Consider the following 144,179-nt stretch of genomic DNA (forward strand, 5'->3'; position numbering starts at 1 on the left):
AAGCTTCCTCTCTTCATGGGGAATGATTCGTAATCATTTTTTATAAGCACTAAGTCAAATTTTCCTCTAGGGGTATATTTTTATTAGTGTTCTTGTGGAGAGAACTCGTATTTCTGCAACTCCAATGTATTTTCTTGCAGGGATGTAATTGTATTGATGAAAATAATGAAGATTAGTGTCATGTTCAGCTTCTAAATATTGTTCTCCTCCATAGGTCTCTTATTTTCCTTGGGCTTGTCCATCCCAGGTGTCTCAGAGCCCTTTTGTATCATTTTCTTTCCTTCTTTTCACTTTTTATTCACATGCATCTCTTGTTTTTATTTCTTTATATTTCTGCATTTAGTATTAATGATTTATTGTTGTATGATTGGGTTAAATGGTTGATGTAAGTTCTTTTGCAGTACCACAAGCATTATTTCATTCTTGGAAAATATTTGGAAGCAAGGATAATTTTAGGGGCGAATGTTCGCCCTTTGGCGAAATTAAGGGGTTTTACATTTTTAGTGGGCGAATATTTTGTATCATAGTACATTTTTACAAATCACCTCAAATAGCCCACCTTATTTTAAGGGAGAGGGTAAAAAAGGTAAATTTAGCCCTTGAAATTAGGACTTACAACCTTCCATTCGCCCATTTTTAAGAATAGGTTTTATTTAAATGAATCCATTCGCCCATTTTCAAGAATAGGTTTTATTTAAGTGAATCCTATGGGCCAAATACCATATTTACAAAAGAGGTATGGTAAATTAATAAAAATATAAATAAATGAGAGGTATGGTAAATAAATAAACGTTTTTTATATTTACTCCATAAGTCACCTTATATACATGTAAGGGTGTAAACAAATAAAAATATAAGTAAAGTGGAGGTATGGTAAATAAATAAAACGTCTTTTTATACTTACTCAAAAGGTATGGTAAATAAATAAAAATATAAATAAACTAGACGTATCGTAAATAAATAAAACCTCTTTTTATATTTAGTCCATAACCCTCGTTTTATTTATGAAGGCTCAAGAAAGAGGTTTTATTTAAGTGAATCCTATGGGTCAAATACCATATTTGTAAAAGAGGTATGGTATCGTAAATAAATAAAACCTCTTTTTATATTTAGTCCATAACCCTCGTTTTATTTATGAAGGCTCAAGAAAGAGGTTTTATTTAAGTGAATCCTATGGGTCAAATACCATATTTGTAAAAGAGGTATGGTAAATTAATAAAAATATAAATAAACGAGAGGTATGGTAAACAAATAAAACATTTTTTTATATTTATAAGTCACCTTATATTTACGAACACTCAAAAAATGGGTTATATTTAGGTGAAACCTATGGCCAAAATACTATGGGACAAATACCATGGACTAGATTGTTATTAATACCATGCAAAAAACCATTATTAACCCTAATATTAGAATTAATAAAAATAAAAATGGCACATGGTATTGACCCATGGTATTCACCAAAATGGCACATGGTATTGACCCATGGTATTCACCTGGAATGTAGCCTATTTAAATGGGGGAATTAAACCATCATGTAGCCTATGCTAAGATTCACTAGGACTTTACAAAGTTTTATTATTTAGTGAAAGACTCGCCAAGATCTTACAAGATTTTATAATTGAGTAAAATATTCGCCATGCCTGGTGAGAGATTCGCCAAAAAATTATATATACATATTATATTATTGATAAAATCGCCTTCCATTTTTCCTATGTACCATGGAGATTCGCCCATTTATTATATTTATAAATTTAGGGGGGTTCTTAAAATTTTCCCTGTTTGGAAGGTCATAGTAATCATTGAGCTACTTGGATTAGCTTTCTTATTCCCAAATCTAGATTTCTGGAACTCCTTTCTCGCAAAGAATAATAAAATTCTGCTATTTTTTAGAACATGCTAATGAGATTCAGTCAAGTTGATTCCACTTGCATTAGATCACAAAAATATTCTAGTTAACAACAAAATTTACCCCATTGCATTTGCACTTGATTAGGCTAGGCATTTGATAGATTTACTAGCTCACTAAAATTCTGCTATTTTTTAGAGCATGCTAATGAGATTCAGTCAAGTTGATTCCACTTGCATTAGATCACAAAAATATTCTAGTTAACAACAAAATTTACCCCATTGCATTTGCACTTGATTAGGCTAGGCATTTGATAGATTTACTAGCTCACTAGTTCTCGAACTTCTGATTTTTTTTAGTAATTTAATAAATATTTCCCATGTATATATGAAGTTGAGGATATATGCAGACAATAATGTGTGTTTCGGAAGATTCTACACTGCAGGAAGACCTCATATCATTCGCCTCATCCAAGCCTCATCCACCCATGTCGCTAAAATCCACTAAAGTCTCAATCTGAATTCTTGTTTTATGAGCAAAAATTGACATTTCCATTGAGTAAATCTACCCATATTGAAGCCTTTGCTTGAGTTCTGGGTAGTTTCCACCACCTCCATGCCTTATTCTTCCATTATCCACCCTTCCCAAGCTCCATTACACCTTCTAGACTACTTCCTAAGCTTTCGACTTGATTTTTGTAATGAAACAGGCGATCCTGTAGACATCCTGTAGGAACTAGTACTTCCTATAGACATCCTGTAGAAAAATCTGTAGTGGCATGTTTTGAGACTAAATTGAGAAAATTCATCACTAGAAGCTAGGATTATTCCCCTGCCAAAGAACTAAGCAAGATTAGCATTTACATTTTTCAAGTAAAAAGATAAAAAGGAAAAAGTTATTTTATATTTATTCCCGCACACAATAGTTAGCACTCTCTAGATCAGATTCCATGCTCAGTTAGTTTAAATCATCACATGTGATAAATAGGGTTAAGTTAGGTTTATTTTACATTTAGTTCATGATCTTTATGCAATTAGAATATGTTTCTTTCCTTATACTTTATTTCTTGCGATAGCTTAGGGTTTCCATTATAGTTCATTTTCTGCAATTAGTTTACGGTTTGATTTCAGTGCATATACTCCATTACATCATGACAACAAAGGAAGCACACATTGTATGTTGTGCATATAGTGTTGATACCTCTTAAGTTTGTATGAACCCTGGGTTGATAATTAAAAGTCGGTAGCCTTGGGAGTTGCAACATTCTTGCAGCAATACCAAGGCTCATCAGTTACTCCTATGAAAGATTGCATACAGGAAAATTTAAATCATTTTCTTCAAGAATATGGAAACTCTAAATATAGTTAATAGTTAAACAATTAGCACATATGCTTTTACAAATTGTAGATTTTCTTAAATCTTAGAATATTCATTTTTCTTTTTACTAGTGATTAAATGTTCATATTTTTATATATGTTATTATGAATTTAGTCAATCTTTAGATGCAGTTTTCCTCTTTTCATTGCAAGTGAATTTTTCATAGAACAATTCACAGGAGTCCAATTCATTTAATTTTGCATCTAGGCATAAATATTTTGATAAACTCTTTAGAAATCGAGTGTTATTTTATGTAGCCAAAACTTTTGAGGTGGTTTACATTTGCACATGTTTTTTTTTTTCACATAGCTTTGTTTCAAAGTTGCATTATCATTTATATATGTATTTAATTGATTACGAAACAATTGTTTCTATTTTTCTAAAATGCATGAGTGCAAAATTACAGAGACAAAAAAATTGAAATGGCAGTCGTGAATATGCTAGTCAATTGGGATACAGAAAAAAGTCTTACTACAGAAAGAATAACTATTATGAGTAGCTATATAGTATTATTGTTACTCCGATTAGATATGTTATTGTTAAAATTTGATTGCTTTGTGCAAATTTTGATATTGATTACCAATTTTTTGAATAATTCAAAGATGATTGCTCTTTTGTTGATCAAAATAAAATGAATATTCAATAACTATTTTTGTTTGTTGGAAATATATTTTGACTTTGATGTTTATTTTAATCATACCTATGGTAATTACAATTTGAATCTAGATACATTAACAAATTTCTTTCATAGACAACATGTGACATCTAATGTCTGAAATCATTTTGTACTCTATATAATGAAAGCTCTTCTTTCAACCCTCCACCTCCCCTGTTTTTGCAAAGAACCTGCAACTACCTTAATCATACCATAATTGAGTACAACATCTATGAAATGAAATTTAACTACTATTGATTTTAACCATATGAAATTGCATTTAAATAATAGCGATTATAATGGTATTTATTAACCAGTGATCATCATCAATTTTGCTAGTACTAGTTTTCCTGATGTTGTCAGAAAATACTATTGTAAAATAACTTACTTTAAATCATATATATTTTACTTAAATTCGAATTCAAAATAGATACGATTACATTTTATGATGAATATTTTTCACATGTTTTAGAAATAGATATCAGGATACTATTTTAAAAATATCCTAGATCACATTCTATTTTGATTAACTAGATCTCTCTTGTCAATAAATACAAGTTTTTTTTGGCCATTTATTCACTAAACTAACGTGTATTCAGGACATTCACTATGTAAAATTATTTTGTTATTTTCTAATTCTAGATTAGATAATTTCACATTTGGCAATTGTACTCGTATTATTCAATATTAAACGAACTTAGTTCTTCAGATAAATAATAATAATTTCATTTTGTATAGATTCTTTTGACAAAGTAGAAAGGCACTTCCAATTGTGGAATTGCAATTTATCATATTCTCTTCTTTGTAGTTTTTATGATGTTCTTCAATATAAGTGCAGTGAAAATAAGGGTTCCAACTAGTAGTCCCAACAACTAAAAGAATTCATACGTCGATATTCTGTCCATGTTTAAGATCTACAGTAAACCATCCAAGCAAAGGGATAAGTATTAATAATTTCATTCTATAAAGGTTACAATGAGAGCTTTGTAGAATGAAGTTCTCGTATCAAAAATCATGAGTATCAAAATCAAATTGCAAAAGGTTTCTATTCCAAATGGTTTAGACATTAGCAATTCTAAAACTGAACATTATAGCTATAATTAACATTGTTACTTGGGCATGTTTATCGAAGTTTGTAATTATGGAATATGCAAAGATTTTTATGTTTATACACATGAATTTGTTCTCCATGCACACTTCCTCCAGAGAACTAGCTCCGCACACCTACTCTGACACAAATTTCTTCGCATAGCTATTTTCGTAGTTGTGAAATACGTTCATAAATAATAATTTAGAAAAAAAACAACATGAAAAAAATGCATAGGTATGGAACTGTAGAGAAAGATCATAATGTGCAAAAAACTCTTGAGGTTTCATTGTACTCACCTTCACACTTCGCGCAACCACTGGCCTTGTACACGCACAACTACCACCACACAACTTTTGTCAGGAAGTTAACATAAAATAATACTCCACAACTGCAACTCAAAAAAAAAGCTAACCATCCATATCCATATTTCATCCTCATATTAGCACAGTGTAATAGAAATTATTCTCAAACTATTTAGTTGATAAATATTCTGGGAAATAGGGTTAATCTGTGATGCAAGGAATGGAAGCAGGTCCATTCGCATAAGCACCATTTGGTCTCCAACAAATTTTCTAATTCATTAACTGTACTTTCTCCACATGTCCTTTGCCTATGACTAACTTCTATCACTAATCACTTATAGATACAATCTACTCATTAATACATGAAAAACACGAGCACCAATTACTCCAGCAAGATGCACACTAGCAACAACACCAGCAACACTTCTAGCTGAAACTCATAGCTTTTTCTCCAATACAGGACAATTCAATCAAATGTTAAATACCATTCTTCTAAAATAAGTATATATACTTGAATTCACTAAATAGATATCGAAAAGAGTATTTTATAATATCGATAGATACAACCTTATCAATATCTTTACAACTAGTTGTGATATTGTGATTGCATGTATATTTATTGAACGGATATTAATAGTAGCACTTAGCATTGATCAATTCTTGCATGCTAAGTGTGAATACCAAGTTTTTGCATTGGGAATGTGGAGAATTCTTTCAAAAGTTTGTATGTTGCCTGCTATCATTATAATGATTACGAGATATAATATGTTACAAACATGAATATTATTTTCGCTAAAAATTGCTACAATACGCAACACTAAGATTGATCAATGAGATTTGATATTGTATATGGCTTTGATCTTTCCGCACTTACTCTATGCATCCAAACAAAGGTTTTCACTTATGTACGTGTTCAGATAAAAAATATAGAGTGCAAAGTACTTGGTGCGGAAGAAGATGATTTTGCAAGAATGTGGAGAAACCACTATTGTGCAGTTCCATAGATTCTAACATTGCTAATTATAACATTAAACCAACTTTCTATAATTAAATAAACTAGAAAATATATTCGATAATAGTCAAATTCTTCAACCAAATAATAAAGGGTAATGTTAAGTTTTCTTTGTGCGTGCTTCCATGCTTTTGCATACCCATCTTTCCAATTATAACATTAAAAATCGTATTGCCACAAGAGATTTAGTTAACCAAAATAGAATGAGTTTTAGGATATCAATAAAATACTATGCTGATATCAATTTCTAAAGCGTCTTAAACCAAGAAATCATATCTAGTATTCATGTTTTAAACATTTTGATCTATGTCCTTTGATTAATAGAAAGAATTGTCATGAGTAAATACCATCCCTCTCAGCATTTAATTCATCGACTACACACATCTGTGCTGGAGAACGAAAGTTGAAAAGATGACTTTATTATGAAGAGACATAATTAATTTTAAATATATGCAAGAGACAAGATATGTGTCATAGCACATGAAGGTTGTACAAAAGGATATTTTAATAGTAATGCATTTTAACTTTGGGACTACAAAAATGAATTTATTATGCATAAATGAAATTCATTTTAAACTCCTTTCTACATAAAATTTTTATAGAAGATTTCATTGTTATAGTCAACCTCTAATTCCTAAAACTTTATAGCAAATGATATCATAATTTTGAATGTCCATTTTCAATTAATAATTTAATATATTGAAATAGAATTGATTTATGGGATGGTGAATGTGCAACTGAACAATTAATGAGATAAATTATAAGGTTTATTGGTTTTTAGTTGTGAATTTATGTAGAATGAAGTATGTGTGAAAATATCTTTTAATTGTAATATGTTTTCTAGTTTTTACTCTATTATTAATAGATTGTGAAAAGTGTGGACGTTTGCACAATGAAAACTTGGGACCTTGTTTCGCGTAATGGATTTCCTCTTCAGTCCCGCATATATGCACTTATGTTATTTGTTTTGAAATTTAACCTTAAACTAATATTTTAATGCTTTGAAAATCATGGTTATTATTAATATATTGTGTGAAGTGTAGAGGTTTGGATAGTGAAAGCTTCAAAACTTATTCCACACAATCAATTTTTCTCTACAGTTCCACACTTCTGCGTTTATTGTTATTTGGTGTCAAACCAGGAGGTAACTCATCAAACAAAATTGTGTTATTCATTTAGGTTGTTCATTATTATATACAAGAGGGAGTGACTATTCAGTTCATCTCCCAATGACTCTCCATTTCCTCTATTATTTATTTACACTAGTTACAGTTGTTCGCCAAATCCCTATGATTAGGTGTCAACGAGTCCAAGCATCGTTCTGAATCTTTCAAGCTTTTCTCTTCCAAGCGCTTTGGTGAAGATGTCTGCAATCTGCTCATTAGTGCAACAATGGAAAAGATGGATTGTTTTGGCCTCAACATGATGTCGAATCAGATGATATTTTGTATTGATTTTCTTCGTTCGATCATGGAACTTTGGGTTCTTCGCCAACTTTATAGCCAAGGTATTGTCAATCATGAGTGGAGTCGATTGTACTTGTTTTACTTGCAAATCTTCTAGAGTTTTCCTGATCCACACAATTCCTTTTGTTGCCTCAACTACTGCCACATATTCTACCTCTGTTGTGGAATCTGTTGGAACTAATTGTTTGCGTGATCTCTAGGAGACAGCTCCTTATCTAGGACTCATAACATAACCCAAAGTAGATACCCCAGTTTCTTTGTCTCCATCGAAGTTTGAATCAGAGTATACAATCAAGCTAAAGTCACCCACCTGTGTATACTTGATTCCAAACTCTTGAGTTCCCTTCAAGTACTTTAGAACTCTTTTTGCAACAAACCAATGTCCCTCACAAGGCTTTTGCATAAACTTGGAGAGGATTCCAATAGCAAACAAAATGTCTGGTCTGGTAGTAGTCAAGTAGTTGAGACTTCCTACAAGCTGTCTATACTTTGTTGCATCCTCAAATTCTTTTCCTTCAATGGATGTGAGCTTTAAGTTTTTTTCCATTGGAGTAGCTAGAGGATTGCATTCAATCATACCAAACCTATTCAATAGATCTCCAATGTACTTCTTTTGAGAAAGGAATATGGACTTCGGATGTTGAGTTACTTCAATACTAAGATAGTAATGAACATAGCCCAAATCAGTCATTTCAAAACCTTTCCTCAATTCATTCTTTATGGATGCAATGTAGCTCTCATTGTTCCCTGTCATCAAAAGATCATCTACATGTACCTCAAGATATACAACTGTTTTGCCAACTTTCTTGACAAACAAAGTTGCATCATTAAGATCATAATGTTTGAAATTGAGTTTCAAAAGATGATCAGTTAGGTTTTCATACCAGGCTCGCGGTGCTCGTTTAAGGCCATATAAGGATTTCAAAAGTTTGCATACTTTATGTTCATTTCCTTTTACAGAAAATCCTTCAGGCTGGGACATAAAAACATTCTCTTTTAGATCTACATTCAAGAAAGCAGTTTTTACATCCATTTGATGGATTTTCCAACCGTTCTGAGCTGCTAGGGAAAAGAGTGTTCGAATGGTAGCCGATTTTGTTGTGGGGGAAAAATTCTCCTCATAATTGACCCCTTCCTTCTGTTCAAAACATTTTGCCACAATCCTGGCTTTATGCTTGTCAAGTGAGCCATCAGCTTTATACTTGTTCTTGTATACCCACTTGTAGCCAATTGGTTTGGTTCCCAATGGAGGATCAACCAGCTTCCAAGTGCGATTCTTTATCAAGGCATCATACTCCTTTTTCATTTCTTCCTTCCATCCATCATGAGAAGCAACTTCTTTGAAGGAAGTTGGCTCAAAATCTGTAGACAAATTCAATTCACAATCATAAGAAACATCCATATCAACAAGTGAATTAGGGTCATCTACATCACCTCCATTTTGCCAGGTTGAATTTCTAGTTCCTGTATTTCCAACCTCATCAGGATGAACACTTTCAAGTGTCTTTGTCAGCCACTCTGCGGGACCTTTCTGAGATGGTCCAAGTTGCTCTGTTGATTGAGTTGGGACTGAATCAAGATTGATTCTCCCAATTCTGTCAATCACATCACTCAAAGTATCATCCGTTGTTGGATTTTCATATGGGGGAGAGAGTGCTTCAGAAGAATATTCTAGAGGTTGATATAGTATATGAATCCCCCCTTCAAGATGTGGAATCTAATTATCAAATTCTTGAAATGATTTTGGATTTGCGAATTTATCCAAGCAATCAAGTCGTCGCTCAACAACATTGTCAGTTTTGGATGATTCAAGAAAGATTACATCTCTAGATACAACAAAATTTTTATTGACTTCATCATAGAGACAGTATGCTTTGAAGGTGTTTGAATACCCCAAGAAGGTACACTTATGACTTCTTGCACCAAGTTTGTTTCTATGTACCTTTGGTATCAAGGCATAACATGTGGAACCAAAGACCCTGAGATGATTTACCGAAGGAATATGCCTATACCACATTTCATAAGGAGTCTCATTTCTAATAGCATTAGATGGACATCTATTCTTTACATATACAACACATAGAACTGCATCAGCCCAAAACATCAATTTTACATTTTTGAAAAACATCATGGAGTGCACCATGTTTAAGATTGTCCTATTCATTCTTTTAGCTACTCAGTTCTGTTGGGGATTATAAGGCACAGTTGTTTGATGTTTGATCCCATGTTGGCGAAGATAGTTTTCAAATTCATTTGAAGTGTATTCTTTTCCATTATCAATGCGAATAGAGCCAATATGAGATTGTGCATCATTTTCAATCCATGTATGAAAGTTCTTGAATGTTTGAAAAGCATCAGATTTTTTCTTCAATAAATAAACCCAACACATTCTGGTGTAGTCATCAATAAATGTCATCATATATTTATTTCCATTTGCAGAAGGAACAGGCATTAGACCACATAAATCTGAATGAATGAGTTCAATTTTTCTATGTGCTCTGGAATGTGAATCATGAAAAGACTGTTTGCTATGCTTTCCTAGAATGCAAGCATCACATTGCTTAAGTTTCCTAGGAATTGTAGGCAAACCAGTAACACCATTTTTCTTCAACAAGCAGAGGCTTTCATAGTTCAAGTGTCCAAATATAGCAAGTTATAATAAACTTGATGGAAATGTACCTTCTTCATAATGAGAATTGTATGAGAAATTTTGTGCACGAGCAGAGGTACCCTGTAGCTTGATAAGCCTTTCTTCTTCTATGCCCGTCATGACAAGTGAATTCTCTGATGCTTTTCTCACCTCAATCTTCCCATTAAACATATGAATGGAGTTTCCTTGTTGGCGAATGTGGACCAAGGACAACAAGTTTCTCCTCAGCTGTGGGAGATATAAAACATGATGTAGAAGAAAGTCTGGAAGACCAGGCAATTTAAGCTTGATTGTACCTAACCCTAATGGCTTGAGTTTTGATTTGTCTGCAAAGTATACTGCTCCATCAACATTGTCAGTAAATTCTTCAAAAAAATCTCTTCTAAAATTCATGTGGCAAGTTGCTCCTGAATCACGCAACCAATCATTTTTCCAAGAAGCAAGTGAAGCATTAAATAATTATTCATTACTCCAATATTACAATGTGCCACAACATAGTGAGTGGATTCAGGTGCTTTAACTTTCTCTTTGTCATTAGTTTTACCTTTGGGTTGGTTCTTCCCTGCTCTATTCTATCCCAAGGCAACTTGCATGTGGATGCATCATGTGATCCATATCTTTTGCATCATATGCAGTACAAATTTGACTTTTCTCCTTAGGAGTGTCTGCCCCCCCTGCCTCTGAAATTTCTTTCTCTTCCTCTTCGACCACCTCTTCCTCTAGAAGAATCTTGAGCAAGATTATTCTCTCTATGTGCAAGGCCCACAACAACTTCACAAGACTGAGGAGCTGTCTTCTTCCCAAAAGCTTTCTCTCTTTCAACAAACGTTTTCACAAGGGATTCAAAGGTAATATCTTTGAGGTTTCCATTTGCTTGCAATAACTCAAGATAGTTTGAGTAAGTGGGATAAAGTGCCTTGAGAAAAGATATCAGAGGAATGTCCAGTTCAACATTAGTGACTTTGATATCATGCATAATAGATTTTACTTATGATGCAAGAGCAAGAGGATCATCATTTTGTAATTCAAGGGTCAACAATTTAATCATGAGTTGAACAACTTCAAGTGTAGAGTGTGAGTCATAGAGTTCCTTCAGTTTTTGTAAGGCTTCAAAAGCATTTGAAATTGGCGAAATATGGCAACTCACCTCTTCATTTACTGATGCTGCAATCAATGCATAAGCCTTGTTGTTCTTATTTTCCCAAATGGTGAATTCCTTGTCTGAGGTAGGCTATTCTGGCTCTGTCTCTGTCTCCAACACACACTCCTTTCCACAGCTCATTAAAAATGAGAGTGTGTTTGATTTTCCGAGACCACTCATGATAATTTTCCTTCCCATTGAGGACCGTGACTCCCACAATAGACATTAATGAATGCATTTTAAAAATAGATATATATATATATATATATATATATATACTTGTATTGCCAATATGCTGTAAGAAATTGCACTTCTGCTTGTAAAACAAAACTACAATTTTAATGTATATAATAGAGATATGGACATGCTCACAAAACCCAATAAGTGGTACATAATAGTACCCATTCCACACAGTAATATATAAAACAGGCCTGCGTTATATCCAAAACACCTGTATTAAAAAAAAAATGCAGAGAGAACATAGACACCGTATATGATAATGCGTATACTTGGCAGATGCCCTAGCAAACCACGGAATCGTCAACAAACTTGTAGATGAGCGTACTGACCAAATCTTTCAGTGCTACATTATTCCACTATACAGAAGGCTATTACACTATTTCTTGCATAGACATCATCATCATATCAGCAAGGGATGTCGTCATTCTGACTAGTGGGCCTTTGTGGGTAGTGTTTCTGGGCAGAAGAGACAGCCTGACTGTCAGCCTTGAAGATTCAAACGTGATAATGTCCAGTCCTCGAGCCAATGCCACAACTCTCATCCAACTATTCAAATGCTTCGACCTCTCTATCAAAGATTTGGTGGCTCTCTCGGGCTCTCATACTATTGGGAAAGCACAGTGCTTTTCCATAGTCCACAGGCTTTATAACCAGAGTGGGATAGGCCAGGCTATCCCTACCATGGAGCTGACATATAAGGAGCAATGTATGTAAGGGAGAAGCTATATGTATTGAAGAAGCTGTATGTATGAGGGAGCATCGTATGTGTGAGAACCGTAATATGCAGCGTGGAGATGGCAGGGGAGGGAGGGAGCGCTTAATGGAGTAGCATATGTAACTGTTGGTTGCTCTAAAGAGTCAGGAATAGAAACGCATATGACAATGCACTATTTAAGCCTCTGGAGCATGAAAAGGGTGTTAGTTTTGTAAAATAGGTAGAACATAGGCTAGGAGGGAGGTACAAGGGCAAACTGTGATGCCAAAGATAGAGCTGGCTCTGATACCATGTCAGGCCTGGAGGTAACTCCTCAAATGAAATTGTGTTAATTCATTTAGGTTGTTCATTATTATATACAAGAGGGAGTGATTGTTCAATTCATCTCCTGATGACTCTCCATTTCCAATATTATTTATTTACACTAATTACAGTTGTTCACCCAATCCCTATGATTAGGTGTCAACATATGGAAAGTATACGTTGGTATCAGCTATGTGGAATAGTAATTTCATAAGACTGTGCAAAGTACAAACATTCATATAATGAAATCTTGAGATCTTATTCAACTAGTTGTGCAAAAGAAGTTGTGTGCAAGTGGTTGTGCATTTACGAAGATGGTTGTGAAAAGGGAGTTGTGCAGAAGAGGTTGTGTGTGTATACAAAATAAGTTAATTGAACATGGTTGTGCATGTGCAGAGGTCGATGGTGGGACGAATATTTGACTGGGAAGATATTATCTCAAATGAACTATTTTTTCAATTAATGAAATTTTACATATTTAGTGTTGACGTGCATGAGTGCAAAAAAGTTCAAATCTAACATACAATGCAGCACAATCAACTTCTATTCATGATTTATGATTAAAACATTGCCAATAATACAGCCCTGGACGTATTCTTATTTCTTTAATCACTTGATTCCTTAAGTTGTGAGCACAAAAGAACTTGATTCTATTATAGTACGAGAAGTATTCGCTGAAAATTGTGCTTATGAAAAGAGTTTTCTACACATGTCAAAATAATGTTATTATGTTTTTAATGAATGTTGCCAAGAATATCATAGATATAGTGATAGGCCATGTCAAATTGTGGACGTATGTGAATGAAAAGGTTAATGTTCCTTGTTCCACACACCATCATTTAGCACATATTTGAAATCGTTATGTTGTCATTTTGAAGAAAGAGAATTGACTTATGACCCAATTATAACAATAATTATTTAATAATATTTAATCTAATGACTATCATGTGCAGAGGAATGTGTACAAAGGTGTCTTCATTCCCCCAAGATTACCACATGACCTAGGTTCTATTCAGAGGAAGCATGTGCAGAGAAGAAATGCACGTGCACATTTATTTGATTGTGTCCACTGAAGGACATTATTGAGTACGACAATAGTTGTATAGAGATGGTTATGCATATACAACAACAAATGTTGATACAATGAAACCGTGAGAGCTTTTTGCACACAATGGATTGTGTTGTTCAGAGGTAGCGTGTGTGGAAAACAAATGCTTTGTCCAACATTTATTAAAATAATAAATATAAAATTCTCTTTTTTAATTCTTATTTAGGAACATATTTCATAATGAATTCTTCCTTCACATGATATCTCATACCCAAATTTATTAATATTAGCTTCAAATTTCAATGACTGGTGGAAGGGCATTATTGAGTCCGGAAGTAGTTGTGCGAACGAATCTGTTTGGAGGTGGTTGTGCCTATGTATTAGTTATGTGGAGAACAAATGAATATGTAAAATGAGAGGTGTAGGATTTGAGCGGAATGAGGGAAGTGTAGAGGGATATTTTAATTACTTATTTAGCTTTAGAGTACATATGAATTTTTGTTTTTTTGAAAATATACATTAGTATTAACATTTTAATGCTTTGAAAATCATGTTTGTGATAGATTGTGTGAATTACAGAGGTTTGTACAATGAAAACTTGAGATAATTTTGCGCACAAATGAATTTTCTCTGCAGTTCCACACATATGCATTTTTGTTATGTTGAAAGTATACGAAAATCATATTTATAGATCTACTAAACTCCATAGAGCTTTGAATGTTCCAAATATTTTTCCAGTATTTTTTAATTATTATTTATTAACGTATTTCACAACATTGGTTCCTCCTCATAACATCTAGGACCCACATCAATTAATAATAGATTGAAACGTCAATGATTGATCACTATGCAAAGGAAGATGTATTTCAATGTTTAGCGACATGCTTTAGTGTCAATAAAACAATTAATTAAGGGTCTTCATGGAAAGATTAAATGTAAACCTTTTTAGCATTTTTTTGGTTGATCGATCTTTCATTTTTCATGCCTTTGCTTCTTAGCTAGTTGTAGTATTATCCATTTAATAGTTATAGGTAACTAGTGCTACGTATAGAACATTACCGGAGCCATAGAATCATTTTGTGTTAATGTTAATTGATCGTGTCTATACATGATATTTTTGTACCATTGTATTGAATACCTATACAATAATGTACATGATCACAATGAATTGTATTTTTTTTTTGTATATCGCTATTATTTAGTACATGTATATTGACAACATTAAAGCAATAATAGTTAGAAAAGTAAGATAGGAAATAATTTTCGATTTTCAACGTTTATTTTACCACCTACCATTAATGTTTGCTTTGGTATTTTCAATTGTTATTTAATGGAAGTGTTAAACATGTCAATAAATATATAAATCAAAACTGAATCTGGTAATGGATAAGAAAAAATGGTGGTAAGAACTACTAGCATTGGACTATTAAGTCATGATTAATATCTTTTGTAAATGAAACTTTTGTTAGAAATCATGAGAAAATGTGTACACAACCAATTGGAATGCGTTATGGAAATTATCTTTGTTAGTGATCTTGAAAATCGTGTATCAAAGAATTCGTGAATCAAGTTTCCTTCAACATTTTTCATATTAGGACAATATGGGTCAACTCAGTAACTGAAACAATTTGTGATATAAATAGTCGAGCAAGTCTATGCAGAATATTTAATTATGATTGTTTATAGTTATTGTTGGTAGTTTCAAAGCTAATTGTCATAATTGTCATGAGCTTTGTTATCACCAAAAGATGATCACCTAGCCATTTCTCACTAGGTGGATCAAAATACACAATGTAAGATTAATTTTACCATAGTAAAATCACTTTCACCATGGGAAATAATTTAGTAAACCATTTTTATTGAATTATTTTTTGATTAAAAAAAAAAAAAAAAAAACCATGAAAATAATTGAATAAATCATTATTTCTATATTCAGGCTTCTGTGATCCATAATGAATAAGAAAAGTCTTTCGGTAGAAATCACTTTAATTTTCTCTAGGAATAATTATTAAATCATTGTTTGATAATTATTCCTTGTCACATTTGACTAAATCTCCTAGGAATAACTAAATAAATCACTATTTATTTATTATTCCATATTTCTCTTATTGGAATAATTTCTAAATCATTATGTAATTATTACAATTTCACACCATTCTTAATCCTCGCAAAATAATTAATAAATCATTTTATTTGTTAATTATTTATAAATAAAGATATTTGAACATTTTGATTATGTTTTCTTTCTCCAAAAAATATAATAAAGTATTCCTAACAGTTAGATCTTGATTTGGTCAATATTATTTTATTATTCTCCATTTTTTAGATTAAATCAGAACTTTGTTATAAATAAGAGGGTTTTCATTCATTCTTCACCATGATCATTATCATTGTCCTCATTATCGTCTATTTTCACTTGAATTCCTATTTGAGTTCTCCACATTATTTTGGGTTTTTCCACACATTGAGAGATAGAATCGATTATAATGTTAAACATTTGATGGTATGAAGGTGGTCAGTTTTGTAAATGTTGGCATTGATGTCAAACAAGGCTCAGCCTAATGATAGGGCTTCACGCTTTGGTGGTTGTGATTCCAACTAGGTAGAGACTTTGGAGCCATCTTTTAAGGAAAAATATGGGCTTAGTGGCTAATCAAAATCTTTTCATTGGAAAGTGGTCTGGAAGAGCTTTCAAATGGTATGCGGAAGTCTAGAAATGGAATTGTGGTTCGAGAGTTATGGCCTACTGAAGTTTAGGATGATTCAGGCCTTCTACAGTGAGGAATATCGGAGGTCCCAACGAATCACAATTGAAAATTGGAGGATTAGTTGTGAAGTGTAGCAGCGTATACATTTCGCCGATTAGTGACTTGCGATATCGGAAGTCGGACGTTGCGTCATATCAGAGATCAGAGGGCATTCCATATCGGCAATCGCACATCGGTGATCTAGGCAAATCGGTGATCACAATTGGAGGTCCCGCATATCAAAACTGCAACAAATAAGAGATTTGAGCCTCTAGTATTAAATCGTCAGGAGAGACAAAAAGGAAAATACAAAGGAATTCATTACAAAACAAAGGTTGGTAGGCCTCTTTCTATCTCCTCCAGAAGAACATGTGGAGGCATCTTATTAGGTCTAATAAGGATAGAAGGCAACATTGGAGGAGCTCCGATGAGGACAAGTGGAAGGATCTTATTGGTTCCGATAAGGGACACATGGCTTCTTGCGTTAGCATGACATCATGATACGGAGGGATTCGTGGCAGGTTGTTTTGGTGTTTATGGGTGGCCTAATGGGCCATATCTAAGTGACATGTGTCCCTGGTTAGAAGATGCTATGTGGCATGAAATGACGTCACTTTGGTAATCAGTGATGAGAGGTTTGTAATGGTTGGCTCTTGTGCCACAATGAAATTTTGTAGGGATACGGGATAGTAGGTGGTCGCAAAGGCTCAAGGGAAACAAGGGCTAGGGTTGAACATAGGGGTTAATCGACAATAGTCGATCAACGATTTATGATGGACATCACATTGTCATAAAGTGGACATCATCGATAAGGGGCTCCAATGTGGTAAGTGCAAGGTTTAGAGGAAAGACAAGAAACCAAGGGTGTGATACTTTATAAAGGGAAAAAGGCTCCTAGATAGGAGTCTATAGGCCTTAGCACCTTGAGGATGAACCCTTAGTCATATCCCTTAGTCATATGGAGAAAAACTCGAAAAATGGGATTATACATAAGGGACTAAGGACTATCGGAGTTCGTTGTTTTGTATGACTTTTATGTGTAAAAGTGCCAATTTGAAAAAAGCTCGATAGTGTTCTGCAGTGTAAATTTGCTGATAGAATAGTAGTAAAAAGGTGTGTTAAAGATGTATGAATCGATAGGTCTGGCCTTGAATGCATAATAGAGAATCCATGATGATGTACATGTAGATATCTACGAATGATAGAGAAGCATGGGGAGCCTCTGTGAAATATGTAAGGGTGACTAAGAGTTAATACACAACATGGAGAGTCAATTGTATGATAGAGAAGTTATCATCACCCATCCTTATGAGTTTAATGCAACGAATGAACTAGAGTTAGCATAATTAGTAGAACAATGGGGTTCCATGTCTCGGGTACATGCGTGGAAATAATTGATGATGACAATGACTACATCGAGCCAAGAGTAGCACAGGAACAAAACTGTGAACCCCAATTGAGCTAATGGGGTGTGGGAGCATACTTGCAAGAGAGCATAGCAGTGAGCTGTGTATTGGAACCAAGAGTTACAAGGGTAGTGTTGTGGTGAAATAATGGAGAGCCCTGTGTATAGAAATCATAGCACATAACAAGTGTTGTAGCGGGAAGCAAGAGGAAGACTACTACAAGTGTTCAGAAAGCAGAGTGCAGAAGTTGAATCTGCAGATAACCATTAACTTGGTATTTTACTTCTAATTTTGTATGCCTTTGTTTTCAATATGAAAATTGTATGAAATAGTAAAATGGTGGCAGTGATAGGTTGGTGCCTGCACGCTTAAAAGGTTGGTTCCTCTAGGCAAGTTGGTGCTTGCTAAACAAAAGTGGTTGGTATCTCTAGGCAAGTTGGTGCTTGCTAAACAAAAGAGGTTGGTTCCTCTTGGCAAGTTGATGCTTGCTAAACAAAGGGGGTTGGTGCCTCTAGTGAGTGGGTGCTCACAAAAAAATGGATGTAATTAAGTTGGTGCTTAAATTACATCAAACAACAAATTAGTGGTTTTTTCCCTCTGGGTTTCCATGTGAAAACATTGTGTCAAATGTATGCTGATCATGAGATTTTTGTTTGAGTATGTGTTCTGAGATTTTATAGATTTACTACTTCATGAATGAATTCTTTCACATATGAAAGAACATAAGAAGGAACTATAAGCACAGTAAGAAAAGAAAATTAAGAGTTTCTTAAATTACTGATTCACTCCCCACACACAACAATTCCTTAATTCCAACATACTGAAGGATCAAGGACATTAAAGGACCCATCCCACGGAGGGGGATTTGCAAGCCCTTTCTGTAGATCTCCTTCACCATGTGTTATCAATAAATATTTTTTCATTTTAAAAGTCTTTCCATTTGGGCTATTACATTGGATATATATATTGTTGTTTGTTGTTTTGGATCACATATGATGTTTTGTTGTGGGTTTTCGAAGTTTTATTGCAAATATGAAGTGTTAGAAGCCATAAACTGTTGTTAGGGTAAAGTGTCACCTAGTGACTTAAATGAAGTATTTTTGGTACACCTTCCAAGAAATTTCACACTAACAAGATTTATTATTATTAATATATATATATGCACTTAACCAATTTGAAAACTTGTACGACAGTTAGATTGTGTATAAATTTCAACCCACAATCACGAATCCAAGAAATAATTGACATATTTTGAGCAATTTAAACCAAAAAACACACAAAAAGACCTTTTAGAATGTAGTATAGATAGACAATGGCCTTATATTGTATCACAAACTTCTATTTTGTATGACATGTATTTCAATGATATTAAATCAAGAACAAAATGTGTTGTAGGTGGACAAGATGGTTTTGCAATATCGATACCCACTTCCGTTACTTCTCGTAAATGTTGGATTTGATATTTTTTAATTTCATATTTATTAAGAGTGTCACACGTGGTAGTTTCGACATGAAGAATAGTAACAAATGGTAATTGGGACTGGAGCAGAAAATTGTGAATTTACATGACATTGGAAACAAATATAAATCCCAGATAAACGAAACAAGTTATTTTCATTTATATAATCAACAAAATAGTATTTGAATTTTCTAACGGGAAAGAAGAGAAACATAGAAATTTGTAGTAGTTAATACTTTCATGGGCTCATAACTAGGTGGATTCAACATTATTCAATAGTTCATTTTGTCAATTGCTAAGGTTCTTTCATAATTTTCTCTACAATGTATTTATTTTTGCGCACAATTGTGTAGGTATTTGTGTTTTCTCATTTCACACTTTATGAACACAGGAACTCAACAAATGTTTCAACACATGCACTAGTCATTACATCTTATTAAATCTATCACATGAAACACACATTTCATTTTATCAATTTACTATTTCTCTATCTTTTCCCTCTCGTATTTTCATTTTCTTTTCCCTAATAACCTAAATTTCGACCGAACAAAGAACCAATGCAATTTTTGCATCTCATAATGTGCAAGCAAATAGTGTCTCTAAATCTTTGTCTAATTCAAAATATGTTTACACACCACATAGTTTATAAAATTTGCAAACAATAAAGTATCAAATATCAACAATGGATTCACAAAAGGTAGCTCAAGAAATTAGTGTTTACAGGGAAGCAAGAAAAAAATAAAATCCCTTAAATCTTATACAAAAATCTTTAGCTTCCACACCAGCTCCTCGTGCAAACTTTGATCCACGAGTCTAGGAAAGAGAAAAAATCTTGGTTTTTGAAAATTGGTTTTTGGTGAGGCAACAAGTCATTGAGATGAGAAATATAAACTTCACAAATTATTTCTATACCAAACGTATACAATTAAAAAAACCAAGTCCAAAAGTGTCATAAATAGAGAAAGAATTCAATAGGTTATAGAAGTGGAAAGTGATAACAGTGTACCACCTAACTAGGTTTCTACAGTACCACCTAACTTGGTTTCTACAAATTTAGCAGAGAATCAAAAGATAATGGAGAAAATTGCAAAAGAGGAAATTACTTTTGATGAATGTCTTGTGACATTGCAAAATTCAAAATATGACAAAGCCAACAAAAAATTGAGAGTTGAAACAATAAAAGTTTAAAATAAAAAGGTTATTCGTCAAGAACAAGTGGATATTGATCTATCTGGCATTGACACTATGAGGCTCATGGTATTGCATCAATCTACCAATGATGCAATTACTCAGTCTGTTACCAACATGCTTGCAGAAAATCACACACTAAAAAGGAAATTAAAAGAACTACAATACATTGCAAATCCAGTTCCTTTGTTAATGACTCCACTAGCAATACAATCACCTTCATTGTCAATCTATGTTGCTGCAACACCATAGACATTTAAAAAGGATTTTAATCTTCATAATGCACTTAAGACATATATCCTCAACAACATATGCCAAATATTAGAGATTATTGGTGATGCATGGAAAGTATTTTTTGATTTAACACATTTGCAAGAGAAAATGGTGATATTTATAAACTTGGTTAAAAGTAATCTTTAAGAATATAGGAATTTTGTTAACAATGAATTAGTTACTTTTAAGTAGAGGCTAGAGCTATGTTGTAGCAGCTACAACACCCTCCAAATTTTATCCAATTTCTGAGCCTCCCTTGGGTTTTTACTTGATGTTTGCAAGCACTCAAGCTCACCTCGTGAGCTCGTGTTGAGTCTTTGCAACCTCCTCACTTGACCATTCAAAAAATATCCTTTTGCATGTTGGTCACAATGACATGCTTGCAGCGATGTTATGTTCACGCACAAGGTCCCTCTTAGTGTGTACAAGTTGTATTCGCTATGTAAACATCCGTCGCACTCACACACAAAGTTGTGTGCATTGTTGTGCAAGCATCATCTCGGTCATTCAATGATCTATCACAAGCGTCGCGCTTGTCGCTTGCACCGTCACTTAGTCACACTAAGTATATGTTGTCTTGATGGTTTGAGGCATCTTGTTGTCAAGTCATGTTGAGTGTGTGTTCGCAAGATCACATATGCACAAGTTCACTCACTCATACACAATCATTTTTTCTGAAGTTCTGAAGACTGGATCACCCTCCAACAACTGGACCCTTACTGAGCTGCATTGCGCAGTGTCATCACTCAGTGAACATGTACTGCTACCCAACATTGTGCAAAGCTTGAGGCTGTCTCCCAGGCAACCTACACTGCGTAATCTTGGAATCAACCAAACCAACTGTCACCCAAAACAACGCATAATTTTCTCAATAAGCCATCTCAATCTGTGCTACCTGCAAGTGAAGCAACCAACCCTCCAGCTGGTCAACCTTAGAGTTTGACCTGGCAGTGACCTTGACACTCACTCTGCAAATTTTTTTCACAAAAGTTGTAGACCTTCCCTACTTCGCTAACTAAATAAATTGCATTGACATGTCGGACAGACACCTTGTGTCTGTCCCTATCTCCCTCAAAAAATTGCACAGTTTTCTAGCCAGTCACCCAGACAGTCAGACTGTTGCTCAACCGGAAAACTGCGCAATTTTCATGAGTAGTCACCCAGCTGCTCGACATCCCGATCAACTAAAAAACTACGATGGGATGTCTAGTAGCCCAGCATCCTGCTCGGAATAAAAACCGCAATGGGATGTCTAGCAGCCCAGCATCTCGCTCAGCTAAAAAACTACGATGGCATGTCTAGCAGCCCAGTATCCCACTCATCTCAAAAATTGCCATGGGATGTCCAACAGGCCAGCCTCCCAGCATTTGCATATTTTTCACCAATAGCACTCTTGTAGCCCACTACCAGCCCCCTGAAAAAAATGTGCATTTTTTCCCGACAAGCCTCCCATAGCCCGCTGCCAGATCCCTTGAGGAATTGCATAGTTTTTTCTGCCAAGCCCCTCTGTTTCCCACACTGCTTCCCTCCAAAAATTGCGCATATCTACCCTCCACTCGAGCCAGATCCCATGGACAGTCACTGTGGATCCAAATTGTCCATCTCAATCTCCCAGTGACTTTTGCGCAATTTTCATGAGCAGTGTCGTGAGCTCTCTCTCGGTCACCTACATCCGAAAGCGAATGACAATGCATCATGGTAGACTTGGAGGTTTATGGATTTGATGTTGTCTTCTCATGAGTGATTGCAGATATAGGTACATGGATAGGACATGATGGGATAACAGACGAGATGAACAAGGAGAGCACATGCAAGGAGATGTGTTCATAAACAGACGAATAAATGATGCATTCTAGGAGAATTTTTTGAGAATGGACGATGGATGGGAGGATATTTCTTCGAAAATGGAAAAACATGCGAGGAGTTTTTTTCACGAACGAACGATTCATGCGAGGAGATTTTTTGTGAATGGATGAACATGCGAGGAGATTTTTTCATGAATGAACGAACATGTGAAGCATTCCAAAGCATAAGCAAAGGAGCGACATGCACATGCAACATCAAGTGAAAAACAATACCATCAAAGACTCTGCACACCTTGCCATGCGGAGGTGAAGCTATGATACACCAAGAGGACATCCATCATTCAGCAACACTGCAACTCGACATGGACACCACTAGTAACATGAACATACCAACATTGTCATGTCATGAGTCATGTTAGCCACATCACTATTGTGGGCCATACTTTTGTAAATCAATGTAATGTAACGTGGAAGTCCAAGAGTCCCACATGTAATGTGAAGAGTCGTGTAATCTAAAAATTCATGAAATTCAAACCGTCATGAGGGAAGTCGAACAATCACAAGGGCCAATTTTACCCTTGGCTATAAATAACCCTCATTTGTACATGGAAGGGGCTTTTCACCTTGGATCCTCCCACATAGCCTTGATAGTCTGTAGTCTTTTCTTTGAGGAGTGAGCAATGGCTCCAATGCCCCTTTCCTGGGTTTAGTGATGTATGGTGTATCGACGTGTCTTGGAACTTTCAATTAATTCATAAGCCTAATAATAGGCCAGCGTGTTTCCACACATGTATTGTAACTGTTTTTAAGACTGATCTTGAACACTTGTAATGCATGTTTCTTTAACCTGTGTTAAACAATTGAACCCTTTCGGTTTCTCTAATACATATATATTGATGAAAATGTGTTGTATAAGTTGTTAACATTGTCTTGCCCATGTGGGTGGCCTCACCAGACATCAGCGAAAACCTTTCCCATAAACTTGTTATAACTACCATCGCACTCACGCTGGATTCTACATTGGGTGTTGTGTGTGCTATCTCCTCTTGTGTCTTGTGAGTGTCACATCTATGTATACCACTCCTCCGGAAGCTGCGCATGTCCTGTTGTGTTGTGTGTCTCTCACAAAGTTGGGACTTCTTCCCTTTCGACTAGAGACTCACCTCCACCCTCTCCCTCTGCAGTGAAAGAACCTTGACACAAGTAACACTAGCACTCACTAGGCATGCAAACCTCGAAGACAAAGCATACCACTCTCATGTGCTGACAAGCAAGAGCTAAGACAAACATTTAAGATAATGGAAACTAGGCCATCATAGCAGCTGGAACTCCTACACCAAATGGTGTGAGGTCTAGTTGGGACTTCATACCGAGGAGATCTCCTAAATGTTGGTGGGTCCAACACTGTCAACAAGCTACTTTATGATATCGAAAAGTAAAACCAACAACTACCAGATGTTGATCGAATGCAGCAATTGGAAGTTGGATGAGCAGAGAGGATCAATACACTTGAGCATAGCAATTCTTTTTGTAGTGACCTATGTAATAAGAGAGGTTATTCCTATCTCAGGGCAATAGATATTATAAAATTCTTAGACAATCTATGTATCCTGCTAGGTTCTGAATTAATTTCAAACAACATGTTACAAATTGAATTGCAATAGAAAAAACAAAAAATGGTAGAAGATTTTGATAGCATCACTTATTTTACTGTAAAACATATTGACACATGGATAATACTTTTGCTAATGTCAATAAGTAGAACATTGAGTTGGTTTTCGAGGTGCACGAAGAAACTAGGGAAATTGAAAAATAGATTTTCACTAAAAATGTGAAAATGGAAGTTACAGTTTCCCCTGACAAGGATTACATTAAAAATATGTTGAACATGTTTCTTCAATGAGTCATGGACTTGTAATACATCTAATAGAAGCATAGTCATGGAAAACGATTTTGCATAGTGTGAGTCTTTTCAAATTATTTAACATTTGAGTTTATGTTATCTAATATAAGTGAATTTAGCTTTGTTGATTATGTTATGTTGATGTTTGCTAATTACTATATACAAAGTATTGTTTTTCTATAACAGATGTCTTAAAGGAAGTAGAACCACAATTTCCACTAGAACAAATGCATTTACTTTACAATTTTCTTTGCACAATTCTGACTCTGTTCAACAACTTTGACTGTTAAGACTGTGTTTTGAATATGATGTCATACATATCTGAATTATGGCTATGATCATTGAAATTTTATTTGGAATACAATTCTTACTAAATCTAATTTTGTATCAATGTTGTGACAGTGTTTTCTATAAATTTCTAAAGATATGCTTCCAGTTTTTCTATTATATTCAGTGTTGTGTTGTTTCTCTAAACGAAATTGAAAATTTGACAATGTTTTGCATCTTAGACATATATCTCTTAATAATAGAATACTTGTACAATGTCTTCAAACTACACATAATTCATTCTACATGATACATAAATTGAGAGAAACGTTTCATTATATTTTGTAGGCACTACAACATTCTACACAATCAAAGTTTGCTTTAACTGTGCCTATGCATATTAATTAATTAATTATGTTTATGATACACCCTTTTTACGTACAACGAAGTATCTCTTGGTATTACAGTTTGAACCCATTTGAGCTTCGTTTGCTAATTTTGTGTTATTTAAAACTTTTAATCAATTGGTAAGAAAAATTTTTACCTCTTATTTCCTTGTAATAGTTGTCATTGTGCGTAGATTACAATGAAATTTTTTGTTGTGCAGAGCAAGCTTCTTCCGCACCGTGAAATCTTTGCACAAGGAATATCATACTTAAAAAATTATAAACCCAAAAATCATAGATATAAATTAAATTAAATTAGTTTTGATCTTTTTGAGAAAATTTCTTTTTAATGTCTATGTCTTGAATCTAAACATGCTTTCAACTATTCACTATTTACAAATTGAATTGCAGTAACTATTTTCCATTTAAAACTATTTGACTCTATCGATTTTATAATAATAAAAAAATATATTTTTTTTAACACATGCTTTGAGACTTTGTTTTATATCTAATACCACGTTATTGATTAAAAAGAAAATTAACATTTGACAATAGTTTTGGATCTAAGACATAGATCTCTTAAGAATACAATTATTAATTGCAATTCATCTGAGTTAAGATTAGATTTTTTTTCATTACAACTTTTAATCAATTAATGAGGTTTGTTTGCTAATTCTATGTTAGTTAAAACATTTTAATCAATTGATAAGTAAATACTTTATTGCTTGGTTCCTTGTACAAAGTTGTCTTTTTCCAAAGGTTACAATGAAAAATTTCATTGTGCAGAACAAACTTTTTTGCATAGTAAAACCTGTGCACAAAGAATGTCTTACTTAAAAAACTATAGATTGTGTTATGTACCTATTGGATATGCAATCTTGTGTAAATATTGTATTGTGTGCATGATGAATATGCAATGTTGGGTGCATATGGTGTTGTGTGCATGTTGGATATGTGGTTTTGTGTACATATGGTGCTATGTACATGTTGTATATGCAATGTTATGTACATATGGTGTTGTGTGCATGTTGCACATGTGGTGCTATATACATATGGTGTTGTGTGCATGATTTTACATGTGGTGCTATGTGCATGTGGTGTTGTGTACTGTTGGGATGGGGTCCCCTAAGTTAGTTTTGGCGTTAAAATAACCCAAGTGTTGATGTATTTTTTGTAAGTAATGTAAAGTCTCTGTGATTTGTGGATGTAGAGCGTGTAGATGGTTAGAAGTCAAAAGGGTTTTAGCCCCTTGTTTATGTAAATGTTGAGTCAGTTTTGAGATCCACCCATGATCCGTAGACCATGGGATTGTATGTAAAAAGCTATAAATAGGTGTGTCTTAGAGAGTCTAAGGCATGCCATGATGGATAAAGAATGAAGTCTTGGAATTCTTAGCACAGAGAAGTGGGTCAGATAGGAGAGAAAGGCTATCCAGCTGAGTGCAGAGAGGCCTAGGTAGAGTCCACAGCTGAGTGCGTGGACCGCTGCAACTAAGTGCACAAGGTAGTTTTGAGTCTATAAACCCGATATGAAGATCAATAAAGAAGATTATTGAATAATTCTGCTGTATATCTATTTATTTTTGTTTACTTATGTTTACGATATATGCTTTGGATGGTTAATGTGTTTGTGAAATATTAATCTAATGATGCGCGATTCACTTGAATAAGTCTTAATAAATCTACACAATGCATGTTAAGTACTTTCACGAAGACTGGGATAAAATCAGTTATGTTTATTAAATACTTAAAGTAGATCTGCACGAGCTCCGATCTAGGGTTGCTTTTTGGTGTGCATAAGTGGATGAATAGACTGTTAGGGGTCTACAAAGACTGATCGTGGACCTTCACAAAGGTCAAAATGCTGTTTCTAACAAAGTTGCAATACTGAGCCCTAAGGGATTATACATCTACGCAAAGGAAGATCTAGGGCACTAAAAGACATCACATTGATCTCTAGATGCGGAAACTTGGTTCCAGCATCCCCCCATATTGCTTCAGGTGAGATTGCAACTTGCGCTACGCGAGTTGTTGCCGAAAGGGCCAGTAGTGTCGGGTTTTTTTATTTGGCGCAACTGACTTTGAACCTAGATCAGGACCCCCTAAGCCAACAAATGGTTCCATTTCTGGGACCGGGTTCTGCTTGAAGGAGATGTGTGATGTCGCAACACTAGAACCTGACAAAGAAAGAAATTGAAAAGTGGCTAGATAGAAAAACTCACAAATTCGTGGCGTAAGAAAATAGGAATCCACGTCTGTCAAAGGAGTAGTGGTTGGATAGATATTTGTATATGGAGATACACTAAATTTTCTTCTGCACCTTCTTGATTGAATTATACGAGTGGTTATCTAATTTGGCAGATGGTCAAGGGAGGTGGAAGTATGATGATCCAATAGTGTGGACTCCATAACTGATACGACGATTAGAAGCCTCTGAAGACAAAATCATGCAGGCTGTTGATCACTAGCTCGATTAAATTATAGGTGGATTTGTTCCAGAATTCGCAGTTGATACCTCATTCAGCTACAACAAAGCAAAGCGGAGATTTTTCAAGGGACCGTGAGGTAAGTATTTAGGATCTTTGAATACTTGGATTAAGATTTTGTTATGTGAAAAATGGTTTATGCCATTTCCTTGATGTTCGAAGCTACGCAAAGTGGAAATATCTTTAGAGATCGAGAGATATCAGGTCCTAGAAATAGCCCATTGATTGGACCTCCTTCGAATGATGACGAGGGAGTGGTACAAGACTCACCATGGAGTGTTGTTTAGTTGATAAGACAGGGTTTTCCGTGGACACATCATCCATCCACTCCACCTCCACCTCCACCTCCACTGCATACACCTTCGCCCACACCTCCACCACCACCACCGTCATTCAACATGTCGAACACAATGAAGTTACCAATTTTCAAAGGCATAGGGGGTGAAGATACAAAGAAGTTTTGGTTTGTTTCAAATGTTGTATGGATAGCGTAGCTATTAGGTCCCTATACTACTAGTGTAACCCCTTATTTTTATAAGTGCAACCCCCTTATTATATTTTTTTTCCCATGTAGTACCCATATTGTTAGTATTTTGCCCCATAGAAGCCCACTATTGTGATTGTTGTGCGCTTACATTATTATTGTTATGTCAGCTCTGATTATATTATAACCCATTAGACTCCTATATATAGAAAGGAGGCATTGTCATTTGTATCATCAAAGAATTGTTCATTTGTGTGATGTAAAGGAGGTTTCCCCCTCAAAGACATTGATTTCTAAGGCGTTGATCTTTCTTTTCTATCTTTTTGTGAATTGGTTTCATAACAATTGGTATCAAAGCATTGGATTCAAGGGTTTCTCTGCCCCAAACAGGTCATCGTGGAATTTTCACTATAAATTTTTCTCTACAAAGTTTCAAAAGCTAAAAAAAAAACCCATTTGAGCCAAAATCGTTCTAAACCATGGATCTGAATTTCAAATCTTGTTATGCTATATTTTCAGAAATATGAGCTCAGGAATTTAGGGTTTTTACAACCTCCAAAATTCCATCTCAAACATGTCATCATGGAATTTTCATTATAAATTTGTTTCTACAAAGGTTCATAATATAAAATTAAAACCCATTTGAGTTGAAATCATTCTAAAGCTTGGGTCCACATTTCTAATCTTGTCTTTCTATATTTTCGGAGTTATGATCCAAGTTAGGGTTTTACAGGCTCCCAAATTACATCCCAAAAAGGTGACCTTGTAAAAATCATCATAACTTTCTCTCTGAGTATCAGAATAAAATTTAGTAAGAAATTATAGAAAGAGGATGGACTGTAGTTTTCTGTACATCGTTTTTAGGTCTAAAGGTCGAAAAAGTGACACATGGCACAGTGTACAAGTTCGCTCTACTAAAAAACTTATATAATTAGGTCATATTGGGAGATTGTGCATAACGCTTTCTTGGAGAATCCAATTTTGATCAGACTTGTGGGATTAGAAAGAGGACGCAGAGCGCTACTGTAGGTCGCAATTTCAGAATTTGGAGATTTGAAACTACAGAGTTACATTCGTTTCAAGATTGAGGTCCTAAAAGCAAGAAAAAGAAATATGATGAAGTTTGATGGGAAGGATCCAGTAACATGGATACTACAGAAGGAGAAATATTTTGATCTACATGATGTTCAACTATTACAAAAGGTACGTCTTGCATCTTTATATTTAGAACCGAATTAGCTTGTATGGTATAGAGGACTTTGTTCTCGTAAATCACTTGTCACCTGGTCAATTTTCACAAAGGAAATGATAACACATTATGAGGAGACAAAGATAAACACCTTCTTTAGCCAATTGATAAATCTCAAACAAAAGGGTTCAATGGTAGAGCACATTGAGGAATTCCAAAAATCAAATATAAAGGTAAATGATATTCCAAAGAATAGAGGATTGATATCTTCATAGGGACTTTAAAAGATAACATCCAACATGAGGTTCGCCTTTGGGAACCTGATTCATTGGAGAAGGCATACCGGTTGGCAAGAAAAGTGGAAAGTAAAATTATGACAACATGGAAGTATACCACTCACAACTATAAATATTGAAGTGTTGTTTCTCCTAGCCTTCCATAACCTACAAGGTTAACACCACAACAATTGGAAGAAAAAATAGCAAAAGGGCTTTGTTACAATTGTTATAGCAAATACATTAAAGGTCATAAGTGTGCTGAGAAGAAATTATTTTACATAGATTGTGAAGAGGAGGAAGAAAAGGTTCAAGAAATGTTAAAAGAAGAGGATATACACCAGGAGCCAACCTTAGAGAAATAAGAAATGAATCTAACCATATCTTGTACGCCATTTGCAGGAATTACCACTCCTCAAACTCTCAAGATAGAAGGACATATCAAGAAGAAGAAGGTTCAAGCAATGAAATATCAGGAAGAAAAGGATCAAGAAATGTCAAAAGAAAAGGATACTCACCAGGAACCAACCCCAGAGAAAGAAGAAATGAATCATACCATATATTGTAATGCATTGTACAGAATTACCACTCCTCAAACCATTGAGATAGAAGGACATATCTAGAAGAAAAAGGTAATAGTGTTGATTGATTCAGGCAGTACCCATAATTTTATTCATTGTAAGATAGCTAAGGAATTGAATTGTTTCCTATATCCAGCGTCAGAGTGCCAAGTGATGGTTGCAAGTACATAAACCATAAATTTCTTTGGAAAGTGCCATAATATCAAGCTATCCATGGGAGAATATGTGTTGAATAGCCCAATGGTTTCCATTCCAATGGGTGTTACTGATGTTGTACTATGAGTCCAATGGCTACAATCCTTGGGTACAATAGCTTTTAATTTTCAAGAAATTTTCATGAAATTTTCTTCGAAAGGAAAGGAAGTTGAATTAAGGGGTATTACAGGGAACCTGGGAAATATAATAAGCTCTAGTGGAATGAAAAAGCTTCTAAAGAAAGAACAATGAAGCGTAATTGCACAAGTATGTTTGTTAGAGGTTCCTACATCGAAATCATATATTTCTCTAGATCTCCAAAAAGTATTGGACAATCATTCCAAGGTATTTGAGACTCCCAAATGCCTCCCACCTATTTGTGATCATGATCATGCTATTCAAATGATTCCAAGAAGTGTTCCTCCAAACATTAGGCCTTACAGATATCCATATGCCCAAAGGAGTGAAATTGAACATATGGTTGGAGAAATGCTAGAGGTGGGTATAATTGTCCAACAAAATTAGATAAACGAAGCAAGGAATGAATGGAAGAATGATGAAGCAGGGTGGGAACTCATTCAAAAGTTGTAGAAGATCCCAGTTCAAACAATATTGCTAGAAATTGACAAGGAAGGAAAAATCATGTTGGAACCTGAAGCAGTCATAGAACCGAGAAATCGACAGCTACAAAATGGATCAATTTCAGAGTATCTCATCAAGTGGAAGAACTTACCCACTAAAGATTCCACATGGAAAGATGATAATTTTATACAAAAGCATCCAAAACTATTCAAGCGTTCAGGACAACACTTTTTTAAGGAGAGGGGCATGTTAGGTCCTTTTACAACTAGTGTAACCCCTTATTTTTATTATTGCAAACCCTTTATTATATTGTTGTGCCCATGTAGTACCCATATTGTTAGTATTGTGCCCCACAGTAGCCCACTATTGTGACTGTTGTTTCCTTACATTATTATTGTTATGTTGACTTTGATTATATTATGACCCCTTAGACTCTTATATATAGAAAAGAGGTCTTTTCGTTTGTATCATAAAAGAATTGTTCATTTTTGTGATGTAAATGAGGTTTCCCCCTCGAAGAGGCTGATTTCTAAGGCATTGATATTTATTTTCTATCTTTTTGTGACCTGGTTTCATAACAACAACAAATTATTGATGACAATGTAAAGAAGGCGCAGTTGGTTACTGCTCTGTAGGATCACGCACTGACCTGGTATATTAAGTACTATTCTGATAATCCTCTATCAACTCTAGTAGAGACTAAGGCTTCTTTGAACAAAGAGTTTAGTAATCCTAAGTCTGACTCACAGTCAGTAGTTTTATTTAAGGAGATCATTATGAGGGTTGATGAGACGCCTTGGAAGTTAGATCAAAGGTTGAAATGCGTAATTCGAGAGGCTAATATCCATCTCACAGATGGTCAGCACCGCGAGTGGTTTATAGCTTCACTTCTGCCCCACCTGAGGATTGTTCTGTCACAACAGAAGATAGGAACTCATGCATAATCCCTGGAAATCGCGATGAGGTTGCATGCGATGCCTATTCAGGATATGATCTTGGGTGTAGAGAAAATTCACTCTCAGTTACAGACCCTATGCTTAGAATTGCAGAGATTGAAGAAAGACAAGGAGACTAAGCTAGAGGTGCACGTGAAAGTCTGGTGTTTGAAGTGTAAGAGTCAGGGGCATGCTAAAGACCACTATCCCATATTCACGAACTATATTACACGGGGGGACAATTCCCCTGAGGCCAGAAGCTCCAACAGGACCAAGTGTCGGGGCTGCACTATGGTGTGTTATCTGCCAGGTTTTTGGACAACACGCAATGGATAACTTTCATTTGCTTCAAAATTTCATCCAGACACCACAACAGTTGTTTTGTAACTTCTGCAAATTAGTGGACCACAATGAGCATCATTGTCACAACTATGATCTGATGATGGAAAGAACATCTACCTACTGAATGCAAGCAGAAACTCAGCCTCCAAAGCAAGGTGTCGGAGGAGCGCATGGATGATATCAAGGATGAGGTCAAGGCCGAGGAGGAGGAGGGCTTGATAGAGGCTGGGGTTAGGTTATTTGTTACAACTGCAAAACACCAGGGAATTATACACGGGAGTGTTTGAATTAGACATGCTCGTCATGTCAATACTTCAACCAATTTTACCACACTATAGAAGAATGCCTAGTGCTAATAGCTAAGATGTAGGAGAAAAAGGCACAGCCTTAGCAATCTACCCAGAACTTATAGATGATGAGAGCTAAGCCCCGCGAGGAGGACCAGAGAATGAATATAGTGCTGAGAAGTGGGATAACCACTGGTGACGATAAAGTAAAATAGCCTGAAGAGGACGGATGGGTCCACAAGGCCCAGAAAAGGAAGTTGGTTTTGATTTGGCGCATGCTAAGGAAAATTTTATGGAAGCCAAGAAAAGCTTCACTGAGGTTTCCACCTCAAGAAGCTAGAACAAAGTGCAAGAAACCAGTGCACCTTAAGAGGTTGATCCCTCTGTCCTTACCATGTTCTTGGAGACCTGCATGAAACTTTTGCACAATAGCAAAGATGTGAAAGGCCTGTAGGAGTTAATAAACAAATGCACTGGCAAATAAAATGGCCTTGATGGACACTGCATAGTTAGAAAAATTGGCAAACATAAGGCTACAACGAGGTGAGAGATGAGGCTCACGTGCAGATAGAAGATTATGATATGGACCAGGTCATCATGGACATGGGGTCTGATGCAAACTTTTTTCCAAAACAAACATGGGAAAGAATGGGGAGACCTGCGCTGCAGTGGTCTCCGATTCAACTCAAAATGGCAAACCGGCAGAAGATCATTCCGATGGGATGATTATATGGATTAATAGTTGATATAGTAAGTGCGAGCGCAATGGCTGACTATGAAGCGATAGAGATTGTTCATGACAACAATCCATACCTAATGCTCCTTGGAATTAACTGGGCCATTGACATGAATCGAGTTATCAACTTGAAGAAGAGGACAATGTCATTTGAAAAGAAATTGCTTCAAGTTATAGTGTCGTTGGACCCTGCTGAAGGGGCATGCTACATTGAACTAGTCCGCTATTATGAAGAAAGTGAAGATGAGATGGATCATATTTACAAGATAACAATGCGAGACTAGGACTGGATCAATCTGACAATAGAGGGTAGGATTGCATGGGATCATGAGAGTTCCTACACCTCTAATTCAGATGAAGAGTTGGAGCATTGGCAGAATCGATTGCATCAAGTATCTATGTTGTGATGCAATATGATGACTAAATCATTGTGTTGTGTTTCGTTGAAGGTAAAGAAATTAACTTACTATGATGGTTTAACTAACATGGATAATTTTTTGGATGCATTTGAACATGAAGTCCCTGAGCATCACCACTTCCAAGCATCAGATTTGGCACTGCACACTATGCCCACATGATGGTGGGGTACACATAGGGATAGCTTTGATGTATGGTGGGAGTACAGAAGGATGATGAGGTTGCAATTTGGCCATCCTTGCACTCGATTGAGTGAGAAATATGATGGGAGAGATGATCCGCATGATTCGCTAGCAAAGTGGACTAAAGCTAATGGAACAAAACCGTAGCCAAAATGGGTACACTTATTTTTCCATACTTTGGATACAATCCCCATGAATTGGTATTTGGAAATAGAGCTCCGCCATGGCATCGCAGAGTGGGATATATTGAGGGAAGGATTCTTATTGACCATCAATTTTGAATATGGATTCGTGAGCATCGATCAAGCCTTACAAAAAATTAAGGCACTAATATTCAGAACACTGCAAGAACTTTTGTAATGGGTCCATCCAGATTGGGGCATCAATCTGTGCCAAGTGGTGGAATGTTATAATGTAACCATTGAGGAGGAGGATGAATATCCAAGAAATATCAATATTCCAGAGGTGGAAGGGCATTGAAAAATCAAGGGCCCACAAATAGACAACCTGGACATCACCATGTCATTGAAAACAAAGCAAGTAAACATTGGGACTGAAGCATAACCGAAGTTTGCAAAGATTAGAGATTACTAGGATAGTGTTGGAGACTTGGGCGTTATGAAAATCACTCTGAAGCTGGATGCGAAGCCTATTAAATAGAGGCCCTATCACCTTAATCCAAAATACAAGGAAAAGGTTCTCTTAGAGTTGGATAAGGTGCTGGAAGTAGGCATCATAGAACCAGTTAAAGAATCTAATTGGGTAAGCCCAATGGTGGTTCGAGAGAAGAAACAAAAGGGTGAAATAAGGATTTCGTGGATCTACGAAAGCTTAACGATGTGTGTGTCCATGATCCATTACTGACACCATTTACTAATGAGGTATTAGACAATGCTGGAGGGCAAGGGGCCTACTCATTCATTGATGGCTTTTCTGGATATCGCCAGATTAAGATCACGCCTGAGGATAGGAGCAAAACGACCTTCGCGATAGAATGGAGATGTTTTCAATACACTATAATGTTGTTTGGACTCAAGAATGTGCCACCAATATTTTCTCACGTAGTCATCACGACATTCAAGGAGTTTATTCATAAGTTCTTGGAAGTGTACTTTGATGACTAGATGGTGTTCGGGCTAGTAAAGTGTCACGTAGAAATTTTGCACTTGATGTTGGATACGTATCGCAGATACCAGATCGCACTGAATCTGAAGAAATGCATCTTTTTTGTTCCCTTTGGAATCCTGTTGGGTCATGTGGTGTGCAAGCAAGGGTTGATGGTGGACCTTGCGAAGATTGTGGTGCTAGTGAATCTGGAGGCCCCGAGGAACGTAAAGTAGCTGCACGCAATGTTGGGACATACAAGAGATTACAAAAACTTTATCAAGGCATATTCTTAGATTACCGCGCCTATGGAGAAGTTGTTGAAGAAGGATGCAACATTCTGTTGGGATCCAGAATGCCAGCGCAACTTAGATGTTTTGAAATATGGTCACTGCACTGATCCTGGTATTCCCAGATTAGAAGAAGGAATTTAACATACACGTTGATGCCTCTTACATTGCATTGGGTGTAGTGTTAATGTAGGCCGGTGAAGGAGAAATGGACCACCTTATAGACTTCACCAGTAGGAAATTATCGAAGGCCGAGAAGAATTACTCAACAACGGAGCGGGAAGGATTGGCCATGGTGTACACATTGTAGAAGTTTAGGAACTATCTATTAGGAGGGCATTTCAAGATGTACACTGATCATTTTGCCATGAAATACCTGGTCAATAAGCCTGTGTTGGGGATGATGATCTACCGATGGTTGCTGCTATTCTAGGAGTATGACTTTGAGGTCATTGTGAAGCAAGGGAGGTTGAGTGCAGGACCTAACCATCTGTCGCAGATCAAGACAAGAGAGGAGCCTAATAATTTGGAGGATGGGTTGTCAGATGTGCATCTCTTCACTGTACGTGTAGTGGATAACCATTTTGTAGATATCATTCATTTCTTAACTACGAGGATGGCACGAGAAGGTTATACAAGTCAGCAAAAGAAGGATCTAGTGGTGCGAGTGGTAGACTTTTCAGTGATTGCGGGACATCCGTATAAAATGGCTACTGATGAAATATTGTGAAGATATGTGCTCAATTTTGAGAGAAATAACATTCTCACTGAAGCTCATGGAGGGGTTGCGAGAGGACTTTATGCAAGAAAAGAAACTGCACAAAAAGAATTGTGCATAGGTCTATGGTGGCCAACATTGCACAAGAATTCTAAAGTGTATTGTAAGGCTTGTGATGCATGTCAAAGAACAGGAAGACCATTGTGAAGGGATGAATTTCCATTACAACCACAAGTATTGTTGCAACCATTTGAAAAATGGACGATTGATTTTGTTGGGCCAATTTAGCCCCCGGGAAAGAAGACAAGTGCGTGCTACATCATCATTGTGATGGAGTATCTAACCAGATGGGCAAGGGCACATCTGGTTAAGGATTGTACAGGGGCTATAGGAGAATGTTTTTGTTTGAGTATGTCTTAACCATATTTAGCTGCCCGAAAGTATTGATGAGTGACCGAGGTATGCACTTTCTGAATGAAATAATCAGCGTGTTAAAATAGGAATTCCAGGTCTACCATTAGAAAAGTACACCATATCACCCACAGGTGAATGGAACTATTGAGGCCTTCAACAAGATTTTGGATAATGTGCTGATGAAGATCTGCAACGCGCAATGAAATGATTGGATGTGCACGTACCTGCAGTACTATGGGCATATAGGACTACATTCAAGAAGCTGACAAGAGAAACACTAGATTGGTCTTTGGCATAGAAGTTGTGATGCCTATGGAATATATTGTGCCTGTTCTGCACATAGCAGCTCTCACAGGTATGGCAGATCCTGAAGCCCTGGAGGAATGGCTCTCGTAGCTGATGGAGCTTGAAGAGGACCGATTCTTGGTTGGATTCCATTAGCAAGTACAGAAGGAACATGAAAAATCATGGCACGGTTGACACATCAAGCTTTGCACATTCAAGATAAATGATATGGTCTTGTTATATGATAGTAAGTTTACTAAATTTCTGGGTAAATTTTAGATGCATTGGCTGGGGCCATATATTATCAAAGAAATTACAGATCAAGGTGTAGTTCAACTCGTGAAGTTGAATGGAGTACTTTTTCCTAGAAGAGTGAATAGGAGTTGATTGAAGCTATACACATGGGATCCTACGCAATGACTATATGGCGACATAACAGTCTTAGCGCTCCAGGCAATTTCAAGGGAGCACAGGACTATAAACTACAGAGTTACATTCATTTCAAGATCGAGCTCCTAAAAGCAAGAAAAAGAGATATGAGGAAGTTTGATGGCAAGGATCCGGTAACATGGATACTACAAAAGGAGAAATATTTTAATCTACATGATGTGCAACTATTACAAAAGGTATGTATTGCATATTTATATTTAGAACCAAATTAGATTGTATGGTATAGAGGACTTTGTTCTCATAAATCACTTGTCACCTGGTCAATTTTCATTTAGGAAATGATAACACATTATGAGGAGACAAAGAGCAACACCTTCTTTAGCCAATTGATAAATCTCAAACAAAAGGGTTCAATGGCAGAGCACATTGAGGAATTCCAAAAATTGAATATAAAGGTAAATGATATTCCAAAGAAGTAGAGGATTGATATCTTCATAGGGACTTTAAAAGATAACATCCAACAGGAGGTTCACCTTTGGGAACCTGATTCATTCAAGAAGGCATATAGGTTGGCAAGAAAAGTGGAAAGAAAAATTATGACAAGAAGTATACCACTCACAACTACAAATATGGAGGTGTTGTTTCTCCTAGCCTTCCATAACCTACAAGGTTGACACCACAACAATTGGAAGAAAAAATAGAAAAAGGGCTTTGTTACAATTGTGATAGAAAATACATTAAAGGTCATAAGTGTGCTGAGAAGAAATTATTTTACATAGATTGTGAAGAGGAGGAAGAAAAGGATCAAGAAATGTTAAAAGAAAAGGATATACACTAGGAACCAACCCTAAAGAAAGAAGAAATGAATCTAACCATATCTTGTACTACATTGGCAGGAATTACCACTCTTCAAACTCGCAAGATAGAAGGATATATCAAGAAGAAGAAGGTTCAAGCAATGAAATATCAGGAAGAAAAGGATCAAGAAATGCCAAAAGAAAAGGATACTCGCCAGGAACCAACCCCAAAGAAAGAAGAAATGAATCATACCATATATCGTAATGCATTGGCAAGAATTACCACTCCTCAAACTATCAAGATAGAAGGACATATCAATAAGAAAAACGTAATAGTGTTGATTGATTCGGGCAGTGCGCATAATTTTAGTCATTGTAAGATAGCTAAGGAATTGAATTGTTTCCTATATCCAGCATCAGAGTGCCAAGTGATGGTTGCAAGTACATGGACCATAAATTGCTCTGGAAAGTGCCATAATATCAAGATATCCATGGCAGAATATGTATTGAATAGCCCAATGGTTTCCATTCCAATGGGCGTTACTGATGCTGTACTAGGAGTCCAATGGCTACAATCCTTGGGTACAATAGCTTTTAATGTTCAAGAAATTTTCATGAAATTTTCTTCGAAAGGAAAGGAAGTTGAATTAAGGGGTATCATAGGGAAACCGGGAAATATAATCATCTCTAATGGAATGAAAAAGCTTCTAAAGAAAGAACAACGAAGCGTAATTGCACAATTACGTTCATTAGAGGTTCCTACATCGAAATCATCTATTTCTCTAGATCTCCAAAAAGTATTGGACAATCATTCCAAGGTATTTGTGACACCCAAATGCCTCCCACCCATTCTTGATCATGATCATGCTATTCATTTGATTCCAGGAAGTGTTCCTCCAAACATCGGGCCTTACAAATATCCATATGCCCAAAGGAGTGAAATTGAACGTATGGTTGGACAAATGCTAGAGGTGGGTATAATTGTCCAACCAAATTAGATAAACGAAGCAAGGAATGAATGGAAGAATGATGAAGCAGGGTGGGAAATCATTCAAAATTTGCAGAAGATCCCAGTTCAAACAATATTGCCAGAAATTGACAAGGAAGGAAAAGTCATATTGTAACCTGAAGCAGTCACAAAACCGAGAAATCGACAGCTACGAAATGGATCAATTTCAGAGTATCTCATCAAGTGGAAGAACTTACATGCTGAAGATTCCACATGGAAAGATGATGATTTTATATAGAAGCATCTCGAACTACTCAAGCGTTGATGACAACACTTTTTTAAGGAGAGGGGCATGTTAGGTCCCTATACAACTAGTGTAACCCCTTATTGTTATTATTGAAACCCCCTTATTATATTGTTGTGCCCATGTAGTACCCATATTGTTAGTATTGTGCCCCATATAAGCCCACTATTGTGACTTTTGTGTCCTTACATTATTATTGTTATGTCGGCTTTGATTATATTATGACCCCCTAGAGTCTTATATATAGAAAGGAGGTCTTGTCATTTGTATCATCAAAGAATTGTTCATTTTTGTGATGCAAAGGGGGTTTCCCCTCGAAGAGGATAATTTCTAAGGCATTGATATTTCTTTTCTATCTTTTTGTGAGCTGGTGTCATAACAACATCATATTATTGATGACAGTGTAAAGAAGGTGCAGTTGGTTACCGCTTTGTAGGATCGTGCACTAACCTGGTATATTAAGTACTATTCTGATAATCCTATGGCAACGTTAGTAGAGACTAAGGCTTCTTTGAACAAAGAGTTTTGTAGTCCTAAGTCTGAATCATAGTCAGTAGTTGGATTTAAAGAGATCATGCTGAGGGTTGATGAGATGCCTTGGGAGTTAGATCAAAGGCGGAAATGTGTAATTCGAGAAGCTAATATGCATCTCACAGATGGTTAGCACCACAAGTGGTTTATATCTTCACTTCTACACCACTTGAGGATTGCTTTATCACAACAAAAGATAGGAACTCAAGCATAAGCCCTGGAAATCATGATGAGGTTGCATGCGACGCCTATTCAGGTTGCAACCTTGGGGGTAGAGCAAATTCACTCTCAGTTATAGAGCCTATGCTCAGAATTGTAGAGATTGAAAAAATATAAGGAGACTAAGCTAGAGGTGTGCGTGAAAGTCTGGTTTCTGGAGTGTAAGAGTCAGGGACATGAAAAAGACCACTGCCCCGTATTCACGAACTATATTACACAGGAGGGATGATTCCCCTGAGGCTAGAAGCTCTAGCAGGACCGAGTGTTGGGGTTGTGCTATGGTGTGCTATCTGCCAGGTTGCTAGAAAACACGCAATGGATAACTTTCATTTGCTTCAAAATTTCGTCCAGACACCATAACAATTGTTTTGTAACTTCTGCAAATCAGTGGGCCACAATGAGTGCCATTGTCACAGCTATGATCTAATGATCGAAAGAACACCTATCTATTGAATGCAAGTAGAAACTCAGCCTCCAAAGTAGGGTGTCAGAGGAGCGCGCAGAGGATATCAGGGACGAGGACGAAGCCGAGGAGGAGGAGAGCTTGGTAGAGGCTGGGGTCAGGTTATTTGTTACAATTGCGGAACACGAGGGCACTATGCTCGGGAGCATCTGAATCAGATACGCTTGTCATGTCAATACTGCAACTAGTTTGACCACACTATAGAAGAATGCCTAGTGCTGATAGCTAAGATGTAGGAGAAAAAGGCACACCCTCACCAATCTACCCAGAACTTACAGATGATGAGAGCTAAGCCTCGCGAGGAGGACCGAAGCATGAATATAGTGCTGAGAAATGGGATAACCACTGATGATGATAAAGGAAAATAGCCTAAAGAGGATAGATGGGTCCACAAGGCCCTAGAAAAGGAAGTTGGTTTTGATTTGGTGTGCACTAATGAAAATTTTATGGAAGCCAAGAAAAGATTCGCTGAGGTTTCTACCTCAGGAAGCTAGAACAAAGTGCAAGAAACCAGCGTGCCTACATAGGTTGATCCCTTCATCCTTACCACGTTCTTGGAGACTTGCATGAAACTTTTATACAATAGCAAAGATGTGAAAGGACTTCAGGAGTTAATAAACAAATTATGTTATGAAACCAGCTCAAGAAAAGATAGAAAAGATAAATCAACGCCTTAGAATTCAGCCTCTTCAAGGGGGCAACCTCCTTTACATTACATAAATGAACAAGTCTTGGATGATTCAAATGACAAAACCTCCTTTCTATATATAGGAGTCTAAGGAGTCACAATATAATCCAGCCGACCTAACAATAATAATATAAAGCCACAAAAATAACAATAGATGGATTCTATGGGGCACAGTAATAACAATATGGGGGCAATAGGGGCACAACAATATTAATAAGGGGTATAACTACAATAGTAATGGGGTAATCACTAGTATTATGGGGACCCAACATGCCCCTCTCCTTCAAAAAAGTGTTGTCCTCAACGCTTGAGTAGTTCTGGATCCCTTTGCATAAAATTCTCATCCTCCCATGTGGAATCTTCAGCGGATAAGTTCTTCCACTTGATAAGATACTCTGAAATTGATTGATTTCGTAGCTGTCGAGTTCTTGTTTCTGTGACTGCTTCCAGTTCCAATATAATTTTTCCTTCCTCGTCAAGTTCTGGAAATATTGTTTGAACTGGGAGCTTGTCGCCTATAACCTTCTTTAAACATGAAACATGGAAAACTGGGTGTAATCGAGAAGCTGCAGGAAGCTCCAATTTGTATGCCATAGTACCAATCTTTTGCAACACCTTGTACGGACCATAATACTTTGGTGATAGTTTATTATCCTTCTTAGCTTGCTTGAGGGACATTTGCTTATATGGTTGTAGCCATAGGAATACCCAATCACCTACATCAAAACTTCTTTCACTGCAATGTTGATCTGCCTGTTGTTTCATTCTATTCTGTGCCAACACGAGGTTATCCTTTAAGAGTTGGAGGAATTGTTGTTGATGTTCAATGTGATGTTCCACATCCTGAACCTTAGAATTTTCTCTCAAATATGATGTGATGGATGGTGGTTGATACCCATAAAGTGCCATAAATGGGGTCATTTTTGTTGCTGTATGGAAGGAAGTGTTATACCACCATTCAGCCAGAGGCAACCATTTGACCCATTGTGTCTGTTTATCAGATACAAAGCAACGAAGATATCCTTCCAAACATTTGTTTACTATCTCAGTTTGCCCATCAGATTGAGGATGATAAGATGAGCTATGAGCTAACTGAGTACCAAGACAAGAAAATAATTCTGTCCAAAAATTTCCAGTGAAAATGGGATCTCTGTCACTTACAATAATCTTTGGGTTTCCATGTAGCTTTTGAATTGTTTCCATAAATGCAGTAGAAACTGTACTGGCTTTAAATGGATGTGATAATGCACAAAAGTGTGCATACTTGGTAAGTCTATCAACTACCACCATGATGACACTCTTTCCCTCAGACTTGGGTAAACCTGTGATAAAATCCATTGAAACCTCCTCCCAACGTTGGCTTGGAATGGATAAAGGTTGTAATAGACCCGGTGTCTTAATTGTTTCAACTTTATTTTGTTGGCAAACCAAACATTCCACCACAAAATTTTGAATATCTGATTTAAGGCCATCCCAAAAAAATTCCTTCTTAACCCTGTGGTAAGTTTTTAAAAATCCTGAGTGCCCTCCTAAGGGAGAAGTGTGCAATTCCATAAGAATCTTTTGTTTTAGCTGGGAATTCTTACAGAGGTATAAGCGATCTTTGTACCATAACGAATCATTTTGCCAGCTAAATGTATCAGACGTACTGGAATCTTGTTGTAACTTTCGAATAAGTGCCCACACTTCTTCGTCATTCTTCCATTCCTCCCTTGCTTCATTTATCCAATCTGGTTGGATAATAGAAATGGCGCACAACAATGCTTCCACATCCTCATCCTTTCTTGAGAGTGCATCTGCCACCACATTTTGCTTCCCTTTTTTGTAGATGATTTCAAAGTCATAACCCAACATCTTTGTGACCCACTTTTGTTGCTCTTCAGAGGATAATCTTTGTTCTAAAAAGTATTTAAGGCTATCATGATCCGTTTTTACCTTGAAGTGTCTTCCCATTAGGTAGGGTCGCCATTTCTTAAGTGCATGGAGTATTGCCAACATTTCCTTCTCATAAATAGCTTTGCTTAAAAACTTTCCCTTGATTGGACGACTTTCAAAAGCAATGGGTCTTTCATCTTGCATTAGAACAGCACCAATTCCATTTCCTGAAGCATCACATTCCACAATAAAGGTTTTTGTGAAGTCCGGTGTAGCTAAGACCGGTGCTTGGCACATTGCCTCTTTAAGATGTTCAAAGGCCTTTGTTGCTTCCGGAGTCCATGAAAATGCATCTTTCTTCAATAATGTTGTTAGAGGTGCTGCTATTCTCCCATAATTCTTAACAAACTTGCGATAATACCCTGTCAACCCGAGAAATCCTCGCAGATGCTTTATGGATGTGGGGATTTTCCATTCCTTAATGGCTTTAATTTTGCTAGGGTCTACCTTAACTCCTTCATGAGATACAATATGACCCAGATATTCCACCTCCTGGACTCCAAAGAAACATTTGGATCTTTTTGCATATAATTGTTTCTCCTCCAATAGTTGTAGCACCCTGTCAACATGTTCAACATGATCCTTCCAAGACTTGCTGTAGATTAGTATATCATCAAAAAATACTAACACAAATTTTCTAAGGAATGGTTTGAAAATTGAATTCATCAAACCTTGAAATGTTGAAGGTGCATTGGTAAGGCCAAAAGGCATGACCAAAAATTCATAATGACCCTCATGAGTTCTAAATGTTGTTTTCAGAATGTCTTCAATCTTCATTCTGATTTGATGATATCCTGAACGAAGATCCAACTTGGTGAAGTAAATTGATCCATGCAATTCATCCAGTAATTCATCAATGACAGGAATGGGGAACTTATCTTTAATAGTGAGCTTGTTGAGCTCCCTATAATCCGGACACATGCGCCATGATCCATCCTTCTTGTGCACCAATACTACTGGAGCAGAGAAAGAACTTTGACTTGGTTGAATTATACCAGCCTCTAGCATTTCTGCAACCATACGTTCAATTTCACTCTTTTGGACATAGGGATATCTGTACGGCCTGATGTTTGGAGGAACACTTCCTGGAATCAGATGAATAGCATGATCATGATCACGCATAGGTGGGAGACCTTTGGGAGTCTCAAATACCTTGGAATGATTGTCCGATGTGGAAACATCTAGCGAACATAATTGTGCAATTACACCTCTTTGCTCCTTTTTTAGAAGCTTTGTCATACCATTAGAGCTGATTATCTTTCCTGGTTTCCCTGCAATACCCCTTAATTCAACTTCCTTTCCTTCCGTAGAAAATTTGATGAAAAGTTCTTGAAAATTAAAAGCTATTGTACCCAAGGATTGTAGCCATTGGACTCCTAGTACAACATCAGCACCTCCCATTGGAATGGAAAGCATTGGGCTAGTCAATACATATTCTCCCATGGATAGCTTGATATTATGGCACTTTCCAGAGCAATTTATTGTTCCTCCATTTGCAATCATCACTTGACACTCTGGTGCTGGATATAGAAAGCAATTCAATTCTTTTGCTACCTTACAATGAATAAAATTGTGGGTGCTTCCTGAATCAATCAACACTATTACCTTTTTCTTCTTGATTTGTCCTTCTATCTTGATGGTTTGAGGAGTGGTAATTCCCGCCAATGCATTACAAGATATGGTCGGATTTATTTGTTCTTCATCTAGGCTTTGTTCCTGGAGTATATCCTCTTCTTTTGACCTTTCTTGCTCCTTTTCTTCTTCCTCTTCACAATCTATGTAGAATAATTTCTTCTCAGCACACTTATGACCTTTAGTGTATTTGCTATCACAACTGTAACAAAGCCCTTTTTCTCTTTTTTCTTCCAATTGTTGTGGTGTCAACCTTATAGGTTGTGGAAGACTAGGGGCAACAACACTTCCGTCTTTATAGTTGTGAGTGGTATGCTTCCTGGTTGCCATAATTTTGCTTTCCATTTTTCTTGCTAACCTGAATGCCTTCTCTAATGAATCAGGTTCCCAAAGGCAAACATCATGTTGGATATTATCCTTTAAAGACCCTATGAACACATCAATTCTATGCTCCTCTGGAATATCTTTTACCCTTATGTTCAATTTTTGGAACTCCTCAATGTGCTCCATTATTGAACCCTTTTGTTTGAGACTTATCAATTGGCTAAAAAAAGTGTTGCTTTTTGTATCCTCATAATGTGCTATCAATTCTTCCATAAAAATTGCCCAAGTGATAAATTGTTTACGAGAGCAAAGCCATTGATACCATACAAATTGATTTGATTCCAAATATAAAGTTGCCATACGTACCTTTTGTGTGTTTTGCACATTATTGAGATCGAAGAATTGCTCCATCTGTAATATCCATGTTGCGGGATCCTTGCCATCAAACTTCCTCATATCGATTTTTGGAATATGGTGGGTCTTCGATCCAACATTAGAGTCTATGGAATCATGATTAACATTTCTTTTGTTCTCATCATGAGTTTCCTTTACTACCCTTTCACCATTAGTGACCCTTTCTTATAGCAACTTCTTCAATTCTTCCATGTCTGTCTTCAAATCTATCTTCAAATCGTCCATCTTAGCTTCTACGCCTTTCTTTAAACCATCCATCTTAGCTTCTACATCTTTCTTTAAACCATCCATCTTAGATTCTATTCCTTTTTGTGCAAGTGACATTTGTTGCACTTGGTCTCGTAATTTTGCTATATCATGTTGCATTTCTTCCTCTTCTTCATACGTCATGCTAGAGCTTTCAGGTTGCTTACTAGGTGTTTGCATTTTCTTTCCTCGAGGCATCAATTACCGATAATAATGCTTTACTATGCCATTTGAATTCCTTCAAACCAAGCTTACGCAAAAATTTAAAAAAAACTACACATCTTTTTTCACTTTGTAGAAGCCTGATATTGAATCTGATGTATATCTGTAATTTCAAATCATCCAGTTCTGAAATTGTGATTTGTAGTAGCCTTCTATGTCCTCTTTCCAATGCCACTAGTCTGATCCAAATTGGATTCTCCAAGAAAGAGTTATGCACAATCTCCCGCAGTGACCTGATTGTAGACTAGTTCAGTAGAGCGAACTTGTATGAAGTGCCACGTGTCACTGTTTCAACCTTTGACTCCGAAAAATATATACAAGAAAACTACAGTTCATCCTCTTTTTGTACCTTCTTGTGAAATTTCAATCCGATGCTCAGAAAGAAAGTTATGATTATTTTCCCCAGGTCACTTGTTTGGAATGTAATTCAGGAGTCTGCAAAAAGACCAACTTCCTCAGATCATATCTCCGCAAATATAGCGCGAAAAGCTCTGAAATTCAGATCCGAGGTTCAACGCGATTTCTTCTCAAATGGGTTTTTTTTTCAACTTCTGAAACGTCGCAGAAAAAAATTTATAGCGAAAATTCCAAAGCAACGAAACCCTAGAATCCAAAGCTCCGATACCAAATGTTATGAAACCAACTCAAGAAAAGATAGAAAAGATAGATCAACGCCTTAGAATTCAGCCTCTTCGAGGGGGCAACCTCCTTTACATTACATAAATGAACAATTCTTGGATGATTCAAATGACAAAACCTCCTTTCTATATATAGGAGTCTAAGGAGTCACAATATAATCCAGCCGACTTAACAATAATAATATAAAGCCACAAAAATAACAATAGAGGAATTCTATGGGGCACAGCAATAACAATATGGGGGCAATAAGGGCACAAAAATATTAATAAGGGGTATAACTACAATAGTAATGGGGTAATCACTAGTATTATGGGGACCCAACAAATTCACTGGCAAATAAAACAGCCCTGATGGACACTGTGTAGTTAGAAAAATTGGAAAACATAAGTCTAGAATGGGGTGAGAGATGAGCCTCGTGTGCAGATAGGAGATTATGAGATGGACCAAGTCATCTTGGAAATGGGATCTAATGTGAATGTTTTGCCAAAACAAACATGGGAAAGAATGGGGAGACCTACGCTGCAGTGGTCTCCGATTCAGCTCAAAATGGCAAACCAGCAGAAGATCATTCTGACGAGACAATTATATGGATTGATAGTTGATATAGTAAGTGTGAGCATGATGGTTGACTTTGAATTGATAGAGATCGTCTATGACAATAATACATACCTCAAGCTCCTTGGAATTGACTAGGCCATTGACATGAATGGAGTCATCAACTTGAAGAAGAGGACAATGTCATTTGAAAAGAAATCGCTTCAAGTTGTAGTGTCATTGGACCCTACTGAAGGGACACGCTACACTGAATCGGCACAACTTAGATGTTTTGAACAAAAATATGGTCACTGCGCTGATCCTGGTATTCCCAGATTGGAAGAAGGAATTTAACATACATGTTGATGCCTCTTGCATTGTGTTGGTTATAATGTTAACGCAGGTCGGTGAAGGAGAAATGGACCACCCTATAGCCTTCGCCAGTAGGAAATTATCGAAGGCCGAGAAGAATTACTCAACAACAGAGCGTGAAGGATTGGCCATGGTGTACATGTTGTAGAAGTTCAGGCACTATCTGTTATGAGGGCATTTCAAGATGTACACTGATCATTCTGCCTTGAAATACCTGATCAATAAGCATGTGTTGGGGGGGAAGATCTGTCAATGGTTGGTGCTATTCTAGGAGTATGACTTTGAGGTCATAGTGAAACCAAGGAGGTTGAATGCAGGACCTGACCATTTGTCGCGGATCGAGACAAGAGAGGAGCCTAATAATTTGGAGGATGGGTTGTCAAATGCACATATCTTCATGATGCATGTAGTGGATAACCATTTTTTAGATATCATTCATTTCTTAACTATGGGGATGGCACCAAAAGGGTATACAAGTCAGTAAAAGAAGGATCTAGTGGTGCGAGCGGTAGACTTTCTAGTGATTGCGGGACATCTATATAAGATGGCTACTGATGAAATATTGTGAAGATATGTGCTCGATTTTGAGAGAAATAGCATTCTCACTGAAGCTCATGGAGGGGTTGTGGGAGGACATTATGTAGAAAAAGAAACTACACAAAAAAAATTGCATGCAGGTCTCTGGTGGCCAACGTTGCACAAGAATTCTAAAGTGTATTGTAAGGAATGTGATGCATGTCAGAGAACAGGAAGACCATTGCGAAGGGATGAATTTCCATTATAACCTCAAGTATTGTTGCAGCGATTTGAAAAATGGGCTACTGATTTTGTTGGTCCAATTTAGCCCCCAGGAAAGAAGACAAATGTGTGCTACATCATCACTGGGATGGAGTATCTAACCAGATGGGCAAGGGCACATCTGGTTAAGGATTGTATAGGGTCTACAGGAACAAAGTTTTTGTTTGAGTATGTCTTAACCATATTTGGCCACTCGAAAGTATTGATGAGCAACCAAGGTATGCACTTTTTGAATGAAATAATCAATGTGTTAACATAAGAATTCTAGGTCTACCATCAGAAAAGTACGTCGTATCACCCATAGGTGAATGGAACTATTGAGGTCTTCAACAAGATTTTGGATAATGTGTTGATGAAGATCTGCAACGTGCAGTGAAATGATTGGGATGTGCACGTACCTATAGTACTATGGGCATATAGGATTACTTGCAAGAAGCTGACAGGACAAACACCGTTTAGATTGGTCTATGGCGTAGAAGTTGTGATGCCTATGGAATATATTGTGACTATTCTGCACATAGTAGCTCTCACAGGTATGGCAAATCATGAAGCCCTAGAGGAATGGCTCGCGTAGCTGATGGAGCTTGAAGAGGACTGATTCTTGGCTAGATTCCATCAGCAAGTATAGAAGGAACATGAAAAAGCATGGCATGATTGACATATCAAACTTTGCACGTTCAAGATAAACGATCTGGTCTTGTTATATGATAGTAAGTTTATTAAATTTTTGGGTAAATTTCAAATGCATTGGCTAGGGCCATATATTATCAAAGAAATTATAGATCGAGGCACAGTTCAGCTCGTGAAGTTGAATGGAGAACCTTTTTCCATGAAGAGTGACTAGGAGCTGATTGAAGCTGTATACATGGGATCCTACGCAATGACTATATGGCGGCAGAACAGTCTTAGTGCTCTAGGAAGTTACAAGGGAGCACAAGACTATAAACTACACTGCCAGGGTTGAAGGACTACGTAGCAGGCGGGCTGGGTGGAAAATGGTGAAGTTGGAACATATTAAGTTGCATGCAGGAAGCTGCGCTATGGAGGGAGGTGTTGCCCAACACAACAAAAAAAATGACCATTGGAGTCATTGTTCATGACTTGACAGATAGAATAAGGTTAAGAGGAGAGGACTAATGGAATTTAAGGAAAAAAATCTTTCAATATCTGTCGCCAAAACAACATTAATTGTCAGAATTTTGGGGGAACAATCGGGTTTGAATTCAAAAACCCCTATAAATTATGCATGTCAGTCCAACAGAGAACACTTTTCACCCTTGGAGTTTTTGCTGAAATTTGTTGTCTGTCGCTTATGAGCCGAGCATTTTGGGAGGAATTCTTTGCCCACACAGACGTTTCCCTAGAAGCCCATGAGCTATTTATAGAGAGGATGATTGGAACCAACCCCACTGAGGCTTTGAGTTTGGAAGTAGCTATATCTAACACCCTAGGACCTGAACTATCTAGTGTTGAATCTACGTTTGCGGTGCCCATGGTGCTGAGGTCGCTAAAACCAAAACAATCCATGGCGAAAGAAAAACAACCTTCTGCAAAGGAGAAGAAAAAAATGTCGGTGCATATACGTGCTTATCCAAGGAACCATACTATGACACTAGCCCAGAAGAAAGATAAACAAAAAGCAAAAGATAAGCAGAAGGTTGTAGACCTGGAGGTGGAAGAAGGCCAACAAACGAAGGATATCGACGTTGAAGAAACAGAGCCCATAACAAAGCTCCGTAGGTATATTCCACCAAGAAAGGGGAAGTCAAAGATCACCAAAGACTCTGACTTGGAGAAATTAACCATCTCCACACCCTTTCTACCTAAGCAAGTGCATTTTGAAGTTTCGCGACTCGCACGATTCCCGTTATTGAAGATGGAGGACTATGACCTAGAGGATCATGCTAAGTTCCCACACTTAGCGACGAATAACTTCATGAAACACGTGTATTATGAAGAAATGGGTGTGACAATGCTATAAACAGAGGAATGGGTTCATGTTGTTGAGAAATCTAGGTTTCTCAACTTGCTTTGGGTGCCACATTACCACCGCACCACCATTAACACAATTTGCATATGCCAGCTACTCACTCTGGTGCATGATGGGTGTTTATGGATAGGAGGGCCTATACCCATCACATATATGCTTATTCACAGGACTGCACACTTGTCGCATTAAGGCTTGAACCCAGCCAAGGAGTTTGGCAGAAAGACTGGGAGAAGGAACTTGTTGAGCGGATGAAGAAAGATTATGAACTTGTAACGAAGTCGTGTGAGTACTCAATTTTATCTATCTTAGACCCCGTAGTTCAGTTGGTTGCGCAGATATTGGCAGAAAAGTGATGAGGAAGTGCTGCATGGATGAAGCTCTGGTGCCTGTAGTGTCCCTAGCTTCTCAGTGTATGAAGGGCATCCTATTCAACTAGTCTAGATACCTGTGCTAGTAATTCCTCATGAATTTCCGTGAGGCCCAGGACGAGACCAATTCGTTTCATTATGCTTGGTTAATAATCTCGATTGTATTGGTTGCATGGGAATTGTTGGAGGATAGCCATTTTCCTTCGCTAGAAGAAGGATTACTAGAGGTAGCACAGTTTACCTCCTTGTGGGCTAAAAAGGACCCTGTGCAGATCACAGAAAATAAAATCTTTTGGGTCCTGATGGAATCAAGTCTTCGCATGGCGATTAACCCACGCCTAAGGTTGTCCCCAACCTTGTACATGGAGCTGTCAGCCTACGCAACCTTCAAGGTTGACTTTCATTAGGTATATATCCAGGCGCGGAAGGATCCAACACATAAGTGGCATGATTTTGCATACTTGGTGACAGAAACCGATGTGTAGGAGGTAGTGGTGTGTTGGCCAGCTGAATGGCATGCCCCTTTAGATCTAGCTATTGGGCCAAGCACAAGTGCGGAGAGTGTGGCCATGAAGAAAAGGAAGGAGGCAGCTAAGCAGGCTATGCAGAAAAAGAAGGATGTTATAGAGAAGGCTCAGGTTCAGAAGGAATGTGTTGCCAAGGAAAGGGCGAAACAGGAGCAGCACGAGACCCAGAAAGGTGACAAGTCACCTTCATCGGAAACAAAAATAAAAATAGGACAAGGTAGTGGAGGCGAGGAAGGGCAACACACCCCCTTCATTCTGAAAATATGTGAGCTGGAACAGCAAGGTGGATCACGGAAGAAGCAAAAAGCTCAAAAAACATAGGTTGATCCCATGGTTCTCACAGAAAGCGATCTGGATGAGATCAGTGATAAAGTCAGGGATGCTGCCACAGAATTATTGTAGTAGTTGGAATAGTAGTACATACAAACATTAGGAGGAGTCTAGAAGGATCTTCAAGAGTTGCAGCTCCAAGAAACCAAGATCCAAGAAGATCTTAGGAAGTGAGCGGCACAACAGGCAGTTCAACGTGAGGTCAAAGTATAGGCACAGAGATAATTTTGTGGTCGTCGCAGGATGTGCGAGTCTTCCCCTTGCCTGCAGGTGCAGTTCGCACTGACACTAAGGAGCAGGGTACCATCCTTGATAGAGTCTCGAAGATGGGCCTGAACCTTGTTGCGATGCAACTCGAGTCATTGCATGCACTATTACAAGGAGTCGTGGAGGAACTTCACATCTGGTAACAATGAGCACTCAGCGCTGTTAGTGAAATCGAGGTTAAGAATCAACAGTTATTCACTGAGAACATGCAAGTTCTGTAGGAAAAGGAGACACTCCAAGTGCACAGTTCATGACTGGATTCAGTAGTCACGGAGGCATGCAGAACAGTGCCTGAGCTTCATATTCCTGAGGACGCACATCCAAAAGCGGAGATTAGAAAATTAGTTGCTGGTGTGCGTGAGGCAAAAGCTAAGGTTAATCGAGTTCAATTTGAACTCAACATGAATATCATTGAGATTCAATTGAAGATGCAGCGCACAACTCCGCCAGAGGTCCAGGAACAGCGCGAAGCTACGATCAAGGAAGGACTGGCTACTTTGGATGCCATAGTTGCAGACTGCACAACAGTATTTGAGAAAGCCATGGAGTTGGTCACCAATCTACAGGAGGACCCAAAACTGTAGACACTGAATACAAAGATCATGGAGCTGTAGTGGCAGTATGATGAGGTTAGGGCAATGGCGCACACAATCGCACCAGAACAGTGCCTTGTAAAATTACAGGAGGGGAAGAAGTACCTAGTGTAGGTAGAGGTGGCATAGAAGAAGGAGGCCTTGCTAAAGGCCAAGCTGGAGCCATGGTTGGAAGAAGCTTACCAGATCATGACAACCATCCAGGATAAGTTGAAGGGCTTGCAGCAGACATAACAGACAATGAAGTTGGCCGCAGAAGGACCAGCTATAGAGAAGCTAATTGAGGAGATCAAGTAGGCAGCCACTTAGAGCGTTTGCAAAGTTGTTGTAGTTCAGGTGGAGCTAGGGGATCTTCACAACAAGATCGTAACGCCATCTGAGTGACTCAAGGGCAAGTCACGATCTTTATGTTGGTGGCCTATTGGGATGGGGTCCCTTGGGGTAGTTTTGGGATTAAAATAACCCAAGTGTTGATGTGTTTTTTGTAATTAATGTAAAGTCTCCGCAATTTGTGGATGAGGAGCATATAGATGGTTAGGATTCAAAGGGGCTTTAACCCCTTGTTTATGTAAAAGTTGAGTCATTTTTGAGATCCACCCATGGTCCGCAGACCATGGGATTGTATGTAAAAAGCTATAAATAGGTGTGTGTTAGAGAGTCTAAGGCATGTCATGATGGGTAACGAATGAAGTCTTGGAATTCTTAGAGTATAGAAGTGGGTCAGATAGGAGAGAAAGGCTCTGTAGTTGAGTACATAGAGGCTTGGGTAGAGTCTGCAGTTGAGTGCGCAGGGTAGTTTTGAATCTATAAACCCAATCTGAAGATCAATAAAGAATATTATTGAAGAATTATTGTGTATATCTATTTATTTTTGTTTACTTCTGTTTATGCTATATGTTGTGGATGGTTAATGTGTTTATGAAATATTGATCTAATGATGCGCGATTCACTTGAATAAGTCTTAATAAATGTACGAAATTCAGGTTAAGTATTTTCGGGAAGACTGGGATAAAATCAGTTATGTTTATTAAATACTTAGAGTAGATCAGCGCGAGATCTGATCTAGGGTGTTTTCTGGTACCCATAAGTGGATGAATAGATTGTTAAGGGTCCGCAAAGACCGATCGTGGATATTCACGAAGGTCTAAAGGCTTTTTTTTTAAAAGTTGTAGTACTGATCCCTAAGGGCTTATAAATATGAGCGAATGTAGATCTAGGGCACTAAAAGACATCACATTGATCTATGGATGCGAAAACTTGGTTCCAACATCCTCCCATACTACTTTGGGTGAGACTACAGCCTATGCTACACGGGTTGTTGCCGAAAGGGCCAATAGTGTAGGGTTTTGTTGGTTGGCCCAACTAACTTTAAACCTGGGTCAGGACCCCCTAAGACAACATGTACATTTTGTGCATGTGGTACTATGTGCGGGTGGTGTTGTGTACATGTCATGCATGTGGAATTGTGTACATGTAGTTTCGTGTACATCTCCTGCATGCAATGTTGTGTACATGTGGTATTTTGTACATGTGGCACATTGTACATGTGGCGTTGTGTACACGTTGTGCAGGTGGTGCCATGTACATGTGATGTTGTGCACACATTTTGTAGATGGTGTTGTGTGTAGGTGGTATTGTGTACATCTTATACATATGGTATTGGTGTACATGTGATATCGTGTGCATATCATACATGTTGTGTTTTGTACATGCGATACTATGTATGTGCATTGTGTAGTTGTGGTATCATGACATGTGTATCCGTTGTTTTGTACTATGTGTAGTACATGTATTGTGTTGTATTGTATGCCAGGTATAGGTACATGTATTGTGTAGTGTTGTACATCGAGTATAGATGTATGTGTTGTGTTGTACATTGGGTGTAGGTGTATGTATCGTGTGGTGTTGTACGCTGTGTGGATGTTTGTGTTGTGATGTACATTGTGTATGTGTATGTGATTGAAGAAAAGAAAAAGGAACTGGGTGCTTGTCGGGTGTGGCAACTAATTCGGTGTGCATATGGGAAGGACCAAGGATACAAGTAGAAGCAAAGGACCAATTAAAGGATAAGTATCAATATTTTATTTTAGCTTTATTATGCATAGCATCTATGATTCTGATATATGATGGTTACATGTTATTTATGATTATTGTTTATGACGATTTCATGTGATTCATGATTTTAATTTATGATGGTTGTGTTTTGAGCTAACTGGAAGTGATATGATTATACATACTGATTTGATCAAATAACTAGCTTGAATTGTTGTGGTAAGAAGTAAATAGGATTGCAAGTGTACCTTATTGATGAACTACCAATGAGGTATTATTTGAATTGATTTCAATTTATTTTAAATCTAATGGTAGTTATGTGCTTAGTATAGGAAAGCATGAAAATACCCGGTTTTGGTGGTTGAAATCGACTGGAAGAATTAGTGGCATCATTGAAAGAAATTGGAACAAGCAACAGTATGTTGGTAAAGCACTTTAGGAGCAGGGCCATTGTGGGACACTAGTACCCAATAGTGTCCATTAAATGCCATGAGCATGCTATGACCAGTGTGATGGTTTTGAGGCAGGGATATGCCTTGGTTTTTGGACCTTCCAATGCTAGGAAACCTTGCCAATGGATGGACTGCCCGGGATGAGGGTGCCAACGAAACTTGGAAGGTGTGTGACTGCACGCGAGGGGGTGACTAGATTTCCTTAGGGACTTTGTAGAAGAGAAGAGAAGGTTGAGAATGGATTTTTTTGGTCATTAGCATTGCCAGATGGAATCATATGCATATTGGGAGTGTGCCTGGAACAATAAGTTAGTAACTGTTCACTAAGAGGAAAAGTAGCATTGGATTGTAGCATTGGACATTAGATGCAGTTTTGACTTTGGCAATGGATTGTGGATTTCCTGGGAAGGAGGTGAATCCTGGTATTACTTGAGGGTGGAGGTGTGAGCCTCATGATTCCCTTTTTGCGGATGTTGGCCTTGTATCCTTTCATTTTCTAGTTGAGAAAATGTGCATATGTATATATGTGTACGTCATTGTAAATATTGTATCGAGGTGGATTTATAAAGCTCCATAGACAAAATGATTATTTGTTGGTTGAAGAAAATGTGTATGTGTATATGTGGATGTTATTGTAAATATCGTAATGAGTTGTGTTATAAATCTCCAGTAAATGGTATGTTTGTCATGTTTTAGTAGTGGTCATTGTAAATACTGTAATGAGTTGTGTTATAAAGTTCCATATGAAATATATTTTTTTTTTCAGTGGTTTTTTGGTTTATAGGTGTCATTGAACACCGAGGACAATGCTCCCCCAAGCGGGAGGGTTCTATAACAACCCTGGTTAAAAAATCATGTGAAAAAATATAAGACCAAGGTCAAGGGACATGTATTTCAAGTTGAATGGTGGGGAAAACATCCTAGTGGGGTGTCACTTCAGTTTATTAATGGCTAAGGAAAATGGCAAAGGCCTAGGCAAATGTTTTGAAAAGGAAAAGAGGCATTATTTGGAATTTATTTATGAAAATAATGGAAAATAGGAGAAAATTAAAGTGAAAGGTTATAGGTTACATGTGAGAAGGAAAATGAAAGAAAATAATGGAAAATTGAAGAAAAGAGAGGTCTCAATGATAAAAAGGCTTATGAGGATCAGTTCATAGACTTTTGTCAGTTCACTTATGACTCTCATTCTATTCTCTCTCTCAAACTCTTGGACTCTTAGAGTTATCTTGGAGCACCCTTGGAGGAGTGTGGCATACATTGGATTTGTAGAAAGAAGGAAAAGGAAGCAAGAAAGCACAAGGGGATAGCGGGATCAACAACTACATATGGATTTCTTTGCAGGTATCGAGTTGCATGCATGGTTTCATTGCTATTTTTGGCATGGAAGGTACATGCATATGTTTCTTGGTTATGAGTTGTCATTAGCATGGAGGATTGCTTGGATTGACAATGGTTTTTCCTAGCCTTTCCATTTCTTGGATAGCCATGGTGTTGTGGGTTTGAATTTTTCTTTCTTGTTGGTCCTCATATCCCTTTGGTTGTGGGTTGAGTTATTAGTTCCTAGAACCCTGATTGGAAAAATTCTCTAGAGCCTTGTAACAACTTGGATTGAGTTATTAGTCTTGAAGCCTTGGTTGGAAAAACACTCTTGAGCCCTTGGTGGGTTAAGTTACTAGTCCTGGAGCATTGATTGGACAAATTCTCTGGAGCCCGACAACAGCTGTGGGTTCAGTTACTAGTCCTAGAAACCTTGTTTGGAACAAATGCTCTGGAGCCCTTATAACTAGGTAGAGAGTGGCCTATTGATGGTTAGTGATGTCTGACCATGAGGTGGAATCACTGGCTAAAGGTTGAGGTGGTTTGGCCTCTGGAATCCCTAGTTTGTTTATATTGATGTGTTTCATGAGATCCCACATTCATGCTTGGAATATGGCATAAGGGTGACTGGTTGAAAGAAATATTTGGTTCAACCTAGTCTATGCACTAGTACAAAATGACTAATTAGTTACTAAAAAAACTACTAATTTTTTCATGTAAACGACCATTTTTCAGTCGGTGATCAATAGTAGCTAATTTACAGTATCTTATAACGCAACCAACTTGTAGTCATTTTTAGCTTAGTCATTAATTGGTTTCCTCAATTTTACCATCTAATAGTATATTTAGTCATAAATTTTTCATTGGTTTAGTCATTAATTGTCGCAATTAATGACCAAATATATAACAAAATATATTACTATATGAATCCTCGAGAAAACCAATTAATGACCAAAGAAATATGACCAAAATGTTGGTTTTGTTATAAGATACTGTAAATTAGCTACTAATAGTCATATATATGCAACTTTTAGTCATCATTTAAAACCAATTAATGACCAAAGAAATATGAGAAAATTTTAGTCATGTTATAAGATGCAATAAATTAGCTACTAATAGTTGTATATATGCAAAATTTAGTCATCATTTTAATAAAAAAATTATCATTTGTAGTAGTCATTTATCTTTTTTTGGTATTTTCATATTCAGTATATAAACGACTAATTTAGTAGTTTTTATTCATTTCATTCATAATCATTATAAATGACTAATTTAGTCATATATTCATTTTATTCGTGTTCATCATTAATTAATGTAAACTACTAATTTAGTAGTTTTAGATTGATTTTATGTGTTTATTATTAATCACCATAAATTAATTAGTACGATTTTGCAACTAAATTTTAAGAAAATGTTATACAATGTACATGTTTATCGAATATGATAACACAAAGTTACATATGTTAATTACAAGAATAAATAATATCAAGTGAAAATAAAAACAATTTCAACCATATAAATTTTATTATATAAAATATCAAGTATTACAATATGAGTTTCCAACTGTTGGCTGCATGGGGTCTGACCCAGGTTCAGTGTTAGTTAGCCAAACAAATACCTACACTATTGGTCCTTTCAGCATCATCCTATGGAGCACGAACTGAAGTCTCACCCAAAGCAGTATGGGGGGACGCTGGAACCAAGTTTCTGCACCATGATATGGTCATGATCTCGGTTTATTCCTTCTATTCCTGCTTTTGCGCAGGTTGTTGAGTTCTAGGGATCTGTCTGTCTAGCCCTTTACTCCACCCTTCGGTACCTCTGCGAAGGGGTACGATTGGCATTCGCCCAACCCTAACCTGCAGTTCTGGTAATTTCGCTCTACTAGGGCAGCGTATCATGCAGATTCCCAAACTAGCTTAAGTGTCTTGCTTATCTTATTAAACAATCATAGTTAGCGTCATGTAAATAGATATCCTTATTTGCATTCAATTATCCCAAGTAATTACATACATTCACGCCTCACATAAGCATTATAAATGAAATTCATACATAGTATGACAAGATGAATTAATAGGAAACAAAGACATAGAATTTGCAGAATGCTTCTATCTATTAATATCTTTAGATGATTAAAGACTCTATCTACCCTACGCACACAGCTATAGGGGTTCGTGCACTCAGCTATGGACTTCCACCCTAGGCCTCTGCGCACTCAGGTGCAGAGCCTTGAGCTACGCTAAGACCCGAAACTTAGACTTCTCCCCTTATCTCTCAAGACTTCTTACTTCTACCCTTTTCTTCTTATTCCTTAGAGCTTACATACTTAGTTGTTTTTATACAATCCCATGGTCCGCAGACCATGGGTAGGTATTTATAGTCGTTTTTACACTTTACAAAATAAGGGTGGACAACCATTTACGACTTATGACACCTTCACGCTCCATGACCACAAAATGCAGAGACTTTACAACTTTATTACAAAATTCAACACAAAAAGTGGACTTTTAGCCCCAAAACTATCGTTGGGGGATCACATTCCCAACAGGCCCCCAACACAAACATCATGGCTCGCCCTCGAGTCACTCGGCAAGCATGAAGATCTTAGCGCGAAGACCTACCATCTCGACCCATATGACCGCAACCTTGGCAGTGCATTGTGTGGTTGTCTGCTTCACGTCTTCAACCATCTGGTCGATCACTACTCCTAAACTATCGGCCTGAAGCTTTTTCTAAGTTTCTTGTAGAGTCGCAAGCTTTCCTTCAATAGAGACTGTGACCATGTAAGCCTCATCCAGCTAGGGCTTCATTCATGCATTCAGCACTGCTTCCTTGTGCAGCATTGCATCCACCTATTCTTTCAACTGCTTGGCTTCCTGCAGCTTTGCTAGTCTTTATGTGAGCGTGATGGTCCGCGTTGTGCCTTTGACCTCATCATAGCACTGCTGTAGCTCATGCACTTATGTCTCCAGTTGCTGTACATTATAGTCCTCCTGCAAGCTCATCAGGACCTCGAACAACTACTCAAAAAGTTGTGTGTAGTCTGCTACTACACTGTCAACCACCATTATTGCCTCTGTGACAGTGATTGCATGATTCTCCTTTACTTTTGGTGGGGTTGAAGGATAGGCCTTCAACTGTAACTCGGTGATCTGTAGGTTCAACTCCAACTGAACCCTAACCATTTATGTATGAACGTAGTGCACTCTTATAGCCATCTTGCAAATGAGCACCTCGATTGGTTCTTCCGTACGAATGGCCAACTCTGGGACCATTCGGCATGCCTCCTCCACGACCTAAAGTATACGCTTGTTCTAGTTAGTCGCCTCGATCATGGCGGTGATGGCAGATTTTCGGTGTAGTGCCATCTGCTCATTGTTAATCCACTACTCACTAATCACCTGGAGGGCACGGTGCTCACAGGCCTTCAACGTTGTAATCACTCCATCCTATAAGAGGTGGAGTGCTTCACCAGGGAGCACTGCCAGATTCAACCGTACTCCCTTGAGGGTGCTGACAGTGGGCCTGTCAGCTTCATTCTTCATTTTCAGTGCTCCATCAGGCAGCACTATCGTGCTGGAGGCCTTCGCATATAGCATCTCGGCAGCTTCTGAAGTGCCAATAGCAAGGCTGGTGGACACCGTGCCAGCCTGTGACATGCAGTTTTGCAACTCCTACAGACCTATCTAAATAGCCCCCAATATTAGTTGTTGTTGTTGCTCAAACTGTTGTAGGGCCTCCGTGGTGACATCCCGCACCATGTCACCGATGTCATGCAAATCGCCCTCTGTGAGGGTGATTGGGTCCAACGATGTTTTAGTGGCCTTAGATTTCTTCCTAGACCCTACTTTCTATTGCTCCCTTGGACATTTAATGCAAGGTGGATGTCACCTGTGGGTCCGCACTATGTTGTTCTATCTACTCGTCCATCTCTTCCTCTATCTCAGGTGAAGGCGACCTCGTGCCTTTGTCAGAGCCCTACTCTGTTCCACTTGTTTGCTTCATCATCTACTGAGTGGCATCGTACTCTGCCTGGATCTTGTCAGTGGCCTCCTTGTTCCCTTCCTCAGCCAGCTGCGTCATCTTGAGCTCGGCCTCCTCCTTCTTGTGCTACGCAGCGGACTTTCTCCCTCCCACCACCAAGTCTGTTGTAGTGCGCCATTTTGCCGGCCATTGATCAAGTACTGCATCAATGGCATCATATGTTGCCAGGTAAGGTAGGTCATACCATGTTTGCGTAGGGTCCTTACGTGCCCTAATGGACACATGGTGAAAATCTGCTTTAAATTCCGCGTAACTCTGCAGGTTCACAAACACCGTAGGTGACAACTGCGGTTTGCAATTGATGGCCATGCAGATGTTCATCTCCATCAAGATCTAGAATATCTTGTTGTCCTTGATGCGTGGCGCATCCTTGGTCGCCCACAACAAAGCGTACTTCGCTGCTTCTGGTAGGTCTAGTGCAACCGAAGGGAATTGATTGTCCTCTGGCAGCTCCCATGCTACCAGCACAATAGACAGCAAGAGCCACGCATAGTGGAATGTCTTGTTGAGCTCTTGTGCCTCACGGTAGTTCACAAGGAACTCACCGCAAAGATGGTCTGCCCAACTGAACTGAACTCCTTCAGTGCACTGGGCTACTAGCGCGACGACAGGCACTGACACCTCATCCACGCGACACTTCCTCATCACTTTCCTTGGAAAAATCTATGTAGCCACCTTTACAGCTGGGTCACATATGTTGGATATGGCTTATCCACGTGGCTTCTTTACCATCTTAAACTTCTCTTTCATGGCCTCCACGAGGGCCTGCTCACCACCTTTTCTGCCAAATATCATGGCCGGATTTTCTCCTGTGTAGGGAAACCACATGATCCTATGGATCAACCTGTCAGTGATGGGTATTTGCTCCTCCAGCCACAGACACCCATCATGCACCAAGCATAACAGTTGCTTGATGACCAATACTGTAATGGGGGTGCGGTTGTAGTGTGGCACCCATAACAGGTTGAGCAGACCTACCTTGTCTACTCCTCTGAGGCACCTCCGCCGCTCCAATGCGGTCATTTTGGTGGTTGTATTGATAATGCGGTGCATCAGTTACTCGGTCACCAGGTGTGGGAATTTCTCATGGTCAACCAAGTCCTAGCCTTCAATTTTTAATAGAGGAACCCGCCCCAAGTGTGGTCCTTCAAAAACAATTTCATTCGACAGCAGAGGGGTTTGCAAGGGGACCTTTCTCTCATCAATATCTTTCGAAACCTTGGTCTTGCCCTTGCGTGGAGGGACATACTTAGGAAACTGAGTGATAGGGTTAGCACAATGGGCTTCAACTTCCTCCATGTCTATTCCCACATCCTCATCATCCATCGAGATGTCTTCGACTTCTTCCTCCTCTGGCTCCAGATTGATGGTTTTTCCCTTTTCCTGTGCGATGGGCTTGTCCTTTAGTGGGTTTCTTCTCGATGTTGCATGCACCGGTATTGTAGGCTTCTTTCCCTTATTATCCTTCATGCTTTCCTTGGTTGGGGTGGGCTTTGGTCTCGACGTCCTTGGTGATTTGGGGACTTTTGCTAATACTTCGGCAACCTCTAGAGCAGCTTCTTCAGCCTCCATAACAATTTCTGGCATATCCTCCTTGGTTGTCACTACTTTGGTGTCCATGGTTGTGGTAGGTGTCAACATAACGCTAATGAGAAATGCTCGTGACATCTCTGGTAATTTCTCAAATGCTGAACTCGCTATCAGAGCCTCGAATAATTCTTGGTTCATGTGTGCTTGAGAGCTCAACAACTCAATTCTCAAAATGCCAAGTGTTTTTTGCTGCGCAACCACCTGCAATTTATAGGGCATTTTGAATTCAAATCCAACTGTTCCCCCAAAATTTAGTTCATTAATCTTGGATCGGAGGGAGATTTTCAAGGATTTGACCCATAAATTTTGTCTTAAATCTGGCCACCTACTCCATTTGGCCATATTTCTACCATCAAATCATGAACAGTGACTTTAACGGTCACTTTTCGATTGACCTACGCGATGTCTCCCTATGTAGCATAGCTTCCTTCGCACTGCCGTGAACCCTGTGGCACTTCCTTTCTTCGTACAATCCTCCAATCGCGTAGCTCCCCAACCCAAGTAGTGTAGTTTATAGTCCCACGCCTTCTTTTAGTTGCCTAGAGCGCTAAGACTGTGATACCTTCATATAGTCACATGGTCGAACCATCGGTGTATGGATTCAAGCAACTGCCATTCACCTTTCTTAAGAAGGGATCTCCATTCAATTTGACCAACTGAACCGTTCCTATGTCAGTAATCTCCTTAATGACATAGGGCCCTAACCAGGGCATTCTGAATTTCCCTGGAAATTTATCAAACTTGCTGTCATATAACAAAACCAAGTCATTTACCTTAAAGGTGCGCAGCTTAATGTGTCGATCATGCCATGCTTTTTCATGCTGCTTCTGGACCTATTAGTGAAATCCAACTAGAAATCTCTTTTCCTTAAGCTTAGACAGTTGTGCAAGCCTTTCTTCCAGGGCTCTGCAATCCATCATACCTATGAGTGTTGCTATGTGTAGACTAGGCACAATGTATTTCATGGGTATTGTTAGTGTTGGTATCTTCATCCCTCCATCAGTGATCAACATTCTATTGTTGCATGCATTCTTAGGTGTCTCATTCGATCAACTACATTCCATTAGGTCATGGATCATCTAATGGTAGTGGCTCATTATCAATTTTCCCTCATGATCTTTACCTGCAAGCCTATTTTCACAAATTCAGGTCATTTACAGTCATTTTCTGTCTTTACACTTGCAAAAGCCATTTTTAGGGTTTTAGGTCTCATTAGCTATGTTAGTGTCAGTCTTTGTAACCTTCCTCTAGTGATAAAACATGCTCTTACAAAGTAATTTTAAGGTGTCGAGGTCAAAATTTGTCATTTCAGTGAGTCTTCAAGCAAAATTTGGTCACTAGGTATTAGGTCTAGGGTTTTCTTTTACTCCTGTCAAAGTTGTCCAAATGTCGGTCCATGTCACTATTCATCTGAGTGTACAATCATTTAGAGGGATTTCATCATCATGTTAGGTTCCAATGGGTCATTTTACACCTTGTTCATGCTTCAGTTGCACCTAAGTAAGGTTCATTTCCCTCTCCCAGGGTTTTGAAGGTAATTTCTCTTGGATGGTCAAATCATCAGCAAAACTTGTATCCTGATATTCATACACCTTCCCCTATCCTTAATGTACCTTATTAAACACTTCCCATCACTGATATCCCTCAAATTCCTCATTTTCACACAAACCCTAGTTTCTTGCTACAACTTGACAATTTTCTAGGCTAGGCCTATTTTTTTCCCTTTTGGACCTCTTTCCCTCACTCAATCTCTTAAATTCCACTTTCCCCTGCTTCCTAACATCCCTCCCTACTTCCAAAAAATTTCTCAAGAATTTAGAAGCCCCTTCTCCCCTTCATTTCACTTCATTTCGAAAAATCTCCTGTTCCACACATCGGGATAGGTTTTACTTCAATGATATTTCTGAGCAAGAAAAGATGAATTTGGGAAAACCTCCTTCACTTTTTACATAGGTGTCATGGTTTTAGAGAAATTTCAAACATACAGTTGCCTCAGGAGAATTGTTGCACCTTTGAAGTGACCTTGGGCAATAAAAAAATTTCTCCTAGCTTGGTTGGCCAAATGACTTGCTTGATGAGTCAAATGATAACTAGAGACAAAGATATTTCCAATGAGCTATCATGAGCTCAATTTGGAGTTGAGGAATACCTTCAAAAGTTGACTACAACAGCACTCTGCCTTGAGGCAAACTCATTTTGCACATTTTGACCAATCTTGGGAGATTTGATTTTTGACAAGGCAAATGAACTCCAAATTGAAAAATTCAAGTTGGGTTGGAAAGTAGACTCAGTAATATTTCCAACGTACTATCCCGCGACCAATTTGGACACCCAAAAGGCCTCCCAAAGTCTCCTGCAAAAAGGTGCTATGCATTGAGCCGGCGCTATGCATTGGGCAGTGATTTACAATGTAATTTTATAACTGGCGCTACGCATTGGGGCAGCGCGGCGCATTGGGCTACAAAGCCTGAAATCCATTCAAATCTTCCACCAAAGCTCCCAAAATTGTAAATTCCTCATTTCCCAAGTAAGTTAACACTCCAATATGCTCAATGTATGAGTTTCCATCAGTGTTTATGGTGATTTAATAGGGAAATACTAAAACCCTAGCTCCTTGCACAGTTTCATTGAAAATCTACCTAGGGTTTGCAAAATTGTCATTTTTTTGTTGTCTTATTCCCCTCTACCACTATCACATCCCCTTCACTACATTTCACTAATTTCATTTCCCATTCACCCTTTCATTTCCACTCATCCTACTCCCCTCTCCCGAAAACCCTAAAACCCTAGCTTATAGGGTGAAACCCTAGTTTTCTTCATTGCACTAATGGTTGTATACCCTATCCCCTTAATCCCACTCCCCTCATACATTTTCCCCTTAATCCCATTCTCCACATATAATTTCCCAAACGCTACACTCCCCAAACCCTATCCATATCCCTAAACCCTACTCACATCCCTAAAACTCTTACTCCCATCCCTAAACTCTGTTCACACATACATTTTTACACTCTCTTCCATAAACTCTACCCATTTCATTCCTCCACCATATTTTCACACTGTTATCCACAAAACCATCCATATACAACCACATTTTTCAAAACCAAAGGAAAACAATGGAAAGAGATAGTGATCATGGGTATGAGCAAGAGATTGAACATGACCAGGAATCTTGGCTTGAGAGAAAAAACTTGCACTTGGGAAAGGATGCTAGAGAAGGCCAACAATGAGAAAACTATGTTGAGGCACATGGCCCATCATTACCTGGCAAGAAACAAGGTGTGCAAAGCAAGAATCAGGATTTTGAAGGCCAAGTTGAAGAAGGCATAGATGAAGCGAAAGAGCAAGATAGAATTCAGATCATGGCTGAGGCTTCCTTGGCCCAACATAGCATTTGATGAAAGAAACTCAGCCCAAATTTTGAGAAATTTGGAACACTTTTTGCAATTTTGAAATTTTTGGCCTAAAAAATAGGTTTTTCTGCCCGTTGCGCTGCGCCACCTGGCGCGCGCTTTTGCTAGGGACCTACTTTTGAGGGAAACTTAGCATCTTTGGATTTGTTATGGAAAAATATGAATGCCCACAAATGGCCAAGAAATATTGACAGGTTTTGAGGTTCCAAAAAGGTCAAAAACACCTCAAAAATGACCTTTCTGCCCATTTTTGGACACAAAGGAAGCATTGTTGGGAAAACTCAATTTTGGAGGGGCAAATGGAGGCCAAATTCAAAAATTCCACTTGTTCTAGAAAGAAGATAGGTATACCTTTCCAAAAATCCCACTTGGAGCAAACTTGGACATCGTGAAGGCCTCCAAAATCACCTACAAAAAGGCACTACGCATAGGGAAATCAGCGCGGCACATTGGAGAAAATTTGCTCATTTTGGCCAAAAAACTCTGTTTTTCGCCTAGTGTCTTCACAGTTTGACTTTTCGCTTTCTAAAAGTCAAACCCATGATGTAATTTAATGTGACTTGATGGATTTTGTTGTAATTATGCTAAATTTTCACTCATAGAGGTAGATTCATCTTGAAAAGGTAGTTTGCAACTGAATGAATCAGTTTCCTAGGTTTTAGAGGCATGTTGTTCCACTACCTACTTTTTAGTTCTTAGTTTAGATCTTGTTAAAATAGCTCCTAAACTCATGAGCTCGACCCCTAAAGCCTAGCATGAGTTTTTTTATGCCTATATCTAGCAGTTTTTCAGTCATTTGAGGGGGTTGGACTTTTGGAAAAGCTTGAAGCTTCATTATATATCCATTTCAGCAGTTTGGCAAAGGAATAGACCAGGGTTTGCAGCACTTTATGGGATTCATGTGGCATCTTGCTTTGGTATTGTGTTTTCTTCTGTAATTGTAAGTTTACATGTGTTTTATGTATGCCACTGTCTCTCTTTATTTCATCTTAACTAAATCAAACAAGGATAAAAGGTAGAATACATTGAAAGTGCAGTGCTCTACCTAGGGTTTGTTTAGTTATCTATGTTTTCAGCTGTTTGAAAAGGATCCCTGAGTTTTTCATGCCCTTTTCAACTCCTCACCTGTCTAAAAGCTCTCCATCTCACTCAAATTGAAGTACCAAATCATTTGCCTACCTTGTCCCATAGAGATATGTACAAAACTGAGCCTCATTCCCCGGACCCAAATCTGTCTTTCACATTTGAGCCAACAAAACATCATCAAATTCAATCAAACACCTCTGTACACATACCTAGCCTAAAATCAATCATTACATCAGTCATCTCAAGCTTCATAGGTCATCTTTTCTGAGATTGACAAGGAGCTAGGAGAGAGCCCTCTCCCAACCTGGTAGGGCTAGCTACCAGGTTAAGCATGGTTTGATGTTACCCTAGATCCTACCTTTCTCAGCTTGAGGTAGATTTAGGCCCTAACAAGGTCTAGGGTTTGTCATCATAGTCTTGTAAAAGCTCAATAATGGTCAGCAAGCACATGAGGAGGTCTCATAAGGTCTCAGCATCAAAAATTTCAATAATCACATGCTCAATGATTGATTTTTCCTCAAAACCCTGTTTTGCGGAAAAACGAAGTTTTTTTATGTTTTATGTATAAAATTTCATGTAATTTTAATTTTCCTATATGTAATAAGTCCGGAAATGAAGCCCTGGGTCACCTTGCCAAACTCCTGCACTCCAGCACCTGCAAAAGAGACAAGAAAGTCAAAGCATTAGTCCATCAAAGGTTGAAAAGAGAGCCAAACTACAAAACAAAGTTTTTAAAGGACAAAGTGAAAAAGCAAACATTAGAAAGTGGGTTTTTTGTAAATGAAAAATTAAATTCACTTGTATATAAAGTGTTTTTTGTGTTAAAGAGTTCATTTATGCCAAAAGAGAGAGTGAACAAAGCAAAATCGTGATTTGAGGCACAAAAAGAGAAAATCGTAGCAAAGTTTCCTACCGTGGCGCACCTGGGTAGTGGCACGATGCACCTGATCGGTGTAGTGCACAGAGCATAGGAAATACACAGAGAGTTCAACAGGCATAGCACATGTGTATCTTGGTGTGGTGCACCAGTCCTCGAAGCCTAAAATTCACCCAAACGATCTTGCCAAGCTCCAAAACTTTGCCAATACCATTCTACAAGTAAGTAAAACATCCCTAAGTGCCATTAAAAGAGATTTAGTCTTCCTTCATGATGTTTTGATAAGTGAAAGATCAAACCCTAATTTGTTGCACAGTTACACTAAAAAAACTGTCTAGGATTTTGAAAATTGTCATTGTTGTTGTTTTACTTGTTGGCATTATGGTTCAAGTGTTGTCCTTGATGGCAACTCACTCAGTGGATGGTACAGGTGCTCAAAGGTTAGTACAGGTGATGGCAACTCAATCAGAAGACAGATCTCAGTACAGCATGGCAAGAAAGCTCATACACGCTCTTTCGTTAAGCCCAAGTCGCGTGTACACGCAAGTTAGATTCAGAAAAAGCGCGTGTATGTGGAAAGGTTCCTTTGGTTGATGGTGGTTAGACCTTGGAAGTTGTGCCTATGATTTCGGACCATTATGTCTCGACGGGCGTGTCGATCCCTAGTTTTAAATTTGATGGTATTGTGTTACTATGGTTTTGGCTCTTGGTATTGAGAAAGGCCTAAGGCTATATAAGGAGAAGAAGATCATTAGGCAAATATCATCTTTCGACAAGGCATGAATATCTAAGAGAGAAAGAGATCTGATATGCAGGTTCTGAGTTGGTTGATCTGAGCTAAGGAGAGATCTCATCGGGTGATGGTGAACTAGATCTAAGGAGAGATCGGGATCAAATGGTTTGAAATGCACTATCATGTTGATTATGCGTATTTCTAGATCTGCATATTGTCGCAATGTTACGTTCTGAGTCTAACTAATATCTGGTACAGCTGCAAGTTGAGAAAGTTTATTTTTAGATCTGTACGCAGGTTGGCTTCGGTAAAAGCGCGTGTATACGCGGTTTCTGCTCATTAAAGTAGCGTATATCTTTTGAAGCTTGATTTGGGTTTACAGTGGGATCTGACTGTTATTACAGAGTTCTGTAGTCTGCTCTGTGTTCTGGTAACTGGTGATTGACAGGGTTCAGTGGTTCAGTGATTCAAAGTTGGTTGTTTTATGCTTCAATGATCTGTTGTGAAAATTGAATGAATTGTGGTCTTCAGATTGTAATGTTGTGCTTCAGGAATATCCAAGTCTGAAAATGTATGAAAAGTGATACCTGGAAGAAGTAAGATTGTAGGTCAGCACCTACATACTAGTATTTTGGCTAGTACAAAAGAAAAGGGGGTTGGAGCTCCCTTCCAAGGAAGTTTGGAGAACGAGAGAAGGTTGAAGCCTTCTGCAGGTTGTAGCCTGCGTACTGGTATAAGGCTGCACCAGTACAAAAGATTGTAAACTGAAGTTTCATATTAAGAAAGATAGAGACAACTTGCAGCAGGTGGTTTTCACCCACATTGGGTTTCCACCTTATATCTTGGTGTTCATGTGTGTGGCTTTTTATCTGTTCTGTTATACTGCACATGTTTACTGTTAATATGATGAATAATGTCCTGATGCACTTAATTGAAGAATAAGCCAACTAAATTGTGAGTTTTCTGCTTATACGCTGTTTTACTTCGTCACAGTAGCGTGTACACGCTGGTTCACTTAACTGAAGTAGCGTATATGTTTTGGGCATTTGAAAAGTTTGATTAATCTGATAATACTGATTCACCCCCCCTCTCAGTATTATTTCCAACAATTGGTATCGGAGCAGGTCCTTCAGAGAAGCTTGATCGCTTGAAGGAAGATCATTCATCATGAGCAACTACGAGAAAGAAGCATCAATCAGGCCACCGGTTTTTGATGGAACAAATTTCAATTATTGGAAGGTAAGAGTTACTGCATATCTTCAATCTCTTGGTACAGAAGTTTGGGACATTGTAGAAAAAGGTTATGCTTTTCCTTCAGCTACTCCTACAGATCCAGATGGAAAAAAGGCATATGAAACAAATGCAAAAGCAGTTGCTACCCTATTAGGAAGTATATCTCAAACAGAATTCATGAAGGTCATGCACTTCAAATCAGCAAAAGAAATATGGGACAAAATGATCACTAGCTATGAAGGAGATGAACAGGTAAAGGAAGCTAAACTTCAAACACTCAGGATTCAATATGAGACTCTCAGGATGTATAATGATGAAAGTGTGGCTAATTATTTTCTCCGGGTAGATGAGATTGTTAATTGTATGAAAAACTTGGGTGAAGAAATAAGAGAAACTATAGTAGTTCAAAAGGTTCTAAGATCTTTATCCCCCAAGTTTGAATCTAAAGTATCTGCAATAGAAGAAAAAGAAAATCTCCGTGTTCTCACTATGTCTCAGCTACATGGAATTCTAACCGCTTATGAAATGAGAAAGGGAGGTCCATCTGACAGAAGGGAAGCTGCTTTTAAGGCATCAGGAAAAGAAGATTACTATGAAGCAAGCCATGTTCCAGAAGAAGAGGAAGAAGAATCAAATTTTGTCAGAAATCTTCAAAGGGGTTCTGGAAGGTTCAGAGGTAAGCTACCTTTCAAATGTTTTGCTTGTGGGAAAGTAGGTCATTATGCTGCAAAATGTCCTTATAAGGATAAAGGAAAAGAACCTGCTAGATGGAACAAGAAACAAAGTGCAAATAGGAAAAGCTACTACACCCATGAAGATAGTGATGGCTTATCAAACAGTGATGAAGATGAACAAGGTAATAAATATAAGCTGTTAATGGCATTTGAAGATGATGATTATGAGGATGCTATAGATGTGGATAATCTCTATAATGAAATCACTAGACTCAAGAGAAGCATAGAAGAAAGGAATGTGATTATTGATACTTTGCAATTTCAAATTGATGAAAAGGAAAAACATCTTGAAAAACTAGAAGGTGAAATTGTTGGTCTCAGAAAAGAAATTGAGAAAACAAAAACTATTAATCTTAAATTTGTCAAAGGATCTGAAACCTTGGATGAGATTATTAGTGTGCAGCGGTCTCCTCTAAACAAAACAGGTTTGGGCTATAATGGAGAAACCTCTCAAGCATCCACCTCAAAAAGTTATCTTGATGCAGCAAAAGGAAATGAGCGGAAGAACAATGAAGATAATCAGGTAAAGCAGGGACGAGTTACAAACAGAAACTATCAGGGACAATCCTCCTTAAGGATGAACAAAAGCTACAACCAACCACAGGTAAAATCTTCTCAGTTTGGCTCAAGAATAGATGAAAATAGAAATTACAATCAGTTGGCTGGTAGATTCAATAACCGCAGAAGCTTCTTCAATGGACAATGCTTTTCTTGCCACAACTTTGGTCACAGAGCAGCTCAATGTGTTGCATATAAAACAATCATGACTAGGGAAGCTCAAAAACAAAGAAGTATGACAGGGATTACAAAAAGGACCTATAACAACTTTTCGGTGCTTGAAAATGAAGTTGAATGTTCTATTTGCAATAATTTTGGTCATAAAGACTCTGAATGCAGGAGCAGGTTTCAGGAGAAAAAGGAACAAGCCACAAGCACCAAAACATGGAGAATAAAGGAACCTCAAACAGAAAGATGTGGGATAGCATTTTATGCAGAAGGACAGGAAAATCTATGGTACATTGACAGTGGATGTTCGAAACATATGACAGGTGATAAAGAAAAACTTGAATCTTATTCTACTTTAGAAAAGGGAAAGAAAGTCTCTTTTGGAAATGATACTCCTGCAACTATAAAAGGAAAAGGTATTGCTCCTTTAAAAGAAAAGGTCAAGGCTGGAAATGTTTTGTATGTTGATGGATTGAAACATAATCTTCTAAGTGTCAGCCAGATGTGTGATCAAAAAACAGAGGTTATTTTCAGATCGAATGGATGTCTTGTTCGTGATCTTGATACAGGTAAAACAGTTCTCAAAGGCAAAAGAACTCCAAATAATCTGTACATATTTGAAGAAGAACAACAACAATGCTATCTTAGCAAGGATGAAGAGCACTGGTTATGGCATCGAAGGTTGGGACATCTAAGCTTCTCACAAATAAGGAAAGCATGCAAATATCAGGCAGTTCGCGATCTTCCAGATATCAAAATTCCAGACAACACCATATGCAAATCTTGTCAGTTTGGAAAGCAGACCAGAACTAACTTTCCAGAGAAGGAAGGATCAGCTAGCTTGCCTCTTGAGCTAGTCCATACAGATGTATGTGGTCCATTTAGGAAAAGGTCACCTCGAGGAGAAGAATATCTGATATTATTCATTGATGATTTCTCAAGGTTTGTTTGGTTAGGGCTTATGAAGCACAAAGATGAAGCATTCGAAAAATTCAAATCCTTCAAAGCATTGGCCGAAAATGAATCAGGACACAAAATCAAGTGCCTCAGATCTGACAGAGGTGGGGAGTTCACATCAAATGAATTTTTTGATTTCTGCGATGAACATGGGATAAGAAGAGAATTCTCTACAGCTAGAACTCCTCAGCAAAATGGGGTTGTGGAAAGAATGAACAGAACTATCCAACAAATGGCTCGTGCTATGCTCGATGAATCAGGTACTCCTGCAACCTTCTGGGGAGAAGCCGCACATGCTGCTGTTATCATTCTTAACAAAACAAATGTCCGAGTAAACAGCACTCAAACACCTCATGAGCTTTGGAGTGGTAAAACTCCTTCCGTGAAGCATTTCAAAATCTTTGGGAGCAAATGTTATATTAAGAACACTGATGAGCAACTTGGCAAACTTGAACCTAGAGCAGATGAGGGCATTCTTCTTGGTTATTCTCCACATAGCAAAGCATACAAGTGCTACAATAAAAGACTTGGCAGAATTGTTGACAGTATTGATATAGTGGTTGATGAGAAGGGATATATTCCTAGGCAAGTTCATCATGAAGAAGATGAAGGTTACTCTCAAAGGCGAAATGATGAAGAAGAAGAACCTCAAGAAGAAGAAGAATCTCAAGAAGAACCAGAGGAGCAGACAAGAATAGAAGAGAAGACTCCATCCAGATATGTCCAAAAGAATCATCCAGAAACTCAGATTGTGGGGCAGAAAGAAGCAGGAGTACAAACAAGAAGGACACTTGCAGAAGCTTCAAGCTACTTGGCTCTACTCTCCTCCATTGAACCACAAAATGTGAAAGAAGCATGCAAAGATGAATGTTGGGTCAAAGCAATGGATGAAGAACTTGAGCAAATCGAAAGGAACAACACTTGGGAATTGGTTCCTAGACCAAAAGATAAGAATGTAATAGGAACAAAATGGGTCTTCAAGAATAAGTTAAATGAAAATGGAGAAGTAATTAGAAACAAGGCCAGACTTGTTTGTAAAGGGTATGCACAGCAAGAAGGAATAGATTTTGAAGAGACCTTTGCTCCTGTGGCAAGACTAGAGGCCATCCGAATGTTCCTTGCTCTCTCAAGCTTTCAAAACTTCAAGGTATTTCAAATGGACGTGAAATCAGCCTTCCTGAATGGAGACTTAGAAGAAGAAGTATATATTGAGCAGCCAGATGGGTTCATTCTTGGGAATGATCCAAACCTTGTATGCAGATTGAAAAAGGCTCTCTATGGGCTCAAACAAGCCCCAAGGGCTTGGTACTATCGGTTGGACAAATATCTTCACCAACAAGGCTTTTCAAAAGGATCAGCAGATAGCAATCTCTATATAAAAATTGAAAATAACAAATTGCTAATTCTTGTTGTTTATGTAGATGATATTATTTTTGGCAGCAATGAAGAGACTATGAGTCAAAACTTTGCCTTGGTTATGCAGAAAGAATTCGAAATGTCACTTCTTGGAGAATTGACATATTTTCTTGGATTGCAAATCCAACAAAATGAAGGAGGTATCTTCTTGTCTCAAACCAAATACCTCAAGCAGATCTTGAAGAAGTATGGCATGGAAGAGTCAAAACCAGTATGTACACCCATGGTTACAGGATGCAGCCTCAGTGCAAATGATGAATCAGCAGCAGTCCACCAACCCACTTATAGATCCATGATTGGGAGTTTGCTTTATTTGACAGGTACTCGACCAGATATTACACATGCAGTAGGAATGGTTGGAAGATTTCAAGCCAACCCAAAGGAAACTCATCTTCAGGCAGTCAAAAGAATCTTCAAATATCTTCAAGGGACCCAAAACTATGGCTTATGGTATCCTAGAAATACTGATCTCACTCTTCATGCTTACACAGATGCAGATTGGGCTGGAAGTGTGGATGATAGGAAAAGCACAAGTGGAGGTGCTTTCTTCATGGGTTCCAGATTAGTATCTTGGTTCAGCAAGAAACAAAGTTCGATTGCCTTATCTACAGCTGAAGCAGAATATGTGGCTGCAGCATCTTGTTGCACACAACTTCTTTGGATGATGCAGACCTTGCAGGACTTTCAAATCACTTGCACTCCACCTGTCTCTATCTTATGTGATAATACAAGTGCAATCAGCATTTCAAAGAATCCAGTCATGCACTCAAAGACCAAGCACATACCAATCAAGTACCATTTTCTTCGGGAACAAGTGCTTGAACAGAAGGTCAAGTTGGAGTATGTTCCTTCTAAGGAACAAGTTGCTGATATTCTCACAAAACCACTGCCCAGGGAAACTTTTGAATATCTCAGACAAAAGCTGGGAGTAGTTAATGCTTCATCCTGTTGTTGAAATTTGTTTTACAGAAAAGTTGGTATACGCAGGTTACGGAAGTAATAGGAGCGTATACACGCGGATTCATGGTGGGAAAGTCGCGTGTATGCTGGACGCTTGTTGCAGAAAGAATATCCGCGTACATACGCTGTTTTATACAGGAGAAAACGCGTATATAAAGTTCTGAACAGCAAGGGAAAACTCTGAAGTTCTGAACAGCAATAGGAATGTCAGAATTATTCAGGCACAGTTTCAGGGAGTGCAACAGGCACAGGTTCAGGGGGAGCAGCTCAAAAGTCTCATAAAGCATTGTTGGCATTCAGATGTTTTTGGTTGTTGGTTTCAGGAGAAGGAGCTCAGAAAGAAATTCTAGTTGCTGATCTAACAAGATGTTTATCAGATGCTGCTGATGTCTTTCCTAAGTCTTGGTCTAGATCTGTTGTCTCTATGTCATGTATCTCTCTTGTCTCTTTTATGGTGTCAAGGTCATGTAACGGCCTTTGTTGGTTTCCCCACTATGCCTGGGATGAATGATGAAATGTTCATGTATTATCATGGTTAGGTGGATGAGTCAATATTGATGTATCCCCACTTGGTTGGGTGGATGAGTCATTTTTTTTTTGTATATCCTCACTTAGTTGAGAAATGGATGTATGTATGAGTCTTTGGTGATAGGAAGGTCTTTTATGATGTATAGAGTCATGTTCTTCTTGAAGAACATCTTTTGCAGATCTTGCCTACAGTCAAGGGGAGCATGAACAGCACTTGGTGAGCAGGATGGATAGATTGGTACTCTTTGGCATTCACAAAGGGGGAGCACACTTGGAGATTTCAGCATGTACTCAGGGGGAGTATGGACAGCAGTATGGACAGCAGAAGGATTACCAAGGAAGAGAATATCTTGGTCCTCCCTTTGCCCTTGATGTCAAAGGGGGAGAGTGACACTTGGTGTGGTGTGTGGTGGTTGCCATCAAGTCCAAAGGGGGAGATTGTTGGCATTATGGTTCAAGTGTTGTCCTTGATGGCAACTCACTCAGTGGATGGTACAGGTGCTCAAAGGTTAGTACAGGTGATGGCAACTCAATCAGAAGACAGATCTCAGTACAGCATGGCAAGAAAGCTCATACACGCTCTTTCGTTAAGCCCAAGTCGCGTGTACACGCAAGTTAGATTCAGAAAAAGCGCGTGTATGTGGAAAGGTTCCTTTGGTTCATGGTGGTTAGACCTTGGAAGTTGTGCCTATGATTTCGGACCATTATGTCTCGACGGGCGTGTCGATCCCTAGTTTTAAAGTTGATGGTATTGTGTTACTATGGTTTTGGCTCTTGGTATTGAGAAAGGCCTAAGGCTATATAAGGAGAAGAAGATCATTAGGCAAATATCATCTTTCGACAAGGCATGAATATCTAAGAGAGAAAGAGATCTGATATGCAGGTTCTGAGTTGGTTGATCTGAGCTAAGGAGAGATCTCATCGGGTGATGGTGAACTAGATCTAAGGAGAGATCGGGATCAAATGGTTTGAAATGCACTATCATGTTGATTATGCGTATTTCTAGATCTGCATATTGTCGCAATGTTACGTTCTGAGTCTAACTAATATCTGGTACAGCTGCAAGTTGAGAAAGTTTATTTTTAGATCTGTACGCAGGTTGGCTTCGGTAAAAGCGCGTGTATACGCGGTTTCTGCTCATTAAAGTAGCGTATATCTTTTGAAGCTTGATTTGGGTTTACAGTGGGATCTGACTGTTATTACAGAGTTCTGTAGTCTGCTCTGTGTTCTGGTAACTGGTGATTGACAGGGTTCAGTGGTTCAGTGATTCAAAGTTGGTTGTTTTATGCTTCAATGATCTGTTGTGAAAATTGAATGAATTGTGGTCTTCAGATTGTAATGTTGTGCTTCAGGAATATCCAAGTCTGAAAATGTATGAAAAGTGATACCTGGAAGAAGTAAGATTGTAGGTCAGCACCTACATACTAGTATTTTGGCTAGTACAAAAGAAAAGGGGGTTGGAGCTCCCTTCCAAGGAAGTTTGGAGAACGAGAGAAGGTTGAAGCCTTCTGCAGGTTGTAGCCTGCGTACTGGTATAAGGCTGCACCAGTACAAAAGATTGTAAACTGAAGTTTCATATTAAGAAAGATAGAGACAACTTGCAGCAGGTGGTTTTCACCCACATTGGGTTTCCACCTTATATCTTGGTGTTCATGTGTGTGGCTTTTTATCTGTTCTGTTATACTGCACATGTTTACTGTTAATATGATGAATAATGTCCTGATGCACTTAATTGAAGAATAAGCCAACTAAATTGTGAGTTTTCTGCTTATACGCTGTTTTACTTCGTCACAGTAGCGTGTACACGCTGGTTCACTTAACTGAAGTAGCGTATATGTTTTGGGCATTTGAAAAGTTTGATTAATCTGATAATACTGATTCACCCCCCCTCTCAGTATTATTTCCAACATTACTCCCCTGCATCATTTTCACATTCCCCTCCACTACATTTCCCAAATTTCATTTCCCTCTCCCTCTCTCATTTCCAGTCATCCTACCCCCTATCCCTAAAACTCTATCAAATTCCCACTATTCCCAAACCCTAATTTTCATTCCCAAGCCCTATTACTCCGTAATAACCCTACAGCTAGCATCAAAATCCTTCATTCATAAGTCCCACTCATCAATCCCATTCATCAAACAACAATCACCTATTCTTGATATAAAATCTCTTCATACTCATCATTGAACACCATATAGTGGCAAATATGGAAATAGATTCAGCTTATGAAAGGGATGAGGAAACTGTGAGTGATTCCTCCAAGAAATTCATGCACCAAGAAAACCAAATAAGGGAGGAAAACACATCCGGGAGGAGACCACTACATTCACAGAGCTATTGGCTTGTCCTCTTGTAGTAGCATGTTTCAAACATCAGTCTTGCTACCAGTTTTGTGAGGTGGTGGAAAGAGTGAAATACTACCATGAGCTTGCTAGACTATTTGTTCTTCATCTTCGCAATGGCCAGGTCAATTTAGCAGGTGTTACCTTCACTTTCACACCTGAAACTATAGCTAAAGCAACAGGTATTCCAAATGTGGGTGAACAGTGGAACAAAGGACAACTTGTGGACAAAGAGCATTATGAGCCTTATATCAAGGCTAGTTATCAGAATAAAATCAATAGGGTATTTCCTTTCAGATACCTATAGGACACATATGCTCCACTCATGAAGCTCATTATCAAATACTTCAGCTGTGAAGGGATATTTTCTCGCTTGTACACCTATCATGTTAGACTATTGATGCATTTCACTAGAGTGAGGATGATGAACCTCCCCTATTCCATATGCAGAAATATTGAGAAAATGACCACATTGGTATAGAGAAAACCTCCTCATCAATAGTACAACAACATTTATCACTTTGCATTGATCAAGATTGTTGTTTTGCATCAGCTGAGTTTGCTGAATGTTTCATGGGATGATTTCATTTCACATTGGGTTTTCAAAAGACCTCAAGTAACCCCATCAGTATTTCAAGAGAATGAAGGGCCTTCAAATCAGCAAGAAGTGCATGAGACTCAAACTAACAGTGTGCCAGTAATTATCACTTATCAAAAAGGCACAAGAAGATTATTTGCAGATGCCAAATGAGTACTATGTCCACCTGGGGTGGAAGGGGTCTCGTTTCCTTCATCAGATCATAGGAAAATGTTATCTTCACTCGGGGTGAAAGGGGCTTTGCCTTATTCTTCAGCAAAGTAGGTACAGGACAAAGGGAAACAACCATTGCATGATGAAGGACCTTCTGAAGGTCAAGAGAGAATTTTCATTTTGATTCAGGATGAGGACACTAATTTGGGCTCCCAAAGCTCAAAAGTCAAGGAGATTATCAAAGAACAAGAAGTTGACATTCATGACTTATCTCTTAACCTTGAAAGAGCTAAGTGGATCATAAACTACCTTGAGCAAAGGAACAAGTAGTTGGAAGACAAGCAGACAATCATGGAGCTACAAAACATAAGGGAAAACCGGCAAGCAGCAAAGAAGAGGAAAGTCAAATTGACACCGCTTGAGCAAGAGGTTGATGCTGACCGGGAATCTTGGCTAGAGAGGGAAAATATGCACTTGGAGAAGCTGCTTGAGAAATCCAACAAGGAGAAAAATATGTTGAGGCACATGTATTTTCATTATTTGGCAAGAAACAAGATTTGCAAAGCGAGAATAAGGAGCCTAAAAGCCAAGTTGAGGAAAACTTTGAGGAGAAAGAAAGAGAAAGATAAGCTCAAGATCTTGGCTGAAGCTTCCTTGGCCCAACATAGTACTTGATGCAGGTCACTCATGCCAAATTTCAAGAAATTTGGCACACTTTTTGACAATTTTGAAATTTTGAAGGAAAAACCAAGTTTTTCTGCCTAGTGTGTATCGCCACCCAGCGCTCGCTTTTGATAGAGACTTCCTCTGGAGGAAAACTCTACATTTTTGGATTACTTGTGAAAAATCATGCATACCCAGAAATTACTAGAAATTTTTGTCAAGTTTTGGGCCTCCAAAAGGGTCAAAAACACCTCAAAAATGCCCTCTTTGCCCCTTTTTGACGACACAGGAAGCAGTGTTGGGAGAACTGATTTTTGGAGGGAAAATGGACACCAAATTTAAAAATTCCACTTGTTATGAAAATTAGACAGAAAAATATTTCCAACAAGCCCACTTGGAGAAAATTTGGTGAAGGGGAAGGCCTCCAAAATCAGCTAGAAAAAAGCGCTACGCATAGGATGGAAAAGTGCCATTTTTGCCAAAAAAACTCTGTTTTTCGCCTAGTTTTTTCTCACTTTGACTTTTTCTCTCTCATGATAAAACTCATGATGTAAATTGATGAAAATTGATGGACTTTGATTTGAAAATGATAAAAATTGACTCATGGAGGTAGATACATCATGCATAGGTGGTTTTGAACTGAATGAATTAGTTTCCTAGGTTTTAGAGGCAAGTTGTTCCACTACCTATTTTTTAGTTCTTAGTTTAGATCTTGTTGAAACAGATCCTAAACTCATGCATTCGACCCCTAAAGCCTAGCATGAGTGGTTGGTTGCCTATATCTAGTACTTTTCCAGTCACTTGTAAAGGTTGGACTCTTGTGAATGCTTTGAGCATTATTGTAAATTCATCTCTGCAGTTTGGCAAGGAAATAGACCATGGTTTGCAACATTTTGCAGGATTCTTGTGGCAAGGTGATTTAGTATTTTTTTCCTTATGTGATTCAAGTTTACATGTGTCTATGTGTACCATCATCTCTCTCTTTTCAGCTTAACTAAATGAATCAAGGATAAAGGTAGAAATCATTGATGTTGTAGTGCTCTACCTACGGTTTGTTTAGCTATACATGTTTTCAATTGTTTGAAGAGGATTATTGATACTTTCATGCCCTCTCCATCTCCTCACCAGTCTTAAGACTCTCAATTTAACTCAATTTAAAGTACTAAAGCATTTGCCTACCTCGCCCGACATAAACCTCTGCAAGAATGAGTTCCTTCCCTGAACCCAAATCTGCCTTTCACATTTGATCCAGCGAACCAACATAAAATTCAATCAAACTCCTCTGAGCATATACCTAGCCTAAAATTAGTCTTTATATTAGTCATCTCAAGCTTTATTGACCATATTTTCATGAGATTGACAAGGAGAGAGCCCTCTCCCGACCTGGTAGGGCTAGCTACCAGGTTAAGCGTGGTTTGATGTTACCCTAGACCTGCCTTCCTTCAGCCTGAGGTAGATTTAGGCCATAACAGGCATCACTGCTTCAACACCATAGACAAGCCTAAATGGTGTTTGTCCAGTCAACTTCTTGCATGTTGTCCGATAGGCCCATAGTACTGCGGGTATGCGTAGATCCCAATCACTCCGCTGAGCATTGCAAACCTTGGTCAGTGCATTCTCCATCACTGTATTGAATGCTTCCACCATTCCATTAGCCTATAGGTGATAATGCATGCTCCTCTAGTGATATACCTAAAATTACTCCATCAGCGTGCTGACCGTCTCATTTAGAAAGTGCGTACCTTGATCACTCATCAAAATCTTTGGACACCCAAATCACATCAGTACATCCTCAAAGAGGAAATTTTTAGCCATCACGCCTATGCAATCCTTAACTGGTTGTGCCTCCTCCCATTGAGTCAAATAATCTTTCACAGTGATAATGTACCTCACTCCCGTCTTCTTCCCTTAGGGTTGAATAGGTCCCACAAAATCTATCACCCATTTTTCAAAGGGTTGTAACGTCATCTGTGGATTCAGAGGTAGCTCATCCCCCCACGATGGCCTGCCAGTCCTTTGAGATACATAACACACTTTGCAGTAAGATTTTGAATCCTAATGGAGGGTTGGCCACCACAACCCTGCGCATAGAATCTTCTGCATGGTTTCTCTTCCTGCATAATGTCCTCCCACGACGCCCCCATGAGCGTCCGTGAGGATACTGCTCCTTTCAAACTTTGTTACATATCATCGCAATATTTCATCAAACCCCGTTTTCTACAGATGCCCAACAATGACAGAAAAATCTACCCTGTGCACCACTAACTCCTTCTTGTAGTGCCTCGTCAATACAGTCAAACCCATCTTTAAAGTTGAATGTCATACTAAATCCTTCGCGTAGAATATCTCATTCACTTGTACCATGGCGGAGCTCCATTTCTAAGTACCAATTCATCGGGATGACATTCATGGTGTGATAGAACAAGTGCACCCATTCAGGTTGGGGCCTTGCTCCATAAGCCTCGACCCATTTGGCCAAGTGCATGCACGGATCATCCTTCCCATCATACTTGTCTATTATTCATAACTTCAGCTTCCCAAATCTTATTCTCATCATCCTCCTACACTCGCGCTAATCATCAAAGCTACCCTTGTGCGTATCCCACCATCTTTTGGGTGTAGCGCGCAGTGCCCAGTCCAAATCCTGGAAGCACTGCTTTTCTGGTACCTCCCTCCCAAATGCATCCAAAAATATATTTACATCATTCAAGCCATCATAAGTGTGCATATTTCTTACATATGATGACACACATCTCTACCGGGTCATCATGTTACAACTCAGTGTGGTTACTTCATGTAACCAATTCTGCTAGTGCTCTAATTTTTCATCAGAGTCCGAGGTGTAGGAACTCTCGTGATCCCATATATTTTGTCCATCCATGATTGGATTCACCCAATCTTGGTCTCACGTTGTTATCTTATAGATATAGTACAAATAGTCATCGCTCTCATCATCGCGGACTAGTTTAGTATAGCGCGATCCTTCAATAGAATCTAGGGGTACTATTACACAGAACGATTTCTTCTCAAATATCATCTTTCACTTCTTTAGGTTGATTACCCCATTCATGTGAGTAGCCCAATCAATGCCAAGGAGCGTAGGGTAGGGGTTGTTGTCACCTACAATTTCTATTACCTCAAAGTCAGCCAATGCACTTGCACCTTCAATATCTACAGTCACCCCTTGCAGCTGCCCTAGGGGGATGATCTTTTGCTGATTTGCCATTCTTAGCTGAATCGAAGACCACTGTAGCGTGGGTCTTCCCATCCATTCCCAACTTTGCTTTGTTAGGACGTTCACGTCTTATGCTAGCTCCAAAATAACCTGATCCATTTCATACTTTCCTATCTGTGTGGTCAGTCTCATCTCTCATCATGTCCTTCTTTTATGCTTACCAATCTTTTGTACCACGCACGGTTCACTCGGAGAGTTTTCAGTGCATCTATTTATAAGCTCCTGTAATCCCTTCACAGCCTTACTATCATGCAACAACTTCATGCAGGTCTCTAGGAATGTTGTAAGCATATAAGGGTCCATTTCCTGATCAGGCGTATCCTTGCTCCCTGAGGTGGAGGCCTCAACGAAGCTCTTTTTTGCTTCCATGAACGTTTTGCATGCGCACTCCAAATCAAATTCAGCTTCCTTCTCAGGAGATTTACGAACACATGTGTTATCTTTGGGTTGTTTCCCCTTATCATTACCTATTGCAATTCCACTCTAGAGCGCTATATTCACATTCGGATCCTCTTTGTGAGGCTCATACCTCATCATATACAAGTTTTGAGTCGGCTGAGGTGGTAGTGCCCCTTTATCGTGTATCCTTGCTATCAGCATAGGACAATTCTCTGTTTCATGATCAAATAGAGAGCAATATTTTCAAAACGGATGCGTGGGGTTAGTGCAATCGCGAGCATAGTGTCCTGGTCCTCCACAATTGTAATAGATTAGCTATCCTTGACCTCTGCCAGGTCCTCCTCCGCCTCAGCCTAGTCCTCTCCCCTAAAATCTGGTTCGCGCCATCCCCGCGCTCTCGTCAGGGGGCTGTGTTTCTACCTGAACCCTATAGGTGGGTGTTCTATCCATCATCAAATCATAGCTTCTTCAATTGCACTCATCATGCCCTAATGACCTACAGAAGTTGCAGAACAGTTTTTGTGGTGTTTGTACAAACTTCTGCAACAAATGACAATTATCTGTCGTACGTTTTCCTGCTACCTGACATATAGCGCACCACAATGTAGGCCCCACACTTGGCCCTGCTTGAGCTTCTGGCCTCAAGGGCATTGGTCCCCCTCATGTAATGTAGTTCACAAAGACTAGGCAATGGTCTTTGTCATGCCCCTAACCCTTGCATTTCAGGCACCGCACCTCTTCACGCACCTCTGGTCGAATTGTTTTGTCCTTCTTCAAAATTTGCATTTCAAGGAAAATATTTTGCAACTGCGCATGGATCTGTTGAACCCCCAGATTTGGATCTTGCATCAGAGTTTCATGCAGTCTCATTGCAATATCCAAGGCCTCTGCTTGATTTGTTATCTTCTGTTGTGACAGCGAAACCCTTAGGTGCAGCAAAAGTGAATCCACAAATCATTCGCGGTGTTTTCCATCTGTTAAGTTCATATTAGCTTCGCGGATTTTACACTTCAATCTTTGATCTAATTCCCAAGGTGTCTTGCCTGGTTTCACTGCAATTTCCTTGAACCCCACTATCGATTGTGCCTCAGATTTAGGCCTACTGAATTATTTATTTAGCACGGTCTAGATGTCTTCCACCCCAGTGTTTGGGTTATCATTAGAGTATTTAATGTACCAGGTTAGCGTGCAATCCTACGGAGCACTAACCTGTGTTTCCTTCTTCATGTGATCATTCGTGATGCCGTGATATTCCCATACAACTTTCGGGATGAACTAGAACTAGTCTGGGTCCTCATTTCCCAAGCCTTTGAACAAAGGCAGCTTCACTGAATTTGCCATACTAAACTACGATGGAGGTGGAGGCAGTATGGGTGAAGTCGTAGGTGATGGTGGTGAAGATGGAGGTGGTAGTCACAGGAATCCTTGTCTTATTAACTGAATCGCAGTTCACAAAGAAGCATGCGCTACTCCCTCTTTATCACCCAATGGAGGTGAAATTAATGGACTATATTCAGGACCCTTTCTCCCTTCATTCCTATAAGTTTTTCCACTTCGCATAGCTCTGTACATCAAGGTGGCTGCATAACCCATTCTTTTCACAATAACATCTTAATCCAGGTATTCAAAGACTTCAAGTACTTACCTTGTGGACCTTTGAAAAAGTGCCACTCCACCTCACTATAGCTGACTAAGGTATCGACTGCGAATTCAATCACAAATCCTCCTATGATGCGATCGAGCCAATGATCGACAGCTCAGGCAATCTTATCCTTAGAGGCTTCCAGTCTCTGTACTAACTCTGGGTCCAAACAATAGGATTTTCAAATCTCCACCCTCCTTGGCTATCTGCTAGCTTCGTGATCCACTCGTATAGCTCAATCGGAAAGGAATAGAAAAATATCTCATGTATTTCTGTATATGGGTACCTGTCTAGCCACTGTTCCTTTGTCAGTCGAAGATTTGTGTTCTCCTATGCCGCGAATTTGTGGATCTTCCTATCCATCCCATCTCCGATCTCTTTCTTAGTTGGATTCCAGTGATATGAAATCACACATAACTTATGCAGATTCTGGTCCTGGCAACGGAACCATTTGTTGGCTACATGGGACCTGACCCAGGTTCAGTGTGTGTTAGCCAAACAAATTCCTACACTGCTGGCCCTTTTCGGTTCAGGCCATGGAGCGCAGATCGAAGTCTCACCCGAAGTAGTATGGGGGGATGCTGGAACCAAGTTTCTGCACCCTGAGATGGTCGAGATGTCAGTTTGTTCCTTCTATTCCTGCTTTCACGCATGTCGCTGAGTTCTAGTGCTCTGTCTGTCTAGCCCTTTATTTCACCCTTCGATTGTTAGAAAATTATATATTACAGAGCAATGGAACACATAAAATATTGCAGAAATATAAACAAAGAAAACACATAAAACAAGAGAGACACAGATATACGTGGTTGACCTAGTTTGGGCTACGTCCATGGAGAAACAACCAGTCCTTCCTTTTATATTATCCAGCAAACTGAAGAGATACAACCTACAGCAGATCCGCTGTAACACCCTCTTCTCTCTCAATCTCCTCTTTCTTTCTCACTCAGAATACAAATCTACATAGATGCAATACAATTCCCTCATATATAGTGAGGGGTTGCCTTCTAGGGCAAAAAAAAAAAAACCCTAACTTAAACATAACTTCTATCATCAGATATCTGCCTAATGAACAACCCAGATTCAATGGAAATTACTATACTTTTACAAGGAAATTTTACATCTATTCTTAGCTTCGAGGGCGCTACCCCTGAAACCCCCCGCCAAGGGGGGGCTCCCCAAAGGTTGCAGTCGCCCCCCCTAGACCCCCCTGTAGCGAATATTTTTTGGGCGATGTTGCCACCCCATTTCGAACTGGGGTCCAATGTGGCGATACCTTTGAATACAGAAGATAATCAGGCTCCACACCCAACAATCTCCCGCTTGGAGACAGATTATAGCAACTCCACCATTGCTTCATTTGCGGGACAATGACTCCTCTTTGGACCTGGCTATTTCTCATCTTCTTCATCATACTTGAAGACCAATTGAAACTAAGCATATTCTCAGTTTCTCCCTGGTTACAACTTTTGTTAGCATATCTGGAGGATTCTGGCTAGTGTGTATCTTTTCCAGCTTCAACTCTCCATCTTCCAACATTGATCGTATGAAATGGTACTTGAGCTGTATGTGTTTAGTACTAGAATGAAATGCTGAGTTCTTTGCAAGACGAATGGAACTTTGGCTATCACTGTATAACGTGCCCATATCATGCTCCTTACCCAATTCACCCATAAACCTATGTAACCAAATCATTTCTTTACTAGCCTCTGTAGCAGCAACGTACTCTGCTTCTGTTGTTGAAAGTGCAACAACACTTTGCATTTTTGAAACCCAACTGACAGCTATTCCACCTATAGTAAATACATATCTTGTAGTGCTCCTCCTATTATCTCTATCACCTGCCATATCTGCATCAACATATCCCTGTAGAGAAATGTTTGAACCACCAAAGCATAATGCTTGATTTGTGGTACCTTTCAAATATCTGAGAATCCATTTCACTACCATCCAATGTTCCTTTCTTGGATTGTTCATGTACTTGCTTACAACTCCCACTGCATGTGTAATATCAGGCCTTGTGCAAACCATTGCGTACATTAATCTTCCAATTGATGATGCATATCGAACTTTAGACATATAGTCCATGTCTTCTTGGGTCTTTGGGCACATTTCCTTGCTAAGTTTAAAATGGCTAGAAAAAGGTGTACTAACTGGTTTTGCATTGTGCATATTAAATCTTTTTAACACCTTTTGTATGTACTCATTCTGAGACAATGTTAGTTTGCGATTTTTCCTGTCTCTAGTTATTCTCATACCAAGGATTTGTTTTGCAGCTCTCAAATCCTTCATTGCAAATGAATTTACCAATTTTCTTTTGAGCACATTTATTTCCTGCATGTTAGACCCTGCAACAAGCATGCCATCTACATACAATAACAATATACTATAGCTGCCATCATTTTTCTTTTTCAAATAGACACAATGATCAGAGTGACATCTAGTATAACCTTGTTCAGACATAAACTTGTCAAATTTTAGATACCACTACCTTGGAGCCTATTTTAAGCCATACAAGCTCTTCTTCAACCTGCACACTAGTTTCTCCTTCCCTGTTACCTCATATCCTTATGGCTACTGCATACATATCTCTTCCTCCAAATCCCCATGGAGAAAGGCTGTCTTTACATCTAACTACTTAAGATGCAAATCTTCAGCTGCTACTAGACTTAGAATAGTTCTGATTGAAGTCATTTTAACAACAGGAGAAAATATTTCATCAAAATTAATACCTTTCTTCTGTGAAAACCCCTTCACCACAAGTCTAGCTTTGTACCTCTGTTTTCCTCCATCTTCTTCCTTCAGCCTATAAACCCATTTATTCTGCAATGTAGTTTTACTTGCAGGCAACCTGACTAAGTCCCAAGTTTGGTTATGCATTAAGGAGTCCATTTCTTCTTCCATGGCTATCTCCCACTTCTTCCTGCTTTCAACCTGCATTGCTTCTTCATAACATTCGGGCTCACCAGAATCAGTCAACAATAAATAATATAATGAAGGAGAGTATCATTCAGGGGGTCTACTTATCCTGGTAGATCTTCTAACACCACTTTCATGTGTTTGGGGTGCCTGTTGTTGTTGTGGTTGTTGATTATTATTATTTTCAGGCACCTTTGCTTTTTCAGTGATCTCATCAAGAGCTGTGTATTCCTTGTTTTATTTTTCTTGTTTCTTTTCTTACAACTGATTCTTATACAAGACCTTTTCATTGAATATTACATCTCTGCTCCTAATGATTTTGTGATTTTCATAATCATATAAGCGATAACCAAAATCATTAACACCATATCCAATAAAGGTACATTTCTTTGATTTTGCCTCAAGCTTTGTTCTATTTTCTTTATTAATATGGACAAAGGCCTCACATCCAAAAGGCTTTAAAAAAGAGTAGTTTACCTTTTTACCTGTCCATGCTTCCTTTAGAACAACACCATCCAAGGAACTTGAAGGCCCTCTATTTATTAGATAAACAGCAGTATCTACAGCATCTGCCCAAAATTGTAAAGGCAATCTTGCATGCAATCTCATGCACCTTGCACGCTCCATGATTGTTCTGTTCATCCTTTCTGACACACCATTTTCTCGTGGTGTTCTTGGAACTGTCTTCTCTCTACGAATTCCATGCTCTGAACAATCCCTATCAAACTCGTTGCTGCAATATTCACCTGCATTGTCTGATCTAAGACACTTCAATTTCTTTCCTGTCTCAATCTCAACCAAAGCTTTCCATTTATTGAAAGTATCAAATACATCAAATTTATTCTTAATATAATAAATCCAAGTTTTTTCTAGTTGCATCATCAATAAAAGTAACATAATAATGAGATCCACTGAGAGATGATACCTGAGCAGATCTCCATACATCTATATGCACAAGCTCTAATTTTTCGCTCTTCTTTTCTTTCCCAACTCTAAGAAATTTGACTCTCTTCTGTTTTCTATAAATGCAATTCTCACAGAATTCCAAATCAACATTCTTCAAACTTGGCAACAAATTCCTTGAGTGAAGGATCTTCATCCCCTTCTCACTCATGTGTCCGAGCCTATGATGCCATAATCCTGCATCTTCTCCTTTGGAAGTTAAAGCATTAACAGAGTTAGAAATATCATTGCATAAATACAATGTACCAACCTTATCGCCTTTTGCTATTACTAGGGCTCCTTTGGTGACCTTCCAAGATTTATCTGTGAAAGTTATCACACAACCTTCACATCCTAACTACCCTGTTGAAATCAGATTTTTCTTCAGATCTAGAACATGCCTTACCTCCTTTAGTAGCCATTGGTTTCCATTCTACTATTTTACAAGAACCTTACCCATTCCAACAATTTTACAGGGTTTATCATCACCCAAATGAACTTGTCCAAAATCTCCTTGAACATAGTCATGAAAGTATTTCTTATCAGGTGTGGCATGGAATGAGGCCCCTGAATCTACCACCCAGGAATCAATAATATTTTCGAAAGAAAGAATCAAAGCATCTTGTAACACCTCACCTATCACATTTGCTTCATGATTGTTTTCTTGTTGTGCATCTCCTTCTTTTCCCTTCTGAGATCTACAGTCTTTCTTTAGGTGTCCTTTCTTTCCACATTTCTAGCAGACTATCCCTGATTTGGACTTGGATCTGCCTTTCCTTGATTTACTGCGATATCCTGAGCTCTTTCCTCTTTCCATTTTTCTTCCCCTAGACTCCGCACTTAAAGCATTACCTGATGTCTCACCAGAGCTTTTCTGTCGCATTTCCTTGCTAAGGATAGCACCGACAACATCATCAAACTTTAAAGTACTAGATCCAGAAACAGAGTTACTAATGGCCATTACTAAACCATTCCAACTTTCTGGCAATGAGCACAAGAATAACAGAGCTCTAACTTCATCATCAAAGTTTACCCCTACAAAACTTAACTCACTTGTAACAGTATTAAAATCATTTAAATGGTCTGCAACAGATCCACCTTCTGACATCTTCATATTAAATAAACGCTTCATAAGAAATACTTTATTTGAGGCCGAGGGTTTTTCATATAATTTCACCAACGCCTTAATCAAACCCACCATCGTTGTTTCCTTCGAAATGTTGAAGGCGACTAACACTGCGAGGCACAACCGTACTGTTTTGAGTGCCTTTCTATCGAGAATGTTCCATTCTTCATCTATCATACCCATTGGCATCTTTGTTTTTCTGCCCAATGGTAGGTACAGATCTTTCTGATACAGATACTCTTCCATCTGCATCTTCCACAACGATAAGTTTTGGCTGTTAAATTTCTTGACCCTAAACTTACCATCTTCCACCATTGCTCCCACTCAAACCAAGAATCCTTCTCTCCTGCCAGTTTGTCAGCCAAAAAAAAGACCTTCGGCTCTGATACCAGTTGTTAGAAAATTATATATTATGGAGCAATGGAACACATAAAATATTGTAGAAATATAAACACAGAAAATGTATAAAACAAGAGAGACACAGATATACGTGGTTCACCCAGTTTGGGCTACATCCACGGAGAAACAACCAGTCCTTTGTTTTATATTATCTAGCGAATTGAAGAGATACAACCTACAGCAGATCCACTGTAACACCCTCTTTGCTCTCAATCTCCTCTTTCTTTCTCACTCAGAATACAGATCTACATAGACACAATACAATTCCCTCATATATAGTGAGGGGTTGCATTCTAGGGCAAAAAAAACCCTAAATTAAACATAACTTCTATCATCAGATCTCCGCCTAATGAACGACCCAGATTCACTAGAAATTACTATACTTTTACAAGGCAATTTTACATCTATGCACCCCCAAAACCCCCCGCCAGGGGGAATGGCACTCCCCAAAGGTCGCAGCTCCCCCCCACCCCTTGGACCCCCCCTGCAGCGAATATTTTTCGGGCAACATTGTTGCCCCATTTCGAGTTGGGGTCCAATGTGGTGATACATTTGAATATAGAAGACAATCAGGCTCCACACCTAAGTATTAGAGCCGAAGGTATTTTTTTGGCTGACAAACTCGCAGGAGAGAAGGATTCCTGGTTCGAGTGGGAGAAATGGCAGAAGATCGTAAGTTTAGAGTCGAGAAATTTAATGGCCAAAACTTCTCACTATGGAAGATGCAGATGGAAGATTATCTATATCAGAAAGATCTGTATCTACCATTGGGCAGAAAAGCAAAGATGCCAATGGGTATGACATATGAAGAATGGAACCTTCTCGATAGAAAGGCACTCGCAACAGTATGGTTCAGTGTTAGTTAGCCAAACAAATCCCTACACTACTGGCCCTTTTGGCATCAGCCTGCGGAGCACGGATCGAAGTCTCACCCGAAGTAGTATGGGGGGATGCTGGAACCAAGTTTTTGCACCCTGAGATGGTCATGATGTTGGTTTATTCCTTCTATTCCTGCTTTCGCACATGTTGCTGAGTTCTAGGGCTCTATCTGTCTAGCCCTTTATTTTTCCCTTCGATACCTCCACGAAGAGGTATGATTGGCCTTCACGTAGCCCTAACCTACAATTCTGGTACTTTCGTGCTACTAGGGCAGCGTATCGTATAGATTCCCAAACTAGCTTAAGTGTCTTACTTATCTTATTAAACAATCATAGTTAGTGCCAAGTAAATGGATATCCTTACTTGCATTCAATTATCCCACATAATTACATACATTCACCCCTCACATAAGCATTATAAATGAAATTCATACACAATATGACAAGATGCATTTCAGGAAACAAAGACACAGAATTTGCAGAATGCTTCTCTTTATTAATATCTTCAGATGATTACAGACTCTATCCACCCTGTGCACATAGCTGCAAGGGTCTATGCACTCAGCTATAGACTTCCACCCTAGGCCTCTGCGCACTCAGCTGCAGAGCCTCTACCTACGCTAAGACTCGAAACTTAGCCTTCTCCCGTTATCGCTCAAGACTTCTTACTTCTACCCTTTTCTTCTTATTCCTTAGAGCTTACTTACTTAGCTTTGTTGGCATTATGTTTTCTGGTATGACTGTATGTTACAGATGTTGTACTTGATGGCAACTCCAGTGGCAAGGCTCTCAGTTTGTTGAAAATTAAGAAGGACGCAGGAAACCAGTTCAGGAGGTGCGTACCCGCAGGTACACCATGCAGGGTCCGCGTCCAGAGACGCCGGTCAGCCGTTCAGGGGGTGCGTCCACCCAGTGCACACATTTCAAGGCAGAGAAAAAGCATGTGGGGGTTTCTTGTGTGGTATCTAGCCGACGGTTTTGTGTTTCTATGGTGTCGGCTCGTGGTATTGTTCCATGTTTTGGGGAGGAGCTTGCCTATATAAAGCAAAGGAGTTCATTTGGATTGAGCATTGTCTTTGGTTGAATATCTTATTTGGTGAGATCTAGTCCAGATCTAAGAGGGCGAATCTTCTAATGGACTGTGATCTCTATGGCGCATGATCAGATCTGTAGATCTCACTGTTTGGGTTAGTCTTGAAGTCTTCATATCATTTATATCTGAAGGGACGCAGGTTCAGTGGAAGAAAAGTGCGCCGGGACACAGGTACTGTAAAGGGAAAGTGCGCCAATACGTAGCACAGTAGAGAGAGACCTGCGTGGGGACGCAGGGCGATCAAGGTTCAGGTGCGTCTCTGAAGCAGAAGGACACGGCGCGATAGTGTTTTTAGGTGCGTCTCTGTAGCGAAAGACGCGGCGCGATAGTATCTTTGGGTGCGTCCCTGAAGCAACAGAACGCAGAGCAGTCAAAGGAACAGTGCGTGGGCACGCAGCAGAGCAGAAGGATATCTGCGTGTGGACGCAGAGTAGCAGAAGGTTAACGGCGTCTGGTCGCAGGCCACAGAAAGAAAAAACTGCGTCTCTGTTTTAAGATGTTCTGTTGATTGAATTTCTCTATTGATAAGGTGTTCTGGGTTAGTTCTGTTGTTGCTGATCTGATATCTGTAGTGATCTATATCTGTTATGTACTTGTTGATTATCTGATGCTTTATGAAAAGAAGTAGGGGGTTGTAGCTCCCTTCCAGGAGTAGACTGGAAAACGAGAGAGAGAGAGAGAGTTGTAGCTCTCTGCAGGTTGCAGCCTGCGTACTGGTAAAGGACTGCACCAGTACAAAATCATTGTAAAAGAAGTTTCTAAGTTGAAAGAAGATAGAGACATATTGCAGCAGGTGGTTTTCACCCACATTGGGTTTCCACCTTACATCTTGTGTTCTTTGGTGTGACTATCTGTTTTTCATGCTCATTATTTTATGGTACTGACATGCTAAAATAATTCAAAGATCAAATAAGGAAGATTTATTAAATTGCTAGATAATACTGATTCACCCCCCCCTCTCAGTATTATTTCCAACAATTGGTATCAGAGGAGGTCCTTCAGAGAAGCTTGATCGCTTGAAGGTAGATCGTTCATCATGAGCAACTACAAGAAAGAAGCATCAATCAGGCCACCGATTTTTGATGGGACAAAATTCAATTATTGGAAGGTAAGATTTACTGCATATCTTCAATCTCTTGGTACAGAAGTTTGGGACATTGTAGAAACAGGCTATGCTTTTCCTTCAGCTACTCCTACAGATCCAGCTGAGAAAAAGAAGTATGAAACAAATGCAAAAGCAGTCAGTACTCTATTAGGAAGTATATCCCAAATAGAATTCATGAAGGTAATGCACTTCAAATCAGCAAAAGAGATATGGGACAAAATGGTCACGAGCTATGAAGGAGATGAACAGGTAAAACAAGCTAAACTTCAAACTCTCAGGATTCAATATGAGACTCTCAAGATGTATAATGATGAAAGTGTTGCTAATTATTTTCTTCGGGTAGATGAGATTGTTAATTGTATGAAAATTTTGGGTGAAGAAATAAAAGAGGCTATAGTAGTTCAAAAGATTCTAAGATCATTATCCCCCAAGTTTGAATCTAAAGTATCTGCAATAGAAGAAAAGGAAAATCTCCGTGTTCTCACTATGTCTCAGCTACATGGAATTCTAACTGCTTATGAAATGAGAAAGGGAGGTCCATCAGACAGAAGGGAAGCTGCTTTTAAGGCATCAGGCAAAGAAGATTACTATGAAGCAAGCCATGTTCCAGAAGAAGAGGAAGAAGAATCAAATTTTGTCAGAAATCTTCAAAGGGGTTCTGGAAGGTTCAGAGGTAAGCTACCTTTCAAATGCTTTGCTTGTGGAAGAGTAGGTCATTATGCTGCAAAATGTCCTTATAAGGATAAAGGAAAGGAACCTGCTAGATGGAACAAGAAACAAAGTGCAAATAAGAAAAGCTACTACACCCATGAAGATAGTGATGGTTTATCAAACAGTGATGAAGATGAACAAGGTAATAAATATAAGTTGTTAATGGCATTTGAAGATGATGATTATGAGGATGCTGTAGATGTGAATAACCTCTATGATGAAATTACTAGACTCAAGAGATGTATAGAAGAAAAGAATGTGATCATTGATACTCTACAATTTCAAATTGATGAAAAAGAAAAACATCTTGAAAAACTAGAAGGTGAAATTGTTGGACTCAGAAAAGAAATTGAGAAAACAAAAGCTATTAATCTTAAGTTTGTCAAAGGATCTGAAACTTTGGATGAGATTATCAATGTGCAGCGGTCTCCTCTAAACAAGACAGGTTTGGGTTACAATGGAGAAACCTCTCAAGCATCCACCTCAAAAAGTTATCTTGATGCGGCAAGAAGAAATGAGCAGAAGAACAATGAAGATAATCAGGTAAAGCAGGGACAAAATACAAACAGAAACTATCAGGGGCAATCCATCTTAAGGGTGAACAAAAGCTACAACCAGCCACAGGTAAAATCTTCTCAGTTTGGTTCAAGAATAGATGAAAATAGAAATTACAATCAGTTGGCAGGTAGATTCAATAACCGCAGAAGCTTCTTCAATGGACAACGCTTTTCTTGCCATAATTTTGGTCACAAAGCAGCTCAATGTGTTGCATATAAAACAATCATGACTAGGGAAGCTCAAAAACAAAGAAGTATGACAGGGATAACAAAAAGGACCTATAACAACTTTTCGGTTCTTGAAAATGAAGTCGAATGTTCTATTTGCAATAACTTTGGTCATGAAGAATCTGAATGCAGGAGCAGGTTTCAGCAGAAAAAGGAGCAAGCCTCAAGCACCAAAACATGGAGAATAAAGGAACCTCAAACAGAAAGATGTGGAATAGCATTTTATGCAGAGGGACAGGAAAATCTATGGTACATTGACAGTGGATGTTCGAAGCATATGACAGGTGATAAAGAAAAACTTGAATCTTATTCTGTTCTAGAAAAAGGAAAGAAAGTCTCTTTTGGAAACGATACTCCTGCAATTATAAAAGGAAAAGGCATTGCTCAGTTAAAAGGAAAGGTCAAGGCTGGAAATGTTTTGTATGTTGATGGATTGAAGCATAATCTTCTAAGTGTCAGCCAGATGTGTGATCAAAGGACCGAGGTTATTTTCAGATCGAATGGATGTCTTGTTCGTGATCTTGATACAGGTAAAACAGTACTCAAAGGCAAAAGAACTCCAAATAATCTGTACATATTTGAAGAAGGACAACAACAATGCTATCTGAGCAAGGATGAAGAGCACTGGTTATGGCATCGAAGGTTGGGACATCTAAGCTTCTCACAAATAAGGAAAGCATGCAAATATTAGGCAGTTCGCGATCTTCCAGATATCAAAATTCCTGACAACACCATATGCAGATCATGTCAGTTTGGAAAACAAACCAGGACTAACTTTCCAGAGAAGGAAGGATCAGCTAGCATGCCTCTTGAGCTAGTACATACAGATACATGTGGTCCATTCAGGAAAAGAACACCTAGAGGAGAGGAATACTTGATATTATTTATTGACGATTTCTCCAGGTTTGTCTGGTTAGGACTTATGAAGCACAAAGATGAAGCTTTCGAAAAATTCAAATCCTTCAAAGCCTTGGTTGAAAATGAATCAGGTCATAAAATTAAGTGCCTCAGATCCGATAGAGGTGGGGAATTTACTTCAAATGAATTTTTCGATTTCTGTGATGAACATGGCATAAGGAGAGAATTCTCTACAGCTAGAACTCCTAAGCAAAATGGAGTTGTTGAAAGAATGAACAGAACAATCCAACAAATGGCTCGTGCTATGCTTGATGAATCAGGAACTCCCGCAACTTTCTGGGGTGAAGCTGCACATGCTGCAGTTATTATTCTCAACAAGACAAATGTCCGGGTAAACAGCACTCAAACTCCTCATGAGCTCTGGAGTGGTAAAACTCCTTCGGTAAAGCACTTCAAAATCTTTGGGAGCAAATGCTATATCAAGAATACTGATGAGCAGCTTGGCAAACTTGAACCTAGAGCAGATGAAGGCATTCTTCTTGGTTACTCTCCACATAGCAAAGCATACAAGTGCTACAATAAAAGACTTGGCAGAATTGTTGACAACATTGATGTGGTGGTTGATGAGAAGGGATACATTCCTAGGCAAGTACATCGGGAAGATATCGAAGAAGATGAAGGCTACCCTCAAAGACAGAATGATGAAGAAGAAGAACCTCAAGAAGAACCAGAGGAGCAGAAAAGAATAGAAGAGAAAACTCCATCTAGATATGTTCAGAAGAATCATCCAGAATCTCAGATTGTGGGGCAGAAAGAAGCAGGTGTACAAACAAGAAGAACAGTTGCAGAAGCCTCAAGCTATTTGGCATTACTATCCTCTACTGAACCACAAAATGTGAAAGAAGCATGCAAAGATGAATGTTGGGTAAAAGCAATGGATGAAGAACTTGAGCAAATCGAAAAGAACAACACTTGGGAGCTGGTTCCTAGACCAAAGGATAAGAATGTTATTGGAACAAAATGGGTCTTCAAAAATAAATTGAATGAAAATGGAGAAGTAATTAGAAACAAAGCCAGACTTGTTTGTAAAGGGTATGCGCAGCAAGAAGGAATAGACTTTGAAGAAACTTTTGCTCCTGTTGCAAGACTTGAGGCCATCCGAATGTTCCTTGCTCTCTCAAGTTTTCAAAACTTCAAAGTATTTCAAATGGACGTGAAATCAGCCTTTCTGAATGGAGACTTGGAAGAAGAAGTGTACGTTGAACAGCCAGATGGGTTCATTCTTGGAAATGATCCAAATCTTGTATGCCGATTGAAAAAGGCTCTCTATGGTTTCAAACAAGCTCCAAGGGCTTGGTACTACCGGTTGGACAAATATCTTCATCAACAAGGTTTTTCAAAAGGTTCAGCAGATAGCAATCTGTATATAAAAGTTGAAAATGACAAATTACTAATACTTGTTGTGTATGTAGATGACATTATTTTTGGCAGCAATGAAGAAGCTATGAGTCAAAGTTTTGCCTCGGTCATGCAGAAAGAATTTGAAATGTCCTTGCTAGGAGAACTGACATATTTCCTTGGTTTGCAAATCCAACAAAAGGAAGGAGGAATCTTTTTATCTCAAACCAAGTATCTCAAACAGATTTTGAAGAAATATGGCATGGAAGATGCAAAACCAGTATGTACACCCATGGTCACAGGATGTAGTCTCAGTGCAAATGATGAATCTGCAGCAGTACATCAACCAACCTACAGATCTATGATTGGAAGTTTACTATATTTGACAGGTACCCGACCGGACATCATGCATGCAGTTGGAATAGTTGGAAGATTTCAGGCAAATCCGAAGGAGACTCATCTTCAGGCAGTAAAGAGAATCTTCAAATATCTTCAAGGGACTCAAAATTATGGCTTATGGTATCCTAGAGATACAGATCTTTCTCTTCATGCTTATACAGATGCATATTGGGCCGGAAGTGTGGATGACAAGAAAAGCACAAGTGGTGGTGCGTTCTTTATGGGTTCCAGACTGGTATCTTGGTTCAGCAAGAAACAGAGTTCGATCGCCTTGTCTACAGCTGAAGCGGAATATGTTGCTGCTGCATCTTGTTGCACCCAACTTCTTTGGATGATGCAGACTTTGCAGGATTTTCAAATCACTTGTACACCACCAATCCCCATCTTATGTGATAATACAAGTGCAATCAGCATCTCAAAGAACCCTGTTATGCATTCAAAAACCAAGCACATACCAATCAAGTACCATTTTCTCCGGGAACAAGTGCTTGAACAGAAAGTCAAGTTGGAGTATGTTCCTTCCAAGGAACAAGTTGCTGATATTCTCACCAAACCATTGCCCAGGGACACGTTTGAATACCTCAGGCAAAAGCTGGGGGTTGTTGATGCATCATATTATTGTTGAACATCTTCTTATTGGTGGTACAGGCTCAGGGGGAGCACATAATGCATTGTTGGCATTATGGAGAAGGAGATCTTGGAAATAGCTGCAATATGTCTCTATCTCTTTCATGGTGGATCTCTGGTTATTTGTTGCAGATCTGGAGGAGCATGAGCTTAGGGGGAGCATACCCTTTGCCCTTGATGTCAAAGGGGGAGAATGAAGCTGAAGTTTGTAAGGTTGCCATCAAGTCCAAAGGGGGAGATTGTTGGCATTATGTTTTCTGGTATGACTGTATGTTACAGATGTTGTACTTGATGGCAACTCCAGTGGCAAGGCTCTCAGTTTGTTGAAAATTAAGAAGGACGCAGGAAACCAGTTCAGGAGGTGCGTACCCGCAGGTACACCATGCAGGGTCCGCGTCCAGAGATGCCGGTCAGCCGTTCAGGGGGTGCGTCCACCCAGTGCACACATTTCAAGGCAGAGAAAAAGCATGTGGGGGTTTCTTGTGTGGTATCTAGCCGACGGTTTTGTGTTTCTATGGTGTCGGCTCGTGGTATTGTTCCATGTTTTGGGGAGGAGCTTGCCTATATAAAGCAAAGGAGTTCATTTGGATTGAGCATTGTCTTTGGTTGAATATCTTATTTGGTGAGATCTAGTCCAGATCTAAGAGGGCGAATCTTCTAATGGACTGTGATCTCTATGGCACATGATCAGATCTGTAGATCTGACTGTTTGGGTTAGTCTTGAAGTCTTCATATCATTTATATCTGAAGGGACGCAGGTTCAGTGGAAGAAAAGTGCGCCGGGACGCAGGTACTGTAAAGGGCAAGTGCGCCGAGACGCAGCACAGTAGAGAGAGACCTGCGTGGGGACGCAGGGCGATCAAGGTTCAGGTGCGTCTCTGAAGCAGAAGGACGCAGCGCGATAATGTTTTCAGGTGCGTCTCTGTAGCGAAAGATGCGGCGCGATAGTATCTTTGGGTGCGTCCCTGAAGCAACAGAACGCAGAGCAGTCAAAGGAACAGTGCGTGGGCACGCAGCGGAGCAGAAGGATATCTGCGTGTGGACGCAGAGTAGCAGAAGGTTAACGGCGTCTGGTCGCAGGCCACAGAAAGAAAAAACTGCGTCTCTGTTTTAAGATGTTCTGTTGGTTGAATTTCTCTATTGATAAGGTGTTCTGGGTTAGTTCTGTTGTTGCTGATCTGATATCTGTAGTGATCTATATCTGTTATGTACTTGTTGATTATCTGATGCTTTATGAAAAGAAGTAGGGGGTTGTAGCTCCCTTCCAGGAGTAGACTGGAAAACGAGAGAGAGAGAGAGAGTTGTAGCTCTCTGCAGGTTGCAGCCTGCGTACTGGTAAAGGACTGCACCAGTACAAAATCATTGTAAAAGAATTTTCTAAGTTGAAAGAAGATAGAGACATATTGCAGCAGGTGGTTTTCACCCACATTGGGTTTCCACCTTACATCTTGTGTTCTTAGGTGTGACTATCTGTTTTTCATGCTCATTATTTTATGGTACTGACATGCTAAAATAATTCAAAGATCAAATAAGGAAGATTTATTAAATTGCTAGATAATACTGATTCACCCCCCCCTCTCAGTATTATTTCCAACAAGCTTTGCTTATATAATCCCATGGTCAGCGGACTATGGGTAGGTCTTTACAGCTGAATTTACACTTTACAAAATAAGGGTGGACAACCCTTTATGACTTATGACACCTTCGCACTCCGCGACCACAAAATGTGGAGACTTTATAACTTTATTACAAAATTTGACCCAAAACATGGGCTTTTAGCCCCAAAATTGTCCTTGGGGGATCCCATTCCCAGCACCAACTTAATATGGGTTGGACTACAATTTACACATGAATTATTGTTTCATCATTTCAAAACATTATCACTGTGTTTCAAAAGCATTGCAAGTGAATTCACCAACTCTGAAGGCTTGACCATCAGTCTCTATGAGTGTGTCTTATGCAATATATTGCCTCTAAGGGTATCACTAGACATATTCTCTTCTCTCTCCCATTTTGCATTTGTCACTCCAGTGTTACTGTTGTCCTCTTTCTTCAATTGTTGCTTCTTACCATCAATATTGAGTTCCTCTCCTGAAAATGAAAGAAGATAAAATGCAGAGTATAAGGCATGAAAGATGATGAATACTTGAATATAAAATAAATTAGACTATAAAATATTTATATGAAATATACCTCAACATTCAATAGTGGCCACTATGTGGCTAGATGACCTGTATAAATAAAGAAAATAAAATATCACTATAGAAAATAACACCTTAGGAACTTAGTATTCAACCCTCAACAAAACCTTAGGCAGAATCGTACCAACTAAATTACCTGTTAAAAATATCAAGCAATAGATAACTCGTGAAAAAAAATAGTGTAAAAAATATCCTTATTGCTTGTTCTAAAAGAGTCATGTTCCTTAAATCTGGATATTCTTTTGCCTAGAGTAAAAGTTCCTCGCTATTATGACCTATGTTTTTAGGATCATAAGATTGATCCAACATCATATTGGATTGTGGAGATAAAATTATTCAAATTTCCAAGATGAGTACCTCACTTGGTTGAATGAAGGTGCTAACTATGAGTAGTGTCAAAACCTTAGGGAAGTAGAACACTAAAGCCTACGAAAATATATCACCACTTTTCCATTGAAAGAAAAAATTTCAATCCCACAATGGCCTCTAGGAGTACATTTTGTTGGATGGATATCACACTCTGAGAGATGATTGTCTAATACAATGAGAAGTGTACATATATTGTCACAATACCCCTCACATTCAGACCCTATAGTTGTGTCCTATAATATTAATCATATTATACTATTTAATTATAAATTATGACTATCAAATAATTATTAGTTTGAATAATTAGTCTGAAATTGTGTTTTTAGTATTTATGTATACATGAAAATATTCAGAAAAACAAAAGGTACTTTTTGTGACTAGTTAATTCGAGTGAATCTAAATACACAAGAAATTATGGTGCATCGATGTTTCTCTAGTGGTTATCTACTCATTGTACCAATTTCTCCCATGTCCTCTACTACTTTTGGTGAATTTCTCTTTGATGATGTCCAATGCCAATGCAGTGGAAATTTACCCTCGATGTTCTTCCGAGCCAAAGGGAAGCTCCACAAGTAACAACCAAAAACTAGCCTCAAATATATTACTGGGGGTCGAAATACAGTAATTATATGACAAGCCAAGAAACACTGCACATTAATCATCTTCCCTTTAATATTGATTAATAATTTCTTTGCATGATAATGTAATACTAAAGTGTCAAGTAGGGACATTTAAAGTCAGTCATCCATCAATATCACCTTTTAGAGTTCTTAATAGTTAATAGTTCCTATTACACACACAGTAGATCACCAACTTCAAGGATAGCAATATAAACACAACAAAAATGAAATTAAAAGAAATGTTAGGAAGTCAAATGCGACTAATATTGAGCCAAGAAAATACCAATCCCTTCACATTAGCAAGGCATTCTTAGGCGCTAAAATAGAAAATCCTTCCATTGCATCATTTTCACCTTTTCTTTAATTTCTTTAATTGAGAACATAACTTTCGAATATTTAAAAAAAAAAAAATCATTGAAAAAGGTCTCAAAATCCTAACAAATGCTCTAAGTGATTGGTGTCTCAATTGAACAGAAAGGAAATCATTCGATATGCTTTAACTTGCGGAATATATTGAAGAATATGAAGCTTTCTCATCCCTTTCTCCTAATCAAATTGTAATCCATGGGTTCCAATCAAGTAATCAATTTCCCTCCAAGATAGTTAAGAGATCACTTTGGAGAAGGACATATAGAGGCATTGGGATAGTAGAAATGGAATTAACGAGGAGGAAAATGAAGCACTTTAGTGGGTACTCCAAAATATTTGAACGCAACTGAAAATGATTTTATACTCCCTCCACACATTTTAAAACATAAACCATTTAGCTGCATCTCATTTATTTTCCACCTTTCTGTAATATGTAATTCTTTGAGCAAGAATAGAGCATTCATAAATATTGTCATGAAAGAGGACTCTTCATAATCCTAATAAGTTGGGCTCTAAAAAATAAACAATTTCATGTAGTGAATAAATCTTACATGGTAGATTTCAGTGATTAAAACAAAAAATTTATTCTTAATCTCATTACAACAAAAATAAATTCAACCCTAACTAGTTGGGATCTAAGAAATCAAGAATTCCATGTAGTAAAGTAAACTTACATGGTAGATCCCAATTATTTGCAATGACAACTTTATTCTTGATCTTATTACAACATAGATAAATTCAAGAGTACATACATATTTCCTTATCTAAGACAAACTTTGAATACATTCCGATATTTCATAGAAATATAATGATACGATTTACCTGTTGGACAAGAGAAATCTATCTACATCTAGCACTCATCACTAGACAATAGTGTTATTGAGACACCATCTCATGGCATTAGAATTATGTAGATAGATAGTGTAATAGATATACCTTGCAACCCCTATTCAACACTACCTTCAAGCTTCCAATTCATCAATTGATTTACTTTACTAACAAATTCTAGTGGGATTTCATTAAATACAACCCGACAAAATCCATTTGAGAGTTGTCATTGCCTTCTCTGGATCTACCCCCCTCTAGAAATAAAGTAACTGATACTCCCCAATTTTTGAGGTACTTGCTTCATGTTCAACATGGACTATTTGGTTCTTCACGTGGAAAGGGTTGCAAATATAAGATGTATAATGGAAACAAGCATGAAATTCAAGGTTGCTCCTAAAGTCTCTTGAGTGAATTATAAAACACCATGTACTTAAAACATGATATATGGTAGTAACAAAAACCTACCCAAGATCCGACTTAAGAATTCAAAATGTTGGAAATAGGAGATGTCTTAAACAATATCAACTATTTATTTGTATAATCACACTAAAATAGACGAATCTTTAAAATGTTGAAAAGTGTCAAAAAAATGGAGTTGGAATATTATAGTTATGCCAGGGTAGATATAGCTATGTAAAATGTAACTTCTATAGCTACATGAAATATAACTTCTATACAAAAAAAGTGGAGTTGGAATATTATAGTTACGTAAGGGTAGATATAGCTACGTGAAATGTAACTTCTATATAACAATCTAAATATCATTTTTAGTCATTTAAGAGACTAAAATTTTCTTTATCTTTGGTTAATAACTTAATACTCCACCAAAAATAGCATTGAATTGGTTCTTCACCAACGAAGGGGAAATCTTAAAACAGTGTGGAAATGCTTACTCATTCCCATGCCATATTTATGATCTTTTATTTGTGTGCGGATTTAAGCTAGTGTAATGTAACTTCTACATAGTTGACAATTTAAATGTAAAACATTACCCAGGTTGAAGTTATACGGTTTAACATATGCACAATAAGATACAATATGCATGAGCTATAAGTAATATTATGTTTACATGTTATATCAAGACAAACTTTTACTCATCTCATTAACTCTTATCTTATAGTTGGTGATGGATATAGCCTTTAAAATTATGAGCCATCCTTGTCATATCTTATATTTAATTATGGATATAACTTTTAAAAGCATCAAACTTGTTTGTTATTTTATGTACGGTCAATTTAAATGGAAGTGCTCATAATTTTATTCAATACTATCTTGTACAACTGGAAATAAAATGATGTGGGGGTGGTGTTTCTAGTGATTTTCAAACTTCTCTAGTTACCTAAATTTAGGCTATTTAAAATAAACAGGGGTGGTACCCCGATCGTGGTGTGTGCCAGTGGATGGAAGTGTTTGCAACTAGTAATGAAACATACATATGATTTACATAGCACTACCCCCCACATGCTTAAAGCGATGGGTGCAGTGACCCTTGGCATGAGTACATGCAAGGGTGGTGGGAAAGGTAGCAAAGATGGCAGGGGAGAGGTAGGATGTATAGAAATTAAGGTGAGATAGACAGGTAAGGATTGTGATTTGGCTTGTGGAGTAAGGAGCTGGAACAGAAGAAAGGGAAGGTGATGGCACCGACGGCATCAACCTTGGAGCGACAATGGGTATGTATCTTGGCTCCTCACCTCCTTTGCAATGTCGACCTAGTTTTATTTTTGATGAGGGGAGAGGGAGATACTTGGGAAGGGTAATTGGGGGAAATGATGGGGGAAATGGAGGAGGCATCGAGCTACAATAGTATGGCTATGTCTCTTTGTTTTGAGCTTGCCGAGAATTGACCTTGCCTTTGGTTGTGTGGACCTTGCATTTAATGGCAACGGGAACCCGAGTGTTGCACACTGTGGGCTAAGTGGGGCTGGTCGCTGTGGTCTAGCAAGTAGAAGCTTGGCATTTGAGGCTGAGGGTAGTGAGGGTTAGCTAATATGTTGGGTAGAAGGATGGACCAGCTCCCATATCCATGGAAAATTCTACAGAACTAAGAGAAATTATTGTGCTAAGAGACTAGCTAGGACCCCTGTGGGTGATGTTGGGCATGATAAGGGCAGAGGAATTGGTCTGCCTTATTGGGCAGAGAGGAAAGGGACTGGAATTCATGGAGGGAAACTTGTCGGGCTGAGGCTAGGCTCACTCGCATGGCCTTGGCCTGGGATTGTCAAACACACTAAGTATGTGAGGTAATGGGGAGGGAGGAGTGAGAAGTTAGAAGCGAAATGGAGTTTGGCCCTTCCTAAGGACTAGCCCTCTGGCCATCTTGGCCCTTGTACTGTTAGCAAATGGAAAAAGGAAACGAACGGGGAGAATGACAGCAACGACAATTCTAGTCAGGACAGTAACCAATGCTATAATATGTTACAGTGCTCTCGGTTAACAAATATTTCCTGTGAACATGTATTGAATAGTGTTGATATGGCTTGGCCAATGAGAGGATGGGGACATGGAAGACGGGTCCGGAAGCCTGGAAAGGTTAAGGACGCGAGCACATCGAAGCCCCACAGAGGAAGGAAATCTGTAGAGAATCTTATCAGCAGAGCAGTTGTAGCATATCGGGAGGGAACAAATGAAGGCATCCATAATTTTCTAGAAGAATGGGAAGAGGAAATTAAGCAGGGCAGTGAGATAGAGGAGGATATGGAGAACTGGAGGACACTCATCCCGGACCCTGGGAATACCAAAGGAAGGATAAACCAATTCAAACAGACATTGTACCTCTACTGGATAATGAAAAGCTTGTTAGGTAAAGCCATGGAACAAATATTGGTGGGGATGGCAGTTTCTCTCCAAGGGTTTTCGAGTTACAAACAGGATCTACAGAAAATTCAGTTTAAGCTCCATAAGTAGGACATTAGACTGGATAGAATTGAAAGACACATTCCATGTATCCTTGAATTTTCTGAGATGCCCGAGCAACTGTCAAGGATCCTGCACCCGTGGAATCAGCATCGGAGGAGTAGAAGTGATAGTGAGTTTACCATGTTTAATTTTTTTATGTATGTGGTTAGCATTTACTTTTCATTATGCAAGTATAAGGATAGATAGATATATAGAGTCTGGTCATGAAATAGAGACATATATAGCTTGGATAGAGATATTTAAAAGCTATTGTGTTTGGATGGCTTACAATGAGGATAGGTGGCCAACAGAATTGGTTTCCCATTGGGAAAGTTGAGGCCACCTAACCAATCTATGTGGTGTAAATTTTTTTATTATAAATAGAAAATGAAAGGTCCTTACAAGCTTAACAAAAAAAAATAAACATGGGTGGTGTTTCTAGTGATTTTCAAACTTGTTTTAATTACCTAAATTTAGCCTATTTAAAGTAAATAGTTGCACTAACCATCTTATCTTCAAGTCAGTAACTTTTCTTGAGGGCATCTTCATGACATCAATCATCTCTTAAAATTATGAAATATTATTAGTATCTTGCAATAAATAAACAATGTTGTCTTAGAATATTTTATTGTGTTTTTTACTCCGTGTCACAAATTTATTGATATTTTTTTATTATTGGTTTCGATTTCCATGCTAAGACTGGATTCATCATGCATTCTAGGATTTTTAGTTGTGCACACTTCATATTTATCACATCTAATTGTATCAAAAACAAAGAGTATGCACAATGACATGTAGTGACATGTGGGTGTCTATTTTACTCAATGATATGCTTAATTTTTTAACCCATTCCAATCCTACCACAATTAAATTAAGAGAGACAAGGACACAAGAAGGACTATCAATAAATGAAATTAGATACTTTAGAATGCAACTCAATTGTATCTAAATGTAACGATGAGTATTTGCAGCTTCCTGGTCACCGATGACCATCAAATCACACTGTGAAAACTTCCTTGCATTATGATAATTTGGTTGCACCTACACTAATCCTCTGTAGTAGTCCCTTGACTTACCTATAGATGTAATTTTAGAAACAATCCTACTCCTGCAATTCTTCCCTATATGTATCATCTTTTTCCCCCCTATTGATAGTTATTTTTCAAGGCAACATAATAGAACTCTCCAATTGCATCATCGCCTTTCAAAATAATGCTTGAGTATTTCCAAGTAATTGTTGAACCAATCTCTACTCAGGTCCATGAAATCTTTGATTTGTCTCCATCGCACAAACCTCTTTTCGTAATAAAATTATAAATCCCACGTCTGCATTCCTCGTCCCCGACATACCAATTCTTTACAGTGGAATACTTTATCATTTCTCCCTCGGTGCAATAGAGATCCACTACTATGGCATGGAGATGATTTGTGTCATAAAATGGTACATTGCATCCTTCAATATATATCACAGAATTCCTCTCACTTCATAGAACTCCTCTCATCTACAAAAATAAGAGTCCTCTAAAAATTCTTGGTCTCCATCTCATTCATCCTGAAATAAGTGGATATTTCCATGGGTGACATAATGTGATTGGAGATTTAATAGAAGGAGCTATCACTAAAGAAATAAAAATACAATGCAGCGTAATATTTATCAGCAGGAGGAACAACCCTACCAAGCTACTTCCTAACTAGATAAAGATACTCCCGAATTACCTCTTATAACGAACAAAAGATAACCTCAACGATGTATAGAGTCTTCCTATGCATGGTAGCAATGAAATAACCGTCGAAAACAACATCTAAAACAACTTTGGTCAATCTCTTCTTCTAGTCAAGGGCATGCCCAACTTTTGAAAAGTATCAAGGAGGTTAGGGTCCACCTCATCCAGGCTCCTCTTCTTCTTCTACTCTCTCTGTTTAGGTTCATAATAATACCAAAGGTCTTGGAAATTGATGGGTGGGCAAAAGTTATCAGACCATTTGAGTTCTTGCATTTTTAATCATTGTCTGTAAGAATGAATCTAAATTGCAAAAGTCATTGAGGTTCCTTACTTTTAGCTGAAATTAACCTAAGCTTTGGAGAGTTGTTAGGTTTAATGGATCTAAGTATATTCTACTTAAAATATAGTAACATGGTTTAAAACTATAGGCATTGAGATCAGAATCTAAGGATGAAACTGAAAAGATTTTATGTTCATGATTACAAGAAATTTTAATTTCATGTAACAAAGTTTGAGGAAGGTCTAGCATTTGCATCCTACCAGAAAATTTTCTTGCATCACTTGAGCCCTTTTAATTTGGGTATGGTAGAGTCCATTACACAAACAATCAACCACTAAAAAAAAGGTTAAAAGAAAAAATAAAATTTCATGCATTTTGACCCTAGAAAAGTTAGGGAGGAGTGAACTGATCTATACAATAAGGACTTGCAAAATGCTTACTTGTCCATTGTCTTTTAATGAATTGTTGGTCGCAATCAATATCTACATTATCATAATCATTAAACCCTTTGTATAATAAGGACATGCAAAATGCTTACTTGTGCATTGTTTATCATAATCATTAAACCCTTTGTACAATAAGGACATGCAAAATGCTTACTTGTGCATTGATCTGGATTATCATAATCATTAAACCCTTTTTATAATAAGGACATGCAAAATGCTTACTTGTGCATTGTTTATCATAATCATTAAATCCTTTGTACAATAAGGACATGCAAAATGCTTACTTGTGCATTGTCTTTTGATGAATTGTTGGTCGCAATCAAGATCTAAATTACCATACTCTCAACTCTAGATAAAATTTATGATTTGATCATATAAACCCTCAAAATTATTTACCCATAAGAACAAAAATCCTCTTTAGTAAAAAGGAAGAACATAGTCCAAATTCATACCCATGTAAAAGTTACCAAAATATCATAATCATTAAAACCTCAACTCTAAATAAAATTTACGCTTTGATCACATAAATTATTTACCTGTAAGAACAAAAATCCTCTTTAGTAAAAAGGAAGAAAAGAGTCCAAATTCATACCCATGTACAAATAACCAAAATATCCACGCCCAATGACCTTGCCTTTATCATAATCATTAAACCCTCAACTCTAGATCAAATTTATGCTTTGATCATATAAACCCTCAAAATTATTTACCCATAAGAACAAAATTCCTCCCTTATCATAACCCTCAAAATTATTTACCCATAAGAACAAAATTCCTCTTTAGTAAAAAGGAAGAGCAGATTCCAAATTCATACCCATGTACAAATTACCAAAGCTTTGATCGTATAAACCCTCGAAATTATTTGCCCATAAGAACAAAAATCCTCTTTAGTAAAAAGGAAGAACAAAGTCCAAATTCATACCCATGTACAAATTACCAAAATTTCCACACTCAATGACTTTGCCCTTATCATAATCATTAAATCCTCAACTCTAGATAAAGTTTATGCTTTGGTCATATAAACCCTCAAAATTATTACCCATAAGAACAAAAATCCTCTTTAGTAAAAAGGAAGAACAAATTTCAAATTCATACCCATGTACAAATGACCAAAATATCGACGCTAGTGACCTTACCCTTCCTCCATCTAATCGTTGATATTCTCCTAAGGTGTTTCCCATGCAAACTCCATCTGGGTTTCGAATCCCATGAAATCCATAGATCACGTTGATGGTCTTCCTTCTTCTAGAATTTCCACGCAAATATAGACAAGGCAGAGACAGTGCTACAATGTGATGTAATCTATGAATATTTTATTTGAAGCGAGTGCTAAACTAAAATGAAAAAGAAAATAAATATCTATAATAGAAAAAATAAAAGAAATATTTATAATATAAAATAAAATATATAAATTGCAATTGGGTTAAATGATTTATTTTTAATAATAATTTATTGACGCTAAATTAAAAGGAAGAAGTAAAAAATGATATTGGGATGAGTGTAAACATTTAGATATGACCTCAATTAATAATAAAAAGTTAAATTAATAAAAATAATAAAATTTAATTTATTATATTTTGATTTTGTTATTAACTTGTGAATAGGATTTGTTACAATACCATGGGCCAATACCATGGCTTATCAATACTAGAATCCCAAAAACCACAACTTATTTCACAACCAAAATATTTTACAACAATATGACAAGATTCTTAACGTGGATATTCACCCCCACATTACAGTAGATATTATTAACTTGTAAAAAATAGCCTTCATTACAATACCATGGGTCAATACCATGGATTATCAATACCACATGCCCAAAAAACATAAATTATTTCACAATCAAATATTTTATAACAATATGACAAGATTTTTAACCATGGATATTCACCCTCACTCTACCATGGATATTAACTTGTAAATCTGATTTGTTACAATACCATGGACCAATACCATGGTTTATCAATACCACATGCCAAAAAACCATAACTTATTTCATAGTAAAAATATTTTATTTTAATATAATTTCACAACATTTTTTAAATTGAATCTAAAAGGGAAAATGTTACAATTTGAAATATATCTAAACCCTCTATCCTCACGGCTACCAAAAATATTCCCATAGAAATTAAATTAAGGTTTTAATAAAATTAAGCTAAGATGGATCGATATATATATATATATATATATATATATATATATATATATATATATATATATATATATATATATATATATATAAAGAACCGGCGTCGATCCATCTTAGCTAAGGATCCAAGGGATGAGAGCCAGAAAATTGACTAATTATAATAGATTAAAGTTTTTTATTATTTTATTTTCTTTGACATGATTGATCCAAAATATAGGTTTAATATTTTACAACCATTTAAAGTTTCTAACTTAGATCCATTTCTTAAACACAATACAATGTGATCAAATCTAAGAGAGAGTTTGCACCTCGAGAGATTGGACCCCTCTCAACGCTAGATAGATTTGGGGTTAAGATGGATGTAGGTCAGTTAATATGAAATTAAAGTAGTTTTTATTTGATATTATAGTCTGAAAAATTAAAATTTCCCTTTAAATTAATTTCAATTTGGAACTAGATCCAATTAGATTCAATGAATATATTTTTAGAAAATACATAAAATAATTTTTTTATTAAAAAATATATTTTTTAAATTACAAATCATTAGAGATACATAATGCAAAGTTGGCTCACCTATACACCATGTGAGGATGAAGAAGTGTTTAAGGAAGGATAACCTTTCAACCAATCCTTAACAGCGTTTCAATCCCCTATCACTTGTAAGTTTAAATTGCTTGACACAATTAAGATGACTAACTTAAAAAAATTGATTCATATTATTGTAGTACTTATTAGGTAGTTCTATTTTTGTTCTTAGACTAAATTTATCATTCATGTTAGGCATTTTTAGTTGTATTACTTATTAGCTAGTCACATATTTTAACCCGTGACTAAATTAGTGATTTATGTTAGTCGTTTTTAGTTCGGTCACTTAAAATTGTTCATTTTTGGTAGTATTTCACTTGGAAAAGCTGTGGTGACTAACCTTTTTAGTCACCTAGTCACTAATTGCTCATTTTCTACTAGTGATGGTTAGTTGGTACGCGGAAGTCCCTAAGTTGATTGGATTTGCATATGTTAATAAGAGCTATTTTTTCCTTAGTATGTTCATGAGTAAATGTACTTGATGTTATGGGGCTTTAATGGTTGTTTCTTGATTGGTATATATCTGGTTATTTGTTGGTTATAAACATGTTTTATGACAGTTATGATGTATGGCTCTCATCATGTTTTGATTAGTATGTGAAACAATAATGAATGGATGACCTAATAGATGATAATGCACCTAATGTGAGAAGGCATCAATCCTTCTTGAAGATTCTCATATAAGTATGAGACCCCTATGCTTAGATCTTTTGTTGAAACTTGTAGATTTCATATTTGTGATATGTTTGACGAAACGACTGTCAAGGTTGGGCTCGGTTAGGTTAATTCCTTGATCAAGTTGTGTGTTAGATCATTTGTGCTGGTGTCATTTATTGTCTCGTAAACTCTCATCAAGCTCTAGGTAGTGGTTTGGAGACTAGCCCTGAAAAGTGGCTTAAATCGCGCAGTGTCTGGCACAAAACTGGTTGAAAAATACTACAATCTCTCCCTTGCAGGTATTGTGGGAGCGACTAAAGGGTCCCAGTTGCATGCATGCCCATGTCATGGGACCGACTGGGGATTTAATTCATTGAAAGGCTAGGTTAAATCAGGGGTTGGACACCTGGAGTGGTGGATTATCCTGGGGGTCTTGCAGAGCCTGAGGGGGGTTTGTAAAGTGTTGGTTTGTCAGTTCCACTTCCTTAACTACACTTAGGGAGTTGAACAATATCATAGTAACTCTTCGTCACATGTTTACCCCGGTGGACCGGTTAGCTTAGGTAAATGTAGGAGGAGGGTGTTACAAATAGGCAAACGATTATCAGCTCATGTGTTCTTCTTTGTTGTGATCACCTTTAGATTTATGTTAATTTATTCATTAATTTTGAGTGTGTGTTTTGACGGTGTTTTGTGCATAGTGAGAACTCAAACAAAAATATGCACTCCCACATTTGTAAAAAAAAAACTAGTGTGCAAAATCTTTAGTGCAGTAGCATATGAACAATGCAGAGCATAAAAATGTAGATGATGGCTCATTGTGCGAAGAAGTGTAGATGCTCCATACTTTCACACAATGAGTTTCTTTTGCACTATATTACAAATTATTGTTATTTTAATAATGCACAACTTTAATTTTATTTGTTTTTAATGAGGTGTTATCTTTTAACATTAAAAAAATTATGAATGAGGGGCAAAACGGTTAGCAGTTAATAACGAATAAACGAAAAAATGACTACATGTGTGGTGGAAGTTGTGTAGAAGTGGAAGAAGATGTGTGTATCCTGTATGTGTCGAATTTTAGTGGAGTCAGAGAGCCAAAGCTTGTGGCCAAATAATCTGTGTAGGACAATAGGAAAAATGAGTATTGGCTCCTATGTTATTCTTTGTCATAACCTTTATATTTATGTTACTTTATTCATTAATTTTGGTTGCGTTTTGACGGTGTTTTGTGCGTAGTGAGAGCTCAAATGAAACTCAACACTCCCACACTTGTTCCCCCCAAAAAAAAACTAGGGTGCGAAATCTTTAGCGTGGAAGCATACGAACAATGCGGAGGATAACAATGCAAATGATGCCTCATTATAAGAAGAAGTGCAAATGCTCTACACTTGCATACAATGAGTTTCTTCTGCAATGTATTACGAATTATTGTTAGTTTAGTAATGCACAACTTTAATTTTATTTGTTTTTAGCAAGGTGTTATATTTTAGCGATAAAAATAATTATGAACAAGAGGCATAACAGTTAGTGGTTAATAACGAATAACTGACAAAATGACTACTTGTGCGGAGAAAGTTATGCAGAAAAAGAAAAAGATGTATAAAGATGGCATTTGTTGTGCATGTACAGAGACAAAAATAATGACATATTACAAGTGCAAAAAACTTTTTCAAATAAAAATAAAATGTAGACCCTACACTAATGATGAAATGTGGATCCCACACTAAGGCAAATAATTAGCGATAAAAGACAAAACTATACTCCCCTTGTTAATGATATTCCGTAATTAAAATCCACAATAAATACATTATCCTCTCCGTTAGAAATTATCATGTCGACATCAATCAATGTTAAATGAGTCAATAAATATATCGCTTTACCTTATTGTCTAATCTGAACAATGGTCGAGTGAGTCACCTAATTGACAAAGGGTACAAATCAAATCGGTTGGGTATTTTGTCTTTTAATTTTTATGTTATTTTTTAAAACAATAAATTTTATGAAACAATGATTCCCAAAAAATTATTTGTTAATATAAAAAAATTAAAAAAATTATTTATCGCTTGATTAACGGAATCGCATTATTAGATTTATTTCAACCATGGTGTGAAAATGAAATTCGGCCACCTATACTTTGGGTAATTAATTTATTTTTTTTACGTGAAACAAAATAGATTATAGCCCTCTAAAAACACCTTTAACACCTTACCCCAAAATCATAAGGAATAATAATGATACTAATCAATCGATTATTTTTAAATAATTTTTTTATATTGTATTGAATGTGTCATATATTTTATGATCAAAATAATGTTGTCTAGTTTACCTTTAACATCTTACCCCAAAATCATAACGAATAATAATGATACTAATCAATCGATTATTTTTAAATAATATTTTCATATTGTATTGAATGTGTCATATATTTTATGATCAAAATAATGTTGGCTAGTTTTTACTATTAATAAAGTTTAATTCACATATAAATGAGTTTAAATTAGAGATCTATTTTAATTTTGGCCTTAGGGAGATTTTATTTTTTTAGACTTGATAAGTCTAGGTTTAAAATGAATTTAGGCTAATTTAAATTATTTAAATATTTTTATTTTATTTTATATTTAAATTATTTTATATTTTATTTTTTATTATTATTTTTTTTTATATATAATGGATTACAACTTGTCAATTTGAATAAGGTAAATTAAATTATACACCCATTCATATTTTTAATAATGATCTAAATATAAACCATAATGAAATCGTCAAATAGAAATTATATATATATATATATATATATATATATTATCACATTTTAACTATAATATCTATTTATATAGTTTATTGTAACATTATTTTCCATTTAAAATTATATTATCTTTAAATATTTGTTTTGGCTTTATATATATATATATATAGTTTGTTAAAATTTACCTCTAAAAGAATTGTTTTATATATTTTTTTTCCCCCGGAAAAATCGTAATTTTATTCATATTGATTAAAATTACATGTTGTAGATGCTGAATCAGCATATGCTTTATCAAAACTTGTCCTGTGCTTCAGGATCTAGAAAAGATTTTCAGCCTAAACTATGCTTTTCTACCTTTCTTTTTTTCCACTTTCCGCCAACCTTCATTGTTGGGTGTGGGTATTACAATTGCCATGTGTGCTTCGTTTGAAATTTCTTTTTTAGAATCTGAGCTTTCTGTTGAGTGTGCTCACTTGTTGCCTCCAATTTCTTGTGCTGGGCTGTATTTCTCGCTTTGCTGCTGTGGATTGGTTTGCACTATTGCAGACCCCATCTGTTTTTCATCATTTTGTGGGTTGTGTTCTGTATTATTTCCTGTATATTCTGCTTCTTGAGACATGTTGATATCTTCTGTATTTTCTTCTTATGCTACGTCGTCTGTGGCTGAAAACTGCCATCCTTTCGGCTTTGGTGGATGTCTTCTTTTCTTGTCTTTTTTGTTTTGAGGGCATATACTTTGTAGATGGCCAGTTTGACGACATATGCGACATCTAAAAGTTGTGTTTTCATAATCAAGTGGCTGTGCCCATTGCTTTTCATTGTGTAGTAAGAGGATGTGGTCTGGTAATCCTTGGCTGAGATCCACCTCCACACAGATCCTGGCAAATGTGTAGATGTCCTTGGAGAGGCGGTCATTATCTGCTTTTAAAAATTCCCCCAATGTGTTGCCAATGTCTGCTAATACTTTGAAATGCCAAAAGTGTAGGGGTAGATTGTATAATTTTACCCACACAGGCATTTTGGTGACCACCATAGTATTCAGATCAAATTTTGGGAACCAGGGTGTCAAAAATAGTCCAGCATTGCCCCAGAACCATGGTCCCTCATTCAATGCATATTCTTTGTCATTTACTGTATCAAATTTGACAATAAAGAAACCTTTCAAAGATGGATGTCACAGTTTGCTGTCCATATGGAGTATATCCATTGACGAAGGGCTTCCGGCTTGGGCCAAAAACCATTGAACCTGCATATCACAGCTTTGGTTAAATAATCCTCATGTATTTCATTTACCTCAGGTGTAGAAATTGTTATTGCAGGGTTTTGAGCTGTTTGCTCGACAATGTAGGGTCCGGGTATTGTAACTTGCAGATTTGTATGTCTTGTGTTTCCTTCTTCCCTTTCACTGCATCTTTGAAGGAAACAGTTCCTTTTGAGCTGGTGCCTAGACTTCCTCCGTGGATTCTTGTGCTAAGGTAAATGGTTGAGCCTTTGCCTATGCCATATTTGTTTAGTTTGTGCTCCTCCTATAGTATTTCTCCTATGTAGATTAGGATTTGTTTGCAGGGTGGGATGCCTGTCCTTTCTTGTATCCTCTGTTTGAGCATTTTTATCTCCTCCCAGCTTCCTATCCTGATACATATTGTGTTCCCCTCCATGGATCTGATAAAGAGATTGTTTAGATTCTCCTTGGGCGCTTCAGGAGTAGAAGCTTCCAGATCTATCATGTGCAGATCTAACTCTGAGGTTCTATTATCCGTCTTTTGCTCTTCTCTAAACAGTGAGTAGGCTACCAGATCTGACCAGAGTGGGGGTCGTTCTAGAGTACAATGGTCTAGATCGAAGAGCCCATGGCTCGATCTGGGCGCTGTGCCACGGATCAAGAAAAATGATGCCCATTCTGGGCTCAATGGCGTTCGCTGGAATAGATGGGCAACAAGATTTGCAGCATAATGGAACAGATCCGAGGTCTGATATGAAAAAAGCTTAAGTTTACGCTCCCTTACCTCGGGATTGTGGTCACCATGGGCTTCTTGTCCTTGGATCTCAGCCAGCGTATAACTATATGCTTTTGGAGATGCCAAAACGATGAGATTAAAAGCCTTCCGCTCTGTTTTCGGGAGTGTTTCGTTGAATTTGACATTGCTACAGCCCCAGGGTGCCAGATTTGTCATGTTTGCATCAGATTGGGAGGGGAATGTGATCTGTAGAACGGCGGCATTTCTCCTGTATGCTCCAAAATCTTGATCCGCTGCACCATGTTCCAGATCTACAATATATCTCTTATCTTCCAGAAGAAGGTAACAATTCCCCCGTCGCTGATAAACTTCTTTTCCTATTTGCTTGTTCTGCAGCAGCTGCACAATGACCTTATTCTTGTCTATTCCAGCGGCGGAGGGGCGTGTTGCTGTTGCGGCGGCCATTTTCTTTAATCCCTCCTGCCAGTGTCTAATGTTATCGTTCTCGATAAAAGTTACCTCACATAAAAACATTTTAACTATAATATCAATTGTATTTGAAATATTTTTTGTTTTTTTACCTTAAGAAAAGTAAAAAACAATTTTCACTATCATATCAATTTACTCAATTTAATCATTTTTAACTTTGATAAAATTTTCCTCACACAAACTCGTTTTAGCTATGATGTCAATTTCCATCATTTTTGCATGCAACATTATAGTTTTGTAAATGCTCAAGTAATGAGAGTTGACTTGTGTTTATTCATTTTCACATTTTAACAAATATTCTTATATAGTTTCACATTTTAGTAAATAATCTTAAATGATTTTTTACATTATAGATAAAATCAAATCTAATAATTTTTGTGTAATGCCTTCAAAGCTAAGTGGAATGAGAAATGAGGTGTTAATAAGTTTTATAGCTGGGTGAGTTTGTTGTCTCAATGTGAAGATAGGTAGAATTATAATTTTCACTATCATATCAATTTACTCAATTTAATCATTTTTAACTTTGATAAAATTTGCCTCACACAAACAAGTTTTAGCTATGATGTCAATTTCTGTCATTTTTACATGCAACACTATAGTTTTGTAATGCTCATGAGTGTTGACTTGTGTTTATTCAGTTTCACATTTTAGCAAATATTCTTATATAGTTTCACATTTTAGTAAATAATCTTAAATGATTTTTTACATTATAGATAAAATCAAATCTAATCATTTTTGTGTAATGCCCTCAAAGCTAAGTGGAATGAGAAATGAGGTGTTAGTGAGTTTTATAGCTAGGTGAGTTTGTTGTCCAAATGTGAAGCTAGGTAGAATTACACAAAAATAATTTTATTTCATTACTATAGGTTCCAAATTATAGAGTTTAAGAACTTTTGAAGAACAAGCATACCTCAATTTAAGATTTCGGCACTCATCCTCCTTACCTAAATGAATTTTATATTCATTTTATTTTCTTGGATTTTGTCTACACTTTTGTGATCCATAATATTATTGTGTATATGTTCTTTTTGTTATAAAGTTTAATTAAACCAACATTTTGGCACTCATCCTCCTTACCTAAATGAATTTTATATTCATTTTATTTTCTTGGATTTTGTCTACACTTTTGTGATCCATAATATTATTGTGTCTATGTCCTTTTTGTTAAAAAGTTTAATTAAATCAACATATTCAATATTATTCCATAATATTATTGTGTCTATGTTCTTTTTGTTAAAAACTTTAATTAAACCAACATTTTGGCACTCATCCTCCTTACCTAAATGAATTTTATATTCATTTTATTTTGTTGGATTTTGTCTACACTTTTGTGATCCATAATATTATTGTGTATATGTCCTTTTTGTTAAAAAGTTTAATTAAATCAACATATTCAATATTATTTTTTATTTTTCATTAATTCGTTGACATATATTTATTATTCTTTATTTTTCATTAATTAGCCGACATATATTTATTATTCTTTATTTTTTATTAATTAGCCAACATATATTTTTTAAATTTTTTTAATGTAACTTTGACAATATCTCTATTGTAAAGCATCTCTTATACAACTATAAAAGATTTTATAATGTTATTTTTATATTTGAATATGATAAAAATGTAAAAAAAAATTATGGCTTAGTTCTGATTAATTGCTAGTGCAAAATAAAGTTTAACAAAAGAAAAATTTGTAAGGGGTATGAGACCTCTAACGCGTTCCTATGTGGTTCCACAAAAGCTTAAGTAAAAGGCGAAAGGGTTGCTCAAATATCCTTTGCACTTTCTTTCCTTGATCCTTTGCACTTTCTTTCCTTGTGCATGTCTCTAAAAACACACTCTCTTTCAGATGAGTTGGTTATAGGTAACAAATTCCGCAATATATTCTAAAATATTTTGTAACTACTCAATCTCATATATATATAAGAGTTAATTCGAAGTCATGAGTTGGTCTGTAACAACTCACAATTTAAATATACAACTGATTAGATCAATTATGTGATTTATAATCAATAAATCTCTACTTAGCTAATTAGCATAGAATTTTTAAGAAATATCAGCAAGGACAACTTACCTGTAGCGATGATATTCCTTACTCGTAATTTCGGAGTTGAACGCTATTTCAATCTTGCCAACCACAACAAAGTTTTGGGAACGACACTCCACCCAACTATAGGCTTAGCTGCACATAATCTTTCTACATATTACCACTCTCAAGCCCTCAATCAATGTACAACTTCTAGAGAATCCTTTGTCTCACAACACTTTTCTCCTAAGATAATGGATGAAGGAACAGATCAATTTCATCTTCCTCATCGTCCATTAAATAGACCAAAAAAATGGAAAGGGGACTGCTTGCACACATTCCATGTGTCAACATGCAACTTTTATTTCTTTATTTTAAGTTTTACTTAATTTAATATTTCTTTTAATTTAACTCTTTCTTATATTATCCTTTTTAACTTTTTGTCAACTTTACTTATTTTTACTATTTTTGTAGTTTACTTATATATATATATATATATATAACTCCAATTTATTATTTACCATTTAATTAATTTATTATTATTATATTATTCACATTATTATTTATTTATTTATTATTATTATCTTTTCTTTATTATTTATTATTTATTTACTATTATTATAATTTCTTTATTTATTTTTACTATTTATTTATTGATGGGACCAGCCCAACGCTTTACCCAAACTACCGTAGGAAAATGATGTTATAATGTTTAATTGTCACGCGGGAATGACTTTGCAATGTTTGTATGATTGATTAAATTATTTGATAGTGATGACACGTATATGCAATGCAATCGGATATTTTGGGCTTTGGTAGATATGGCATTCAATTTGGAAATAATGCAATGTACTTGCCTTGTTGTATGCGCTTCCCGCTCAACTCTTTGCCTGTTCCTTTTTTTCGTTGGTATTCTCGTTCGTTTGTTGTTGTCTATCAAGGGTTTGCTCCTCAATGTTCTGTAAGGTCTTCATGGCTGCCTGGGTAAGACTCCTGTGTGTTCTGGTTTTTCTTGCCGTGGTTTTATAGGCCATAGTTTGTTAGCTCATGTGCTGAAGTTTTCTATTCTGGTTGGCAACTCGTTGTCTACTGTCTCTAGGTTTGGCTCGATGGCTTCCTCTAGTCTCAGGCTTGATGCAAAGGTAATCTATCTGTCTCTGTTTCAACAGTTAATTTTTCTCTTACAGGCTCTGACCTAAATGTGCCTTGTTCTCCAGTCTAGCGACGTTGTTGGTGGAATGCCTATCTTCGTCCTCACAACAACTCTCAAGTAACGTTGGCAGTCTCAACATTTAAGTTCTGTTGCTTCCTAGTTCTAGTCTTCCACTTTGTTTACCTTGCATCCACTAACACTTGTAAATTCTTGGTTATGCAGATATCGAGGGTTTGCTGTTGGCAGATTTGGGGTTTTCCGTCATGGATTTGCATGGTAGGCTCTGCCTCCTCTAACTTATGTCAGCCCTTCGTTCTGGTCTTTTGAACTCTGTCTCTTTTCGAGTCAAATGGGTTTGTCAACGTTCTCTGTGAGCGATGCTCTGTTGTATTTGGAACCCCGATCTTACAATGTATGTCGACTGTCGTTTCCGGTTGTAATGGCGGTTCTTTTTCAAACCCTCACTTAGGGTTTAACGTCCAGGGTTTAGGAACTTATACTGGATTCGAATGCTTTGTTTGAAAACCCTCACCTAGGGTTCAGGTCTCAGGGTTTGAGCGTGCACGGCTTCGGCCTTACAATTCTCTTGTGTAATATTATTTCACTGAACTTTGCAATATTTTGAAAGTAATGTTTTTGGCATAAATGTGATAAGACTGGATTGGAATTACCTGGTTATATACGTTGTTTGTCTTCTCAGAATTTTGTGGTTTGAACTGCTATTGAGCACCTCTGTTTGCTTCAAGTAATTCGTGAGATTTTTTATATGAACCTTGTAATTTTGTTGGTACGTGATATGGTTGTCACTTGAATTGTAATTGGAAACTATTGCTCAATCTATCGATGGTTGGCCCATATGAAATCCCGGCTTCTCCCGTGATCTGCTTTAATGAATTTTCAAACCCTTGAATTTAAATCTGTTCTTTGGTCTTCGCTGCATGCACTAGTTCTCTACCTTCAAGAACGTGAGGAATTATTTGTTTACAAGAATTTATGAATGGTTAGCGGTGTATTCAATTTGGTCATAAATCGAAAAACTTAATGAAACACAATAGGTATACAGATTGGACAGAACTTCAATTTTCTCTATTGTTATTTCTTAACTGAGTGCGAGAGGTATTGGACTAAATTCCTTCTTTGGTTTGTCCTCTTACATTTATAGGTTCCCTGTTCCAGTTAATGAAACTGTACAGTTGCTTATTTTTCAGTTACCGACTCTTACAGTTACTTGTTATTAGACATTCGTTTATATTATGACAAGATTTCCTCTTCAACTACATTTGTCTTTTCCCTTTAAAATAAAAGGATAATCACAGTTTGTTAACAATAGATCAACACATGACTATAACTGTTCAACTACCCTTAACTAACATAAAATAAAATAATAAAAGTCCTATCTACTTTCCTATCAACCAACAGAAAGACTAAATAAAAGTAAATTCAACTTTCTTTGACTTGTCAGAGACTTCACCCGGTCATGGTGAGCTAGATGCTCTTGCATCAGGCTCCTGGGGAAAAAAGAAATCATGGCTCCGGTCCATGAGCTTCTCGACTGAAGAACCTGTCTGTTCAATCTGCTTGGTGTCAAGCCACAAACTGTCCTCAATAGGATGGTTTTTCCACTTGACCAGGTATTGTAGATATTCCTTCCGCCAAATTCCTTTAGCCACCTGAGTGTCGAGGATGCTCTCGATCTCGGGAGGTTGAACGTAAGGCATCTGTCTCTTCCAAGCTTCTCCTTCATTCTGGGTGTTCCGTGTGGGTCGCGTGATTCCTTCTTCTTCCTTCTCCTATGGGTCAGCCGTGTAGGGAAACAGGTCTGCTACATTAAAGATAGGCGAAATGCCTATCCCAGGTGGCAATTGGATCTCATAGGCATTTGCTGAAATTTTTGAAGGACTTTACAGGGTCCTATCTTCTTGTACTTCAATTTATTATACGTACCTTTAGGGAAACATTCCTTGCGCAAATGCGTGAGGACTTCATCTCCTACATTAAACTGTACTTCCCTTCTCTTCAAATCTGCTTGCTGTTTGTACTTAAGGCTACTATCCTGTAATTTGAGTTTTACTTGTTCATGCAAATCCCTCATCATGTTAGTGAAATCTTCTCCATCTACGCTTCACCTTTCTTGCAGTCCAAGATCCCGCAGTTCATGCACTCCGCGAGGATGCATGCCGTATAGGATTTGAAAGGGCTCAAGCCTGTGCTGCGGTTAGGTGAACCGTTGTAAGCGAATTCCACCTGCGCCAGCACTCGATCCCACATCCACGAATTCTCTCCCACTAGACTTCGTAGCAGATTCCCTAAACTCCTGTTTGCAACTTCTGTTTGTCTGTCTATTTGTGGATGATAAGCAGAACTGTAACTCAGTTGTTTATCCATTTTCTTCCACAGGGTACGCCAAAAGTGTCCCGTGAACTTCACATCCCTGTCTGATAGAATGGACTTAGGCAACCCATGTAACCTGACAATCTCATCGAAAAACAAGTGGGTCACATGGGTGGCATCACTAGTTTTCCTGCAAGGGATGAAATGCACCATTTTTGAGAACCTATCCACTACTACCATTACTGAGTCATACCCTCTCTGTGTCTTAGGTAGACCTAAGACAAAGTCCAAGCTGACTGAGTCCCATGGTCTACCTGGAACAGGTAACGGTGTATACAGTCCCGTGTTCTGACTATGACCCTTTGCTAACTGGCACACTCTGCATCTGGCTACGAATCGCTGCACATCCCTCTGCATCTTTGGACAAAAGTAGAAATGTCTGAGTTGCTCGAGTGTCTTGTCTACGCCAAAATTTCTGGCCAAACCTCTGCTATGCTTCTCTCGAATAATATTCTCCCTCATCGAGCAGTTAGGTATGCATAACTGTCCTCCCTTAAACAACAACTTCTCCTGCAGATTGTAATCCAACCAAGGGCTGTTATTTCTCACTAAGGGATTCTAGCATGCCTCATAGGCCTCCTTAAAGTCTATATCAGCCTGGTATAAATCTCGTAAGTGCTCAAAACCCAACACTTGCATAGTGCTTTCCTGCAGAAGTAGAGCTTTCCTACTTAGCGCATCCGCTACTTTATTTGCTTTCCCGCTAATATGCTTCAATACAAAATTGAAACTCTACAAATACTCCATAGATTTGGCGTGTTTGTGGTTCAATTTGTGTTGTTGCATTACATACTGTAGTGCAGAGTTATCTGAGAACAGCACAAATTCGTTTCCCAACAGATAATGCCTCCAGTGTTTTAATGCCTGTATAACAGCATAGAACTCCTTATCATATGATGAATATTTCTGTCGAATTTCTTTCAGCTTTTTGTTGAAAAACGCTATAGGCTTATCCTCCTGACTGAGTACAGCTCCAATTGCTATCCCGCTGGCATCACAGCGAACCTGAAATAACTTCTTGAAATCTGGTAATCTCAGGATCAGCCTCTCAGTAATCTTCTTCTTTAACAACTGGAAACTTCTCTCCACTGCATCTATCCATCGAAAAGGTTGGCTGGCCTTTTTAATGGTGTCCAACATTGGTGCACAATTTTTTTTGAAATTCTTTATAAATTTCCTGTAAAAACTCGCTAATCCATGAAAGCTACATACCTCAAATAAATTTTTCGAAGATGGCCAATTCACTATCACTGCCACCTTCTCCGGATCCATCTTCAGTTCATTCTCTGCTATTACAAACCCCAAATAAATCAATTCCTTCTGCAAAAAAGTACATTTCTTCAAGTTTATTAGCAGTTCGTTCTGCTGTAATTTCTCCAGCACCTTATGCACATGTTGAAGGTGTTCTTCCCTTGTCCTACTGAAAATAAGTATGTCATCCAAATATACTATCACAAACTTCCCAATGTACTCCTTCAGCATCTCATTCATTAACCTCATGAATGTACTAGGTGCATTGCTCAGCCCGAATGGCATGACCAGCCATTCGTACAACCCCTCATTCGTCTTAAAGGCTGTCTTCCATTCGTCCCCCTCTCATATCCGAATCTGATGGTAACTGCTCTTCAAATCCATTTTAGAGAAATACGCTGCCCCGCTTAAACAATCCATCATGTCATCCATCTGCGGTAGCGGAAACCTATACCAGATGGTGATTTTATTGATGGCCCTTGAGTCGGTGCACATCCGCCACTCTCCTCCCTTCTTGGGGCAAGAACCGTTGGAACAACACAAGGGCTTAAGCTTTCCCTTATCAATCCCTTGTCCAACAGCTCTTGCACTTGCTTCCTGATTTCTTCATTATCTTTGGGGCTCATTTAGTATGCTGCTTTGTTCGGCAAACTGGCTCCGGGTATGAAGTCAATATGATGGCTTATGCTCCGTTTTGGGGATAATTTGTCTGGAAAGTCATCTACCACTATATCTGTAAACTCCTGCAACATCTCTTGGATTTCCAAAGGTAAATCCGATACCTCCATATGCAACAATACTATCCTTGCTTTCTTTACAACTGCATAACCTATCTCACTGTCCTCCACCTGTTTTAAAAACTGTTTTCCACTAATCAAAAATGATCTTGGTTCACTTGTCTCTACTGCCCCTTCTTCCTTGAGGGGTACAAGTGTATGCTTGATTCCATCCTTAACAAATTTATAACAGTTCGTCAATCCATCGTGTACCACTTTCCGGTCGTACTGCCAAGGCCTGCCCAGCAGTATGTGACATACATCCATTGGCATGATGTCACAAACAACTTTATCCTTTTATTTGCCTATTTGAAACTCCACCTCGCACTGTTCATCTACCAGCAACTAATGGCCTTTTTGCAGCCATGAAACTCTGTAAGGGTTTGGATGTTTCAGATGCTTCAACTCCATCTTTTCTACCATCTCTGTGGACACTAAATTGTCAGTACTACCGCTATTAATAATCACTTTACAGCACTTACTTTGTGACTTACAAATTGTTCTGAATAAAGCCTTCCATTGTGTTTGGTCAGTGATCTCCTTGACTGGTTTTAACAACACCTTGTGCAGCACTAATGCTTCCCCTGTCTCTGGAGCATTTTCTGCTTCTTGGGGAGGTGCTATCGCTTCTTCAGGCTGTGCCACATATGCACCCCGCTGTCCAACTTGTTCTACTTCCGGACATTCAAACGATCTATGTCCCCATTTATGACACCGATAACATTGGTAACCAGCCCCTCTTCCTCGGCTGTTACCTCTACCCCGCTGGGATGACCTATCGCCTCTTACATTATCTCCTCTGTCCGTTGATCCAGAAGCTCTGGAACTGCTACCTTCCTCATTATTACTTGCAGTCTGCCCTCTGCCATATGACTGGCCTTTCCCCCTGCTGGCTCCTCGTCATCTCTGGGCATTTTGCCTTCTGGTAATTTTCTCTTCGGCCTTCATCGCACTCTGATATGCTTCCTCAGTGTTGTTCGGAGACAAAATACTGATTTCATCCAAAATATCTAACCTTAATCCATTAACATACCTGGTTGTTCTTTCCACAGTATCCTCTGTATATCCGGCTCACAAATTCACTCGATAGAACTCCTCCGTGTATTCCCTTACCATCAGTCCTTTCTGTCTTTGATTCTACACCTGTCTGTGCAATGCAATCTGGTAGTCCTTTGGTAGAAATCTGCCCTTTAACTTGGCCACCATCCTTGACCAGGTTTTGATCGGCAACTTATTCAACCTTTTCCTCTCGTTCTGGACACTATCCCACCACAAGGCTACATGTCCCTTCAATTTAGTCGCAGTGAACCTAACTCTGCGGTCTTCGCTGATTTCCTCGCACTCAAAATACTTATCCATCTCGCTGATCCAATTCGATAAGACCTCAATAGACAGACTGTCGTCATAGGTTGGGAGTTCTGGTTTTGGTTTACTGCTTGCTACTAGAACAGATCTTAACAATCTCACTTCTGGACTCTCACCTTCTGGTCCATCTGCTACTGCTTCAGGTTCCTCCTCGCTTTCATCACCCATCTTCGGGTCTCGTCTTCTCCCTGCCTCCACTACCTCCAAACGGGCAGCAAGAATTTGAATCTCCTCTCTCAATCCTTCCTCTGCCAACCTTCGAGCGCCTCTACCATGACCCCGCCTTCCTACTTCCATATCTTCAATCAATTTTTCCTGCTCTGATACCACTTTGATGGGACCAGCCCAATGCTTTACCCAAACTACCATAGGAAAATGATGTTATAATGTTTAATTGTCATGCAGGAATGACTTTGAAATGTTTGTATGATTGATTAAATTATTTGATAGTGATGACACATATATGCAATGTAATTGAATATTTTGGGCTTTGGTAGATATGGCATTCAATTCGGAAATAATGCAATGTACTTGCCTTGTTGTCTACGCTTCCCGCTCAACTCTTTGCCTGTTCCTTTCGTTCGTTGGTATTCTCGGTCGTTTATTGTTGTCTGTCGAGGGTTTGCTCCTCAATGTTCTGCAAGGTCTTCGTGGCTGCCTAGGTAAGACTCCTGTGCGTTCTGGTTTTTTTTGTTGTGGTTCTACAGGTCACAGTTTGTTAGCTCATGCACTGAGGTTTTCTATTCTGGTTGGCAACTCGTTGTCAACTTGTCTCCAGGTTTGGATCGATGGCTTCCTCCGGTCTTAGGCTTGATGCAAAGGTAATCTATCTGTCTCTATTTCAACAGTTAAGTTTTCTCTTACAGGCTCTGACCTGAATGCGCCTTGTTCTCCAGTCTAGTGATGTTGTTGGTGGAACGTCTGTCTTCATCCTCACAGCAACTCTCAGGTAACGTTGGTAGTCTCAACGTTTCAGTTCTGTTGCTTCCTGGTTCTAGTCTTCCACTTTGTTTGCCTTGCATCCACTAACACCTGTAAATTCTTGGTTATGCATATATCGAGGGTTTGCTGTTGGCGGATTTGGGGTTTTCCATCACGGTTTTGCATGGTATGCTTTGCCTCCTCTAACTTATGTCAGCCCTTCGTTCTGGTCTTCTGAACTCTGTCTCTTTTTGAGTCAAATGGGTTTGTCAACGTTCTCTGTGAGCGATGCTCTGTTGTATTTGGAACCCTGGTCTTACAATGTATGTCGACTATCATTTCTGGTTGTAATGGCGGTTCTTTTTCAAACCCTCACTTAGGGTTTAACGTCCAGGGTTTAGGCACTTATACTGGATTCGAATGCTTTGTTTGAAAACCCTCACCTAGGGTTCATGGCTCAGGGTTTGAGCATGCACGACTTCGGCCTTACAGTTCTGTTGTGTAATATTATTTCACTAAACTTTGCAATATTTTGAAAGTAATGTTTCCAGCATAAATGTGATAAGACTGGATTGGAATTACCTAGTTATATATGTTGTTTGTCTTCTCATAATTTTGTGGTTTGAACTACTATTGAGCGCCTCTGTTTTCTTTAAGTAATTCGTGAGATTTTTTATATGAACCTTGTAATTCTATTGGTATGTGATATGGCTGTCACTTGAATTGTAATTGGAAACTATTGCTCAGTTTGTCGATGGTTGGCCTGTATGAAATCCTGGCTTCTCCCGTGATCTGCTTTAATGAATTTTCAAACCCTTGAATTTAAATCTGTTCTTTGGTCTTCACTGCATGCATTGGTTCTCTACCTTCAAGAATGTGAGGAATTATTTGTTTACAAGAATTTATGAATGGTTAGCGGTGTATTCAATTTGGTCATAAATCGAAAAACTTAATGAAACACAATAGGTATACAGATTGGACAGAACTTCAATTTTCTCTGTTGTTATTTCTTAATTGAGTGCGAGAGGTATTGGACTAAACCCCTTCTTTGGTTTGTCCTCTTACATTTATAGGTTCCCTGTTCCAGTTAATGAAACTGTACAGTTGCTTATTTTTCAGTTACCGACTCTTACAGTTACTTGTTATTAGACATTCATTTATATTATGACAAGAATTCCTCTTCAACTACATTTGTCTTTTCCCTTTAAATAAAAGGATAATCACAGTTTGTTAACAATAGATCAACAAATGACTATAATTGTTCAACTACCCTTAACTAACATAAAATAAAATAATAAAAGTCCTATCTACTTTCCTGTCAACCAACAGAAAAACTAAATAAAAGTAAATTCAACTTTCTTTGACCTGGCAGAGACTTCACCCAGTCAAGGTGAGCTAGATGCTCTTGCATCATTTATCATTATTATCCGTGTAGTCTAACGAGGCGGAGGAGTTGCCCGGAAATTTATGGAAATTCCTGTCATATTTAGAGAAAATTCGGCAAGGATTTTTGTAAATCTAAATTATAGTTGTTAAAATTCAAAATTTTAGGTTTCTTAGATGTTTTTGATGGTGCTGAATCCATTTCTACCATCAAAAACACGATTCAAACACTGCTTCTACAAGATTTTTTGAAATTTTTTTGCCTAGATTCCGGCCACTTTTGGTCATCCAGGCAATTCCTCCGCCTAGTTAGACGACTCCATTATTATCTTTTCTTTATTGTTTAATATTTATTTACTTATATTTTAATATTATATTATTTTATTTGTTTTTTATTATTTTTATTATTATTAGGGGACATTACCTACTCCCTCTCCTTAAGGAACTTCGTCCCGAAGTTAAGTTGAATCATTTCACATTTTATTTATTTATTACTTAACGTTTTCCCTACACCCTCCGTTGAACTAGTATAACCAGTAGGCATCGAAAGTTTCCACAATACTTGGGAAATCTCAAGGAATCTCTATCTTTTTTCCCACCTTTGGAACCAAGCATAAGCCTCATTGGTCTATACCATAGCCCAAGGGTCGCGCCGGGTTTAGACCTCATCTACCCCAAGGTAGGCATCTGGTCCTAGTACTTAATGACTCTGTGCATCTCGCAAGGTTGGCCCACTCCCTTCACACTCACTAAGGTGCATAGCCCCGGGCATTAAATTCCTTACACCCCCACTAGACTTCGGCATCCCAATCTAATATCAGGCACTTGGCCTCCAATATTAGGAACTTAGCCTCCTTAAGATGGTCCCACATCCCTTCAAGACTTGTCCATAAAGAGCTATACAAGATAAAGGAACCACTGGCATATGTAGTGTTGATTGAGTTTGTCCCCAGCCCATACGGTGTTACATATTCTCGCTCACAGGTATGGGTGCCCACTAGATCATGAAATAAACCAAACCTTGTTGTCTATTTGTACCTTTCCTGTCAATCACCACATCTCAACATACATCCAATGCATTAGTTATAATTATAACATCATAGAAGATAACCCACATGCCAACTCTTGCATGTCATCATGAGAACGCAACATCCTTGTTATCACAAAATTTTGTCTGTCATAAATCTATATACAGTTACCACGTGCTTCACATCATAATATCCTCCTAAGTTATAAAATCAACATATCAACATCAAAGACAACCCACAATTTAAATATGTTATGATACCATATGTAACAACCCACAATTTAAATATACAACTAATTAGATCAATTATGTGATTTATAATCAACACACATCTATTCAACTAATTAGCATAGATTTTTTAAGAAATATGAGCAAAGACATATCTTCACATAATAAATGCACATTTCAATATACCTCATATCATAACATCATGATCACTATGCATATCATATTCATCATAAACATACAATGTCATTATCATAACAAATAAATAAATAACCACCACATATGCATTATTAACCTCTAATCAGAACTATACCATTTACCACATACCATCACATTATGAAACATAATTAATATGAGAATCATCTCAATACTTATCAAATATAGAACAATAATACACTATAAAAATTCTTATCATAGTTCATCAAAATCAATTTCATTTGCTTGTATAAACAATGAATATCAACTAGGAAATAAGATTATTCAACATCCCTCTAGGTCATAGCCTATCTCACCAATACTATTAGTGTCATGTTTTCATCAATATACCGATTACTTTTAAATAATCATTTCCACTTCTGTCAACTAGGAAGTTTAACATTTACACCATAGGTATACTAATTTAAGTACGCCATTAAATTTCAAATGAGCCTCATTATCTAGAGACTTGATCTCTTGTCATGTAATCTTCCTTCCCCAAGGAAATTTTAGTGGAATTTATTGTTAAGATATTACCAATTGCACAATCATTCTCTAAATTATCAATATTAGTTAAAATTCCATGATCACTATACATATTTTTCTTATCCAAATGGAACATATACAATAGGTCATCATTATTTAAGTCTTATGGTGGTCCCTTGGAAATGTATCCGTCACACACGTAATTGTTATTGTACATCCTCAAATATATACCTATCCAATCGAGTTCCCATCTTAATACCACTTGAGCTTGCTTCATACTTAATGTTTTCTCATTAGTCTACATAGTTTGTTTCCTTTTTCCAAAAGCTAAACAATTGTTATCCTTGAAATGTTTCTCTACTTTATCACCTACTCATTTCTCACCAATTACAAGTATTCAAAAATTCCAACCTTGACACTTTCAAATTTTGTAGGTCATCACTATGACCCATACCAATCATGTTTTTCAATCCACTCATCAATATTCTTAAGAGAATTTTCCAGAGATAGACCCCATAATTTAGCCCTAGACATTATTACATTTTCACAGTCCCCTTCACACTTTAATTTTATGCACCTTAAGAAATGTATGAACTTTTTGGCTACTCCCATCTTAAAGTTTCATATTGTTGTTATTCACATTAGCACCATGCTCACTATCACTAATGTTGGACTTACCATGAAAACAATACCTTAATGCTAGGGCATTTTCCCAATTTTTGCTCGCAAAATCTTCTCAATTTCTAGTTTTAGCTTCTTTATTCCTATCATGCAAACATTCATGGATTATGTAATCATAGGTTACCATAATTCCTACAACTCTAATGAAATTCATAACCATAACAATCATTAAACTACATTAACTGTTATCAATGCCTACTGCAAAATCTTCCATCATATTCTAGGACAATTTATTACTTCTTGTTGATTTGTTACGCTTGTTTGTGAAACTTCCACTCATTCCCTTAAGTATCTATCCAATACTATTCTCTATTTATCTCATTATTCCAAGTTGGTCATGGTCACCATGACTACCATTCATTATCATTAATAATAATTTTTTAAGTTCCTCCATTGTCATTCCTTCTTATATAACTTCATTAAAAATATACCAGTAAGATTAAGGGGAAATCTTAGAACCCCTCTTTTTTCTAGTAATTTTTAATACCCTTATCTCCTTATACTTATTTTTCCACAATGCTAGTTGTTAGCACTATTATTTCAATGTTGTATCATTTTCTTTCCCCTTTTTAAGAGGAGATATCCTCGAAAAAAAGTCATGACATCTTGAATTCTATTCTATAAGAACTTTGTTAAAATTGGTAACTAGGGCCAAACTCCATGTGGGTCATCTTATTTATGGCAACTGATATTTTTCATGGATCCCTCTCATCGAGAGGTATAGGATTGATTGAAAGATCATCCGATTTCGATAATTATTTATGAAGATATGAATTTATTTTGATTATGGAGAAATTGTCAAGTCGGCCAGCAACTTATGTATGCTCAGAAGCCCAACAGTCATGTCTATTCAACCTCTACATTTTAGTATAAATAGAAGAGGACTTGAAGTCATTTTTGACACACACTCTTCATGTGATCTCCTCCTCTACACGTCTTTGGGTTTTGGTGAAGGAGAGACACTAAGAGTATACACTAGACTAAGTAGGATGATGCCCTAGTCGCAGTAAAGATATGCCCTAGCCGCAGGCATATGAGGATATCTACACGCAGCAAAGAGGAGACTTATATGCATCATAAATAAGCCCCTATACACTGTCTCAAGAGCCTCAATCCGAAGATGAAAGGAGGGCTAATATAGGCCCTAAATGAAGGCCTGAATCTGCTATCTATTGACCCTATACGCAACAAGAAAGAGACTCTTTATCCACATTCGAAAAGAGGACCTATACACAGTCCTACAGGAGATTATTTAGCCATTGTTCTAGCAAGGAGACTTAGCCATAGCTTAGCAGCAGTCATGAAGCCTAGACATAGTTGAAGGAAGCCCTTACAACTGACTTATGAGAAGGACCTATTCGTTGTCCGAGGGAGCTTCATACGCAGCGCTAATCTTAAGTCAAAGAAGATCCTCTAAACGTTGTTAATGGAGATCTTATTATGCTGTCTTGAAAAGCTCCTATCCACAACCCTATTCTGTTGTCCAAGAGGAGTCACCTAATTTTTTTTCTATAGAGATATCAAGCTGCAGCAAGGAGGCTCAAAGAGGCCCTAATCTCAGACATGAAGATGACCTCATACGCTGTCACATCTAGCCATAGCTACAACTATCTCACTGCTGGTCAAAAGCATGGATGATGTGTTTAGGAGCAGTTGTCATCATATTAGAAGTCAAAGGGCTAAGCTGCTACCTTGGGTCTAGTTTGGAATCTGGAACTATAGCCTAGCTACTTTGCTAGGCTGCAAGCCATAACAAGAAGCTAAGGCAGATATGCAGCAAAGTGGATGATGTATTAAGAGCATCATAAGTATTGTAGCAGAATGACATTAAGTAGTATATCCACAAGGTATTGCAACATGATAATGATATATTGTAGTATGCCTTGAGTATATGAATGGATATATCATAGTGATAGGTGCAACTGATGATGAAATGCATCATAGTAGGCATTGAGTGTAGATCAGCAATGAGTACAACATTAGATGCAGATCCATGATAAGAGCATCTCAATGAGTGGAGAAGAAAAGTGAGAAGAGTATCTACATGAAGTGCAGCATAGTGCAGCACAGCGAGGTGAAGCATGTAGACAAGAGCCAACACTATAGGTGAAGGAGTCACCTTGGAGAATCAATTGAAGCAATATGTCTTCAACTGATCTCATGTAGATATAAAAAGTCAAAGTGTTGACTACTATTGCAAATGTACTATTTCTCTCTCTCTTTCTTTGTTGAACTATTGAAGTACATAAAAGAAGAATTGATCAAGGGTTTCCCCACATTGGGGTTTGTCCCTGGCTAGCGCCACATCTTTTGTCCTCTTGTCTTGGCTTGTCTTCTGCAATTTATATATATGTTCTATCTGTAGTTTACTTTAATGTTGATGTGATTGATAATCTGGAAAATATATTGGGCTAATTATGAAAATTGAAATAAATTTCTCTAGCATAGAACATACCCATAATTTAACATGGTATCAGAGTTGAGGTGAAGACAATGCCTAAGCAAGAGTGAAAGAGAAATCACCAAAGACAGTTGGGAAATAATAAAAGGATCAGTGGATTCCTCATCCCTCTTCTAATTCACCAAAGGGTGAAGTTGAAGTAGAGAATATTATCAAAATGGCGCAGCAGAATATGGCCTACCTAAAGATCACTTCATTGGAAGACCAGATCTCAGGGTGGAAGGAAAGACAAATAACTAGTTTGGCCATTATGCGAAGGAGTTTCCGAATGGAAGGGATACATCACTTGATGATGATAACAATAGGGACATCTTCAATGATCAAAGGAATGACAGGTAATGTAGGTCATCAAGGAAATGGCAGACTCTTCATAGAAAGCAAGGAACCCCAGGTATGAAGAATCAAATGTTGTTTCTTATAAGATAAAGAAGCGTTATCTTTTATTGGCCCTCTCCTTCAGATTCTTTGGAAATCTAGCTTATTGATTGTAGTGCTTCAAGGCACTTCATCGGATAGATGGGTGCACTCTATAATTTGGTAGAGATGGAAACAATTGTGGGATTATACCTAGAGCCAATGCCACCTATCCTGGAAAGGGTGTAGGGAATGTTATCCCTCAATTGAATGAGGGTAACTCAATTCATTTACAGAATATCTTTTATGTACCCAATCGCAAAAAGAACCTGGTGTCCATTTCAGCAATGGAAGTCAAAAGTTTCAGGGTGGCACTCATTGATGGAAAGGTACGTGCCTGAAAATAGAATTTTCAAAGATGTTTTTGAGTTCAGGGTTGTGTCAAGTTGCAAGAAGTCCACTGGGGACCATGTCCATTGACACATAGCATCAAAGGTCTATGAGTCAGATGGCGATAGGGATGCCTGAATTCAAAAAGAGCATGAAGGTACATGTCTGAGATGTATGGAAGGAAAATATTTTAATGGGACTTTTCCCCTCATGCAATAGGTCCACAGGTTTGGAACAACCTGAGGAGTTTGAGATTCATAATCAGGAATCTCATGTATACAGGTGGAAGAAAGCCCTCTATGGCTTGAACTAAAACACCCTAGTTGTAGTATGAGAGGATTGATAATTGTCTGATGAAGCTGAGATTCACTAGGAGTGAAACCGATCCAAACCATTACCCGAAGGTTGTGGGTGATAGACCTCTCATATGGCACCTTATGAGGACGACCTATTTCTGACAGGTGCAAACCCTCTCATTTGTAGAAGTAAGAGGGAGTTGGATTCCAGATGTGGAATGATAAACTACAAGCCCATGACTACCTCAAGGATCTTAACTTTCAGAAATTATATGGTAGTGATGTCGGACCAGATTTGGGAAATGCCTCTAAGTTTCATAAACTCATTTGTGTTGATGTTCTTTGTGAACTTCCATCCAAACATATGTTTTTCTGTTAGCATGGTGAGCTCAAATTGGTTGAACCTCACTGGATTAGTGCAAAGAATCTTTTGAGATATCTTCAGGGCACAATCTCTCATGGATTGAGATATACTGTTGGAAATATGAAACTTCATGATTATTCGAATACTGACTGGGCATGCAGTGTGAAGGATCACTAGAGCACCTTTCAGTGTTGATTCTCTTTGGGTTCTGCTTCGATATCATGGATAAGCAGGAAGCAGAAATCGGTTGCTATAAGCATCACCAAGACCAAATACATAGCTACGAGTATGGTCTCGTATGAAGCTACTTGGTTGTGTAAACTCTTCAGTGAGCTATTTGTACATATGGTGAATAAAACTATGATTCTTTGTGACAACCAGAGGGGGAATTTGATTATTGAGAAATCCTGTATTCGATGATTGCTCCAACAGATAGACATAAAATACTGCCTTATCTAGGATATGGTAAGTCGATGAGCGAGGAGGCTTCATCACATTGAGACTGATGTACAGGTCACAGACATTTTGACAAAGCCCCTGGGAAAGGTAAAATTCTTGACTTTCTAAGAACGACTTGGTGTCGTTCAAAAACCCTCTTATAAGGTTCAAGTATGATGTATTAAGCTCTGGGAGCTCCAGGGGGGCACTGGGTACTTACTGGAGCAACATACGACCATAGGGCAACTCACCCTCCCCTAGTGGTGCACTATTTACATGATGACAGGTTCAACCTTCCCCTATGATACCCCGTGGCAACTATGGAACAAGATGATTAGTTCTCCTATGGGCCAGGATGATTCATTCTCCATGGCGACTGTGGAACAGGATGATTCGTTCTCTTGTAGGCCAGGATTATTAGTTCTCTGTGGCATCCACTAGACATGATGACTCATTCTCTTGTCGACAGGATGATTAGTTCTCCTGTCGAGGCATCCTACCCATCTAGTCTGGGACTCATGGGAAGTACCTCTCATCTGATCAATGAGCAGGGAAATGAGGATAGGGACCATAGTAGTTCTATCGATGGATGCATTGTTGTATCTACTGTACTCCCTATGCTAGGATGAACTCCATTGATCTGGGATCAATGATACTGGTCTAGGACTAGTGAGAGTGGTACACACTCTAAGACTGACTTTGGGTTAGTAAAGGACTAGTCCGGGACCAATGAAAGTGGTACACACTCTAAGACTAACTTCGGGTCAGTGGAGGATGGTATGATACATCCTCGATCACTTCTTCTTCTTCATAGTTAGAGCAGAGTAGACCTCAGTGAATCAGAGAAGAACAGAGAAGTGCAGGGCACTAATGGCAGAGATAGTACAGTCAGACATTTGGATCAATGGATGGAGTCCTCCCTAGTTGAGAGAGAGTGCTAAATTTGGCAACTAGGGCCAAACTCCACGTGGGTCATGCTGATATTTTTCTTGGATCACTCTCATCGAGAGGTGTAGGATTGATCCAAATATCATCCAATTCCGATAAGTATTTATGAAGATATGAATTTATTTTGATTATGGACAAATTGTCAAGTCAGCCAGCAAATTATGTAGGCTCAGAAGCCCAACAGTCATGTCTATTCAACCTCTACGTTTTAGTATAAATAGAAGAGGACTTGAAGTCATTTGTGACACACACTCTTCATGTGATCTCCTCCTCTCCACGTCTTTGGGTTTTGGTGAAGGAGAGACACTAAGAGTATACGCTAGACTAAGTAGGATGATGCCCTGACCGCAGTAAAGATATGCTCTAGCCGTAGGAATATGAGGAGATCTACATGTAGCAAAGAGGAGACTTATATGTAGCATAAATAAGCCCCTATACGCTGTCTCAAGAGGCTTAATCCGGAGATGAAAGGAGGGATAATATAGGCCCTAAATGAAGGCCTGAATCCATTGTTGATTGACCCTATACACAACAAGAAAGAGACTCTTTATCTGCAGTCAGAAAGAGGATCTATACACAGTCCTAGAGGTGATGATTTAGTTATTGTTCTAGCAAGGAGACTTAGCCATAGCTTAGCCGCAGTCATGAAGCCTAGACATAGTCGAAGGAAGCCCTTGTCACTGACATATGAGAAGGACCTATTCACTGTCCAAGGGAGCTTCATACGCAGCCCTAATCTGTAGTCAAAGAAGATCCTCTAAATGTTGTTAAAGGAGATCTTATTCCGCTGTCTTGAAAGGCTCCTATCCACAACCCTATTCTGTTGTCCAAGAGGAGCCACCTAATTCATTTTGTATAGAGATATCAAGCTGCAGCTATGAGGCTCAAAGAGGCCCTAATCTCAGACATGAAGATGATCTCATACGATGTCACATCTATCCATAGCTATAGCCATCTCACTGTTGGTAAAAAGCATGGATGAGATGCATTTAGGAGCAGCTGTCATCAGATTAGAAGTCAGAGGGCTAAGCTACTACCTTGGGTCTAGTTTAGAATCTGGAACTATAGCCTAGCTACTTTGCTAGGCTGCAAGCCATAGCAAGCAGCTAAGGCAGATATGCAGCAAAGTGGATGATGTATTAAGAGCATCATAAGTATTGCAGTAGCATGACATGAAGTAGTATAGCCACAAGGTATTGTAGCATGATAATGATATATTGCAATATGCCTTGAGTATATTAATGGATATATCACAGTGATAGGTGCAACTAACGATGAAATGCAACATAGCAGGCATTGAGTGCAGATCAGCAATGAGTACAACATTAGATGCAGATCCGTGATAAGAGCAGCTTAATGAGTGGAGCAGCAAAGTGACAAGAGCATCTACATGAAGTGCAACATGGTGCAGCATAGTTAGGTGAATCAAGTAGGCAAGATGCAACACTATAGGTGAAGGAGTCACCTTGGAGAATCAATTGAAGCAATATGTCTTCAACTGATCTCATGTAGATATAAAAAGTCAAAGTGTTGACTACTATTGTAAATGTACTATCTCTCTCTCTCTTTCTCTGTTGAACTAATGAAGAACAAAAAAGAAGAATTGATCAAGGGTTTCGCCACATTGGGGTTTGTCCCTGGCTAGTGCCACATCTTGTGTCCTCTTGTCTTGGCTTGTCTTCTGCTATTTATATTTATGTTCTATCTATAGTTTACCTTAATGATGATGTGATTGCTAATCTGGAAAATATATTGAGCTAACTATGAAAATTGAAATAAATTGCTCTAGCATAGAACATACCCATAATTTAACAAACTTTAAATATATTCCACATCCACTCTAAATACTTTCCACGTGAAACTCCCAATTCTTTATGGATTGTATATTGTACTAATATTTTCCCTTTGATAAGAAAACATGATAATTGATAAACATTACCTCCTTTCATTTATATCACTAAATTCTCACTTCCAAATTACATCATTCCTAGTAGGTTGTCATAGTAATCAACACACCATAGTTTCATCATAAATAAGTTTGAAAAGTTTTTTATGGATTGGTCCTCATCTCACTAGGATATAAAAACTTAAAACACTTCAACCTTCCCATGTTTCGTTAAGTTTCCACAATGCATCACTCTAAAAGGTGTGCTTCTTAAGAAGTGAAAACATGCATATCTTAGTGACAATGTAATTGCTATAGTTATTTTTTTAATTCAACCTCTTTAAGATACACACGACTTGCATTAATTTCAAAACAATAAATTTGTACATAATCCACCTTAATTCACTCAAATATGATTTTCCACACCTCGTTTGCACACGTAACTTGGAAAATTTAGCCTATTATTAGTCTTGAATGTTACTTCATATTGGATGACCTCTTCCTAATGTTCATAGTAAGGATTTCATTGCCATTATTTCCTTCTTCAGGAGGCTACATCCTTAGAGAAAGTCAACCAACAAACTACCAATATTCACCATGAATCCAAAATTCAATCACTCCATCTTAATTAACCAACTAATCCACATCATTATTACTGGGTTTTGGTTTATTCATTTCTCATCCAATGTAAGTAATCACTCCCTTGCATGGATGGACCTGGAGGACAAACCTCTCCATCAGGATTATGAAGCATTAAATATCATTGATAAATGAGTACGATTTTCTCTCAATAACGAGAATGCCTCTCAATCTCCAAAAAAGGAATGGTACAACCCTCACATCCCCTCACTATAAATTCCTCAGACTGCAGTCATCCCAACTTTTCGCATGAGGTAGGAAATAACCAGATTGCAACATTTCCTCAGAGCCATTGCCATCCTAACCCTTCAACCAGTACTGGTTTGTGCTCTCTCATGACTATGTTGTACCTATTACTAGTAGTAACCAATGCCTCTTTCATGAATACCTTTTTCTTCCCCAACTTGGCCGCCCACTCCACCTATGAATACCCCATCCATCTAGCTCTTCCCCATTTCTCTTCTCACCCTCGCGTAATCCCTCTCATCGCCTTTGCCCCAGATTTACTCCCTAATCCCACTCCCTTCCATAGCATGGCCTCTCATCGTAGCTCTGTCCCTATTCCCTGTCGCGGCCACGGCCACAATAACACCAAGTGGGACAACCCCAGCAAGCAGCCCAACACTAGAGCAGAGGAATTAGCAAGAAGATCAGTCCTCACTTACGCTGTCTCAGTCAACTCTGAAACCCAAGAACGAATTCATAATCTGGAGCTCCAGGCACGATACATTATATGGTGGGTGATTACGGAAGCGGTTGATGCTCAATTTGAATGGATACCAGACCCAGGCCTCACCTAGGCCAGGGAGAATTTATACAATCACAACATTGAGCTCTCATGATAGCTCAAGGCCATTCTCGGGCTTGCAATGCAGGAAAACTCAAAAACTAAAAAAGTTGCAGAGGAAAAGTTAGACATGTTGAATGATAAATTCACTTTCTATGTGGAATCAGTCCACCACCGCCACTTCGTCATGAGGGACTTACCTCATTATTCTCTGCTCAAGCATGATATGACTGCCATGCAAGCCAGCAGCGGGGGTTATCTAAGCATCAAGAAAGAGATTGTTGGTGCCTCCACCAATCACCAGGCCCTAACGGAAGCCCCTTCCAGCAGTACTCCCAAGAAACCCATCAGATTGGAAGACAAGCCCTTAGACAAAACTACTTAATGGTAAATTATCTATAGCTTTTTCTAGGTTCTTGGAAGGCTCCTCGTATCTACAGCACGCTTGACATCAATGCTACTCTCGACGATTTAGTTCCGCTAGTCACTCTTAGTTCTCACCCTCTCAGATTAATGGGCTATTTTGGAAATTTTTGCAGCACTCTATCTTTCTTCCATCTATCCTCTTAGCCCAGAAGAAGGAGCTTTTATGGCTACTCTTGTAAAATAAAATTCTGGAATTAGTGTAAGAGAGGCCTTTTTTGTAATTATTGTAAAAGGGAAGATTGGTTCTTGTGTTTGAGCATCCTACTCGCGCCACCCCACTCTGATTGTAAATACCATCTTTTGAATTAATAGAAACTTTCTTACTTAAAATAAAAATGCAAGTAATCAAATATGATCTCAATCCTCGCATCTTTTCTTATTTTATTTCATCTTTTTTTTTCTTTTTTCTTTTTTTTTTTAATATTCAAATAAATTCTTTATCAATTATTAATTTGCACTCAATTTTGTTATTAAATCAAATATCACACTCATAAATATTATAATTTTATAAACCTTCATACAATAAAATACTACAACGTACTTGTAATAAATAATAAAATAGATGAAGCCACATCTTATAAATTTCTTCCCAATCTTTAAAACTTATATTCATTTTTATACTATATATTAATATATATTCTACATAACACTCATTATTAATATTTAAACTATTTCATTTTTTATTTATTATATAACTAGACTCACCTTTCCAAACAACAAAATCTTTCATAAACGAAATTTTAGGCACAAAACTTTATTATCCCTAACCTTATTTAAACTTTTTTTTTTAGTATTTATTTTTTTTTTTAGTATAGCAAGAAAATTTTGTTGCTCATATAGTTTGGATTTGCTTTGAATGTTATTAAATCCCCAACTTTGAATTATTATGTTTTATCTTTATCCCATCCTTGTGGTTGATTCAAACGGAGAGAAGAGGGAGACAACTTTGGAGGCAGACTAACAATTTTCATAGATTTCTGATCTTGAATTTTTTTTTTTTACTACTTATTTGAATTTTCAAAGGACTCAAAATCTTGATTTCGTTCATTAAAAAATAATTTAAATAATAAAATTAGAAATAAATGAATATAAAAAAGATTGACATAACTAAAAGAAGGTATCATGTTCTACATTAAATAATTGATATGATTTTCATGAAAATCTATCCATAGTAAAAAGAAAAATCACTACCCTTTTACGATCCTCTAAACAAATTGAATTTGACATGTGTGGCTCAAAAATTAAAAATCATGTATATATATATATATATATATATATATATATAGATATAGATATGTATATGTATATATATATATGTATATGTATATGTATATAGATATAGATATAGATATAGATATAGATATAGATATAGATATAGATATAGATATAGATATATATGTATATGTATATGTATATGATATATATATATATATATATATATACATATATATATATATATATATATATAACTTGACCAAAATATAAACCTCTCTTAGAATGTTATTATATCATTATTATTCTATTTTTACAAATACATAACTTTTATATTATTAATAATTATGTATGTCATAACAAATTAACTAGAACTTCTCTTTAAGTTTTGTTTTGGTTTTGAGTTTAAGATATAACTTCAGTTAACTCTAATTAATTTACAATTTACAATATAAATTTTAATTATTTATAATTAGCTTTTATTTTAGCTATTTCCGATATATTTTTTTAATTTAAAAATAAATCATAAAGTTTAGATAACAATCAAATAACGTTTAGCTATTTATGACCAGTGATATATAACTAATTTAAGATAACTTTTAATTTAAATAAATATAATAATAATAATCAAGATACTTTTAGTTAATAACTAGTTTTCATTTTGAAATATAACTTCTAATTATCAATATCTAGTTTTCAATTTGAAATATAACTATTTTTAGTTTTTTTTTTTAAATGTCTTTTTACTTCACATGTAAATCACAAAATTTATAATAATAATTATATAAAGGATTAACTTAAAATATTTTTTAATTTATATAAACAAATAAAATAAAAATAAAATTTTAGTTTAAAAGACAAGTAATTCACTTTTATAGTTAATATGAAAAAATTATAATTTGAGATTTATAACATATGAATATATATTATTAAGAGTGCTTTTTTATTTTTTTGAAATAAAAAAAATTATAATAGTATATTTAGAGTATCCATATTACTATATTGTAGAGTATGTATATACATCCAAATATTATTAAATTTTTTTTTATCTACTTTCATAAAAGAAATGATATTTATTCAATAATGTTCATAACAATTATTGTAAAAATAATGATATTTATTTAATAACTTTCATAATAATTATTGTAAAAAAGATAAAAAAAAAATAAAATAAATTGTATTTATTTCTCAAATGTATTTTCATTAAATTTCTCCCCATCATCGCAAGCAAAATTATTGATGAATTCAATTAAGTAATTTTCTCAAACTTTTACCTGGAGGTCACATAGAGTAGAACTCGCTCTAATACCATATGTAACAACCCACAATTAAATATACAACAAATTAGATTAATTATGTGATTTATAATCAACACACCTCTATTCAACTAATTAGCATAGAATTTTTAAAAAATATGAGCAAAGACAACTTACCTAGAGTGATGATATTCATTACTTGTAATTTTAGAGTTGAACATTATTTGAATCTCGCTAACTGCAACAAAGTTTTGGGGACGACTCTCCACCCAACTGTAAGCTCAAATACACATAATATTTCTATAGCTGGCCACCCCCGAGCCCTCAATCAACGTACTACTACTAGGGAATCCTTTGTCTCACAACACTTTTCTCCCAAGAGAATGGATGAAGGAGTGGATGAATCTCATCATCCTCATCATCCATTAAATAGACCATAAAAATGGAAAGGAGACTGCGTGCACACATTCCATGTGTCAAATTGCAACTTTTATTTCTTTATTTTAAGTTTTACTTAATTTAATATTTCTCTTAATTTAACTCTTTCTTATATTATTCATTTTTATTTTTTGTTAACTTTACTTATTTTTACTATTTTTATAATTTACTTATATATATATTTATTTAGAACTCCAATTTATTATTTACAATTTTATTCATTTATTATTATTATATTCTCCTCATTATTTATTATTTATTTACTATTATTATCTTTTTTTTATTGTTTATCATTTATTTACTTATATTTTAATATTATATTATTTTATTTATTTTTTATTATTTTGATTATTGTTAGGTGACATTACATGGTGCTTCGTACTTGTTGGTTCCAAGTTTAGTTTTTCCATATGAATTATGTGCATAAACTATGTTGTATTGATCATTATGCTAATACAATGGAAATTGATTGTAAGCATGTGCCTATATCCATAAGATATATTACTAATTTATATATTAGTAACCTATATGTAATTGTGATTAATATGTATGTCGTTAGTTATGTTAGTTTAAATGGGTTTGATTAGACAATAAGTGAAGGAATGCACAACTTACTAAATATTTAATATTATGGACCTTTATCATATATAAATTATTATCTACGCTTAAGGTGAGACCTCTTTTCTTTTGAAAGAATGAATATGCTAGCACACTAAATTTTATTGAGCTTATGTTCGACACCTTCCATGAACCCTGAGTTTAACATAGAAGCCAACAATATGGTACCATTTCTATGGCCTTAACCAATGCAAAGTAATAGAGATGTGATGGAGGCTCAAGAAGGCCGAGATTCAACATCAGCAAAAAATAAGGACTCATGAGTTTACTTATGAAGAAAGTGGTTATATCGTAGAGGGCACTACAATGTTTAAACATTGATACTTATTTGAGTGCTTGCATGAGATTTTTTGATAGAATTTTGTACAAACTTGCATGAATGACTAGAAAGGCTCACATAGAAGAATTATTGATGGCATCTTCCATCTAGGGTTTTTGCAAAGCCTTAAGAACCTCTTGAAGATCTAATTGTATGACCATATGTTAAATCAAGTGGTTTATTTTTGGTAATAAGGTGTAATGGAAGGTTAAGTTTGTAGTTTGCGGTAGAATTTCATCAGTGTTTAAGCAATATGCTCAAATTCTTTACGAAAGGGCCATGCATAAGAGTGATTGAAGAAATAGTGGTGTTAATAAACATGTTAACGGTGGATTGGGGTATGTTGTCAAACCTATCTAAGATGGAAGTGTAAGCCCTATGTGGGAGGGTGGAATGATAGGAGGACTTGATGGAAAATTTAGTCTCGTAAGTTTCTTGAAGGATTAGTGATGGTAACAGTAGTGGAATCTGAAAGAGAACAATAGAAACGACAAAAAAAATGTGCGAAGATAGCATAGAATAATGGTGGGGAGAAATATAAAATATATACACCACACAAGAGTTGTGAACAAAATGAGATGATTCTAAACAGCATCTAGAGTGTAAACCATAGTTATGAAATGTAGACCATAATGTAAAGAGAAACATCCTTTGATTCATTTAACAATGTTCAATTTCAATAGCATAACGTGTAACTAACAAGATAACATATATGTTGAGTCATATAATTGTGAATTGTTATTAAGATGTAGACTATAATATAAGGTGATAAATCTATTGAATCATACCAACCAATAAAAAAATCCATTATTTCATAGGGAATATAAGTCAACTTTGATTCAAGTTTTTGTAATATCATCATTTTACATAATGATTGAGTTATTCTTTTTAATATGAAATCTTACTTTTCAAATAGTTCTCTACAATACCACACAAAAAAAACTTCAAGTAGAGTTATCTACAACACCGAGCCTAAGTAATATGATATTCCATGAAAATATTAACTCTCTACAACACATAGATATTTCAAATTTCCACCTATTAAATACTTTCCTTTCTTATATTCATGTTTTGGTTCGTCTAGCTTCCTAGTAGAAACTATGGTCTTGTTCTTCAAAATATCTTCATGTATAAATTTGAATTTATCTAGCCTAAGAATTCTACTTAAGTTATCAATGGCTTCCTTTGAGCTCATGATAAGTGAACCTTGGTGGAAGCCCCAAGAGAGTTTTCACTTTGATTGTTAGATATATGATGCCTTCCTCCTCCATTTCCTGGGGATTGATCTCATCTTTGTTTGTCACGAAAATTTGTGTTCAAGTCCTTCACATGAATATGATCACTACCAGGCAAAGGAATAAATCCTAAGGTATTTTTTTGATGGTATATCACATTCAAGCTCGAGGCTATTTGACATGAAGGTAGGTTATTGTACCATATATCTTTTCTTTATATTTCCTCGTAAATTGCAGTATAAAAACCCTAAAAAGGTGGGCATGTTGGTAGTTACACCCTTCAAAAATAAAGAAGCTGGTGGGAGGCCCATGAGAGCAATGTTTGTCTAGGCAGAATAAAAAGGTGAGGTAGCTAATTTAGGGGGAGGAAAGGCGGTGACAACAACAAGAGGTGATAACTAGTTTTTTCCCTTCATTACTATCTATGTCCCCTTTCATCATATTACCATCCTCGAGACCAATTGGTTACAATAAGCATTGGTCCTAAAGAAAAGGAGACCAAATAGTTGTAATAAATAGTGTCCCTAAAGAAGAGGAAAGTGTTGGCCAAGTTCGAAAGTGATAATCATCATTGACTTGTCATTTGTTGCAAGTTTCCTTGCCACACTAGAAGATGTTAAACATGCATTCTTGTGTGTTTTCTTCCACTTCATACATGTATACATAGTTTTAACTCTCTCTCTTAGTTCCATGTATGAGAAGAAGGAGTCATGGTTTTGGAAGTAGCCCCATGTTTTTTTTTTCTATACTGAGGTTCTAATCACCTCTTGAACCTTTAAAAGTAGATAGTCTCCTAAGGAAAGGATAGTAACTCCTAAACTTAGATCATAGTTCCTTGTAAAATAATTATTTTCCAACTTATTTATATTTGTAAAAGGATTTTTATAAACCTAAAATATCATAAACATGTAGAGATAATGTTTCTTAATTAACATAGATAAGGGTTGTGTTTCCTAATTCACATGACCTTTCTCTCATTGGAGTTATTAGACAATGTTTTTCTCTTTTATTTCTAAGATTGGGAAATGGATGATGATAAAAAATGAGATATAACATCAGGTGAAGAGCCTTAGCCAAGGAATGGTAAGGAGTTTGGGTGGAGAGGAGTGTAGTGTTAGAATATAATAGTTCCATTCCATTGAAATTTGATTTAGGCTCTAGGATGTTATTAATTTCTATTCTCTTAAAAAGTGCATTGCTTC

Source organism: Pinus tabuliformis, chromosome 8, assembly GCF_031772625.1.
Source record: "Pinus tabuliformis cultivar Carrire ecotype Pingquan chromosome 8, CPIR1, whole genome shotgun sequence".
Classification (NCBI taxonomy): Eukaryota; Viridiplantae; Streptophyta; class Pinopsida; order Pinales; family Pinaceae; genus Pinus; species Pinus tabuliformis.